The 144,179-nt window shown below is 28.6% G+C and overlaps 1 protein-coding gene across 1 annotated transcript; it reads right to left on the bottom strand.

Moving 5' to 3' along the window:
• Positions 1 to 16,089: 16,089 nt before the first annotated feature.
• Positions 16,090 to 115,005, bottom strand: LOC129960398 (gamma-aminobutyric acid receptor alpha-like). The gene is made up of 10 exons (XM_056073818.1): positions 114,986 to 115,005; positions 112,041 to 112,150; positions 71,034 to 71,101; positions 62,099 to 62,319; positions 36,426 to 36,508; positions 32,888 to 33,022; positions 28,386 to 28,538; positions 22,543 to 22,820; positions 20,608 to 20,926; positions 16,090 to 16,118 (listed from the first exon to the last, which is right to left on the bottom strand). Exons 1-10 carry the CDS (start codon positions 115,003 to 115,005, stop codon positions 16,090 to 16,092), a joined length of 1,416 nt encoding a protein of 471 aa, XP_055929793.1.
• Between the last annotated feature and the right edge of the window lie 29,174 nt (positions 115,006 to 144,179).

The raw sequence follows: 144,179 nt of genomic DNA on the forward strand, positions 1-144,179 counted from the left end.
TACTCAGCCAGAGGGTTAATGAATCATAAACATAATTTTTTATTGTGATATTAGTTATTATAAAACATTAATTAGGCTATGAATATGATAAAACTGTCGTTGCTTTTCTTTGTAAAAAATCAGAATAAATCCAATTATACATATTTTATAAACTAATTTTTTTTCGAATAGTGTATTTCAATTATTAATTTTTTCAAATAATATATTTAAATTACACGCACACGCACACGCACGCACACGCACACACACACACACACACACACACACACACACACACACACATATATATAATTGCGCTATTGAACAATCATCAAATAACCACAAACAAAAATATAGAACCAGTAAGCAGATCTATCTTGCTAAGGACTGTGACTTTAGGTATCACAGCCAGTTTTCGGCTGAAGTACAGTCCAATGAATAGTAAAGAATTATGCAAGTTATTTTTATCATAATTTTAACTAATCAATGTATAAAATGTTGTTCAAATAATTTCATTAAATTCGAAAGATTATTTATTATCTTATGCAAAAATTGTGTAAACACTTGTATCCAAAAATTAGATTGCAGGAAAATAGCATGCGCTATCTCCAAAATAAATAATATTCGGTTTATTTTAATGAAATTGGTAAATACATGTCCAGTATTGTGATATAGCTTTAAATAAAATAGCATAATAAAAAGAAGTAAACAGTTTTCAAATATTTATATAAGATTAAAAATAGCCAGAATATAACATTCATATTTTTAAAATTATCAGTCTAATATGGGAGCAGTACATTACAACAAATCATCATGCTGAAACTCAGATGGTTGTTGTGTTGTCAAAGCTTTTTTCGATGCCATTTTTCTAAAAGCGAATAATTTGAATCCTAAAAAGTTCTAGCAAAATGTTCCTGCCCGGCATAGGCTCTTTCTGGACCATCCGAAATATACGGTATGCTACTATAATTCGATGGTTTTATTAAACACAGGATTCAGTGAATGCCTTTTTACTCCAGAAAACAATCCACAAGATGAGTTTTGAGTACCCTCATGTTATAGCGAGTAAAAATAAAATCGTCGGGAACAGCTTACAGGAAAAACTTCACAAGAATATCATTTCTATACCTCTGCGTGGATGCATCTAAGATATGCGGAGATTTATAGTACTCCAAAAAGGTTTTATATGCTACGAAATGATCGATCTACCTTTTATTTGAGGTAGGATAATGGGCACCACGCTCTCTCTAGATGATGATTTAACTACAATCACTTTTTGTACTAAATCTAGACTCATAATTAAACAGAGCGATTCTAACTTTTCTGCGCAAAAAATAGTGTTCCCAATTCTACAAATAAGTGAGTTTTTTTTCTGCAATTTGTGGATAAAAACATAACAGGTCATTAGGTGTAAAGATCTTTTTGATCTAATTGATGTATTGCGATTGCTATGTAAGTACGATTCTCCAATTGATGTATAGGGTATCACTTTTTAAATTGTGGAAGTTATCATTTTTTAAATAATAAAGAAAAATATTTTGTAACTCAAAGTTTGGACACTAGGATTAAATAGAAGACTTGATATTTTTTTTTATTATTTCTAACATTGCAAGAAAAAATCGTTTTTTCTGTATGTCAGCTGCTTTTTATTAGCTGGAGATCTTGCTTCAACTGGTAGTATGACGTTATTCATAATTACTAAATGTCAAAACCTGGCATAAGTTTTTTTTATAAGCAACTAAACACTGAAAATTAGCTGACACTATTTATAATAGCCCTAACATTACAATTCATTTAATTAAATTTATAACGTTCATTCTGACTGGTGCAAAAATTAATTGAAACAATTTGATGGATATCGTTGTTAATGTATTTTTAAGAGCGAGTGAGTAGCCGTTGATTTAGCCTGATATTCAAAACATTTTTATTTGTTGCTATTTATTTAATTTTTCGAAACTTAACAAACTGTCCTCTTCTACTTCCAATAATATTATTACATTTTTTTTTCTTCGAATTATGCCATGCCATATAATGAAAATTAATTTCACTGTCCATACTGTTTTTATCAAATAAACAGAATTTAATCGTAGCAATGATTGTAATTTCTTCTCAATAGCCAATTCCTAGAAATATACTACAAATCATTAAATGAAAGCTACACTATGAGATATTCTCTAGATACAGCATACTTTTCAAACAAATACCGTTTAAAAAAGTGATAACGATCACGGATAAATTTTAAACCGATAGATTTAACCGTGCAAAATTTCAGTCCGAAAGAGGAGATGAATTACTTCGTTTTTATTTACTACAGGTTAAGAAGTGTAAAACTTAAGTCCAAAGAGTAAACTGCATGACTTATTTATTTCAAAACACTTTCAGAAACATCCTAGAGTTTTCGATACCTTATTTATCTTCCGGTAAATCATCGTAAAGAAAGGAAGGTTTTCTCTAAAATATACTTTTTTTTTCTAATGGAAATATCTATTATGGAAGGATTGCAAAACAAAAAAAATATACCAAAAGACAAATTTTAAACAAAATGTTATGTTTAAAGGAAACCCAAAGGCATAAATTTTTATAATGAAAGTCGTAAAAAGTACATTAACCTTCGTGTCAATGACTGAATAGTTCTGATCAAAAAGAAGATATATCTAATGCTGATCATAAATGTTTATGCCATAAGGCATCAAAAAATACGTATTTACTACTTGTTTAATCCCACATATGTTTGAATGCTTCCAGAAATTTTATGACAAGCGGAAAAAAAGCTGATGAAAATATCAGCATAATCGACTTACACAAAAAAAGGGAATTTTGAGAACCTTCTAACAATATATTAAACCGAGAAAAAAAAAACGTTTTTAAATATTCAATATATTAAATTTATTTTAATTCTTTAAATAAATTCATACATAATAATGAAGACGGCATTTATTTATGCTAGATATCAATAATTTTCCATGAATTTTAATTTTAAGTAAATTAATTAAATTCAGTCTGAAATGGAAGCAATTTTAAAATTAAAAATTTATTCTTTTTGAACTGCGTACATTAATTGATTGCAAGGTATAAACTCCAACACATCGGATTAATCTTTTATATACGCATGTAAATCAAACGCCACGAAGGAACTAGAAAATAAATCAGAACTGAAAATTTGGAAGTCTGTAAAATATCTGTATCTTCTGTGCTAAAAATAAATAAAATATATGTGCTAAAATATATCAATTTTTGAACTATAATCTATTAAAATTTTAAACATGTATATTCTATATAGAGCATTAAATCCTCATTTAGACATGCTGCAATTTTTGAAGCATAATCCAACTAAAATTTGAAACATATATATCCTATATAGTACATTAAATCCTCATTTAGACATACTGCAATTTTTGAAGTATAATCCAACTAAAATTTGAAACATACATATCCTATATAGTACATTAAATCGTCATTCTTAGGAACAATCTTAGATAACTTCACTGTTGATTTTGCAATAAAAAACACAACAAAATGTTAAATAAACTTTGTACAATTTTGTACTTCCAGGGTACAATTTTATTTGTTCATTTTTACTTTCTCATGAAGAAAGTATCGTCAAAAAATTCGAACTCGAAATTTTGACGAATCTTTACGTTTTAGACCTCCCTGAGACGCTTTTTGAAAAATATGTCTGTCTTTGACAAAGATTACCCAGAAACTCTTTGAACAAGACTTATGAAATGTGGATTTTTGGGAGAAATTATTTTGTCTTCAAGAATTTCAGAGGCACCAAAGATTGGTACCTAAAGTAAAATAAGATTTCTATCTTTAGTCCGAAAACACAATTTTTGGAATAATGTCTGATTGTCTGAATAATCAAGGTAAAAATATGTATTTTTATAGCAAAAATGCTGATATGTATCACATTTTTGAAGAAATACGTTAAATGAAAATCTGTTAATCTGCCCACCCATATTATAAATCGGAATAAGCTGGATGGATAAAATATGATTATCTTGTCGTAGTTTATGATCTAAACATTTCAATTAGTAAATTCCTCACACTATTACTTTCTTTCTTTCACCACAGAATATCCCCGAACTTGGAATCTCTAGGATTCCCTATCGGTTTAAAGGATATACGTGGAAATATTTATTAAGGAAAAAAAATTTAGTTTATACAAAAAAAGTAACTCTATACAAAATTATGATGATGAAGGAGGTGGTCGGTGGGGAGTTAATATATTTTCAATTAATTATTTAGATTAATATATTCTCTTAAGATATCAGAAGTTAATATATTCTGGAAATTCAAGCTATTACTGGTATATCACTTTGTGGAGGAATGTGATAACGAAATTTTACATCAAAACTTTTTACTCCGTTTGAAGTTCAAAACCAAATTCATCACTTGGTATATTGTTTGTATGTTATCTTTCTTCATATACGTGAATAATGTATCTCAAAAAGGCAATAAGTAAAACAAATAAAAATAGATTCGAAATATTGTCTCTAAAACTGTTGATGTTGTATGAGAATTATAGTTTAATTGCTCGATTTTCTTAAAGCTAAGACAAATATAAACAGAAAACAGTCCTTACTGAGGAAGTATACCAAACACTGATGGAGGAATACTCCCACTGCTTTTGCTTCTAGAAGAAAGACCAATTTTATAAGATATGACGTTTCTCTACGAAAAAAGAGAATTTCCAAGTTTAAATACTTGATCTCGTTTTTATTTGACACCCCGACTTTTTGAATCGAATTTCGAAGCAGGGCGTATTTAACAGAATGAACGAGTGACTCATGCTGTCATGATGCTCCTCGAATTTAAAGGGCTATCTACTCAAAGTGAAACAAAGGTAGTTAAGAGAGTGACTCAAGAGACCTAAAATTTTGACCATATGGAAAAATTTTAGCACAAGAAGGCAGTACAATTCTCATAACACCATTCACGATATCTGAAAATGATGATTTACCAGCATATGTGTCACAGAAAACAAGATATAAATTTTGAAACCTGTTATTTCAAAGATATCTTTTAGCCGTCATCAGTGAGTTAAGAATCAAACTTCAAATAAATAGTTTACATGTAGGAACAAAACCGTAAAATCGTGGAGTACATTCTTAATTTCTAACTAAGGTTAAACGTAAGCTCGATCATAAGACAGAATTACATACTGGCAAAGATTTCAGAGGCTTGTTCTTAAATTTGAAAAAAACCGAAGGGAAATTTTCATCAACTCTAATACTATATGGAATGCATTTTTAAAAATGTTATTCATATTGCTAATATAATTTTTTTCAAGGTATCAAACTGTGTTTCTATCGAACAGAAAAAGCATCAATATTCTTTAGAAATTATCCATAATCTTAGAGGTCATTTCCATATTTTCAGAAAGAGTTCGGGGCCGTTTAATTAAAGTTTAAAATGTAACGACTGTTTCTTTAAATGTTCGAATTGACAGCCTTTTTTTTTAACAACAAGTCTGCATAGTGATTTCCATGATATAAGGGATTTAGTAAAATGTCCAGGAATATTAATTTCTATTCCTCTTCTACTGCATTCTAAAGTCCATCAATCGTGGTGGGCTTGCACTCAGAAAGAGATCATTTTAGCAAATGAAAGGCACGATAGTCCACAGTTGAAACATCAGGGACTTCGCAGAAATGCCTTGAAAAGGTATATAGCAAATGCGTACCAAACATCATTCTTTGTTCAAATAATGCAGTGTGCGCAGTTTTCAAAGTGCGACATGCAGCTTTGTCTTGATAAAGTATTACTCTTTGAAAGTCATTTGGATAACGGAATGAAATTTCTGCTGTAAGTATTAGACATAGTTCTTTCTCTCGATGGAACGGTGAGTCGATTTTAACATTTTTCTTTTCATTCTTCTTATTTTTAATTTCTTTTAGTAGGAGATCCATGTGCCAATCACAAACCACTGCTGATTTTTTTTTTGAGGGAGGGGGGATTGACAGAAGTAGGTTTATGTATTTTTTCTCTCAGTTTTCGATAGTGAATGGACCTGTTTATGTTGTCGTCATTTAAATAAATCCATATTTTATCAAATTAAAAGACGCATTTCCATTTATCTCTTACTAAATAGCTTCATATGAGATTCTACAAACTGTTCTGTGATGTACTACATGCTTCGGCAAAAAAGTAGGTTTTTAAAAATCATTTAAGTCGTAAATCGTGGTTTATTATTTTATTTATTTCTGCTATAGTTGTATTTAAAGACTTGGCATGGAATTCTATGTCGGTGGATTTCCTATTTTTAGCACTCATGTCATTTTAGAAATATTTAAAATAGTAGTATCTTTTTCGGATTTTCATTTGTAATCTTCCTCACATGTGGAAATACTGATTGATGGTTTGACCCTTTTGGGTTAATAAATTTCTAATTTTTTCACTTAGAAATTTTAATACTTAGCGTTTCACAATGCTTTTGAGTTATGAAATAGAAATATTTCTCTTCGAAAAGCATAAAAAACGTATCATTTAATTCATATCTTGTTTACATGCGAAGTTTTTAAAGAATAAATTTAAAAGTAGCAGATTATATTTCTCATTTCAGACAATAAGCTATTCCCTGAAAATTTCCTTCAAAACATTTCAATACAGTTCGGAAAATTTGTAAAGACCCTCTATAATTGTTCAATTTATAAAAAAAATCATATGAAAGTTATTGCGAAAAGAAGAAATATGACTTAAATATGAAAAGTATATATTAAATTTAATAATTTATTGACTTTCAATACAGTCAAATAATGTGATGTCAAATCCAAGCAATGAACCTAAGTATATGATCTAAACATGTATCTAAATGTTGTATTGCGTTGCTCAGTGTTTATGCGTTTGTCATCAAACATCCCCTTCTGTTTTCACAATGTTAGCATTTTGTGCAGGAAAAAATGTGTTATAATTCGAATTTTGGTTATTATTGTTCAAAAGAGAACGACAATTGTCATAAGAAAATGTTTCTTGAGCAATCTTTAAGAGTAATCTTTAAACCTATATCATTCTGTGGTCTTTCTTCTTTTAGGCCTCAGATTTTAAATTTCTCATTCAGATGTCTGTATATTTACTACTTAATTTATAAAATAAAAATAATTTCTGAATAATTTAAATAAAGGTAATTCAATGCATTATAAAGGCCGAAAAAGAGGTTATAATAAAGCTAACACGAACCATGCTAACGAGTTAGCTAAAGAATCTAACACGAGCCATGAACCATTTTAATGTAAACATAAAGTGATAGAAAATTAAACTGGCAATGTTTAAAAATAAAAAAAAAAGAATACCCAGATAAATTTTTAATATAATAACTAGAGCTATATTAAAAAGATAGCATATAGTAAAAGTTAAACGTTTATTTCAAACAGCAAACGAATTAACCTGACCATGCTGACCAACAATTGCACTAACTGCTGTAAATTGAAATTTGAATCGAGATAGATCACTTTAAGTTTATCCCATATAACTTTCTTATTTTCTTAAAATTAAGGAATATCATCACTCAGATCGCAGGAAGGAAGTACAAGTTTATTTTGTATTGGGTTTTCAAGAAAGAACATATCAGTTACTTAATTGTAAATATAGATTCGTTGTAATTTTTCTTATTTTTATCTAATTGCATTTGTTTTAATAAATATGAATTTTGTATCACTAAGCAAAGCATTCATATAATCATCTCAACTGCGACATACATTTCGTATTTAGTTAATCACATTTTAGAACAAATTACTGGAATTTTTATAAATTATTTCCTGTTTCTTGACCGAGAGCATAATTGATGACTAAAGCTGTTTTATAAACAATTATTAATGCTCATTTGAATTTATTCTGATTTTTTTTAAATTTTAGAATTATTTGTTTATTTTAAAATAAGGAAGTAATTAAATGAAGGCCCTTTTTCTTGTAAATTTATATACGAAACACTAGTTGACGGGTTGAGATTAGTTGACCGAAGATTTGACGAGCACTTAATTAACATCTTTCCCCGAGGTGAATTTAGAGCCATGTTAACGAAGTCTATTGATTTCTTTCTAACTAAACCCAGATTGAATGTGATTGGTGGAAGTCTTGAAGGACTTCGACAGTTGCTATTGTCAAATGTAGGTTAGGAAATTTTGAATATTTTTCACTGTTAGAATTAAATTTTGAAACGTATGAACATGCCTTTTAATTAAGAAATGTTTATGTATTCCTATTGTGTTTTCTCATATCTATGAATTTTCTTTTCTTTTTTTTCCCCTAAGTAATTTTTATCGTTTCTTCCGAAATGGGCGTGACGATTTATCATGGCTTTTATAATAAGAAGTCGTCTTTCCTTATATGATCGAAATTATTAGAAATATTAAGAAATAAAAAAAAAATATATTCATTGTAATTTTTTCTGCCGGTTTAAGTCTTATTTCAAAAGATTCAAAACATAATGTAAACCGGAATAACAGGAAGAATCGTCATATCCCTCTACTGCAGATGTAAGAAGTAAAATATAAAATAAAAATTATTTTATCTTACCTTTAAAAAAACACACCAGTGAATTGAAAAAGTCGTTGAAAATACCTTCTAAGCTTTAATTTTAGTGACAATTTAGGGATAAAGAAAAATCTTAGTATTAAATAATATATTGATATTAACCAGTGAAGTAACTAGAAGTCTGAGATCCCGAGTCCGTGCTTTAGAAAATTAAATTCCTTGCTATCACTAAGTATCAAAACTATCATCTCGTATTATGGTCTGAGGTTTCCTGGCATTTCGCCAATCCTGTTGCATCACAGCTTCGCTACAAATGTCAGTATAGTTAGTGCGAAAATTTTGGACTTCAAAGCACTCTAATACAAAAGAAGGTTCAATTGCATAAAACGTAGTAGCAAAATATGGGAATAATTCATATTGTGATAGATATTATTTCTGTGAAACTCTGTTTCTATACTTGAATTAATAACTTTTTCTGCTTAGTTAATTAAGATAAGAATTTTTTTTCTTCTCTCTTTCAGAAGGCAAAATTATAAATATGAGTATATTAAAAATAATAAGAAATAAATAAAATAAAAAAGATAAAAGTATGTTTTTATTAAACTTTAGCAGTTTTTTTTAATATAAGTTTCTTTTAGTGAATGTTGTTTATCCTACTTTAATTTCAAACATTTAAAATTTGACATTTAAAAGCTTAACGTCTAAACAATTCCGTATTCAACGGACAAGCGTTCTAGTTAGCAGCAAGTTCATGAAAATATTTTTGTGGAAGTTTTCTGCGCTTCTTTGGCATATTGTTTTTGAAATCAGTTGCTTTCTGGCGCCATCTATTGATGAAATATTTAAATTTGGTGTTTTATTTATTAAAAGAGTAAGAGAAAAGGTAGACATTATAAAAATTTTATTAAACTACTAAAATATATGTAATACAGATGAAATAATTCCTTAAAAACAATGCTGATAAATTATACAGAATTTTAACAATCATAACAAAAAATAAATACAAATGCATTCACTAATAAAATGATTGGTTTCTTCTAAACACCGATGTTAAAAAGTAAGTTCGATATCTATTAACATACATTTAACATTTAACACATCAATGTCATCATTTCACGATCTTAAACAAAAAAGAAAATTATCAACATTTATCTTAAATTATTTTCATTTATTTTCACAAATTAGACCAATTAAATAATGGATACAAAAACACTTTTTATTCATATAAATAAATATGTCCATCCATTTTTCTTTTTAGTATGCAAGTGATATTGTAAGGCTACCAAAAATCTTTTCGAAAGAATGTTTATTCACGCTATAAGCGAAATAAAAAAAATCAGACGTATAGGAAAAGACAACTTTCTTTAAAAAAAATCAGTCATTTCCTAAAAATATATTTCGTTTAAATTTCCTTATAAAACTTTAAATCGTTTATATACATTTTTTTCTTCCTATAGGAACTTGATTCCCCTTTAAATTATGAATTAAAATAGTGTAAATTTCGTTAAGGTTTTATTCACCGAAACATTGTATGAAATACAATATACAATACACCGAACATTGCATGGCTTTAAATTCAAATAGCGATTTTTTATTTCATAATCATTATTTATGTATTTTATTTTGCGAAGATAACAAAACCCTTGATCACAAATTTAATATATAGATAATACATCAAATATATTGAATAATAAATTTCACATACAGAAAAGAATATCACTACATCCAACTACTTTTTATAGAATACATCAAACAGCCAACATTTAGCTTCATATCAAAAGTGTGAATAGTTTAGACAATGACATACCGACAAAGGGAAAGGAGGTATAGATATGCCCCAACGTTAATGTTGGGGAAGAGCAACACCAGAAGAAAAATCTCAGGATTTTTATTTTCCTTTAAAATCCAAATATGACCGTAGAGAGAAAATATTCTCGCCATCTCGCCGCAACATTTACCCTTACTATATCATTAAGTTTAGGGTAATTTTTGTATAAACTACATGCGACATTTCTTAAACTTATCAAAATTAAAGTAGAAACTATTACAGCATTTATTAAAGAATCCTAATATGTTAAATTGCATACTATATACGAACGGACAGCATTTCGTATATTATGAAATTTTAGATTAAGTCCAGTAATGTAAGCATTTTTCTTCAAAATAACTTAAGGCCAAAATGTTGTTTTTTCTATAGAAATCTTATTTATAAATGATATCTCAAACATCCCTAATGTTCTGATATATGCTTCTCATGTTTTAAGGGGGTTAGGGCTGATGTTTTATACTTTTAAGCATTTCAGTCAAGGTTTAGACTGAAATGCTTAAAAGTATAAAGTATGACATCTTTCACGAGATTTCCCAATACGTCTAGGTGAGCTTCGATTGATTGGGGGGGGGGGGAGAAGTGAAATAAAATGGGGTGCTTTTTAAATTTTTTCTAGATTATTTTAAAATGGCGCATTCACTCCATTATAGTTAACTCATTAATACAACTCAATAAAAATTAACTAATTAATAATTTACTAATATCATTAATAATAATTAACTCAACTCATTAATAGTTAGTTAAATTTGTAGAGGATAAAAAATTTCTGAAAATAAATATCGACATTGCATATTTTTTATAAAAATATAAATACAAAAAATTCCAATGATTTTTCCATTTTTTTAAAATCTACTTTTAGAAAAAGGGAGATGGGTCAAATAAGTTTTCCCAAATAAAACTACTATGCAAAATTACTTATTTTTATATTTATATTTAATTTATGTTGGTGCATCCATAATAGAGCGCCAGTGTGGCGTAGAAATTTTAGAGAACGTTGTTTCTAATTTGTATTATATTTAATTAATTACAAATTAAGAGATCATACCAAAAAAGATTCTATTTTGCTTCTAAATGAGATATTACTCAAACATGACTAAACTGGCACATTGACAAAAATACCAAACATACATTTATCAGTTGACGAAGGGGAAATATAAAGTTACAAAATTTGAGACTTTGAGTTCACTATGTATTATAATTACATATTAAACATGTACTAAATAAGTCAATCTTTGAGTCAGTACACCTGTTGATATTTATATGTATCTTTAAATTTTTTTTAACCTAGCAGCCCAAGTTCACCTAGCGCAGGAGAAAGAAAATTTGGAATAGCTCAGACTATATCTTAACTGAAATGATTGAAGCAATAAAACCTCAGCTATAAATTCTGTCCTGTTTTAATTCCCTGGTCACTGACCTATTCCAAGATTGCCAATATAACAGTTTTTTAATAGCTTCCTAAAAGAAGGATAGTCATAAGTAAGATCTCTGAGGTTTAAAAAAAATACATTAGCATAAAATTGCTTGGGAGATTCTTTGACTTAAAAATCCGGACAAATTTTAATGTCTAAAAAGAGTAATCTTAAGTAGAAAAATAAAGATAATGATTTTTATCCAGCTTTTAAAGCTTCAAAAAATTTTTATCCATCCTCCAAAATAAACTAAAAAATCTATCAATCAATCAATAATTTCATTAAATTTCAATAAATTAATAATTTTATTAAATTTAAATAAATTAATAATATAAAAAAATAAAAATATTTTAATCCATGCAGTGGTGCTATTGAGGAGATTTTAAAAAAATGTTTCTTTTCAAATCCATAAATGAGTAATTGCTTTTTTACATTTTATTTTCCTTACTTCGAAATTTGTTTCATTAAATCATTCTATATGTATAGGACTTCTTAAAATAGCTTATTTCACATTAGAATGTAATGTAAATAACTAAAATAATTATAACTTGTGAATTCAGTTCTTTGATTTTTTTAAATCACATTAATGGCCTTTATTGTTTCTTAATTCTGGATCATTTTAGAATGTGTTATGAACTTTCTCAAAAAAGCAATACAATTTCACATTTTATTATTTTAGTGCCACTTAACATTAAAACAAATTAAGATTTGCGTTCTTTCAAAATAGCAATAAATTTAGGTGTTTCAAACCTGGAAATAGTAACTCATTTAAAAAAAACACCATTCCATGATATATATAAATTTACATAATAAATACATAATTTTATTGCAATACATGCAAACAAAAATATATTTTAAATTAAAAAACAAACATTGTATAAATTACAAGAATTCTTCAAATAGTAAGAATTGGAGCAATTAGATTAAATTAGATTAGGAGCATAAACATATTAAAATGTAAAAGCATTAAATGAGCAATGTTTCATGGTACACGTACTCTTTTGTAAAACTTTACAAATCCATTACCATTTTAATAGTTATGTTAATAATTATAACCTTATTTGTTATAACTAACTAAATGTGCTGTAGGATTTAAAAGTACAATTTCAATTTTCAGTTCATTTGATTAACATTGCATTAAAATTTTAATTTCCTTTTCCATTAAATTTTCATGCTGCCATTTCATAGTCAGGACACTTTTTTAAAGAAATTGTCGATTTTTAAAAAAAAATTTCAGAAATAAAATAAAGGAATTTAATCAGATAATGACTTAAAATTAAATGTTTCACAAAGATTTTAGGACCTGAAACATTCTACCTCATTAATGCTTACTTAGATTTTTTAAAAATAAAGAAGGTATTGTAAAAAATTGATAATTTATCAAGCAAATTTATGATCATAAAAATTTAAAACAAACAAAGAATGATTAAGAGATAACAAATAAAGGCTAATACATTTTCTGACAAGCAATTGTTATATCTTCACATTTTTTTTTTATTTTCAAAATTGACAATAAACTTATTATAATTGATCAACAAGAATTTAAGTCTTTTATACAGACAATGAGTAAATGAAGAAGATATTAAAGAATTAAATACTTTTTTATATGTTATCATTTCAATGTACTGTATAAAATGTATGTATCATGTATCACAGAGTACTGTATTTGAGACGCTTAAGTAGCATATTTTGTTCCCTTTTACAATATCACGACAACAGAACATTTTATAATATATTTTTTAATTAATGTAGCTGCAAAGTAATTAATTAACTAAATCTGAAGTTATAGTTATAATTAAAGTTTTATTTCTTGCTAATTTTTTCAATTTAATACGAAAACTTTTATTATTTAATATTGTTTCTGTTTTACACTCCTTTGGATTATATTGATGAGAATGCTATATTTTAATAAGACATTGTTGAAAAATTGGAAAGAATTGGAGCTTCTTCACAAATAATAATTTTATTCACTTCACTTTTGCATCCATCTATTGAGGTATTTCAAAGAGAGGAATTTTGATATGGCAAAAATTACATTTTAAATACCACATTAACAAAAACTTCAATAACACATCGCAAATGATATTTAATTTTTTCCCATCGTCTTCAACATAGAAGAACCCACTTTCCTCAGAGGAAATGTCTATATTGGTAGTTATAAGAGTGCTTTATTTTCATCAAAATATCGTCTTTAGACTTGAATTTGAATCGAATAATTACGCAACAGTTTTCTAAATCAGGTGCGTATATTATTAAAAAAATTAAATCATGCATTTCATGCAGTCCGGATGCCAACAATATATTTTTAACATTTAAATTTGTTTTATATGGTCTCAATCTCCTCTCATTACTGCTCATATACAGCGTGATCCAAAAGTTCTTAGACAAACTTAAAAGGTAATACAAAATCAGGCTTATAGAAAGCAGACATTTTTTCCCAACTGAACTTGGAGTGGGAAAAGCAAATAACGACCGCTACAGAGAGCTTTTTAGCTAAAAATTACAAAAAAGAAAAGGTTGCACTAATTAAGGTACATAAGGGTGCTTAATTGAATACAAATTTACAACAGAACAACAACACAATTGCATTAATAACAGCATACGAAGTGCGCATAGCATCAGACGACAAATCTTTTAAACACCTGCCATATCATGAATCAAATAATAAAATTGAGTGAAAATACCAAATCTTTTGAACACCTTCCTCAAATACTCCACTTGTTTCTTGTTTATTTGGCGTCCCTCTTATCTTTATATCTCTCATGCTGCATACGGCTTGTAATATTGTTATTCAAGTTACTGCATTATTGTACTATTGCAAATGTGTATACTTTTAAACTCGTATTGTACCCTTTATCTGAAATCACTAACAAAGATCCCACAGTACCGATACTCTAAGCATTCCTATTGTGAAAATGATTTGTTCTCGCACGCATGGCCTGCCATTTAAGTTTATCTATGTGCCCTTGGATCATCATATACATTTTTTAAATATATCTTTTGATTAATTTTTAATATTTTCTTATTTTTATAGTTTTAGTTTTATTAACATCCGGTTTTAAAGTAACACTAGGGATATTTTGAAATAGACCTCGTAATTTTGAACCGCTATCAAATGACGAGGACCATACCCGAGCTACCATCCCCTCTTTCAACTTCCGCACCATATCAGCGGGGGGAGGGGACGTTTGATCCCAATGGATTGGGTATGCACGAAGCCTGCTTACACGGCTGCAGTGGCACTGGGTTTCGAAGCCGAAACTTATCACTACCGCATCCCCCAAGATTTATTTAATTTGTCTTAAAGTAAATAAGTTAAATATCTTGGTAAAAAATTCTCTCTATATTTTTTTCACAACACTAAATAAGTTAATGAATCAAATGTAATTTAATCATATTTCTGTCTCCCAAATGCGTTAAAAAATGGTGAAAGTATCAAGTCGCGATGGCCTATTGGTTAGGTCTCAGGACTGGAATGAAAACCAAGGCCTAAAACCAAGAGGACTCTAAATCTTTCAGGATTAGTTGTCTTTTTGCAAGGGGAACACGTAAGTTTGAACAGTGAGTGCTGTCACCATTATCATCACGGTTCAAAATCATATTGCCGGTTCCAAAATAAATCTCGTGTTACTTCAAAACGAGACGCAAAAAGTAGCAAAGTTAAATTATGCAGAAAAGATTTTTTGTCAATGGGCATCCAAATTATTTGAAAGTAGTCAACTAGTGTTTTAAAATAGGAATTTATGAGAAGTGTTTTTCCATTAACAGGTGCAATGGAACCTTCCACAAGACTTAATATAAGAATTTCAAATCTGATTCGTTAAAATTTGTAATTGTCTCTATTGATTGAAAATTATTCACTCGCAAATGATATCATATACTCTTCGCCCAAGAATGAGACATGCAGAAAATGAATCGCATAATGGAAATCATGTTACATTCTTTAAATATTTAACAAATTTTCGAAACAGGTCGAAAATAAAGAATGGCTTTTATTTAAACTCAACTTATAGCTGGACAGAATAGACTGCTCAGATAATCCAATTTTATTTCATTTATTTCTGGGTCATTTCTTTTCTTTTCTTTTATAAAAATTTCTTTTAAAAGTGAGATTTCGGAAGTTTATATTTCTTTAGAAAGAATTCTTGGTTTTAATTTGATGAAAGCAAATTTTAATTTTCGTAAAACTTTTTTAATATTAATTTCAAGTGAAATTTCTTCCTACCGAGCGTAAATCTCAGAGGATTAAATTGGTCCCTACCCACAGTGTGCGTTTCTTGTAACTCGTTATCTATTAGATTGTTATACGGTGTAGACCTTGGAATTTGACTGTTAAATAAATCACTTATTTTCAAAAGAAAGACTTGTAATTTTTTAATATTCTTCAACTTTTTTTTATTAAAAAACATTTATTTGTTCGGATTTTACTCGGTTACACTTTAACATGTTCATTGCCTTGAGTATCACCCGTGAGTCACACCTACTTTCTAATAGTAACGAACCATCTATCTAATTAGATAACTCCTTCTTTACTATAATTAAGATATAAAAAAGAAGATAACCATCTAATTAGATAGGCGGTCATAATATCAGGCTTGAGCCGTAGACTTCCACTGTTTTTTAACCCTTAGCAAAATATAGAGTTTAGTAATTTATTTTAACATAATTTAAAATTTTTACACTCTACTGAATACTCATAGTTGTTTCTTGATTGAATTAGTAGTGAAATTTTTAAATAATATTAAGCCAAATATCAAGTAACATGCATTTCACCACAATAAACTTACCTTCGGGATGATATCGTTTAATATGACAACATAAATTGTAGGACAACTTACAAGTTATAAAATATGTATAATGTTGTTTTAAGTACAATATTCCTATTTCTTGTCTAAACGTTGCTTGTATGAAAACTATTTCACTTTTATTAAATAAATACATCAATTAAAGGTGAATTTTTAAGCTTACTTTAATCCATTATCCTAATTAAGGAAGAGCATGCACATTTTCTAATTCGTCTCTTCTATATATCGGTGATTGACAGATTCTGAGAGAGCTAATTTACTCTCACGGAAAGTTTTACAGGAAGAATGAAGTTTGTGCCTGATTTCGAACCAACTCTCGCACTGATTATCGGTCAGAAAATCGATATTTCTGCTGATGAATTCGGTAACTGTCTCCACTTTATCTCCACATAGATGTATGAAGAAAAAAAAACTTTATGTTTATAAAGATAGAAGAAATAAATTTTTTCTTGTTATTTTTAGAGGCTTTAATTGCTCTTATATTTATTGGACTGGGAGCGCAAATGAAGGAAGAAGGGCATTCACCATTCGAAAACTTACTCCTACACTTTAGCCTTTTCATTTCATTTCCTGCAGTATGAAGGAGGCTATATGATTCCTTACAAACAGTTATCATATTTTAAAATTCGGGTTCAAAATGATCTGGTTAGCGAAATTGTCTCTCTCTATATAAATAATAACATAACATTACTCAATTCAACTTAAATCATTTAATGTATCTCAATAAATTATGATTGATTAATTTTTAAAGAATAAGTATCTCCCCGTTTAAGTGTTATATTAAAAAAAAGTTACCTGGATTTAAACTCAAAAATTATTAATAGATCAGGTAATATTTCTCTTTGTTTTGCTGGATAAGAGACAAAAATATTAATAATTCTCAATCCAATGTTTACAAATTTAAAAATTCAGACAGAAAGGAAATGCATTGCCAAAATTATTTTATATTATTCGAAAGAAAATTTGATGCTCTGAAGGATAACGCTTTGATTTTTAAAATAATTTTGATTTTTATATGTATCCTGATCTTTAAAATAGAATACCAAGACGATAAAATTGAGCATTTTTTACCCCATTTACTTTTTACATTTAATCGATGTATCGAATCTACTTGTAAGATTTGTGATGGTACATATCCGAAAAAAAGAATTCCATTCTACAAAAAAAGAAAAAATAATCCATTTTTCCGTCACGAATTTCTTTTTTTTAAATTCCTCTTGTTTAAATTGATATAAAGTATGAATTTTAAAATAATTTTTTAAATGCTCATTATTTATTATTCAAACCAATAGATTTATTTAGATAGTTTTGATTGTAATCATTACTTCCCGTCCTAAACTAACTTAATGAAATGGGAATCTGAAAGCATAGAATTTTATTGAATTTAATAAAACACGTGTTTTGTGTGTTTGTGAATGACAAAAGTAATCGTCCTAAAATATTTATTTCAAAAAACACTGCATTTTTCTTTCTATTCTTATCATCTCAGTAAATAAGACAGTTTTCCTGTAGAATAGAATATCATTTCATTAGTTATAGCTTTTAAAAACTATCCAAAAAAGGCTAGTTATTCTTCTTAATCATTAATAAAATGTAACTTTGACAGCCTGGAAAGTATTATCACTTTAATAATGAAGCCAAGACGTTCCTAGCTCTTAATTTTTCATTGTGAAACTTTTGATACATAACGAAAAAATTTTCAAGAAAATACAAATTAATTCTTACTTTTATTCTGTAGAATAAAAGGTTTGAAATAACATTTATTAATGGGAAAACCTTACATTAATTATCCGTCTGCCTGGTTGCAATTAAAAGGCATTTAGATATATTTTTTTACCAAATTACAGTTACAAGCGAATGTGACAAACAAATGGCACAAAAAATATCTCTTAAATGAATGAAGAGCTGTTTTAAACTCATGTTTAATTTCTTTGCATTATTCATAAAAAATGCTTGAATTGAAAATTATTTAGTGAATTTAAAAATATTTCTACTGTCCTTTTCCGTTTTTAACAGTTCAGTGACTAATCATTCAAAGCGCGCTTTAAGCATTTTGTTGTTCATAATATAAATAAATCGATATCATTTTATTAAAAATAAAATGCTTATAGTTTATGTTATTAAGAAATTCTACCCTTACATTATAAGATGGAACCTGGAAAATACTGTCTAAACATCTTTATAAAACTTTTTCTATTATTCTTTCTTTATAATTAAACTAAATATAGAATTCCTTTAAATAAGGAATATAAATAACTAAATTTTATAGTTATATATGAAGTAATAATTAATTGCCAAAAGACATATTTAAAAAAATACTTATAAACTATATTTCAATTGATTACGTACTTATCAAGGGTCAGGCAAACATATTATAAAAACTATAATAAGTCTGAAGATTTTAAATGTTTAACCATGTTTCTCGTAAACAAAGAAGAATCATTAGAATTTTAAATTATTACAATTTGCATCCATTTGCGATCGATATGTAAATGAAACAAATCTTTTTTCTGTGTTCGTTTCTTATAACTTCTTTTAGTACGTTAAGATAGGAAAAATAAATTAATGAAATAAACTTCTTAAAAAGTGTACAAGAAACTCTTAGACAATTCACATTCATTTTAAATTAAAAAGAATTCGAGAAATCGATTGAAATTAATTGAATTAATTCTCGTTTTAAGCATTGCGACATAATTGTGAAAAAAAATTAAGGAAGAATTTCCCTTTAGTTAAATCAGTTTGCATAGTAAATATGCAAACTATAATTTGAATAAATCTTTGCGTTTTTTGTTTACAAAATGCTTTTGAATGAAATGATTTCAAGTCTGTTTATAAGAAAAAGCAATTAAGAAAGTTAAGACAATGAATTATCTTTGGAAACTGTTATTTTTAATATCATTAAGCAGGACGATATTTAATTAATTATAATGACGCAAAGTGAATTGTATTCTGAAATATTATTAATTACATAAATAATATAAACTCAGTTTCGATTGCAGACTTAAAAAAGAGATGTTAATTATTATTAGACTTAACACTCTTTTTAAAGGAAACAATTTTTCAGGAAATATAATATTCCGACAACAGTAATGACTTTTTTATACCTAACATTTAACATTCATTATTTTCTTGTCATTTTTTCAAGAAGTTACACGATTAAATATTTCCAAGTAGTCACACATTGAGCAAACACAACACTTAATACATACCTTTGACATCAACACGAATAACACATTCAGTTAACACTGAAGCACCAAAATTCATATGCTTTAAACTATTTGAAAAAAAAATCTAAGATCGGTATAATAAAAAAAACTAAAATAACTGTAAAGTTCCATTAATATTCTTTTTTTCCTGTAAATAACACTAAGTACAGAAATACTAGACATCACTACATCCATCCTTCTGAGATCAGATATATACATTCATGAAATAAAGATTTCAGTTCCTTTATTGAATTTAATATTAAATATTATAGCAAAAAAAAAACATTTTGCTATAATTATACGATGAAACGTTGAATTTTTTTATATGTTTCTATCGCTAGATTGATGTTAAAATTACTTAAGTGCCCAAAGCAACTCTGAATTCGGAATTCCATTCCTTATCCTTTAAAAATTCTTAATTTCATTGCAAAAACTTTTTCTAGTGTCTTAATAATCAAATGTAACTGCCATGAATTTTCAAGAAATGACATGTGGACATATTATACTTTTAAATAATTATTTTTATCGATGAAATCTGTTCTAATTTTCCTTTCAAGTTTTTACTTGAATCATTAGCAACCATGTAGTCGAATTAATTATTCCATTCATAATATCATTTATTATCACTATGTATCAATTAAAATTAATTAAAACTGAGAATGCTGAGTTATTTGCAGATCACTAGCAATAAATAAGACTAGGCACCAATACATTCATTAGTATCAATAACTCATAGAAAGCAAATTTAAAATCACATTTCCACATTATCGGTATAGTTTGTTAAAGAAATGCGTATTAAAAATTTCTTGCAATCTGCCGGTATACAAATGACTGTCTTTAAGACTTAACCTTCCATGTCTTAAAGACAGACAAGAAGTGCATATACCATGGCTAACTTTCACCACCAAGGTATGTACACCAATAGATCACATTAATGAATAAAAATATGAGTGGAAATACCACACGGGATACTTTGTCCACCTTGCTGACACTATTTAGTTGATAATGAGGCATAGATCCCCGACGATGAAGATATGATTTTCGCCTCTCAAACATAGAAGCATTAATCTGCCTCAGGGACATACGGCAATTCTGAGACTGCGAGGATTCAGCTGCATTGTCAGAAGTTGATGCATCTGAGTTTTGGGCCTGAGCTGCAGCAGATGAAGTGGCTGCAGCCTCTTCGATAGCTTGGGAAGCATCCTCGGTACAGAAGATTGCAATCTGGGACAACAAAAAATAAACAAAATAATAAAAAATAAGTTGAATGGTTATTATAACATTTCAGAATTGTCTGCATCAAAGTTTCTAAAACATGCTTTCGGCAGTTGCATTTACTGGTGTCTTTTTGATTCAAGTATTTTTTTACAATCTCAATCAATCTATAAAACTAAACTTTTCCCATCCTTCAAATAAATGTAAAATATAAGCGAATATGATTATTCAGCTTCTAACGGCCACTATAAATATATTAAGTGTTATTTTCCATTAATTAAGACAAAGAATACGAAGTTATGTCAGAGTAACAATTTTGCTTCTATCAATATTAAGATTTGTCTCTTGTTTTTATATATTCCAGGATAATGTTAAAGATAGCATATGTTTTAATTTTGAATTGTCAAGGGTAATGGGAGAAATTAGTGATTTTTTTTTCTGTAAATAATTAAATTTTTATTCCAAATTCTTTTCGTTGAAAGTGTGCATTGTGCAAGACTTTGTGGTTAATGAAAACTCAAAAATTACCCCAGGTTCCTCTAAAACTCGACTTGCATTGCATCCCGTAATACGAGCTGACATCTGGACAAAAATTTCATTTTCGACGATGCTAATTGTTTTTTATTTTCTTTTTCTTCTTGATTTGTCTTTCTTCTTATCATAAATTTCCTATAAAAAGTTCTTAAAATTGGGGTAGTACTTTTCTTAGCAATTAAACTTTTTTTTTCATTTAAATCATGTGCACTTAATATATCGTATTTAAATACTACATAAAATTATGATTAACTAATTAATAAGCGTCAAAGATCTCTAAATATTTCAAATAGTTCACCTGCTTAGTAATATTTGACAATGTTATTTGGCAATGAATTTCTTTTTTTTTTCACAGTTTGAAATCCATTATTTCTTTTCGAATCTTTTAAAAACTTCTATAACATATCTTAAGAATGAAAACTATTCCTTTAAGCAGACGATTAAATAAATTTTTTTCTCTTCTATATCAGGTAAACATAGTAGCTAAGATTTAAATGTTAACATAATCATTATAATGAAAGCTAAGATTCTTGAATCAAATGAAATATCTTAATCTGAACTCTCTTTTATTTTTAGTTTGCTTTAAAAATTCATTGATGAGTAAAAGAGCTAAAAGAATAATGAGTCATGTATAAATGGTAATAAACGAAAACTTATATTGAAGTAAATGAAAAAAGACTTAAAAAGAAATTATTTTTCGAAATAATTACGCTCAAAATCTGAAAACTAATTTCCATCCTTTATACGAAATTTTATTCATAGTATTTTTTAATTTTCAAAATATACAGAAGTTTATTTAGCAAACGAGTCATTAAATGCACTACGATGGTTGAAATTTTGTTTGCCTGGCAATATTTTGTCAAGACAGTTGTAAAAATATTTAACAACCACAACGCAGTTTAATGATATATAATTCATTGATGACCAAAGCAATTAAAGAAAGATTTCCTTTAATTGAAAAAATACTGAACTTTCTATACTGAAGTTGAACAACAAAAACAGTACTCTGCTACATTTCACACCTGTAGTCTCACTTCGACCAAGATTTATACCAAGACTTCACAGAATTTTTTATTGGAAGGGGTCCTTACCTTGTTTGTTTCGGCAGAGCTGAAAGTAACATCTGGCTTTTGTGGTTTTGCTCTTTCTTCCTCATTCCCAGAATATTCGGGGGGTGTTGGTGGGAAATAATACTCTCCACTGCCTACTTTCGTATAATGATGCACAATAGCGAACTGGATGATGGTCGCGAAAATAAAACCAAAGCTAATAGCGACGTAATAGTCCAGAGCAGTGCAATACGATACTTTGGGTAGATTGTTTCGGCACTCCAAAGCAAGAAACGTCATGGTTAAAACAGTAGTGACTCCTACAAGAAGACAGGACGTTAGAGGAACTTTTTTAGCATTGCATTGTAATATTATTTTCATTTAATGCACAACTCACTCGTGACAATTTAAAAATAGCATTATTAGCACTTTTATTTAAGGTGTATGTACACACTTGAAAATTCGAAAATTTTTTTATTGCTTATTAATGTTCTCTGATCCTTTAGCTTTCAAACGATACCAAGATGTTGTCAATATTCGAAATATTTCTCGAGTTATAATTATTTTTCTTGAGGTGCTTTCATTAAAAACTCTAATTACGATGTTTTTAAAACTCATTTTATGAAGAATGATATTTTCCCACTATGTTGCTTCATTCAAACAATCATAACTCAACAAGAAATGAACCAAATACAGTTATTTATGTATAAAAATAATCTGTATGAAATAGCGGATGTTTTGTGCCTCAATCAAAGTTATATTTATAGAAATAAATTTTTAATAGCTGTTTAAAATTTAAAATTACAGAAAAAATCTCGCTTTTTCTATTCATCGTTGATGAAAAAACTGTTTAAAAAAAACTATACATTTTTATAACTTGATTGAAGCAGACAACATGAAGACTAATAGTAGGCATAATTTCCAACTAGAATTGTGTGTCTGTAAAAATTAGAATTTAAGATATCATGTTTCAAAAAATAGGCTAATTAGCTCAATAAATATTATTTAATTAATTAATAATTAGTGTTACATGGTTTTTTCTCACTGAAATGAATTTAAACATATATTAATAACCTACTGTGAAAAAACTGGATTTTTAAAGTTAAAATTTAAAAAAAAATCTTCAAGTGTGTACGTACACCTTAAAATAGCATTATTATTTAAAATAGCGCTACTATATTGATCAGTATTTCTGTGAAGTGAACTGAAGCTAACCTGATCTTCACGGTATAAATAATGCTCGCACTTGAGCACTCTGGTTGCGTGTGAAGTTGTTATGATGTTTTACTAATAAATATTTCGTTTTTGTAAAGCGTCGTTTTATTCTTGCAAACTACAAGCTAAGAACAATGATTAAACCACAGGTATTAAATTTAAAAAAAATGTTCTCATAAAACAAAGTAAAACTCGTATAAAACTGGAAGAATGTTAATTCTTCCCAAATTATAATTCAACTTAATTGGTTTTTATTTAAATGTCAAAATGTGACAAAAATATATGAAGTCACAAAAAGTGTGCTAATTTGAGTTATTATTAGAGAACATAAAAAATTTTGCTTTGTTTAAAAAACAACTCTGCAAGTTTTAGCATTGTAATATTTCCATTTCCTAAGTAATTGGTTAATTCATTTAATTTTTTAAAAAGAAAGAATCATGAATAATTTTATGCGAAACATGTCATTAAAATTATCAGAATCTTCTTTGCAATTCTGGGAAACATGATCGTCATAGTGGAAAAGGGAATCCGGAAATGCAGTTATTAATTTGTATTCGTAGCCATGGTACTATTACATGTAAAAACATAGAAAATAAACTGTCAAGTTATTTTGCACTTTTCAAACATCTGGTATTATTCCATCATATGCATGAATGAAAATCAGAGCTTTATTCATATTTTATCTTAAATTCAATAACTTATTATTTGTAATATCAGATCCGTTATTTGAAGTTGTTTCACTGGAAAATAGGGAAGCACTTCATAATTAGGACCCACACTTTAGTGGCGTGAATGGGATTCGATTCTATTATTTAAAACCACAATCCTCTGATACGGAGCAAGGGTATGTACTAAAAGGTCTCCGGGATTATAATACTTGATGATGTCGAAACATTTTGTTTCGGCTTCTGAGACATCTTCAATTAATCAACATAGGATTTTTCCTAACTAACTGTACTTTTCAAGGACATTATATACCCTGAAAATGCTACGGTTTTACTGTGGTAAGGTTTATCTGTGCAATAGTTCACATTATTTAATACATTTAAGAAGCCTTATTCCTGATTTCAATTCTTATTCTTTAATGCTTAAAATATCACTATTCTACGTGCACAACCCTTAATAAGCATAACATTTTAATAGAAACTTCATTTCCTGTATTCGGATAATCGCACATAATTTAGTTCCTCAGATTTAGACAATTTTACTTTATAACAATTAATTTAAATTGTCATTTTTATACCGCCTTGGCAATCAATGACAATTAAGTTCTGTATTAGCAAAAATAACCGAATTCAGAGTAGGATTTAAATTTTTCATACAAAATAAAAATAACCAATATATCGAATAGATTTACTTTGACTTGAGTCGTACGAAAAGATCTGTAATTAAATTTGTTATTTTTTGTACTCAATTCGAATTGTAATTTGCAACTGAATGACCTCCTCTCTGGGATGTTATAGGTTGTATACATCCCATTTGTCTGATGAATAAACAGTAGAATATCAAAGAGTACGGATATGATTTAAATCATTTAATGATGAATTCACATTTGCATATGATAAAAGAAAATGGACAGTGAAATGAAGTGCACCTTATTGTTATTAACATTAAATTAAGGTATTAATGTATATGTTGTAACTGACTGAAACAATTGTCAAGTATCTCAATCAAAACAATTGATATGGACTACCGTTTTAGAAATTCACTCAGGAGTTTTGAAAAACAAGCTTCGTGCTCTGTAATCCTAGTTATAATAAAAACCTTCAGTTATAATACCATATTTTATAATAATTTTATATCTATAAAAATTTACAAAAAAAATAAAAAAAATTCAGGTGGAATGTTTCGTAAATCGCATTCACTGAAAAACTGGTTTTTTTAAAAATCCTTTTTGAGAATCTTTCCGAACAAATGCTTATAATAAAAATTTAAATTGTCTTACTTTAGCATTAAAATAAACTACAGTAGATAAATATTATGAAAACATACATAATAACGGTGATTATGTGAAGTAAAAAGAAACAGCGCAGGAAATTTAAGTGGGACCCGGGACGTGTCCTTTTTTCACACCCTCTTTTCATAAGTGTCTTTAAAAAATGGCATGCTCTCATTAATGTGTTGTCATCCATATAACACTTAAAATTGGCTCCCACGGTAACTGTATTTCCCCTCCCCTCCTTACCATAATCACAACACCATTGATATCAAGCATTTACGTTTCTTATTCCCAGCTATTTCTTCCAACAATGACTTTTTGACATCATTACTAATTTAAATTTATTTACTATTAGGTAGGTAAAAATAACTTCATATGAAAGAGAATATTAAAATCGCAAAATATATTCCTTTAAAGAAATTCTTTCTAAAATATTTTCATTATTTACGAATAAATATAGCAGGCATTTTTTTCATTTAATTCACATAAAGGAATTACAGATGTATTTAATCAACTTTCAGAAGCATTCTTTAGATTTGAAAGAATAATCATTACAATATTACTTAATTAACTCTTAAGTAAGAGATAAGGTTTTCGATTCAAAATGTAATAAAACATTAAAAATAACTAAAAATTCCTAAAATTTTGTTTAGATGGCTGAAGATAGAAAAAGGCGAATAAATTATTTTATAATTTCCACAATTTTGCTAGTTAAATTTTTTATTCAGGTTAATATCGTTATCATTGTTTTACCAGATTCTATTTTTAAATTTTCATCTTCTTCAGTTTTGAAATACACACTTTTGTTTAGAATTTCTGCAAACAAATTTTTTTTAATGTCTGACTGAGATACTTTCACGGTGAAATAGCTATGTCCACATCTTTTTCTTCAGAAAAATAACCCTGGTCAAAAGAAAAACTTTTTTAATACTTCGTAAAGTAAACTTCATTTTGAGTTCAGTTTATGAAGAGTCTCAAATATCGAAAACAATTTCCCAACTTCCGTCGGACATACATATTATTGATTTTTGGAGCTTTAATTTCTTTTAAATGATTTTCTTGATATAAGTCTTGAAAGATTGAAAAGAATGGTTTGAGAAATATAAGAGAATTCTGATAAAGATTAACAAAGACAATAACAAAAAATAAGATGGAAATAATAAAGGGACTGGTACGTGGTGATATGACCGAAAATAAATTCAAGACAAAGGATCAAAGTAAAAATAAACATGTGATACTTATCGCTTAAAATTTAAAAGAAGTCTTACCTTATCAGTATCAGGAAAGTTTTTAATAATTATTATTTCTTTGAGATTATCTCTGAATGAGGTTACGAGGTATTTGGAAATTTATTTAACATCTAAATGAAAATAAATTCATTGTATGCAAATTTCCATTCTGTAGGAATCAAATGTGTATGTAAATATGTATTTATTAAATAATTGTATGTCAAAACTCTATTTTTTCGCTTCTTCAAAAAATCACACTAATCTAAAAACATGCATGGAAAATAAAAAAATAAAAAGAAATTTTTTTTTTGAAATTTTTAACAACAAAACAATAATGTAATTACTGTTTTGAAATTTTAATTGGATTTGTATTTTTTTATTTGGTTAAAATAAATAGGTTTCATTAGAAGTAATTTTATTTTCAATTAGAAAATTAAGTTTGCAATTTTTGTAGCAATTAGTTTAGCATTTCTAGTAATCAAAACTAAAATTCCACTGCTTAAATTAGAAATAAATAAAATAAACCAAGAGTCCCAGAAAAAGAAACGGTGATAAATTTTGGTTTATATAAAATTCTTGCAGAATTTCTAAATTTATGTTTTAATTTAGTTATTCTCATACAGAAAATTAAACGTAATTTGCGTTTCAAAAGACAACCATTCTAAATATAAACATATACCAAGCCATGAAAGAAACACAACAGACATTTCTGTCACTTGCGATTATTACAGCAAAGAAGCGCAACTCTTCTAACTTCGATACGAAGTGTGTTTCCTTTTGAGATTTCTGGCAGAGAAATTCGTCAATAAAATGTATAATATTAAATTAGTGCATTTAAATCAGAATAAAATATAACCAAAATTCATTTCAAAATATTCCAGACTACTATATTTTTTCTACAATTTTTCCTTATTATCCCAATTATTTCCTTATTTTCTACAATTTGTCCTTATTTAATAGGGACAAAAATGTACGATTTTGTCATTCTAATTAAATGTTTACTTATCAAAAATATTTTTATGCACAACGCAGTGAATTTTCATAAAAATTTTATGCTTTTCTGAATTAAAATTGTCTTTTAGCTATCTAAAAATACTCGAAACGCAAGATGTATACCTAGATTTCTTTTAATGTTAATCTTCATTATCAATTTTATTAAATTTTCTGAAAAATTAAGACACCTGGAATATTCTAAAGATATTTAATTCTAATTAGAAAATCTTTTTAAGAAAAATCATTAAAATACATTCTTTTTCTCTAAACCTTTCAAATATTTGTTTTATTGAAGAATACATTTTATAGTTTTAAATTTTATAAAGCCATTTTAGTTAAGTATAAACATATTTCGGCGACGAACAATAAAAAAGAAAATTTTATATTTTCGTCCATTTTTGTCCTCTGTCCCCTTAATTAAGTCATCACACGATTTCTTAACGGCGTTCAGGCAAATAATGCATACATATTATTAAAAAAAATATTAAAACAGAAACTTTCTCTCTTACCAAGAGCAACTCTGTCGGCCGTTGCTTCTCGGTTAATCCAGAATGCTACCCATGAAAGCACAACAAGCATAGTACAAGGAGCATAGACTTCAATGATGAAATATCCCATATGGCGCTTTAGGTGAAAGCTTACCATCAACACCGAAAACGGGCCTAAAAAATTAAATAAGGAAATAATCTTTAGATCTTTTTTAGAACTATATTCAGACTTAATAAGATATGGAAAGAAATTTGAAGTGCATTTAATGTCACAAGAGAAACAATATTCAATAGATTTCAAATATTTTCTAAATACAGATCAGTGTAATACCATAATTATTAAATTGAAATTTTGAATTGATAATACTATAATACTCAACGAAATAACTGTAAAAATTATTGCGTCTGTTTGGATTAAAATAAAATTTGAAATTTCAGTATCAAATTGCTCTTATCTTAAGAATAATAATCTGCTGGTGCATATTTTTTAATCAAGTACCATAAACCTTCATTTCCCCCATGAGCATCTCAGGCATGGGAATGAAAATCTTCGGAAATATTGGTTGGTTCTCGTTGTCCCGGTGGGTACAGAAATGGTGTGTGGTCAGTTACCCCTTTCGAATGACGAAATATGTCTCCTACTTGTGGGGTTGTACAGTGACCGATGCTGGTCCTTAGGATTCAACCATAGTTTCCGTCAAGACTGTTGCGGCATCCCATATTTTCCGAGTGTTTTCGGGGTTGCGTTTATGGTTACCATAAATCATCATAGCATCAATAATTAAAATGTTGTAGATAAATTAAATTTCAAATGTCAGAGTTGAAAACAAAATTCTAGATTATTTATATAGATACTATGATTTTATGAGAGAATGAAATGTAAAGTAAAAGGAAACTTACGATAAAATTTCGATTTTAGATCAGAGTTTTGAGCTGTTAACCATGCGTTGAACCTATTTTTGATTTTATCATTATTCAATATATACTTTTGAATGTTAATATTACATTTTTTTTCATTTGTGATTTATTTTTAATTCAATGTTTAATAAAGCATTCCAAAAGCTTTTAATTGGTTATTCAATTTTGCAAAAATATTTGTAGTATTTAAATGGTCTTCCGATTTGTCGAAATTGATTCTAAAATCAAATCAGAAAGTCAGAAAATGTTTATTCAGAATGCTAGATCTAGATCTCAACTATTCTATTCATTCATTCATTACTATGCCATTTTTGAAGATTTATGATCGTTTTCTTCATTACATCATTAAAACTTGTAACGTTTACGGCAATGAAACAACATTTTTCTAAGAGTGCTCATCTGTAGAAGGTAGAAGCGATTGATTCTAAATTATTAAGAGACTCATTTTTTCCGAAAGTTAAAAATTCCATTAAGGAAAACAAAGATGGGTGATGCGTACCAGTTGAGGAACTTTCTTTTAAGCCGACTTTTACGGTTTCGGAAAAAATCAATGAAAGAGTAATGAATTGACAATGAAACGTTCTCGAACTGTTATTGATCTGGTTTAATTCTATACGAATTTCATTTCAAGTAAATCTACGGAATTTCAAAAAAAAATTATGGTTACCATAATTTTTTGTGGTAATTTAATATGGTATGGCTCAGAGCTTTGAAATGAAATTGATTTAAAGCTTCTCAAAAATTGAAATAACTATCTCAGTTCACCATACCATTATGCTTTTCTTGCTTCAGAAGACAGCACATGACTTGCAATATTAAATAAATTTATATTTCTAATGCCTCAAAAATATTTCTATATTTCAAGAACAATTAGTTTGTTTTTCTTCAAGAAATAAATTTATTTTTATAGAGTCCGGAAAAAATATGTTTAACATTTAAGTAGACTGTATCATTTTTTTTCAACATTGCGAATTAATAATAACACTAAAATAATACATAAGAATCGGCAAGAACCTTTCCTAATGAAGTTCATAGAAATAGTCGAAAAATATGCTGGAGAGCATTTCTTTAAAATTATTAGAAAAAGCCAGTACTTTCTTATGTTGTTGTTGGTATTAATTAATAGAAAAATCGTAAAATATGCACACTTTTCTAATGTCTGCCAAACTTTTGAAATGCTGACATTTTTATAATCTTAATGTCCTCGTCATAGCAATATAGAAGTAAATAGGATGTTAGATTCAGTATAAGTAAATTTATTTAATTTTTTTAATGAATTAATGGTTGATTACTTTTTGCTTTAAAGATTGTACAGGTAGCGATAGTAGTTTATAGGTCTGATACTGGCAATAAAAAGTTTTAAAATATTACTATTACAGTGTAAAACAGTTCTAAAAATTTAAAAAGTAAACTCGCAGTCAATTATCGAAATCAAATTTATTAAAGTAATTTATAAAGTAATTTGGAAAACCATAGAAAGCCCTCTTGACTTAGATATCTGGGCAGTTCGAAGCTGAAAAACTCATTATTTTCTGCAACTTCATTTGTACAAACTTCCGGGAACTGTCAATCGCTTTTATTCAACCTCTACTATAAATAAAAATCTGAACCTCTAAACTTGCAAATATATTATAAACTTGCATAAACTATACCTATAAACTTGCAATTGTCCTTATAAACTTGCATCAAAATTTTATTTAAATATTGCCAAAATGCAATAAAAGTCATTTTATCTTAAAAATTGTCTGGTATTTTAAAATATTCTAAGGTTCTTGGTTGCTTACAACAAGTTACTACCTTTTTAACTATTAATCTTGCCTCTAAATTGGAATTGTTAGACAGAATTCACCTTTTAAAAAATTTCCCAACATTAAAACGATTTCCTATAAAATATTTTTAATGCATAATATGAAATATTTCATCATATTTTATTATTCTTGTAATCATTTGATGTCGCAAAAATTTTATACTATCTAAAGGAAATATTGATTTGAAAAAGAGTCTTGATTTGTAACACGCTCTAGAAATCCTACTTACAACACTTCGACATCAGCACTTAGATCGATTACAGAACAATTTGTCTTTATTACTTCAGTTAAGTTCTACACTTTGTAGTTTATTTTAGAAGCTTTTAAAGCGTCTCATTAATTTCAAATAATGACAAAATATAGTAGTAAGAAACATCAATAATCACTTCTTGATTTTTAGAAAAACTGAATATTATTTTTCAATATTTTATCATTTGTATCATTTTGGCTTAATCTCATTGAATGACACTTCTCCTATTTTTATTATTTTCATCAATTGTAAAATTTCTGTTTCTTCTTTATTAATCGTGATTTCTCTTTTCACAGTTTACCACTTTAAAGTTTCTTCAAAAACGGTAAAAATTCTTGGTTTCGTATTAGAAGTATAGAAAGCAGCAACTAAATAAAAACTACCGACAAAAAAATAATAGCTACTCCCGGAATTTGATAGCAATTAAAACACTCAGATTCCTTATTAAGTCATCCCTACACGACAAATCGCTTTAAATAACCAGTTTTAGAGGTTGACTGAAAAAGTTCACTTTAATAAGGAAACCGGATTATGAAGATATTAATAAACATGTTTTTTGTGTCCTTCGCGGAGAGTTTTTTGCAGTTATCTAGAATCACCTAAATATACGATAATTAGCTGCTCAACATTTTCTACCTCCGTAATTCCCGGGTTAATCTTTTTCTTTTCCTTTTTTCGTTATCCGTAAATTAGCAGTTATTTTTAATAGAAAATATAAAAATATCATTAAAGCGAAACTTTCGCTGTCGGAATCATAATCTCGGCAATGTTAAGCTTTAACGAAAATAGTTCCTTGTTTAGATTTTGTTCCTTAGTTTGATTCTGTAGGAAAAAAATACAGATTTTTTGAGTAGAATTTTTCAAAAGGAAGCAAATTTGTTTCTTTTAGGACTTTTTTTTTTTTTTTACCTTTTTAGTGTCAAATACCTTGCAATGCCAATTGAGCCAGAAGTTTATAAAAGTAATTATTTTGGAAAGACAGTTGCTATGAAATATGAGTAAAAATTTTTTTATTAGACATTCCATTTCATATTTCCAGCTACTTGAAGCAGGAATCTGCCTTATCGTACTAGTCTCACATAAGCTAAAAAAATATTCATTTTTTTATTCCTCTTTCTTAAATGTTTTCATTTAATCTTATTAAAACTCCCTTCTTTAACACAAAAAATTATCCATCTTCAGAAGTTTTACATTTTCATTTCTGGTTTAAATATAATCAGATATTATTGACCTATTGTAATTTTTAGAAATAAAATTCTTCCTACATATGATTTTATTAAATAATACATCAAATGAAAATAAAGTATTCATAAAAAAAATTGAGTTATTTCTTTTTAACCCCTTAATCGGTATGCCTGTACACCATGCTGGCATCGATTTATCTTATTTTTACTCTTTTACACAGCATTTATGCTATTCATAATTGTTATAATACTATACAAAAATGACATAGAATCAAAACGACAAAACATTCCCAAAAGTGAAGATTTCATCTAATTTCATTATAAAGAAAATAAATCAGTGAAGGGGTTAGAGACCATACTAACCTTTTCTCTGCTCCTCAGTTAAATTTCCAGTAGGAGTATCGGTGACATCAAACATAGACAGCTTCATATCAGATGCTATAACAACACTTCTTGCCGGATTCCACTTGTATTGAATATCTCTGTCAGAATAGCCAACTGTGAAAGTACGAATTTCTTAAAAATTAAATATTTTATATATAGTAAATACAAATTTTACTACAATGGATTCCTTTGAATGACAATAAAAATAAATTAAAGGAATTTTTTTAGTAATTTTAGCAGGATTTAGCAGTAATTTTAGCAGGACTCCTTTTCTTAAATTCAATTGTTTTATATTATAAGGCTATAATATTGTGATCCATTTCTTACTCACTCACTTTCTGATGCACTAGAGTTCACAAATTTATATAGATAATGATTGCTGATGACAATACAATATTTTAATAAATTTAGAGAGCTTGATTATCAATTAATATATTGATTTACGTAAATAGATTTTATATAGATAAGTGGCCTCCTCAACAATAAATTTGAAAAATATTAATTTCAAATTCTTTAGTATTTATACTCATGAATAGTAAAGATATAAAATATAGTAAAGTCTAAAATGTAAGAAATAATAAAAATAAGAAATTTTTGACAAACTTTTATAAGTGTAGTGAGAAATGAGAAATAATATTTTTCATTGAAAATTAAATATTATTAGCAATAAATTAAGACATATTGTTATTTAAAAAAATTTAAAGATATTCATTAAAAATTAAGTTATTTTATAAATGTGATTAAAATGTTTAATTAGAATACTTGCTTCATAAATCATGATTTTAATTGTTTGTTTTTAAACCCATTCTTTTGATAAAATATAGTTAATTAAAGTGAAGAACTAAGATTATTATTGGAAAATAGAAATTAAAATATTTATTCTTAGAATAAGAACATAGCAATTGCTAATTAGATATTTATATTCAGTATTAAAGGCATATAACTATATAGATATACGACTTAGAATAGTTATTTATGGAAACAAATAATTTTAATAAAAGCAGCTTTCTTGAAAATGAAATTTATATTATTGCTTAGATCAAGAATGTAAATTTCATGGAATCTGCCAAATTTATCACGCTGGTTTGCTGTGTTAGAAGACTGAGCTCGATTCCAAGGTCAAACTTTGATGTTCGTCAGATTATTGCCGTTAAGTTACTCGAAAATATGAAGACTTTACCATCTTTGATGAATATTAGTACTGTTTTATCTATAGTACTGTTTTCCTGTCGCTTTAGTTTTATCAGTGGACAAAGAGATTTATTGGATGCTAATTGCCAGGTTAATTATCTTCGATCTTGGCGACAAATTTGGCATCTAGCTGGCTAGTTAATGACGAATTTGGCAACAAGAGCGAAGGTTATGGAAAGCTCAAGAATGAAAGTCTTATCTTTACTAGGGACAAGACCTGCATTATAAAAACTTAAGCACAGTTTTCTAATAACTAACATTATAATTGGATTTTTGAAGTTAAATTTACATTTGTTCACTTTTACACTTCCCCAAATATATACATTTAAATTTTTTGAAACTTTATTATTAACATTTCTGAAGTAAACATTTATAAAATTATTTCGATTAAATAATATACTAATATATCGCTTTCTTAAAAATAACTGAATTTAAAAATTGTATTACAAATTCCCAATTTTCCCACTATTTCAATTTTTAAGGTAATTGGGAGTAGCTCTTATCATATTATAAAAACCTTAAAAATTGTTACAAATAATAATTTGAATAAATTCTGTAAGCCTTTTTGATACGTATTTACCATTATTTTTTATTTGCCTTTTTCAATGAAATTGACAAAATAAAGACTTGTATGACTCAAACGAGTATTAGTGTACTGAATTTCGGATATCAGCATCAAAATGATATATTTGTGAAGAGTTTGAAGTCCTCGTTAGCATTTGTCCTGGTTCTTTTCTAATGTATTTTAAATCATTATGTCTGCGTAATTTGTAATTACCCTGACATTTGCATTAATTCTAACTGCTCTGGGGAATGTGAATATGCTGTACAGTTTTAATTTTTTTTTTTTTAATGTAATGAAAACCTGTAGGGGACATCCTAAAAATAAGTAGAAGAACGACATTATATTTTAAATTGTGACATCTTAAAGCACTTCTGAAAACATCAGGGTTTTAATTGAATTTGTCAAAATCTCTTGACACTCTTTGTCAAATCCAACTGCCCTCGGGCAACCGTACTTAAAATAGTTATGCAATAATTAATATCCATTTATAATAATTGTTCACACTTGACATGATATTAATTAAATGGAGCTCTCTAGAGTAATATTTATGCTTGTATATATATATGGAAATGAAACTTTTTTTGGGGGAGGGGGGAAATGGGACACAATATTCCAATAGCCATTAAACGTGACAACGTACGAATAAATTTCTTTTGAAAAATCACCCAAACCTCGATATCGCTTACTGTACAGAAGTTGTGTTAAGGTTTGTCACTAGATTCTGAAAATGTCCGATGTGGTATGAGCTAGTGCTTTCTATTCCAGGAGTAGTTATAAATGTACAATTCCAATTTCACATAAGATTCATTTCTCTAAGTCATGAGTAAATCCGGGACAGAGCAGAAAGCATATGCTTTCCTTTTCAAGCGTAAACTATACAGATTGCAATTTTTCTGGCATTGGTGTACAAAGCTTACTTCCATCTATTGTCTTAAAATAATCGTGATTAAATCGTGGAACTCCAAACATTAATGAAAAGCATTTTGCATTCTTCAGACTACTTTCGCGTCTTCATAGCTGTAAACGCCAACGCAATTACTTTTACTAAAAGCGAAAATAAGTAGGTAGGATCCCAGCAAAAGAGCTTCTAAATTGTTTTAATGAAAAATTATGCTATGCGCATAACTGATATGTTCCGAATTAATGTATGTATGCAAGTCAGTAACGCCGTAGGGCAGCCAACTGAGTACAAAAGGTTAAATTAGCGTTTCATTCAACCTGTGGAGGAATACCGCTTTCTCACAATCCCTTTAATGCTATTTTCGCAGTCCGTCAGCTTAGAAAATTGTTTCATTCCCAGACAAAGCGTGTTTACGTACGAATGACTCACCAGTTATGGATTTAACCACCATATTACTTTTTTTATCGCCATTTTGTAGTGCTGTAAATATTAGAACATTAATCGCAATACTAATGGTTAAGTACTTTAATTCTAATCAATTTTATGGATTTGTAGGCAGAGCATGATTGCTATTATATTATATGAAAAGGTATTTCAGATATAGATTCTTATATCGGAGATAAAGCATGAAACTTCTCATAAATTTAAGTTTTAACGATTTTAAAGAAAATACTGCTGTTTAAAATCATTCTTTTAATATTTAGTTTTCGATTATATTTCCTAAATAAATAAGGTGGAAAACAAATCATGTAGAAATTTGTAGTAATTAAATTCGATATCGAAATAAATCAAATAAAAAACATATAAGTCTTTATATAAATGAATAAATAAGGTACTTAAGGTTAAAGTAAGGTACTTACAGCTACCGATTTGAAGTGGACATCGTTGCACGTCCATGGGAAAATTCTCCAGTCTCATGGGACAACTTGCTCGAATAGTCAGTCTGTGAATTGAAGAGAAAAAAATAATTGTGAAAATAAATATATAACTTCCTAGAGTAAATATAAGAATAATCCAAACACTCATCCAAAGAATAATGGTATAATATGTATCAAATAATTTAGCATTTCTTTCACCCTCACTCCCTGCATAGTAAAATGAGACCTAAATTGTTTCAAATGCTTACATTTCAGGACAAAAGAACGCATGAAAATAAATAAAGAAAATACAAAAATAATAATTGTACAAATAACAAATTGCATATGGCAAAATCTAGTAATTTGGATGGGCAGTACACAAGGTTATCAATGTTACATGCTAAGAACATATACAATCGATATCATTTTGTTTATCATTATTTTTCAGGATAATATTGTTTATCATATCCAGAAATAATCAATACCATTTTGTTTATCATTACTTTTCGGAATAATTTTGTTTATCAAATGATTTTTAAAAAAATTTATAAATTGAAATGGGAGGAATTGAGGTAGCAAGCTGTATTTAGAAAATGAATAAGCTAAGAAAATCTTCATTTTACATATCAGTATCTTTTATTCATCTATGCCCGAGTAATTCAAGGTAATTTTCAAGTTCCATAAATTGAGACAGCCAGAAAATTCAATGAAGTGCAAATGTTTCAAGCGTTTAGAATTGAAGATGTAGTCCTCGGTTAGTTTAGTTTAGTTATATTAACGTCCCGTTTGAAGCAACACTAGGGTTATTTTGGGACGGAAATCGTAATTTTGAATCGCGGTCAGATGACGAGGACGACACTTGAGCTGGCACCCCCCTCTCCACACCACACCACACTAGCTTGAGGACGTTTGGTCAGGACGGATTTAACGTGCAACTGGCCCCCTTACACGACGGTTCTTCGGTGGAATCGGGTCTCGAACCTGAAACCCTCCGGTTCCGAAGCCGAGACCTTACCACCAGGCCACCGCGGCCCCGATATAGTCCTCGGATTTGTATAGAATAGAAATTTGTCCTTCTTTATTTTTTTATCAGAAACTTCATTTTCCATCATTTTTGTGCACTTGTGATTGTAAATCCGTGTGCTATCCTAACAAATGAGTTCAGTAACCCTTTCATGTGAAATACAAAAGACGCTAAAAGCACAATATCTCAACTCTCGTCTATATGGACAGATTTGCAAAATATGTCTGACAAAACCTTGACAGAAATTTCACTAGAGTAATCAGTGAGGGGGATCAGTTTCAACGCCCAATATTTAAAGTTTCATTCTTGCAAAAATGATTTAATTGAGGAATAATAATCATTATTTCTCTGAACTCAAAATTGCGACTCAAATGTTTGCATTTCTTTTGAATTCTCGCATCTTTTCAAGATGGCAGTATAAGCTGATATTGAATGAAATAATGCACATATTCTTATTTCCGATGTATTCCCGATCGGACACAAAGAAGGGCAAAATATATCCAATAAGGATTTGAAGGAATTTCAGAATGTAAAAATGCTAAGACGGTACCGGATGCAAAATAAATAAGAAAAAGGGAAATAGGAAATTATATAAATATATATATACGAGTGAGATATACAATAGAGTTTAAATAATTTTCTATAATTCTAAAGACTATATATTTTCTAAATGCACAAAAGGAGGATAAATGTCATGAATTTAAAAAGTCACATTGTAAAGCATCAAGTTGAAAAACATAAGTCTCAAAGATTAGAGCTAGGTGTAATTCAATAAGAGAATAAAATCATTGTAAATAGGCAATTTGTTCTACGATGATTCTTCATGATTGTTCTAACAAGCATATTCTAATAAGATTAATTAAATTAATTGCAGTCAATAATTGCTTTGTTCTGGAGCTTGAATCCATCCAGAAGAAAGTCCAGTAATGAAGCAAGTGGAATCATATCATAAAAATATTAATTAATAAATTTGCACTTTTTGCAATCTTATCATTCCTCTGGGGCAGTTTCGAATAAACAGGAAGTAGTACGAATTTTACAAACGTGCCTTCTGCCCTTTGAATGAGTAAATTTTGTACTATATTATGATTCTATTTTGCCTCTCACCTTCTCTACAAAACGCTAAGTGACGACTGTTTTTCTGGTTCTGTGTTATTATATGACACAGATTCCTTTCTAAGCAAATACAGGGTTTGAGGCTCGAGACACCCGATTCCACCGCAGACTTTCGTGTAAGCGGGTCTGGTGCACGTTAAATAACGTCAGGGCTAAACGTCCTCCAGCTGGTGTGGTGTGGAAGTTTGAAGAGGGGGTGCCAGCCCAGATGTCGTCTTCTTCATCCGTCTGTCCCGAAATAATCCTAGTGTTGCTTTAAAACGGGACGTTAATATAACTAAACTAAACAAAATTATCCTTTCTAAGCAACATAATACTTTCAGAAGTTTGCACTAAAGCACGAGATATAAATCTTTTTTAATCGTTTACTTTAAGAATAAATCGAATTTCAGAATATGTAAAGAAAAAAAATATCCTATTGAACATCATAAAAACGAAAAGTAAAGTCGATACAAATAATAAAAGCACTGTTATTGTAGGCATATAAAAATATTATTTAACTTTATTTTATTTTTTATTTTAAGAATAAATCGAATTTCAGAACATATAAAGAAAAAAATATCCTATTGAATATCATAAAAAGGAAAAGGAAATTCGATATAAATAATAAAAACACTGCTTTTGTAGGCATATAAAAAATAATCTGCTATAATCAACCAATTAAAGAAAGAGTCATTTTAATGAGAAGTTTTTGAGTCGTGGGTAGCCTAAAAGTATGTGAAAAAATTAAAGAGAAAGAAATGCAAAAAGTCAAAATAATTATCACTGCGAAAGAAAAAAAACATGCAAAAGTAGTTACAGCTGTTAAAACAGGAACAAAAAAATACTAGCATCGGGAGCATTACTATGATCAATTATTACCATTCACTGACCAAAAGAAATAGGTAAACCTATATATTACTAGAATCTTCCTTATGCCAATTTTCTCAGGTATTTATCCCATAATCAAAAGTTTTATCCTTTGATTAGTGTATTAAATTTAATAGAATATAGACCAGAATTTTAAAATAGATTTAAACGATACTAAGAAGATCTTAACAGTAGAAATGATTTAAAATTTTTGTCAATACGCAAAGTAAATCTCCAGGGTCAGATAAAAATCCATTTTGATATATATAAAAAATTCCTTTTGGGTGTTCTATTTCATATAGTTTAAAAAATGAGCTATCAGTAAGAATGGGAAAAACCATTTTTTGAAATATTTATATGCTTAAAAGCAGTTTAATGTGGAATAAATTGAAAAATCTTATTTATGTCGAGGATTGTGTAGTTTAAAGAATATTTCCTCTTGAGATTAATATAAGGATAAACAAATTTTCCTAACATAATAAAGAATAATGTTTTGTCCTCCATACAGTTAGAAGTAAAAATGAGAGCTTTTTCAGAAAAAGAAATCGTTTGTCTTCTAATATAAAATTGAATTGGAAGTTATCATTAATATTATATATAAATTCAGGAAATTATGCATAAAACACAGTTTTTACGGCATATTACTTATTATTTAATATGCATAATGTCAATTTAAAAATGTCTCACCCCAAATCAGAGTTCTAATTTTATCAATAATGGAATATTCATATGAGTTTTTTATGGGTATGAGAATGATGTGCACTTCAAGCATTTGAACAAATAAAAAAAAATTTTTTTCCAATGCACCCAGTGTACACACTAAGTTACAATATGTACTAAGATTTTATGAAATATCGTAACGCGTATTAAAGGAAAAGTATTAAATTTTTAAAGATAAAACTAATAACTATCGAATGAAATATATTTTTCTCCCATATATAAATAATCCCCATTTATATAAAGTAATCGGCGGAAAGAAGATATTTACAGTGATTAATGAAGTTAATTCTAACTCGGAAGCAATACTATTTTTCAAGCTTAGAAAACATTTTCTTTAGAGAAGCAGTTTCACTTACTGCAGCATTAGATTTACAAATATTGATTAAGCAGATAATAGCTAAAGTAAAAAGACATTACATTGCAATATTCTTTATTATTTCAATATTTATTTTGTCAGCCTATAGGAATTGCAATATTGTACTTACTTAATAGCCGCCTTTGATGACCAGAAGGTTCGTATATATTATTACTTTTAACGGTTTAGTTTTATCAACAAAATTTGAAATGTGCAATTTTTTAAAAAAAATTCTAGTTATTAATGTAATTTGTATGAATAATTTGTAATAAAAACTATAAATCTGATGACACATTTTCCAATTGAAATTTCGCATGTTATATTTTAAAGATGATGTTTAAATATTTTCGCAAAGGACTATAATAAATTAAGTAAAATGATTTTAACGATTATTAGTGGTTTATTTTTTAAGAGGAAACAATTATTTCCAATATCAAAAATGAAGTACTGATGCATGCAGTATGAAATAATGTAAATAAATTATCTTCAGATATATTAATTCAAAATTCAAAATTTGTCAATTGATAAATGAAACCTGATATTTATATAACTGAAATTTAATGGATTTATTTGCTGATAAACCTCAAATATTGATTTCAGCTCATTTCTGTATTATTGAAACAATTTGAATTTTAAATAAGAATTATATAAAAATAAAAAAAAGGATTTAAAAAAAAAGATACAAAAATTTTAACAATTCTAAATACTAGGCAGTATTTAAGAGAAAATATTGAGGAATCAGAAAACGCTTTTAAATTTATGCTTTTGTTACAATAAAACATGTAACTAGTAGAAATAAAATATTAACTGCGTTATTAATTTAATGTTTTATTAATTGTTTCACTCTGTTTGTGATATTCTGCTTGAGTTTTTTTAAATATTGGTTCAGCATTTATTATTTGAATCAGAGTTAAAAATAGTAAGAACTCAAGAAAAAAAGAAAAATAGAAAGAAAGAAAAGAATAGAATAGACTTTCTACATCGGAGTTTTTGAAAGAAAATTTCCGCATTTTAAAATGGATACCGAGTGTTTACACAAAAAAATCTTTGAAAAATGTTATACAGTCGACATTTATCACAACCTAATTTATTAAAAAAATTGCGGACAAAAAATTTTCCCCGATAAGGAACTGTTTCTCAAGTAAATATATCAGTAACAGAAGTATGTGGAGAAATAACAGCAAATCCCGTCCTTTTCTTCAGAGAGGGAAAATAACATTCTGTGACCTTGCAATAAAGGATGCTAACAATTTATTTGCCTTCACTCAGTTTCAAGTTAGTTTACGATACTTCAACTTCATATATTTTTAAAATTCAATCAATTACTCTACAGATCTTACTAACAACATCTGTAAGATAAAGTTTTAGAGTTTAAAATTATATTGCTTGAAAGAATCAAAGAATCATCATTTTCTCTTCAAGATAATATCATTTATTTCTAGAATCAGTCATAGCTAACCTGCGCAAAGACATTGTATTAAATGACTTTTAGTTTCGATATCGCAGTTCAGCATGTTCAAAAATCATCTACCTGCTCTAAAATATCACTAGTACATTAAATATCTATCCTTTTATATTTCAGTTAAAATTATTTGAAACATATAGGGCACGAGGCTTACAAAAGAAATTGAAATGATTAACAATAGTTTAAAGGAAAGGCGCTTCATGATTAAAAAAAAATAGCACGCAAAATTTAATGAACACAACATTTATACAGCAAATGAAAGCATAAATTCCAAAACTTTTTTTGTATCCCGTTGAATCATGTCACGCGTAAAGAATTAAGTTTTTGCGATTAGGATGATATATAATTCTCAGTTATTTTTGCTCGCATATTTAACGTATTTTCAAATTTTAAACATATTTACGTACTTATCATATCCACATATTTGGCATACAATGTTCTTTCTTCGGCTGTCTTTATTTCATTTCGCTCCAAAGTAGAAATTGATATTTATGGTTTATCATGATATTTATTGATATTTATACACCTGAAAGAATGTTTTAAAATTTAACACTATTATTTTTAATATACATGTTTGATGTTGATATTTATATCGAGGAATTTTCAAAATTTCTTGAAAAATTTAGTCAGTTTTTAATGCACTTAGGTTAAGGATTACTGAATGTTACATTTATGTACAAAATTATTAATATTTTTGTAAATAACTTCTAGTGCAATGGAATAACATTTGAGATAAATGGCTGGATACAAATCTACGTACAGGAAACAAAAAATAACGAAAATATTCTTCAAGTATTTAGATTACACATGATACGAAAAAAATTCTGATTCCCTCGAGATCTATTCTTAGCTCTCATTTATTATGACTTTATCATCACCGCAAAATCGTTTTTCTTGGCCAATAATAAGAAAATTTCGAAAGAGAAGAGTTTAGACTTACGTTCAATCCCTTTAAGTACAGTAATCAAGTTTTTGTTCCATTAAATGTAGTTTAAACCCTCCATCATATGACATTGAATTTTATTTTCTTAAGCCAAAATTTGAGATTATAAAGATTGGTCCGTGACATCTAAATTAATTCTGGACACTTTTAACTCAAAAATTCTTTTCATATAAAGGAGGAGGGTTACTTCGTAAAAGAATGAACGAGATTACAACACAAGATTGCATTTTTCAAGCAGAAAATATTCCCTAATGAAGGATTATTTTAAAATATTGAAGGTTTTGCAAGTTATTGATATTTATCTTTAATAAATTCCTTAATTTCTTATATTTGTAAAAAAAAACTCTGTAAAGCATCGTAAAAATATGGCTTTAAATTTAACCAGCTGTTTGAACTAAGAAACTCTTGGTAATTCTGTAGTTTATATAAAAATTAATGCTTCTATATTGTAAATATCTCAACAAAACACATCTCTCATCATAAGACCAAATATTAAAAATATAATATTGACAATGAATGAATTCTTGCATTCCCCGTATTATCTTTCATAACGAAAAATGAAGTGTATCTGTATTTAAGCCAGTGTGATGATTCCTTTAAAGCTTTACAAAAAAATGTAGCAATATATTAAAAAAAACCGAAGCAATAAAGTAAATAATTTATCACCTTTTCCCTATAAAGCATAGCAATCTGTATTTTCCTCTCTTGTATTATATATATATATATATATATATATATATATATATATATATATATATATATATATTGTTCCAATATATCTACAATATCATATTCAGCGATAAACGCATCTTCTACGCCTTTGATTCACTTATTGTTCAATAATAAAAGAAAATTTGGTAACATCAGAAGATCACTAAAAAAAATCTGATATAAAAAAATTAGAACCAATTCGCAGGGTGTTTCAAAACTACGACTTTTGAGAAGAAGTATTAAACGTCGAGATGTATGATTTCCTCATAAAAAATAAAATCGGACATTACATCCACATGAGAAAGAAGAAACACAAATACAAAATAACAATAAGCAACAAGATGAAACAGAATGATATGTTACTTATATTGACGTGATATTACTAAAATGTTATCAAAATTTACAGACCCAAAAATCTAATTTTTTTTTACCCTTCTTGCCTACGAAATATCATCGAAAAATTATACTTGCATATCCCCAACATATCCTATGTGATTAATGACAGATGCAGCCCTACAACATATTTGAATATACAACAAATTATAAAATATCACTAGAGAGATACATAAGATGTAAAGGCATACGGTGATTTAAACAAAAAAATGTGGAAAAAATAACACAGATTAAGATAATTTAATTCAAATCATGAATTTTGAAACAGGGGACAGTTTGTGAAGAATTCTTTTTAGTGCTTTGTAAAATATTTCGCATCCAAGAGTAAATAATTTATAAATTTCATTTAGATTAAATATATGTAAAGTATGGCAAACAATCGTCTTTTTCCTTTCGTAAAAATACGCAAATGTAATTTTTCCCATTTTAATATGGAGGAAGCATAGTAATAAGATTCATTTTCTTTTAAAAATTAATCGCTAGAAATCGCGTATTACTAGAGAACAACGAAAATTTAATTTGCCTTATAAAATAATCTGCTTAAATATACAGAAATTCTTTATCCAAAGTCTTGCGTGGAAATCCCCCAAATTTCAATCCTAGATTTGTAATCTTAAATATCATTTATTGACATGAATAGAAGAAGCAATCACGTCATTTCAAAAAACCCCAAAATTGGAAATAAATTTCTTGGATAACATCTCAATCAGAGCAAATAACAAAATTGGGTCACCTGAGAATAATTCCTCTATCTCTTAAGATAACAGCACTTAACGATCCCTAATGAAGCTAAAAAAAACCCGCACCTCAATTGCTGACGTGTATTCTTCTTCTGTATGGATCTTGTTATCCGGACGATTCGATTAGAGCATTGGAAATAAGATTGAAATTTTCCAATAGATGCAGAAATTTCTTGAATTATTGGTTTCCGCCTCTGATTTTTACAGCATCAAAATAAGATTTCATTTTAAATTATTTGGAAAATAAGGGTTTAGATATTTAGTCTTAAATAATATTAATTTTACAGTTCATATATCTATATTTTATCATATTATTATCAAAAAAGTAATAATATTATTATTTAAAAATATAATATTAATAATGAATATGATCTAAAAATTTCTCATTAGTTTTTTAAACGATTTAAAGAAAGTGGACAATTTTATGAGTTGAAATTAAACATCAAAAATACTTTAAATGTGGAAAATTAGTATTGTGCAAGTAACTAAAATTAAACAAACACGTAGCAAAAGTTTCTCTGAATAACAGTTTGAAACTCGAAAGTTTCAAAATTTTGTATTAAAAGATTTGCTGGTATCAGGCATGGCATTTGCTTATTTTATGACAGAATTTTGGACAAATGAATTCTGATTTTTTTATGTCTTGTAAGATCAAAGATTAATGTTGAAGAGATCTATTATCTAAAACATGAATTAGTTCCACAATATCAGGGAGGGAGCGGGCAGTTGCATCTTACATTAAAATTTGATCTTTTGAGAACATTTTTTCTTGAGTTGAAACTACTATTTTATTCTTTAAATACGTATGAGGAAAAATCTATTTTTAATACTTAAATTAAATAATTTATTACAAAGAAAAAATATTTGAGAATTAATCCAATAACGTTTCGATAGTCCTTTAAATTTGCTATGATGTCACCACTGAATTTTGTAACTATGAAGCTTCTAAGTGAAACAAATATAGATAAAATATGGTTCATTGTTTTACAAATTCAAAATTAACACTTTTCTAAAATTTCGAAATACAAAAATAATTGGAATTACTAAATTATATATAAAACTAAAGGTAGTTAAAGAAGCTTTGATTTTTTTTTAATTCTCTCTCTTAGCCTTTAGAGTTTTGAAACATCAGATAATTATTTAAAAAGTCTTATACAGTTGGATATCTTCCTTTGAATATAAAATTATTTAAACATATAAAATTACTTACTAAAAAATGCTAAATCTTATAGTCTTTGAAAAAATTTAAAACTTTCTATAAACAGAGCACCAATCACTAATCATATTTAAATTCAAACATATTCCCGTCATGTCTTTAAACAAATCTGAAAATTTTATAGATGATATGTAGAGCTAATAATATTTAGAGATAATAAAATTAAATTGTCGTGAACACCTGTCTCAGACACTCGTCATCATATTCAAATTCCTCGCATAAAAATTGCGTTCGTAAATTCAGAGCATTTAAGCGTCTGCAGGTATATCGGAAGCCATCTTGTTTTGACAGGCAAAAAGTAAGGCATCGTGATTTCGTTTATATAAAAATCTAAAATAAAGTATCAAGCAACAGTTCGTAACTATAACTGTGATAATTATTGATAATAATCTTTACAAATGCTTATGTTTTTATGTGGTGGACTGTTGTTATTTTATAAACGAAAAGGCTAAAACATATTTCATTTCGCTTACGATTTGAGAAGAAAAAGTCGTTTTACGCAACTGTTGGTTGGTTCTCTTAATCTTCCATTTTGAATGCATACTAACCAACAGACAGTTCAAATCGGATTTTAAATCTTTATAAAGATTACTAAAATATATGCACATAAAAGGCTATTAGAATCAAGTGTTTTAATCAATTAGTAATTTTTTACACTTTTATAGAAATTAAAACACGAAGAACTGATTTATTATCAAGAATATATGTTACATTCAAAGTCCCATTTGTTGGAAAACTGAATTTCCCATTTCAGTACCAAATATATATATAAAAAAATCATTTTATAGCAAAGCCTTTACACACGTTTTATGAAATCCTTGCTAAAATGTACTATCTGAAAACAGCAATATTTCACCAAAGTATCATTTTGTTAATACAGAAATAAAATCTAAATTTTCACCAAAAAATTACATAATTTTCTGTCATTCCATAGTGAATATATTACAAAAGAATTATCCTATGCCTCTGAATTTCTTAGCTTTTCTTATTCTTAGTTTGGAATAAATATTATATTATAAATATCTATTTATTATAGTTATATTTTTTCACGTTTTTGGAATTTAATTTACAAGCTGCTAAGTTTTATTTTTTAAATTTTATGTAATTCAACCTGTAAAAAATATGATCTTTGAATTCATGTCACGATATAATTTATTTTACACCATAACAAAAAAGTATAGACCTTAATCAAACTATGACATAATAAAATGGGATTAAAACCAGAATTTTCAACATAAAGTCTTTGGTACAGGAACGAATTTTTCTCTAGTTCAATTTAAGTTTAGATCAACAGTATGTATATACTTATAAACAATAACACTTCAAGCACAGGAAAATCTCTTTTCCTATAAGTATCTGCTTGCTGTTAAATATTTCTGCATTTTTTTTATATCTATTAAGCTACTATTACTTACTATCTACTACCTTTTAATACTTACTACACTTATCAATTGTAATGATGAGACCAAAGTGCGAATTAATTTGGTTGAATACTTTGAAAAGATATTAGAATCAATTCTTGTAAATTACAGACACATGGAAAAGTAACGGCATCCTTCAATTTACATTAGTTTTTTCCCGAGCTGTGACATAATGTAATTAATCAAAAAATGAAATTTAATTGGCTTTGTGCATGCATCACATGAAACAATTTGCCTTTATTGTTCTCAAGGTAGCCTGTTTTGGAACTAGATTACTGCGTATTTTAAAAACTAATTTTTATCTAATTCCACAAAAATCCTGGACTTGAGCTTAATTAAAAACATGAAACACAAACGTCATATCTTTGTTCTGGTGTAATATTTAAAGAAAGCTAAGCATTTCTTGTCATCGAAATGCAGTTAAAGTTTTCGAAATATATCCCGAAATATCTTTGAGTTGTTTCAAAATTGAATCTTAATTTAACTACAAAATTATCTTAAAAGAGGTGAAGTATGTTTAAAAGTGAAACGAGCAAGGACTTTCTGATAGCCAGTTTCACTCCTTCACTGTGCACTTATCATTGAATTTTACATTTATTAAACATTTTCTTTACCTTAAATGTCACAATATGTTAAAAGAACGGAGAAAATATTTAATATCCTTAGTTTTAGATAACATAAGTCTCCAAATCTTCTTATAAATTCCTTCAAAATCTCGAAAAAAGAATGAAATATCTTATTCTTTCTGTCTACACCGACATTCAATCATAAAGTCTATTTAATCTTCTCTATACAACTGCCAAAGAAGAATTCTGTTTTAAAAGATTCCTTAAGGCAGTTTATTTCCACAAACAAGCAACAAGTTATTCTTTTTCACTGCTACAACCGATTTCCAAAGAAATGTTTAAGACTTGACAACCTTTCAAAAACAAGGGAAAAGTTTTTTTGTTTATTATCGAACAGAAAAATATAAACAACAAATGAAGAAGCCACGTTATATTTTGTATAACATTTAGAAATCTTCTATTTCTCTTATCTCTAATTCTTATTTATGCAGTTATTCACATTAAGCTATTATTCTAAAAACGCAAATCTAATTGCACAAGTTCTAAGATTTATGTTTAAATTCTAGATACTATAAACGGAATTTTATGGAACACGTTTCTGAATTAACTATGCTCCGAATTCAAAGCTTCTAATTTTTACTTCCAATCCTTGAAAATATATCGATAAATCAATATACAAGATTCAGTAAACAAACATATTTAATTAAATATATTTGTTTACTGATAATTTATAAAATGAAATTATGATGTTTAGATGGAAAGTATGTTTATGTAAACAGTAGCATAGATTCAAGAAGGAAAAATAACTGAAATTGCAATTTAATCTACGTGTTTACAACATTTCTCCATCATAAAGATATGAATATTATGTATACTGCTTTAACCATTTCCAAAATAGTCTTTTGACTCCTTTTAAACACACTCCTTGGAATTTTTTTCTACTTATTTTTCTACAGTTTTCACAGAAATTTAATTATTAAATTGAAAAGCCCATTCCATGTTAAAATCAAAATTAAATTTCTTAGAATCCAAGCAATTTGTAAACTAAAACTGTTTCTTCCTTACACGTGTGGATCTGTTTTAATATTGTATTGAGTTTTCATTTAATTAACATCTTATTTCGTCAGATTCACAATTTTGTTAATTACTTCCATGAAAATGCCACAGATCATCTTCCTCGAAATATAAATTATCGAAAGAATACAATATAGCTAAAAAAATTGAGTTGAATGAAATTAAATTTCATATTTTTCATTCTACGAAACGACAAAAGTAATCAAACGAAATCAAAACAAAAGTAATTCTAAGAAAGAGGAGAATCTCTTTTAAAGCTTCAGCTGATTCCTTTACTCTATTCACTGAGGCCGGGATAGCCTGGTTGGTAGGGATAGACTGTTGGGTTGTGAGTTCGAACACAGACGGCCGAAGACTCTCCGTGCGTGTGGTGGATGGCACACGTATAAATCTATCGTGGTAACAAAGTCCTCCATGTCGAGAGTAATACCACTGGGGGTACTGGATCAGGGGTGATCGTTCTCTGATTCAGGTCTAAATTACGATCTGTGAATGAGTGAATGAAATGCATGTATGAAGTCCGCCCTGCAAAAAGGGTTGTGACGTGTGTGCAACTAAGCTGTACTCTAAGCCCTAGATGGCGCTACTGAAAAACAAGAGAAGCACTCGTGGCTTAAAGTCACTGACTTTTAAAGTCAGTGGGCTTGTCAATGACAAGTGCCATTAGAAACAACAACAGCATTCTCGAAATAATTATTGAAAATATGATATGCTAAATAAGCCGGAAATTGAATTTTTTAAAATTATCTATAGATTTTCTTATTTATTTTTAAACTCTGAGGCTCCTAGGAGCAACTTAGAATTAAGTGTAATTTGTTAAAATATTTCTGGAATAAACAAATCTATATATCCATTTGCTTGTTACGTTTTATCCGTTCTGTTGAGTATTTATCAATTCTTTTGCTTATACCGTTGTAGTTTATATGCACAAGAATTTTTTTTATTATTTTTTAAAAAATAATTTTAATTTATAAATTTTATCTGATGGTTTAAATAAAAAATAAATTCAGAAGTTGAACAAAATTGGAAGTTTGAAATTAATTGAAATGTTTTGTTTCAGAAATTATACCACTTGCTTAATGAACAGGAATTCAGAAATTATAGCACTTGCTTTAATTTACAGGAATTCAGAAATTATGCCACTTGCTTAATGAACAGGAATTCAGAAATTATAGCACTTGCTTTAATTTACAGGAATTCAGAAATTATGCCACTTGCTTAATTGTTAGTAAATGAAAAATTACCCTTCAATTTACTAACAGTCAAGAATATAGTTACTTATAATACATTATAGTCTTAGCAAAATGAACACATTATGTTTATAACAATAATGCCGCATTGAAACGAGGCAGTTGACTCTCCATGGCTGAATTGTCATAGCACTGATCTCATAATTAGGCGATCGGAAATTCAAATCCCACTAGAGACAATACGATTCATAGTTTGTGTAAATATTTAGTTCCTTGATTTTATGTTTTCCTTTATTTCATGTTCCAGAAGATTCTGGACCTTTCTTTAGTTTACCAGATAAGTGTTTTGGACTTTTCTTACTGTCTCCAGAAAAGTATTCTGGAACTTTCCCTCCTAATATAAAAGCAGAAGATCTGTCAGCCAGAGTTGAGTTAATGGTTTAGCTCTGTTTCTTGTGTGTGTCATTGAGTTCCACACTAAAGTACTTACGTGACAATATTTTTTGGGATTGAATGATTAATAAATATTCTGTCTTAAGATTCCATATGTTTGATTTCTTCCAGACATTTTCGATCATCCAAATCCATTCATTTTGTTCTCAGTTCCTGTTTGCACACAAGAATGCTATATATAATAACCTTTGGAATCCACAAAATATTTTCTTCCACCCAAAACTCCATAATAAATTAATTTCGCAATGCCAGACGGATTCAAGAGCATTGTGGATAAATTCCATATTGCTCACAATAATTGATGAAAACATGTGTATTTATCATTTTGTCTGGTTCTTTTTTTTTTCTTTTATTCATGTTATTTATATAGTTGATCTTCTGATGTATCTATCTATTGCAAGTAAAGTAATAAGTAAGACTGACCAAAAGAACCTATCTTCGGTACTCATGTACATTCAATTACAGATTTGCCAGAGAAATTACACAATTCTCCATTTAATTGGTGTACGAGCTTTATTTTTTCGAGACAAATATCACTCATATTAGATTATATTAAGAAAGAATCTTTAAGCCTTAATGCAATCTTGTTCTTAAATTTCATTACTTAATCAAATATGAAAATTAGGGAAGAATCGTATCAACTTAATGTAAATACAGTAAACTCTACACAATCAAAATGTTTCAAAAATAATCGATATTTCCTCTGAATTTCTTATTTCCCAATTCATATCTATACTATTAATAAATATGAATGTGTGTGTGTGTGTGTGTGTGTGTGTGTGTGTGTGTGTGTGTGTGTGTGTGTGTGTGTGTGTGTGTGTGTGTGTGTGTGTGTGTGTGTGTGTGTGTGTGTGTATTTCGCACATATATACATTGGATAGTGGAAATGTGCACTTCGGAGCAATTTTTTCTTGAAATTTTAATTAGAATTTTAATCAATTTAAAATTTAGCCAAATTTCGAAGTTTTTAGGCAATAACTTCCAAAAATATCATAGGAAAAAATGAATTTTACACCGTTTCAATATTAAAAAGTTTTAACAGTTTTATTTAATAAGCATGAAAATTGTTGTTGAATTTTGGCATTTTTTTAAAAAAGATGTTTTCCTAATTTTCAACAATAGATTACATTGTTGCCCTGAAATTCAATTCGTTTTCATTTTTCCATCAGGTATTTAATTGCATAATCTTCCATCATAGTTGAAAGCTAAGTAAGAAGGATTCTGTTTAATATCTATGTAATTTTATACAAGAATAAAAAAAGTGAAGTTACCATGAAATATCATAAAATTTACTAGATAGGACCGCACATTTTCGTATTTAATGTCATAGAGTGATAATGTTTATAATTCCACAAGACTGTTTTTTTAGATAGATTTATGCACGCAATGAAAAAAAAACACACATGTAAGACAATTAAATCACAAGGCTTAAATGCCTGACAGTTTCGTTATTTCTAAACCAATTGCTTAACCAATATTTCAGGCGAATTAGCTAGTTGCCAAAGATTACTAGTTTCATTGTAAAATATAAAGAAAATAAAAAATTAAATTAAATTAAAATTTGAAGTTTTTTGGCATACTTATTTTTTGTAAAACCAGTTATTAACTAATGAATTAAAAACAATTTTTATTTCAAATAGTTACTTCTAATTTACTTTTGAAAATCCTTTATGAAAGGTCAAAATATTATCACATGTAGTTTCATAATCTTTTCATTTTTGTCATAATTAATCTTATACTATAAAACATTTTAATTATAGATCAAACGAATCAGATCAAGTGAAATATTAAAGCATATTCTTAAAATTAGAGAATAGATAGAATATAAATGAATTTAAGAAGAAATAAGTGGGGGATTTCATAAATTACCTTACATTTGCAAAATATTTTGGAAGACAAACCACGATTTCATTTCCTCACCATTTCAAATTAAAATAAAATTATTTTTTTCTTGCTATTGTCTGGATTTCAGTGGAGATTTTTGCCTTAGAAGATATACTGATAAAATATGTAAATAGATTCCATAATAAACGCTGTTGTTGTTGTTTCTAATGGCACTTGTCACATATTAGCCCACTGATTTTAGAAGTCAGTGATTTTAAGCCAAGGGTGCGTCTCCTTTCTTTCAGTAGCACCATATAGGTGCCAAAGGTACGACTCATCTACAAATACGTCACAGCCCTTTTTAGGGGGCGGACTTCCTTCAAGCATTTCATTCACTCATCCACAGATCGTAATTAAGATCTGAATCAGAGAACGATCACCCCTGTTCCAGTACCCTCAGTGGTATTACTCTCGACATAAAGGACTTTGTGACCACGCGTATTTATAAGTGGGCCAGCCACCACACACACACACACGAGGAGTCTTCGGCCTGGGGGGTTCGAGCTCGCAACCCGAGGGAAGCGAATCCAAAGCCTTACCAATCAGGTTATACCGGCCCAATAATAAATGCTACTTAATTTTAAAAGATGTATCCTATCTTTATCTTAAAAAAATAATTATAACTATAAAGGCGATTCTATAGATAGGTTACTGAAAATGATCCTTTAAATATATGTAACACGACGGAAGCTCCTAAAATTATCACAGAAGTTATGTAGAATCTCATAAACAGCTATTTTATTAGTAGAAACAGAAATTAAGATGAGTTATTAAATCGAAAGCTAAAAAATTTGTGATCAAAAAACTAAAGAAGTGTACCTATCAAAGTTTAAAAACGAATTGAATTCAAAAATGTACTCAAAATAACACTTCAAATATCTTCTTCTTTATTTATATTCAAACTTCCAAAAATTCACGTTTTATTGAATAATTTCAATTTCCTATCGTATTGACATTTTAACTTTTAATTAGGCACCGGCATTCTATCTCCTCACAATAGCGGGTGACTCAAAATCAGTAATCAGATTTCACAGTTTTCACAACCTTGAAATAAATACAACAGCAGGTGGTTACTGTATTGATTTCAAGAAAGAACTACAATTGTAAGAAATACTAAAATGACTTGTTTGAAAATTCAATTTCATATTCATTTTTAAATACAAATCGTTGAAGTTTTGGTTTATTCATTTTTAAATATAAATCGTTACAGTTTTAGTTTAACGTCAAGCTAATAAATTATACATTTTGTTAAACAAAGAATAAAGTTTATTTTAAAGAATCACTATATCATTCACAATATTATTCATTATTTTCTTAAAAATAATGAATAAAAAAATCAAATCTTTTCCTGAAATTTGAATTGGATGAAAACTTGTAGAAATTTGAATCGGATTTCTTTATTCGGAAATTCAATACAAAATTTCATTTTTAATCAATTTACAATGCCATTTTTTTTTCTCTTTCTTCTAATTTGAATATAAATTTCTTTACCAAAGAAATAATACTACAATTAATTTATCTATGCAGTAAAAATTAGATGAGAAATGAAAAATACAAATCTTTCGTTTTGAATAAGAATGAATGTATAATAACATTCAAATGATGAAATTTTCTATAATACATTTTTATTATAATCTAGAACTCTTACATAGTACGGCAACAAGTTCTAAGTGACATTATTAAATTTAAATCAACTCCGAACCTCAATCAATTTTATACATAAAAACTAAGAGAAAATAAACATCAATCTTCTATTCGAATTGTTTTCATCTCTGCAATTTCCATTTGAGCAGCATCTGCCTGTTTTATATATCTGAAAGAGGATGGCATAATAACCTTTTACTCAAATACAATTCACATTTCTAGCAAAAATGTACGGCTGTCATCCTCATCCCTAAGAGATGATTACATGATTGTGCTCATATACCGATAAAAGCAGAAAACAGAGTTATTTCCCGCGCCCATCATAATCACTGGCCAATAGCACTTTGCTTAGTTGAATTTGTAGATAGCTTAAAAACCAAATTAATTTTTAGTAATTACTCAATTAATCTAACCCCCGGGAAGGGCACCTCGAAATGAGGATGAGATGTTTCCGGTATGGGGTTGTATCTCGCCATCCTAGAGGGTACACAAAAAGGTTGGGGATCTGGCTCCTTTCATCGATGACTGGACGTACTTCCTTCGGGAAGGGTTGTACCGTGGCCGGTGATGGCCCTTAGGACTGAACTATAGTTCCCGCCAGTGATGCTGTTGCGGTGGTCTGGTCATTCAGTTTTCGTTATCCGTGCACCTTCGGGTGGGTCAGAGAGTCAGTGATATGGCTTACCCAATTAATCTAGAAATCTTAATTTAGATAACTTAGCCTATACTGTAAGTTTTTATTTTCTAATTCCTCATTTCCAACTAATTTTTATTATATATTTTGTACGAAAATGTATTCATTACAGAAAAGAAAGTGTCTAATTTCTACGCAGAATCTAGTTTCTCATAAGTTTAATTTTGGGGTTTCGTAGCAGAAAACTAGATACGATGTACCAAAGGGATAGTAAAGGTCATATCCCATCAAAATACTTCTAAGAGGAGTTACCGATTATTTTAAGTCTGGTTAAACCATCGCGTGAAGTATTCACAAATCTCAAACATTAATATTAAAGTTCTGTTTTTATCAGCATTTTTTTTTTTTTTTGAATTCTTATAAACCGTTTCTATTTGAATATTATGGAAACGCCAAATGTTCAAAATCTGTAAACATATTCGAAACTTCATCAATAGAATACAAAAAAATTATCTTGTTTAATCAATGGAATACATAATGAGACAGAATTTTTTATCAAGATAATTTAATATCTGTGTATTAGTACGATATTTCAAACTATATATGTACATAGATATTAATAATTTTTAAATATTGTCCGATATTATTCTATTATATTGAAAGTCGTTATACAATATTTTTCATCCTGAATATATTTTGTCTATCATTAATCAAAAACATGGACTTTTAATTAAACTGTTGCACTAGTCCGAAAAATCGCCTTATGTTGTCACCCCCCCCTCTTCCCTTTCTTTAAAGCCTTTCAACTATGCAGAAAATTAAGTGTCTTTTATTACTTCAAACAGATCTATATACTAGAAATATAATGCTTTTTTTATTATTAAGCTTTCCTATCTATAAAAGTTTTAAAGACTATTTTATTTTAATCAAACTGAAGTAAATTATCTACTATTTAGAAAATTAACATTTCAAACATTTATACTGACAATTTAATATTAATTAAGCAGATGAAAAATGTTTTTAATTTTAATATTTTAATAATGTAAAATCGTTCTAATTACCCGCGAATACACAGTTCAAATCCAAATTTTTTTTGGTTCAGGAAAGATTACTCCTTGATTGCAAGATCGATCCGGCGAGACAGTAAATTCAGAAATTCGTAAGATTTCAGCGCCTTAAGCCATTTCAATAACTAATCAACCATAATGAAATGGTTATAAAATTTCGAAGAACGGAAACATTGATGTTAACAGAAATGAGAAAAGGCGATGATTGCCCGAGAGTGAAAACGAATTGTTTCGCCAGTCGAATCAAAATGTAATGTCTTAACATCGAACCGGAAATTGGAGGAAGAAGGCGAACTATTGTCAATTCAATTATATTGAATGTATCTTTCTTACTATTCAAGAATATAGGAATTCCTTGTGTTTATGATTGGGGATCAACAAGTAAAAACAGCAAATTATCAGTAAAAAAATCAATAATACGTGTTCTGGGAATAACATAATGAATATATAATAATAGAGCTATATGATAAATATTCATTATTTTTTTATTAACTCTAGTTTACAAGGAACAATTACATATTTTTAGAATCAATTATCCAATTTTCCATCGTGATAAAAAAGAAAATTTATGTTTCGAACATATCTTTATTCTGTGCAGAATATTTTGAATACCGCACTTCCACGCCTGAACACAAATAAATTGAATGAAAAAATCTAGACATATATCTATCCTGCAATTATTAAAGATAATAGCACATAACTAACAGTAAGGATTGTTGTCCAGAATTTTTTTTTTTTTTACAAAACTCTCTAATTTACAGCAAAGGCAACTAAAAAAATGTCAGACAACCTATTAAAAATGAGACAAAGATCAATTTATTTTCCATTTGTACAAAAATAAGTGAGCTTGATACCCCCATCTGTCATAAATTTAATTATATAAAAAGTAGTTTTTAATTATGTACACAAGATTCAAAATATTAACGTAAATTTTACGAGAAGGAACAATTACTTCAAACACTTTTGTTAAAATCTCATATCTTTCGGGTAATATGAAACAAGAATTTGTGAATATCACTTTTTCATCCTATTTTCCTTCCGTTAAGGAGAAGGAAGTACCTATAGGATTGAAGATGCGAAATTGCCATTTAAATACACATGCCCTCGGCTTCCCCTGAGGTACAATACGGATAGTGCTATGTGGTTAATATTATTAAATCGATGATGATAGGCTGTACCTCCTTGTTAGGGCTCCACATATAAAATATTCTCTCCACATATAATGGGTTCAAATGTTTAGTTCATAAATTATTATTTGTAATAGTCCAGTCAAACAACTAACACTATGGTTTGGAGGAATACTTATTTGTCGTTCCTACTCCCTGTTTGTTAATAAAGATTTTAAAAAAATAACGCATTAAAAAATAAATATATATATATCCTTGGTTTTTGAATATTTCTAATATAATTAGTTTTAAAATCCTTGTTCCATAATGCGCATTAGAAAAAAATATATCTTATGTACAATTAAAATATAATTAATTATAAGCAGATAATAATTTATGAATAATAATTAAGATTAAAGAACGCAAAAATTTTAGAACAAATATTAAGATATATCCATAAACTGTACAATATCATTATTATCTTGGAATTTCCCGTTGTAATGAAAGTACTATCAATGATAAGTTAACATTTTGAAATTTAAAAATATTAAAATTTATCAAAGTTAATATTACAGTTGACGTTTCCGACATCATCCACAATAGCTGAATACCAGTGATTTATACAAAGGTATTAAATTAACAGTTTTTCAGGATAAAAATATTATGCCCTCGCCTTGTAAGTATTTTTGGTGCTGTATTCTATATAAACGCTTCAAGTTCTATGAAATATTCGCATATGACATGCCAATTTTTTTCCGTTAACTCCCTGCTTTCTTCAAAGTCATACATACTCTTACAAAAACAATCAACTCCCAGAAGAAAAATTTAGAGCAATATTTAAAATATTTAATTCAACAAAGACACAATTTCAATTGCCTTTTTATTAATTTTTAACATATGATTATAGAAATATTTGAAACAGTGGCATTAACTATTAGTTTCATATCAATTATGGAAAGGCATTCTAATTCTATTCAATGTACTAATGAACAAATGACATAATTTTATTACGAATCATCGGAAAGTGCTTATTATTAAAAAAAAGCAGTAGTCTCTAAACATTCGATAAATCAAACTCATGAGGACTTCATCTTCAATTTTTATTACTTTGCATTAATTCTAATGAAATGGATGTAATTGATTACAAAACTTAATAAAGAGCCTACTGTTACAAAAAAATGCAAAGGTTTCAAAGGCATTTTGCATTTAAAAAAGCGCTTCGCCACCGAGTAAAGTTTTATTTATTTCTTCCTATCTGTTTAAAATAAAAGTAAAAGCAGCTATTTAAAAATATCTGATAGAATATCTTATAGAAATATCAAATAATAATGGTAATAATATTTTTAGTAATTCCCGGAATTATCCCAATGAGAAAATTTACTGTTTTGCTGAACTTAGTCTAGTACAATTTCATCCTGTTGTTGAATATGTACTCTACATAAATGCTTACATTGAAGAAAGAAAATTATCCTTTGCATTTTATTCAACATGACTCAAGTCTTGGAAATGCTATTATACTGAGTTTTAAAATGAAACGAACTGATATTCAATGACGCGTTTGAAACACGTTTTCCGACTGAATGAGGCAAAAGGCAATATTAAAGGACGTTTTCTTAATTCCCAGCATTAAAAGCATGTGTCCTGACAGATAAATTACTTTCCAAAACAAAATGCTGGCTGTAACTTTCTACTTGTGCAGGATATTGAAAAAATGCAGCATCATTAATTCACAGACAGTTTGTGCAGATATCACTGACAAATACAATGTGTGTAAGCTTTTTGATAAATATTAAACTAAGGAAATCGATGAACAAATAAAAAAACTTTATGAATTTTTCATCTTTCCCATCTTCATTGTTTTACTCTCTGAAATTCTTTAAATGAATTTATTTCTCAGAAACTGGTTATATTTTCCAGCAGCTTTACTGTTAGCGTGAAATATATTTTTAAAAATATCTTATGTTAAAGATAAAACAATCAATTATTGGTTTTTGCTGTTTCTCGTAAATAAGTTCTAACAATAAAAATTAGAATTATTTCTGTAAATTTCTTGATATAATTAAAGTGAATATTTATAAGATTATAAAGCGTAAGTACACATTCTATTTTAGATATCATATAGATAATTGGTTCCAAGAAAAGAGAAAAACAAGCAATAAAATGGAAATAAAAAAAACTTGTATTTTCACCATTCAAGTTTAAAATATCTCATTAAGGAAATAAAGATGTTTCAAAGATATCTCCCAGAAAACATTTAAAAAAAACATAAAAACATTTAAAAGAAAACAGTTGTTGTTTTTTGGGGTTTTTTTTAGATGCGATTTATTTTCAACTCATAGTTAATTAACGCTAATGAAGATGCTTTAATGATGAAAATGCTAAAAATAAGCGATACGAACTATAAAACTAAAATCAAGATATTTGCATTTTTTCTGATTTAATTACCTCTTTCTTCTTGTGAAGCAATATAATAAGAATAATTTCATAATTAACTATAAAAGTTTATTGAATGCAAATGCTTTTTGATTGGCTGGATTTTTTGTTTTCATGTGATTTCAATCATGATATGAACTGATGGCAGGGAAAATTAATTTGAAATCGTTTCTTACTTTCTACTGGTATTCTGTCAATATTATACTTAAATTATAATTAATTTAAACCAGACAGTAAATTTCAAATTTCACTTTCATTACTCATAATAATCATAAAATAATTATTCTAAATTTTAAAAATAGTTATTATGCTTTTCAAAATTTCAGTTCTTCTGAAGTATACTATATTTTGCCTCAAATATATCAAAGCACGTTATAACTGTAAGAAATATGCCTTATGTTATTCAAAGGAAACACGTGAGAAAGATTTGAATTGATAATCGGTTTCTTTAAAAAAGAATGAAGATTTTTCACAATTTAATTTTTGTACCAATTAATCCACAAATCTATTTTTCTATTATAATTATTTACGGCAGATTTCAAATATGGTAAATGTTAAACTACAATTATTAACCTATTCTATTTAACTTTAGTTTTTTTTTATTACTTTAGTATTTATCATATTTTATTATAAAATATCCAGATCACTATTTTCACTATTTTAATAAAAACTATAAATTACACTATCTCAATCTCGATTGAATGAAATTTAATGGTAGCCAACTGTAATTCAGAAATATATATAATATATTAACCAAAATTTATTTTAAACCCCAACAGATCTAAATCTCAAAACTTTAGAAACTGTCAGAAACTTTCATCTTTACACCAAATTTGCTATTTTGCTTTAAACTAAAGGATCAGTTTTATTACTGGACAAAAATATGAAATATTTTAAATAATTTAGATTTCTCCAAAATTTCAGATGCATGCGGAAAATTGTGTTTTCTGAAATAACTAAACAATAAAATGTATTTCATAAACTTTTATAAAGATTTGTTTATTAAATTTTATGATCAGCTGACAACTTAAAAACACGAGGCATTCTGCATTCGAAAGTATGGACACTTATAAATTTTCTAATGCATTAAAAAAAATAAAAATTTGTCAATAAAAAAATTAAAATTAAAATTAATTAAATTAATTAAATTAAAAATTTGTCAATATTATATATAAATATATAATCATGTTACCATTTTGTTTCGATGTCCTCGAAAATTTCATATTCCATTTAATTTTCTAAATTTATCAAAACGTTTCTATTCAGACTTTTTTCCTAAATCTTATTTTTCCCTTTCTGAATAGTACGAAAAGCCTTATTTACATATTTTGATATACCATAATTATTTTTACTTGATAGACATACTTCCTCCAACAGATGTAAGAAGTCAGCTGTAAACGACAAATATTGAACGAAGCTCTATTTGTGAGCGGAATTTTAAAACGTAGTCCCTTTATGCTCGATATTTACCTATATAATATCAATAAACTGTGCATGTCCAGTGTTCTATTCATAGGAAAAATTATATTTCAATTCCGTGACTATATCGAAAGCATTCCAGCGTGTTTTTTTTTTTTCTCCACAAATTAATATGCATTCCCGAACTTCTAGCAATTTTCAACTGTCCAATGTCATCATTTCGATTTATTTTCGAATGCAAGAAATTCGAAAGTAAATTTTATTTTTTAATATTTTATCAGGTTTAAAAAGTAATTTATTATTTAATTAATAAAAGATTTTTGTTAATGATTTTTTACAGATTTTTTGATAATTTTTCTAAACAAAAGATGAAAACAATACTTTTTTTTTCGAAATTTGATTTCACGTATCAGTTATATTAATCTTGACATTCTTAACATGCTTCAACTGAAATTTACTGAAATCTGTGTTCCAAATTAAGTTGGGGGGTGGGGGTAGCTTTTTAAATAACTTTTTTATTATCTTTATTTTAATGCAGAAGACCAACTGAAAGTATCCTTAAATTACTATCTATAAGTTTCCTTTTGAAAAAAAATAAGTTTTTTTTAATATATTTAGAACTTTCAGATTGCATTAGAGCTCATTATCATCATAAACTTACTGACTATTCCGAAAAACGGTCCTTCTCATGGCTATAAACTAAAACTCCTTAGATGTGGGAGATCTCTAAGATCATCTGAGTATATTTTCAGTTCGTTCTTGATATAAGTTCCCATTGGTTTCCGTCTTCTTTAGCAAGAACTTCGAGGACTTCTTTGATTACGAAAACCACAATAGTTTCTTAGTCAGCTAGGCCAGAAACACAAGACTCTTTGACGCAGTCAGAGAATTTACCTAAGAAATTGTGAATGACTGTCTGAAATCGGGACTACTCATTTTTTCTAGTCACCCTATGTCCTCTAAAATGTACATCTTTACGATGCAAATGATTTGCAAGGATGCTTTTTGAATATTGTTAAAATAAAGAAATATATACAAAAATAAATATATATTAAATGTTTAATTATAAAATTTTAGATGAAGGTATTTTATACAGAAAAAAATAGCATTTTATCTATAAGATCTCAGTTTCTAACGGAGGTTTAGTTTACCATCGTTGACACACAAATTTCAGACCGGCAGGATTAAAAGACTTCTTTTGCAATATTCAACTTTCTAGTAACAATTAAATGCGCAAAATAAAATACTCTTACCTCGAAGAATACAGCACTCTTCCATCGCGATATAGCCTTACAAATTTGTTTGGAGTTGTAATGGTGTGGAGATATGAATTCTTTCCATTGTAAAAATAAGTGTCTGGTCTCCAAATTCTCTCCAACATAGATATCGATAAAGCAAGAGTTGGCATTTTACTTGTATAGGCCAGTCTTCTGTCTACCCAGCTTTGCCGAAAATAACAATCCATGGAATAAGACTAAAAGAAAAGAAAACATGCATTTTTTTTACTTACCAATCAGTTGATAGACATTTAACGAAATACAGACTGAACAATAATACAAAGATATGCAAAAATATGATGGATTGCTTACACTCTTTTTCTAAGAGACTTTGACTGTTTTTTTTATACTCAATAGGGCGAATAGTCTTTGTTTGTCAACTTCGTGGTTTTCATTTTATCGGATGATTCTTTGATTCTTGCTAATATTAACACTCGGGTGAATGAAGAATAATAAATGGTATGTCGTGCCTTAAACCATGTTTTCGAGAAAATAAAAATGAAGATGTGTAAAAAACTAATTCCACTTGTATTAAGTTATAATTTTTTCTACATATTGCATTCAAAGTTTTCTCTGTTTTTGTTTTGTTGTTGTTATTGTTTTTAAAAGAGTCTAGATTTTTTTCATGAAATGTTTTCTCTTATTTTTCTTTACATTTTTAATACATCTAAATAAAGCTACGTATTTTTATTTGAGAGTATATTGAGAAAAAATTCTCAATGAGACCATTCGCTACTTTTTTTGCATAATAGACTCGAAGAATAATTTTTTGACATTGCTCTTTTAAACAGAAACTGGGAGAAGCGATGGAGGTTATCTGTAACGATTTTCTTTCATAGTTGACAGATATCTAACATTTAATGTACGTAACGGGGTAAATAGACTATTAAGTATTTTTAGCAGATTACAAATTAATTAAATAAATCTTATAGTAAAAAGGAATTATATTATTATCCCTAAAAATCTTTAAATTAAATTTTAAACTTATTAACCCATTACACTCGGATGGTACCTCTCACTCACTATTCAAGATGGTGCATCATTTTGACGGTTTTTTTTTTTTTTTTTTTTTTTAATTTTGATTGCTAAAGCGTCTACTGAATGGTAAAAAGATGTAGACAAATTTTTCAAAGAAATGCGGCTTTAAGCAATTATGTATATTCATGTTTCAGAGCAATAAACAAATCTTAGTATTAGGTGAATAATTATGCATCGAATTACTTTCTCAAGTGCAAAGTGTTAAATAACTGAGTTTCTAAAAATTTAGAATAAATGAAATACGGAATAAAATTTAAAGATTTTAAACTGGATTTAATAGAAAGCTAAAGTTATCCCCTGCAATTTTGAGATTCTTATATTGGACTCGTATTCATGATTTCATTATATTATGTAGCGAGATTTCCCAAGTTCTAACGTATCCCCATATCTTAATAAATTGCCCGGTTTAAATTATGGGAAAGCTGTCAAGTTACTTTAACAACTTTATAATTAACAACGCTATTAAATAAGCTATAAATCCTTTCACATACTCTGTCAACAGAGTTAACTTATAAATGAATTCAGAAATATATTTAGAACTGTGAGGCTTATTCTCAGAGTAAATTTATTTGGTATTTGGCATAATCTTTTTGATTCTGAAAATGTAAAATGTATAACTGCTTCAATGTCCTATTCAATACTGAATGTTATATTTTTAGAATGTTAACTCCCGATTTAAAAATACAAATCCAAAAATAATGCCTTGGTCAAATTATCGATAGGAGCAGTATTTTCTACTTAATGTTTGTGTATCTATCTGTTTTGTGATAATGATTTTTTTCGATTTATCAACATTAAGGTTAAGCATTAAAATTATGGAAAAAAATTCATTTTCGTCATGAGTAACCAAAAAATATTGCCCTTCTTCCCTATTATAAATCTAAAACACAAGTTTGAAAAATATTTTAAATTTGATAAAATTGATAAAACTTGTTATTGTGAAAGGTTGCTTTATTCTATATATTGTTGTATCAAGTTTATTCTTTTTTTCAATTGTGTATGAATTATGCTAGTTTTATGCAATTGCATGGTGCGAAATAATTTGAAAAATGAGGTATATTATTCCACTACGTGTTTAATCACAGGAATAGACAATAAGCTATGTTTAAAGTTATTTAGAAAAGCTTATTTAGAAAAAGTTAGTTATTTAGAAAAGGTATCTTATTTATTAACGATAATCATGAGTGATGATTTATAAGTATGAATTAAAAAAGTAGCCATTTATGAAGGAAAAAAATTACAACGTAACATTTGTTCAATAAAAAAAATTCTAAAATTGATTTTTCAAGTTTTATTTTTTGCTATATATATATATATATATATATATATATATAAAGTGAAATTGCATTAAAACAATGACAATGTAATTAATTATGTCATATATTTAATACCTCAAAATAGTTACTAAACAAAATTATGATAAAGAAATTTTTTTGATATTGTACTTTAGCCGATCCCATTTTGAATGTCTCGGAAGTTTTTTTTTTATACATATGTTAGCTCTATTTCTATGTGCCATTTGCGTACTATAATGGCATGTCCATAAATTTATAATAAATAAGATTCTAAAAAAGACTTTAAAGCTAAATATTCAACTAAAAATTTAAAAATGTAATTAAAGTATATCAATAAAAATTCATCTCCAGTCTTTCAAAATAAAATTTTTACCAAACGCAGATTAATGGGTATTAATTATTGATATGAAACACAAGAGACTCAAGCAAGAATAAGCCTGACACCTAAATATGTTCTGTGCATGGTTCGAAATGTTCTCTATCATTCATTAGTATTCGAAATATGTAAATATTATAGGATGTCAGAGTCTTTGATCTAAAACTTTGCAGGCCATTTACATGATTTTATCTTTAAAACTACACGACATAATGATCTGATGAAGTGTAATCATCCTTATGAATTACCTGAGTTGTTATTTCGAAGGAGAATCAAAAAAATTATTTCGAATATGCACTGAAATTTCTTCAAATTTCATCTCAAATCTAAACTGATTATAAACCAGTTATCATCATCGTAAATTGGGGTTATTAGAAGAACTACAAACGCGTTTGATAAAGACAGGGTTCTCATGTGGTGAAACTACTTTACATTAAAAATACAAAAGTTCTTCATTCAGTGCGAAACTGAAAATTCTTGGAAATAACCTTTGACCCTGTTCGACATTTTATGTCTTTTATTTCTTGTTTCTTTCTGATTTTTGCTGTAATAATCTATCTTGAAACATAAGTGGAATTTTGATTAAACGTGGAAACAAAAAATAAATCAGTTATTTCAGAAATTCTCTATAGCTTATTATTAGATTTATTTTTTTTTTGAAAAATAAAGCATTTTATAAAGGAACAAAAAACCTCCTTTGGATGCCTAATTAATCTTGATTCTTGTAGGTACTCTAAATTCTTTAATTAATTTATTTTTAATTGTTGAAAAGCTTATGGGACATCTGCATTTTACGAATTAAAAGGACATGTGTGATGGCGAAACTATAACAAATACTTATTTAGAATAAAGAAAAAGGCTTTCTTTCTAGTTATTTTTAGAAACAAAATGAAGATAATAGTAATCAATAAGTAAGAAAAATTTATTAATTGTCTTAATCTTAGCTTTCACGCTCTGGAACACTAGCATTTTTGTTAGCCAATTAATAATATTTCTGTAAAAGACTTGGAATTCTGATGGAATGTAATCTAACAGCTTCTGGGTGTCCTCGTTCTCTTTCTTTTTTTTCCAGCTAGAAACTCGCTTGGTTAAGATGGACCTCTAGGAATTTCAATAGGTTTCCTTTCATTGTTTTTTAAGACAAAACATATTTATTGATAAACTGTCAGTAGGGTATTTTGCATAATCAGTCCCGAATTCTTCTCGCCAAGGGTCATTTGGAAAAACTGAAACAAGACTTTCTGATTCATTGTTGCAAAATCATCTTTTGTGGGTACCAACTCAACTTCACTTGAGTTTGGTCTACAACTTATACGAAATTTGTGTATTATGCAAATACCAATGGAACTCTATATCTGTTCACCTCAAATAGCTATAAATGATAAAGACTCTAAGGATTTTACAATGAAACTCATGATCAAAGAGTAATTTTTTTTAAATATGCGTTTTAAGATGGTTTTGTTTCACGGTGAATTCAGCCTCAAGGAAAAATTGGCAGCACAGTTACGTCAGAAATGTTTACATGTATCACGATTGCGTGTCTAAATGGCCTCGCTCAGCAGAACGTTTAAAGTAAGACACAACCTGTAGATTTGTTGTTCATATTACCTTCATATTCTCAAACAGCAAGAAAAAATAAATCAGTAAAAACTGCAGCATTTCAAAAAGACACGTTTAGGAAATATGAATAAATTTGATGTCCATTTGTACACATCAACATATCTTTAGGCAATAATGTGTAAGAGTGATAAAAAAGCTTCGCTCCATGTAATTTTATAATGATCCAGTTAGAGGTTAAGCCAATATTCATGCCAGTTACTATATGGACCAATGAGGCATGTTTTTCGAAGGAAAAATTTACAATAGGTGGAGCATGCATTACTTGGAGGTAGAAAATCCTAAATTTTCTCCGGCAGTTCGAAATTAAATACAAATTTCGATTAATGTTTTGTGTTATCGATCCTGTAATTTGCCAGGTCATGTTAACGGGTGAGCATTATTTCGAGCTTTTACAAGATATAATACCCGATTTACTTGAGAACCTGTCTTTCCAAACTGTGGAACGTGTGGTTCTACTAGGACCTGACACATCCATAACGCATTAAATGTAAGACCATTCTGGATGGAGACATTTGTGCAGAAAACAATCGAGTATGATGATTTCGAAAAGTGTCTTCATAAGGCACTTAGTCTGACCCTTTTGACTTTTTCCTGTAAGGATAACTGAAACAATGGTGAATGCGGCATTCCACCAATATTGCAGGATCTCCGACGATGTATTATTAATTCTTGTGCTGACATGATGCCTGATGCGTTAAAATGAAAGCACCTTGAAATTCAAAAAAGGGTCGAAATATGCTAATATTGTCATTGGAAAGCAAATTGAACACCGAATATAAATGTATCTTGCAATATCTAGTTATTCTTTTATCGCTTTTTAACAAGCTTTGTCTCATAATAGCGTTAGCAATCGCAAATGAACAAATGTGAATTTTGAGTGTTTTGTTCTTAGCATTAACGTACACAGTGTCTATATAATCAAAATGAATAGCCTAAAATTTTGTAATTTTAATGTTTAATCTTCTCTTTTATCATTTTTAGGATTTATTATCGCTTTTGAGTCATTAAAGTTTGCCATCAGGTGGAACAGAAAGTAGTTTCATCGCGTAGCGTCTCCCCATTTTTCTATACTTAGACATTATTCTCATTATTAAAGATGCCGTAGTTTTGAGATTAAGGTGTAAAGGACTTACACTTATATAGTGTATACACTGTACGTTGTTCACATAGATATAATATGGTAGATACACGAAATCTAAAGTTGTTGTTTTTTTTTAGTTATACAGAGAATGTGTGTGTGTGTGTGTGTGTGTGTGTGTGTGTGTGTGTGTGTGTGTGTGTGTGTGTGTGTGTGTGTGTGTGTGTGCGCGCGCGCGCAAAACTATGACAAACCTCTGGATAATCTCTCTCTCTCTCTCTCTCTATATATATATATATATATAAGAAAATTTCCAATATGGCATGAAGCTATAGACACTTGTATATAAACTGGGATTAATATGAAAAATTGATGTAGCTCCTCTGTAAAGTAGAGCTTTTGCACATAGCATAGACATAGCAGATAGATAGGACTCAAGACAGCGATGATTGAAATATTTGCTTTGATTGGCTAATTCAGGAGAATCGAGCATATTTAATAGAATTATGAGTCGAAAGGTTTATACGGCTAACATATTGATTGATAAAAAAAACTAGTAACTACAGCTCTAGACTAGTAACTACAGCTCTAGACTAGTAACTATAACTCAAAACTAAAGTTTTATATTGTAAATCCACAAGGTAAGAAGAAGTACTCTAGCTATTGATGAAAAATATTATTTAATAGTTTAGAAATCTTCAAATGCAACCTGCATCGTAAGAATGGTGTGCTTTTTCATGAGATAAGAATTTTTTTTTAATTCCACAACATTTTTACCGAAATAAATACTTATGTAACCTTACCTCAATGTATTAAACTGCCAAAATACCATCATTATCACGTGTTAACACTTAAGGTGACGATAAAAGTGTTGCCTAGAGCAAATTTTAATACTAAAATTCTGGCAAAAACTACTTACCATAAAAGGGAAAACCTCATGTATATTATCCTCGAATAGGAACTTTTATTAAACCGAATTAGAATCAGTCTTCTATTCGAGTTGCCAAGAAAAAAATTACGAAGAACTTATAAAATACTTGAGTTGAATGGAAAGAATCCCAAGTATTATAGCAAAACAAAGGATTTTTATAAAAGCAATATTTCAAAAAACAATTTTTTGAAAACGCTTTAGGACCAAACTCTTCTTCGATAAAAAAAAAAGACTCTTCCTTGTCTCCTTCGAGTTTTATTTCTATTATTGTCGTTCATCTTTTAGTTTCAAAAACTTTCTCATCTTTCTTTATTTACATTTTTATAATAGAGAGTGATAAAAAACACTGTTAACTTTTCCCCACAAAATTTCAAATATTATATTTCAAATATTATTTTTTCTGAAACCTGGGTACTACTAAAGTAGAAAAAGATCATGTGGTACTAGAAAATTCTTTCAGTTATTTAAATAATTTAGAAGATAGTTTTTAGTGAGGAAAAAAAAAGATATAATATAAGCGAAAACTTCGAACTTTTATCCTACATAAGTTCTGGATAGCTTAGATAAAACAAATATTCCCCTTCCAATGGTTCAGCTGCTACCGCAATATGGTTTTCATTAAATATATTTCAAGTAGCAAAACAAAGAACATGGACATAGAAATATGCGTACAAACAAGAAACTATAAAAATTTTGGATTGAAGATGAAAAATAATATTCCTGCTCTGATTATTAATCGGTTAAGGTTAAAATTACATTTCATAATTTCATTTAAAAGACAAAATTTTTGAAATGCTGTTTTGCAACAAAAGCTAAGTTTCAAGCTATAAAAATTATAAAAGTGCCTCATCTTCATTTAAAACTAACTGCTCTATAACAAATTAATTATTGAGAGATATTAGTCAAAATTCTAAACTCGGACATCTTACTTTTACTTTATATGCAACTCATGTTTATTATGGTAGATTAACCAACGGGAACTCATAACGATCATTAATCAGCAAAATTATAGATATTGAAATCAATTTTAAATTAGCTCATTTCTATGTCATTCAGATTGCCGATTCCTGAAGTGCATAAAAATCCGTTTCATTTTAAGGAGTTATTTTGTTAGACTAAACACTTTCAATAATAATTTACAAATGAAAAGAAAGTACGCATCATTCAAATTAAAATACTCTTAGAAATCTTCCTAATTTTTTCCCAATAAGTTTGTTTCAAATATAAGGTAACAAGAATTATGATTTTTAATTCATTTATTCTATTTTGATAACAGCAAAACTATACAAATAAGTGTTAATATTAATAAAGGATTATATTTTGCGTATAAAATTTTATATGTTAACAAGCTGATTCCGAAAAAAATTCTAAAGCAATAAAAAAAATTTCAAAAAAATCATAGCCAAGCAAGAAGATATCGAAACGAAAATTTGACAGAAAACGCATATGATATATACCAAATGACAGAATGTGAATTTTTTCTGGTGATTTTAAACTCTTATACTATATTTGAAATAGAATTCAGGTAAGCAAATAAAGTGAAACGATATTATCATAGAAAAATAAATCTTCGTATTTCGTTCACTCATTCTATATTCATATCTTGTCCCAAACTAACAGTTTTTTTTTAATATTCCCATGAGATTTTTTCCGATTTTAAACTTTCTCCAAAAGATAAAATATAAGACACTTTCCAGTAACAAATATAATTTAATCAAAATTCGAATATATTTTAGTGAATATCTACAACTACGTACTTCAAATCTTCATATAGAAAGGTAGAGCTGTTTTAATTTTTATAAATTTATTCTAGGCAGCTTTGTTATTTAATTTAAAGTGGAAGACTCATAGATGTTGACAGTAGTTCTTGCGTTTGCAAGTTTTTATAAATTTGTGCAAATGCTAAAAATAATATCACGAGTGATCGTCGATTTTTTTTAAATTTAGAAGTAAAAACAAAATTGATTATTACTTTTATTTCTTCTTCCGTTTTGCAAAGGAGAATATGATTCCAAACAAAAAAAATAGAAAGTTATATTTACAATTTGCCTATACTCCATTCGATTTGTTGGTTCATTGCTATTGATTATACAAAAAATCTTTAATATAACACAATATTAAAAAAAGAGAAATCCATGCATATATATGAGAAATACGATAATTATCCCTTTTTTCGCTTAAAAATATTCAATATTTAGATTAATATAACGCTTTCAGAAGCTTGCACTTTGTAATACATGCCCTTAAAATTTCCATTTAAAAACTCTTCGAATTAGAAAGTTCCAATTACTTATCCAAAAGTAAAATTTATTACTTTATATAATTTATTAATAACTTAATGACAAAAATTATCAGATAAAAATCAGTGGTTAGTTGCATTTTAAAATGGTAACAAATTTAAGAGACTTTTCAGAATTTACGTTTTTCTTTATATTCAAGCATTTTCATGTTTAACATTATATTAAATTTCATGAACATATGTCAAGCATCGTATTTTGTATTATGACCAAAAAATAAATAATTTCATAAATATTGTTACATTTTTTTTAAAAAAATGAAGTGAATCAACTTACCATATCCACTTCAGATACTGGCCCCATACTCCGGACTTCGATATCAATAAGGACTTGAGTTGCTGGCCCTGAAAAAAAAAATTCTGATAAATTACCAAAATCGTTTAGTGTCACTCACAATTACAAAAAAAAAAAAAAGTTTCGTTTTATTTTCAGAATTCTTCAATATATATGATTAAATCATTTACGTCCAAAATCTGTGGCTGTTTGCGATGAGCGAGGATAGAACCTGGGATCTTGTGGTTCGCAGCCCAGTAACATGACCACAATACAAAAGCAATTGCTCGAGTAGCGTAACTGTTAACTGGCTTATAAGCTTTCACCATAAGCTCTAAAGAAATTGATAATTGTAAACTCAAGTTACCAGATAACTTTGTAAGTTTTATAACAATTATCTAACGATGGGAACCAAAATGTGAAAAGCTTTCACAAGTTGAAATTTACTTCATATTGAATATGTTAACTGTTTTGCAATGCAGAAAAAAGTCAGCATTTCAAATTACATTTTTGGTTAGAAAATATCAAAACCACTATTACAATAAATGCTTGAATCATTCAATATTTTTTTAAAAATCTCCTAACTTTTTCAGTGGCATTTTATTTTATCATATACGCAGCGTAGAGAAAGTATTGCAGTCGTCAAAAATTCATGAAAGTTGGAAGAAAATTCATGAAACGTGGAGATTTTTATGAATCCTCACTTTTTAGACCTCTCAGACTTCAAAAAACATATTTTTTGGAAAAATGTCTCTTTGCTGAATGTAACTCAAAGCCGCTTTGCATGAAATTTAGTGATGAAATTACACCAAATCTATAGATTCTATCAAATTATGAGGAAATTAAATTCAGAGGAAATATGCTCGTCCATCTGATCGAGTTAATACTATAACTACAAAACGAAGAGAGCTATATGGATAAAATTCGGTACACATATTTAACATTTAAATTGTTTATTCTTATCAAATTTTGAGCAAATCTAACGTGAAGTTGAACATCTGTCGGTCTGTACATTCATAAAGTTCATGGCAGTTGGAAAAAAATTCATGAAACGTGGAGATTTTCATGAATCCCCACTTTTTAGACCTCTAAGACTTCGAAAGACATTTTTTTGGAAAAATGACCCTCTTTGATGAATGTAACTCAAAGCCGCTTTGATCTACACGTATGAAATTTAGTGGGGAAATTACACCAAATCTATAGATTCTATCAAATTCTGAGCAAATTAAATTCAGAGGAAATATGCTCGTCCATCTGATCGACTTAATACGATAACTACAAAACGAAGAGAGCTATATGGATAAAATTCGGTACACATATTTAACATTTAAATTGTTTATTCTTATCAAATTTTGATCAAATCTAACGTGAAGTTGAACATCTGTCGGTCTGTACATTCATGAATATGTAAATGTTATAACTCAAAAGCACAGTGACTTAAATATATGAAATTTGATACGCAATTTTGCGATTACAAGTATAGTTTCGTGACAAATTGTTGTTCATATCGACTGGGAAAAACGCGCCTAAAAAGCAAATTCGATTTTTGAATCCTATTTACCTCATGTCCCAGACGAATCACTAAAGATCACATAATAGATTCAGTAAAAATGTTAAATTCACGCCAAAGGTTGATGTTTTGTAAGTATGGTACGCCAATGCCATGCGAGGCGTTTTCTGGAATGATAATAATATTAGAAAATACACAAGTAAGTTTTGACGAAACCACTCCCGCTTGTTAACACCATTATTATTAAAATATTGCTACTTTTCTGGCAGCAATTATTATGTTGATAAAATCGTCAATTTAACAAAATAAAAAGAACACTCTCTCGGCTTTCTGGAAACGTCTGGTCATTTTAGTTAAATAATTTGTTGTAGAATAGACACCCACCTGCAGATGCATTTTAAGAGTTTTGGAATGCACTGTTTAACAATTATTATGTTGATAAAATCGTTATTTTAACAAAATAAAAAGAACACTCTCTCGGCTTTCTGGAAACGTCTGGTCATTTTAGTTAAATAATTTGTTGTAGAATAGACACCCACCTGCAGATGCATTTTAAGAGTTTTGGAATGCACTGTTTAACAGAAATTGCTTTCATCACGTACTTGATATTCAGAGTTCCAAGATCTCTCTTTAAAAATCATAGTTTGGCATTAATACGGCAAACCAATTGAAAAATTCAGTTAGTAAAGCTATGCTGTTAAAAGATATTCTTGGTTCGGTCTTCTTTTTAAACAATAAGAAATTTGTAAGAAATGCTTGTCACAATTATCAATAGCTGCTTGTTGGCTCTATTAAAAGCTTTCGAAACAAAACTCAGCAAACTTCTTCTTTTAGTATCTTATCGCATTATTATTTACATTAATCTAAAGACATATCTTTTGGATTATCTGTATTGAAGTCAGAAATCAATGGAATCAAAATTCAAAATAACATGTAATGAAAATTTAATTAAATTAATAGATTAGCTGATAATTACATTCAAAAAATACAAAACTTTTAGGCTGTCACAGAAAACACACAAGCGCATGAAATTTCAAAATTCTATCGCATAAGAAGGGAGGGAAAAATTGGTAAAAAAATTCAGCCTTTACAATTATGAAGTAAGCCAAGTTAATTAAAAGTTTGAGGAATAAAACAATATAATGATACATGAACTGCTGCATATTTCAGAATTATCTGCATTTTAACAAAGCAATAATATTTCATTAGCGACCAATACATTAGCAGATTAATTTTTGTTATCTCTTAATCTGAGTCTTACTAAATATTATTTGCCCATAAGTTCTAATATCATAAATAAACGCTTGAATAGGATATTCTTTTGAAAGTAATTGGAAACTAAACATAATATATAAGTTTGAATAACATTATATGCCCATTAACACACAACAAAGATAAACAATTCCAGTAATTAAACTTTGTCATTCTATTAAATAGAACCGCTATGGCAAAAGCAGAAAATTTCAGAGTAAAAGAAATACTATTTACTTTATTGGCAAAACATGCATTAATGAGGGTGTAAAGTTTTCGCCGATTGACTTTTATTTTATTTTTAGTAATGATACGATAATCAAGAAATTGAACTTTTATTTTATCTTCTTTTTTACTTTATCTTGAGTTGAACTAAGTGATCGGAATCCAAACACCAGGAAACAGTTTGCAATCAGGCAAACAACAATGACAGAACTTTTCTCTCTTTAAAAGAGGAAAAGGCAAAAAAGCGACAAATTATAAAAAAAGTTACTACTTTAAGTAAATAGGGTTTTTTAATCAGATGGTGCCTTGTTTAAAAACAATAAAACTTTTCTTTTGTCAGCGTAAAGCGAGTGAAAATCTGATCAGGAATAACTGAAGTGCCAGAAAAGTATGAAGAACTAGGACTAAGTGATTATGCAATGTATAAAAAAGTTAACAAAAAAAAAGATGGCGGAGACGCGCAAAGATGATCGAAGCTCTCCTTGAGAGTTCAAGTAAGATAGGTGGGGTGCAAGGGGGAGGGTCGAGAAAACACGGTCCGTCTCCTTTTTATTCGCACTCTAAGAACTTCTTTCGAACATTTTATTCTTTAGCGCCCAGTCTGCGGCGTTTAAGAAAAGGGTAAGTCCATGAAATTCTAAAGAAAAACGCAGTGAGTAATTCCTTCGGGTGGTTTTTATCTCTCAGAGACAGTTCGGTGATTTCGCTAGGTCATGACTAGATGGGAGATCCAGTTGAATCAATTAAATCGAATTTAAAACTCAATCCAAGCAGCAGATAACATTCTTTTAAAACTTATGTTCTTTTCTTTTGGCTCATCGTCAATGCTACATCGAAATGTCCTGTTTGAATTTTGCATAAACATTTTATTGATGACAAACATTTGTTTAAGAGAACTATATCTGTATCTTAAATTGTTTTAAGTGATAGGGGATTGTTTTAGGTTGTCACAAAATACTATATACCGCTAGTTGTTCCAGATGTTACTTCGGAGAACATTATATTTTTTTTCTGTTTGAGGTTTTTGACTTACTACGTTTTGATATAACGGTAGAGATTATGTACAATCGAGAGAATAAAGCAGTCGCTCAGCTTTACTCTTCTCTCGATTATCACATATAAAAAAATAAAAATACTACTTTAAAGGTAGTAATATATAGTAAAAATTATGTGCTTTAAATGTTCGTTAGGGGCTGTCTATATAATTTTAAAACTGTGCAAAACTCAAAATTTCCAATGGCAGTACCATTTTTTGATGTCATGATTGGATTCCTCGTGGAAAAAATACATGGAATACAAATTTTGGCTAGTATATCATCAGAAAATATATGATATTTTTTATTAAGGGGTAGTCTCCATATGTAGATATATAAGATTTAAATAATCTAGACTTCAGTAATAGTATTTTTATTTTTGCAACAGTTTAAAAGTATCTTTAAAGGTGCCATTTACATGCTACAATCAATTTCCACTTGATGCATGGCAAAATATTTCTGTGAAATTTCATGTAGAAGCTATATTTTTTTTCGTAAAAAATCTTCAAGAGCCTTCAAAGTTTTATCTAAATTGCACTTGAGCTTGAATCGCCATTACACTCAAAGCATCAAAATGAAAAGTTTCGATATATGACCGAAAAAATAAAAATAAAAATACCTTTTACTGTTTGGGAAAATATTAATTTTAGTATCAATATCCAATCGACAAAGAGAAAAAATTAATTGATATTTAGTATTTTTGAGCTTTATTCCTATATTTATTTATTAGTATGTACTATTTCTGTCGTCACTGCTTAATATTCATAAATAGACATGAAATGATACACCACTTTATTTTACGAGTACATAATAAAAGTAGAGCATTTTATTCACTGATAAATGTAAATCAGTTTTCTTTCAAGCTCAACATACAACATAATGTTCTCTATAAATGTGTATCTTACAAACATGGAAAGCAAATCTCATAACATAAATCTTTATGTTCATTCATTTATTCCGCATATCTTTAATTTCGGTTATTGAAGAATTTTCTTAAGTAGTTAAGCTATTTATTCCTCACGTATTTTGCTACTTCTGATATAAACATAAATTTGAGCGTAGATATAATTATAGAAATAATTATAAAATCATAATTCACATAATTTTTAGAATAATTATTCCATAGGATGTCTTTAAGAAGTAACCAGTTTAATAATCAAACATTTATTAAATTAATAATAGTAATTTAATTTAAATTAAATTACTTTTTAATTTGTTAAATTATTCAAATTTAAATTAAATATCCATAAAAAATTACGAACTAAATGCGTAATCTAATAATGCTTTGATGTCTGAATTCAATTCCATTTAATAATATAAACAATTTAATAATAATTTAAATCATAGCAAATTAATTTTATAAAATTTGAAACTTTTGCGAGAAATCTTGAGTACACAAAACAAGAATCAATAAGTTTGAACAAGCACAAATAGCCCTTTTTATGTTACAAAATATGGAATTAGAGAAACATTAATTATAAAAAGGAGTCATTTGATTAGAATCTTTGTAAAATTAAATAGTTATACTATATTATAAAATATATATTAGGAAATAAAATAAGATTTTTCATATATAACATTCTGTAAATGACGTTTTATAAACCGGCAAATAAAAATTCTGACTTGCCTCAAGAATGGAGACTAGATTTAAAAGTAGCAACTATTAATAAAATATTATGGTATAGAAAAGCGTTTATTGAATTTGATTTAATATTTTTTTGCTACTGTTGAAAGTTTTTATATGTCCTTACATTACAACAAAATGGAAAATATTGTATGATACAAGGTGTACATATTCGATAACATAAAAAAGCCGAATAAAAAGCAGTTGACTATTTGGGACGTATGAATGCGCAGTTAAATGCATCGATTTAGAGGCAATGCAGAAAACTTATGTAACGGAAAAACTATTTATCGGAATGAGCTTAAAGCCTACATGCCCACTTGAAATGGTTTTGTCCATGAATACATTCTGGAATAGTTCTTTCTATAATCATAAAAAATAGTACAATTCGATAGGAATTAAAGTACTCTTAAGGAATTTTGAACGAAATATTTCATAAGGACACTAAAGGGCCCTATACACTAAAACTCGCGCATAATAATGCACTAAAACTAGTGCTAAAACTAATACACTAAAACTAGTGCTTAATAAGGACACTATGTACTAAAACTAGAACAAAACTTCAAAATTTGCAATTACAATACCTATTCTCCTCATCAAATTTCAAAACTACATGAAAAGTTATTCTATGGAAATCAGATTTCATTAGTTTTGGTATATTCGTTTCAAAATTATAAGCTAACAAAATTTTGATCTAATTTTAAAGAAAATTTGGGACTTTTATTCTTATTTTGAAAAATAATATATTGAACTGGAATTTTTTTATGAAAATACAAAGTATTCTACACATTTTGCATACTTATTTATCATTAAAAGGTAATTTTTAACATATGATATAATTTTTTCTAATTTTAAAAAGATTTAGAGAATAAATCTTTTTAAAATAGCAATACACCTAAACAATTAGATGGTAAAATGATGATCTCATATAACAACTGGAAAACGCGAAATTTTTTAATGGAACTAGTGAACAATTTCCAAAATACAATGGATAAAATGGTAAAAGGGGAAACATTTTGTATTCATATATCATTATCATACTCTCTTACAATTTTGTATATTAAAGCGCATATTTTTTTAATTATTTTTTTTGACAAAATGAGTAAGTAGATACAGCAATTAATTTAAAATATAAAAGAGATTTTGATATGCTGAAATATCCTAGCCATATTTTTAGTTTCTAATACAGATTAAAATAACATTAAATATCGACAATACGTTGTGAATGTAATTAGCAGATTAAATAAATTCATAGGTCAAATGGTTAAATATTTCAAGTCCGTTTTTTAATACATTTGGAATGAGATGTAAATTATGTGTTCCAAAAAATATATTCGGAGAAATATAAGAGAACATTTCTGAGGTGGTTTTGAAATATAATTTTAAACAGATTTTAATAACCTTTAAAAAGAGGTATTTAACGCCTTGAAACCATTTAATGATTCGATCATTCGAATTATAGATTAAACCTAAGGTTACACATCCTTAACCGCGACGCTTAATTTCAGTTTTTAATTCTATGATAATGAAAAATTTTCCATTTTAAGATCAAAATAGCAATGCCAGATATTCTTTTCTTTTCATGTCAGTAGATCAGATTCAATTAATGAAAATCCGTTGAAGTTAAATACAAAAATATCTTGTCTGAAATTCCTATTTGGAATTGAAAAATTACTCATTCAGTCTACTCTATAAAAAAATGCACCACAATATCGTAATTATATCTTCACGACATTTTAAGGCATTTAGAATATCGAACACTTCATTAAGGTATCGGACGTTATCAAATGAAAGTTGGGTATTTTTTTGTGTGTGTGTGTGTAGTAAGTAATAACATTATATAATAAGAGTTGTGGACGTTTGTCTTTATTTTTTAGCTCCTTTGTATTTCTACAATAAAAATGTCATTTCCATTTCTTATATTAACGAATATCTGAAGCAGTTGCCATAATACATCATTTTAAAATAGATATCTCCTTTTATATTTGCATACTTTATTGGAAGCATACGAATTTTACTGAAGTGCTACCATATTAAATTTCATATCTTAAATTACTTATTTTCATATTGCATATATTTGTTCAGAATATTTACCAATATATCACGAAATTTAAACAACTGGGACTTGTTTTAGTAATTTTCTTTATTGCCCTGTTTTAAACATGTAATATTGTTTAATTCATAATTTTATATTTTTGAAATAAAAGGAAAATCAAAGCAATCTTTTATTGCATATATCACATGTGACATACACACTTAGAATTAACTCTTTTTTTTATATAATTCTCTAAGAAAAACTAACACGTTTCTTATGAATTTCTTCGTTTAATTCAAACAAGCTTTTTCAGTGATGGCAATTTTAATGGGTTTTGTATCCCCAATAAATATGAATAAGAAATCATTTCAGAACAAATTAGACTTGACATGTGACATAAAAAATTTGTGTAACTGTATCATCTGGCGCAAAATGATCTCGGAAATAAAAACTTGATGGCATTTTCTAATATTCTTTGTTAAGATCTTCTAGAAATATTTACGGTGTTTGAAAAATTTTGAATACATAGTTATTTAGATTTTTTCTTCCAAAAGAATAATAATAAAATATTTTTATTCAACAATTCTAAGAATGTTATCCAAACCATTTTTAATGGAAGCCATTATAAAAGCACTTAATAATGGTTCATAAAAACCCTTTTATTAACTGTTGCAAAATATTTTCAGCTCATTAATTTCATTGTAAGTCCTTGGCATTCAATCGTTTGAAATTTTATCATGCTATGTTTATTTTTATACATATTATTAAGCTATTTTATTATTATTATTATATTTATATTTAGTGCCACATTAATGCCTTTAGTCAGTTATCTTAGTTAAGCTTTTCTTCATTTATTATTACTCCCACAGAAGTAAATGCCTTAGTTATACATTTAGTTATGCCTCTGTTCAGGTTATATTTAAACTTGCTATTACTCACGCAGAATTAAATGCTTTAATTATACATTTAGTTATGTCTTTATTCTGTTATATTTATGCTTGATATTAATCGCGTAAAATTAAATGCCTTAATTATACATTTAGTTATACCTTTATTCTGTTATATATAAGCTTACTGTAATCATATAGATTGCAGTCGAGATTGAAATATTTTCCATTTCAATGAGATTTTTTTCTTTTCCTTAAAATTCTTAAGAAAATACCGAAGAAAATGCTCGAAAAATATATTTCATATAATAAGACCTTTACAGTTTCTACGATTTCTTTTATTATAATTTATACTTAAAGGTTAGTAATTCATCTTAGAGATGATGACTTAATAGAGCAGTAACACTGATCTAACTTCGGTTGGTTTCAAAGGTCGTGAAAAAAAGTTAAAGGGGGCCTGATGTTATGGTCCTCGCTTTGGAAGAAGATATGGAATCAGCATTTTATTGTACAGAGCTTTCGACGCAGACGTTGACTTAAAATCTGTTTCCGTAAAGACAGAAATTCCCATATTAGTGTTTGTTTTAGTAGTAACAACATCGTGTCTTCATCATCTACTTAAATTTAAATTGAAGGGTTCCGATCCTTGGTGCAACTTCAGATGTGGCATTCTGTAAATGGAAGTGAATGAATGAAGAGTTTCTTTTAGTTTTATACATTAATTAAAATTACTTCTTTCCCGTATGCTAATCTTACAAGTCCTTTATATTTCTGTCAGCTGGTTAATCTCAAAAAATATTCCATCCTCTTACTAGGATGTTCAATGAAGTTTGATGATCAGCCTCCTGGAGATAAAATTACGGATACAATGAACCCTGTAAATAGACCCCATTAATAGCATCGTATAAATCAATGGCAACATGCAGATGGAAGTACATGCCGTCATTGGCGAAGTGACCTTTAATCGATCAAAACCACCATTATTTAATCTCCAGTGAAACCGAGAATCTAGGCCACAACTTCTCATCTTTGCGTTCGAGAGGTACTGTCTTCCTGTGCCCCTGATTTTCTTGTTTACAGCAAGTAATAATAAAAAACAACTGAATAAACCAGATTAAAATTCTTTATTCTGGCTTTAGAACAAATGCAGCTAAATAATTTCTATACCACGCTGGCTGAAAGCATTTCTGGAACGATGTGGTACCTTGGAAAATTCCGTTTACTTGAAATCTCTCCTCGTGAGTCATATTTCCTCACGGTGATAAGGTACGAAAATTGAAAAAAGAGGATAGAAATGTCATGGCAACCTGATCATATTTCACTATCGGATCAAATAATATTGTCCTTTCCATAAATATCCTACAGTTTTAAAATATGATGTTCATTTTATAATTCTGTTGTTTCTAACGGCTCTTGCCATAGACAAACCCACTGACTTTAGAAGTCAGCTATTTTAAGCCAAGGGTACGTCTCTTGTTTTTCAGTAGCGCCATCTAGGACCTAGAGTACGCCTTAGCTACATCCACTTCACAACCCGTTTTGCAGGGCGGACTTCATTCATGCATTTCATTCTTTCATCCACAGATCGTAATTTAGAAAAGAATCAGAGAACGAGCACCCTTGATCCAGTACCCCCAAGCATTGCTTTCGACATGGAGGAATTCGTGACCACGACACGTTTATACGTGCGCCAGCCATCATACACACGGGGAACCTCAGGCCGGCGGGGTTCGAACACATAAATTTATGGACGCGAATCCAACGCTCTTCTAACCAGGCTATTCCAGCCTTTTATAACTCTATTAGCATTGAATTAAATTCAAATTAGAATTTGAGAATTAAATAGAAGTTTTTATACTTTCATTTCACATGACTGCACCAATACAGAAAATTTTGCTCAGAAAATCATAAAAGTATAAATGAAACAAAATACTACTAAAAGATTCAGAAGTGTTAGGGATATAAGGCAATTGTTTTTGTCATCTGCAAACAAATATAAGCGTAAAATCTTGAAGCCATTTATTGGATAATATGAAAATATCTCCCTGTGGAGACCTGACTTTTGATAAGTTTTTTTCTTCAGTGAATATTCTGAAATGTTATACAAATAAATCTAAAAGGCATTTTACATTTATATATCCAAATATGCTTCAGGTAAAAGAAAGTGAAAAAAAAAAAAACAGATATGAAAACCTTTTCGAAAAGTTATGGAATATTTTAAAGAATAGAAAATGGCTTCAAACTTTTGAATAATACTCAAAATGTTTCTTCTGATCAGTGTTTACTCCTTTTTTTCACTTTACTTCGAGGATTATGGAACTGACTACCATTCTAAGCTATTTCTACATATTTCGGAAGAAATTTTTACATGGGAAATATTTTGCAACTTTAAAGTGGGTCAAAATGTTCATCTTGACAACTTTAAGAACATTTGAAATAGAATGTTACTTGTAAAATCTGAAAAAAATGTAAACATTAAAAGCAATAAGTATAGAAAAGACGTTTCAATGCATGTGTAGCAAATCCCTCTATTCTAATTGTTTTCAGCAATTAATTTTTTTTAGAATTCAATTATAATCGAATAAGCAGTTAGACAAATTAATTTACTGTAACTGACTTTTAAAATCTCAACACACATTTTCAGGACAACATGTGTGGAGTTGGAATCCGTATATGAACTAGGCGAAAGGAATTTACACATTTTAATCCGTTTTAAAAACGTCATATATTAATTATTTTAATTTAAAGAATTATTTTCTGCTTTTTAGTCGTGTGTGTGTGGAATTTCGCAATTAATTTTAAACTAACTTCCCGATGAGCTAGCGTCTTGGCATGACACCATCTGTCGGCCATGAAAGTTTTTAATTGATTGCAATTTTTTTTTTTTACCGAACAGGCTAAAAAGCAAGTTAAAGCTGCATTGCCAACGAGTTCTGAGTTATGTTTCAATTTTTACATCTCTAACTCTGCAGAAAGTTAGTTTAAAATAGGTCGCAAAATTTGCAGCGAACAGACAAACAGAAATAGGGGAAAGCCAGTTAAAATAGATCAATCTTTTGATTTTCGAGCCGATCCGGAATCTCAGAAAATCGTGTTCAAACTTAACATGTTATCCAGTCAAACAATGATACACAGTTTTTATTTGAATAATTGTACTAGGAAATGCAATCGATGACTTCTAAAGAGTGTTATTCACAGGCGTGTGGTTTAGCATAACATGTGGTCATTTTAGACGAAAACCTTATAGACAGGAGAATCATCCGTTGTTAAAGAAAAATGGTGAAAGTACATTATAAGTATAATGCGTTGAACGGAACGGGCAAGCCTCGATACACCAAGGGAAGTTTTCAAAAGACCTTAACGAGATATAGAAGAAAACACTACAGAATCAAACGTCTACCTCATTGACAGAATCGTCGATTTGATGGCACGTGTTCTTACTACTTCTGCTAATTAGAACGGGTTCTATAATCCATTCTCTGATGCTGCTAAACGTACATTGTGGGTGGAGGAAGAAAGTTGAACACCATCCGTAACACAATCTTGAGGGTTTTTTTTTTCTTTCATATATTGCTACTCTTTTATGTGTTAATCCGTTAGTGATAAACAAATTTTACCTAGAAACATATGGAGATCACTACCGATTATTTTTAAATTTCTCTCTACAAGATCAATGAAGTTTTATCTATTTTCACATCACGCAAGCCAGGTCTCCGCTTTGAAATAGGAAGCTTCCAGGTTCAAAAGCTGATTCCATTCAAGATTTATTGTGAACATGGACCTTGAACATGTTAAATCTGATGACGTAGTCTAACAGTCTCCTGTTATTGTGGCTTAGGAGTTTTGAGAGGAGGTTGCCTCCTCAATTAGATTCTATTCATCAAAACGTGGTTTCAAATTAAGAGATCAGTCCCTGAAGTTGCTTCAAAACAGAAAATGTATAATACTAAGACAAAAACAATTTCCTTTCTTTTCTTTGCCGTTTATACTTCGATAGCACTGTATGGTGAGATTTTGTTACAAACAGTCAATGAAAAATATTTCTCCTAACTCTAAAAAACCGAAAAATTAAATGAATATAAATGTATTGCCTTTGTACTAAAGAAACGCATTTTTTCCCTGATGCATCGTCAACTTTTTTTGTTTGTCTTTTGAGTTATCTCCTAAGAGTAGACCAGAAAAGAAACAAAATCAATCTTTTATGAAAATCTATTTTATGAAAGATTAATAAGAATCTTTACAAAATCATAAAATCACAAGCCTGTCATCATTGTGTTCACATAAAAAAATTATCAACAGTGCTTTGTTTTTTCAATTCTTGAAAAGGTTTTATTTAATAGAATTTAATACATAGAATAGGAAAGATTTAATTCCGTATCATCGCAAAAATTCATTTATGACGTGTTAGTTTCTTTTGCCATAGCAACTTTTAATAAAATTAGTATCGAAGCTCTGTTAGATCAGTCATTATTTTCCTTTTCTTTACGCCAAATGAACACTTATTTTATTTTCTCTTATGATATATGAAAACGCCTAACTAAATATCCCAGAAACTAATTGAAATCATTCTTATAAATGTTCCTAATTTTTATAATTTGTTACTTGATTGTATTTTTCTTCTCTAATGACTAAAATTTTTCTAATAATAATGCATAAAGTCACTTAATTCTGGAAACTCGCTACTAACTCAGACAAAAGAAATTATCGAAGCTCCCATTATCCTTTATTTTATAATTAAATGTAAAAATAAAACATTAATTACTTCAAGCTCTTCCAACGTCTTGCCTCAGGGCCAGCATCTCATTACACCAAGAAACCTTTTCTATTACTTATTTCCATATTTTTGATTGATTCATCTTTAAAAGTAGTGTAAAGAATGCCTTCAAGCAATTACCATAGAGCAAAAAATTTCCGAAAAACAATCCTTGTGAATCATTGTTTGAAAAACATTTCTTTCACCGTGGACAATTTCGCTCTTTTGTTACACCGCTAAAGTACGAGAAAAGCAACGTAGGAGTTTGTAAAGTCTTTCGATTTTTATAGAAATATTTGATTTTGAAATCGAAAAAGATTTGGAAGGGCACGCCATTCCTCTAGAAATGTAAAATGTTTGAGAAGTAAATTTTATGAACAAACTTTAAGCGTTTATTTTGCTCATGAATTCATCATCTTTGTCAAATAAATTGCAGGGTTTTTTTTCTGTCATTCACCAGGATATGAAAATTTATTAGAAAATGAAGACAGTTATGTCAGTGTAATCAATAGTACATATAACTGAATACTTTAAAAATGTGTAATAAATATCTAATAAAAAATTTACAGATCTTTGCACTATTTTATTTTCACATTCAGAGTTTTTAATAGATCTGAACTAAAAATTCATTCATCAATTTTCTGATATCGAACATAAATGTCTTTAAATCCTGATGCTAGAACATTTTGCTATGCTTGAAAATATTATAATAACGTATTATTGAAAATTACCACAAAACAAAATTATAAATAGTATACCAAGCTAAAATTTAATATTTTGTTCTTGACTCTAACATGAAGAATTAATAATTAATTCATTGCAAAAATTTCAAAATTTAAAATCGAGATTATTTTTTTAAATCAAACTTTTTTTACTAATATCGAAGTCGACACCATCCTTCCATTATAAAATCTAACTGTTCAATCTCGGATTCAGAAACTCTCTACGCTTTGGCACATGCGTCAAAAGCCGTTTATTTCATCGAAAAATGGATGAGAGGAGTAATTAAAGAAGGAGATGGTTACAGTTAGAGATAGGGTGAATGTAGGTTATTCGGAATCAGGAAACGTAATCACCGCTCTTTTTTCTGTACATAAACCCTCAACGAAGTACAAACGCCGAAAATTGCTAGTCTCGGAATCCTGAAACGAACAGTAACATGCATTTTCGCCACATTCTACATTTTCTTATCTTACTTGCTGTACCTTATCTGCGTTTTTTTTTTTCAACTTCATCTAGTTTTTATCTGTTAATTTTAATGAAATACCATCACCAGTTTCATAATTATGGATGTTTTGTTTAATAAATAATAATTTAAATAAAATTAAGTTATGAAGTAAATAATTGAAGATGATGAAAGAAAGAAAATGACCTTTAGGTATCAACAATTTTGCATTTCCTTCACATATGTAATAAATATAGAAGCTGAACAAAATGAATCAAAATAAGTTAACGAAAACAAAAAGCACTTGTAGCAACTTTTCCGACTGGTAATTTCAGCAGGAATCGCCAATCTTTCTTTTTCATTTTTATAACTACTATTACGAATGATATCAAATGGCGTCGTAATTCCCATTTTGCAAAAGAAATGACTAAGAGTATAGTGTATTATGTTGTTATGAAATGCATTTTTCAGGAAGACACTTTAATATAATTGTCATTCAGACATAAAAATAAAATGAATTCATAAAATTAAAATTAATTGTTTTAATTGGGAAAAGCAATTATGTAAATTATTTTTTCATTTCAAATTTCCTAAACTTTTGAAATCGTGCCATTACTTTTTAAAAAAACAGCATCCGTTGATCGTATCCCACGAACTCTTATCACTGAATCAATCGTATTTTAATTTTATGTGCATTTATTATTATTTGATAAGCTGATTGATGATGAGGATTTAATTTGCTGTAAAACGATTCTTGCAAGCTTCTTTAAACAGGAAATGGCTTATATTTTACCATAAACGTAAAACAAAATTCTGCATTGTTTACTGCAAAGTGTCATTGCAGTAAAAGTTTACTCATTGAAACGAGTTGATCATTTCTTTTTAATCCATCTCCTCAATTACGACTTAAAACACAATTCAATAAAAAAAGATATTCGTAATTTTCATTTTCACGATAGATTGACGAAACTGAACAATGCAAACCGAATCTCCGAGCATTTACTTGGCTCATTTAAGCGTAAATTTCAGTTTCGCATTAAAAGCCTGGCGAGGATTAATTAAAGTGAGTCTCGACATCGTGGCTGGTCTGAGCTAAATGTTACCTATTAAAGCCATTGCTGTTATCAAATGAATAGACAGCGAAAATGAGAGAATAATCACAAGCGCACCACCCCAATCGCAATCACTGAGTGCGTACTTCAAGTCCTGATAGAGACCTTCAGCTGATTGGGGACTCGACTAAATGGATGAATTTTGAAGAATGAATAGATTCGGAGGAAGTTTAACAAATTGTTGAAATATCAGAACTTGATTAATCTAATCCAGGCTGTTATTATTAACTGTAACTTATTGACAGTTTTAGCTCTAAAATAGAATTGAATTAATAAAATAGATTTATCTTCGCTTATACATATAAATCTTGTGGTTGAGTTTTAATTTTGTACAAAAGATTTTAATTTAGCAGAGAAAAAATTTAAACAAGATATTATTAGCGTATCTTTTTGTACAAGATATTATTAGAGAATTATTTTATTCTTCTAGCAAAAAAATAACGCTTTTAGTTTCTTATCTTGAAATCAGACAAGTTAGAGAAACATTTAGACAAGATATTACTCTTATATCTTTTTGATGTTTAAAAAAGGTTTAAGAATTTTCCATTTTGAAGGTGTTTTTTTATAGAGAATTATTTTATTCCTCAAGTAACAAAATAACGTTTTTAGTTTCTTATCTTGAGATCAGACATAGTAGAGGAAATATCTAGAGAAGATATTACACATGCATCTTTTTGGTGTTTAAAGAGGATGCAAAAATGTTCCATTTTGAAGGTTTTTATAGGGAATTATTTTATTCATCAAGTAACATAATAACGTTTTTAGTTTCGTTTCTTGAGACCAGACAGAATGTCTGAAATGCAAGGGAAATCTTATATTGTTGAGGAGAAATTTCCAGTACACCCTGTAGAAATTTGCAGTCTTATTTCAGCCTGTAGTGCAAGAAAATTCCTTTTGACTATGCAAAAGTGCACGCACATGATTTGAGTATATTTCGGCCATTTATACATTTTAATTTGCAGTAGGTCAAATTTCCATAAAAATTTTCTGTCAATTAACCCGTAACTGGAGGCATGAATTTCCTCATGTGGCTAGAGACATGGAGTCAAAATGACTCCATAGTTCTTTTTCTTTTTTATCTTTTGTTAACAACATTGGAATTTATTTTGGAAACACAATACATTCTGGAAATCATGTATTTACCAAAAATATTAAAAATATTTTTATTAAAACGTTAAATATTATAATATTAAATGTTGGAAAGATGTTATAAGAAAAAAAAACCTAAACAATATTTTAATGAGTATTTATTTCGTTTAGATAAATTACGGAATTATACTAATGTCAATAACTGCTAGAATTTAACGAATAAAAATGAAGAATACAATATTTTAACATATTATTTTAAGAATATGTCTTTATTCATTCTGTATTATTCAAATTAAAAGCATTTCAGAGGCATGGAGTCAATGACTCCATAAATAATACCAAAAACATTGGAAAAAAATAATTCGGCTATACGCACGTGTTAATACTTAGACTTTTGCCAATGTACTGCTGAAAGAACAACTTGAAGGTACTGAGCAGATGATTGCATTCAAGGACAAAATGTGATAATCAGAGCTTATGAAAAACACGGAGTCATTTTGACTCCCGTCTCCACTTACGGGCTAAGCTACAACTTATGTTGCTATATTTTTCCTTTTTTTAATATCCGTTCTAAACCTGCAAACATTTGCACTTTTAATTCATAACTATATGTGCTAATAAATAGCATTAATTGAATGATAATCTTTGTAAGGAGCTAATTATTAGCTTACTAAAAATGTTTGAAAAAAATTTAGAAATATGTTTAGCGTCAGCGTCTTTTTCAGTTTCAGCGTCTACTTGATCATGCAATTTGTAACGAGATATTTCAAACGTTGGTTTGTAATGGACTTCCAAGGTAGATTGCAAAGTTTCTTTCCAATGCCCTTTACATAAAATTTTGCTAATTGATGAAGATCAAAAATTCAATTAGCAACCTGTTCTTCACCATGTCAACTAATCCAATATACTTCAGATCAAGTAAACTGCCTCATTATTTAAGTAAAGTAAGCTCTCACATATCCTTAAATCTTACAGATGCAAGACTGAAAAACCAAAACACATAGCTTCATCTCATTGTATTAATGTATTATTATTTTGAAGATATACGATGGTTATTGATATCAAATATACAATTTTCAACAAAAGATATTACATTACACCGCCTATAACTACGTTTTTGGAGCCAAATGTCTTTCTTCCTGTTTGAATGGATGGAGATGGATTTAATTTCAAATAAAAAGATAAATAATAAAAGGAAGTACAAAGTGAAAGATGCATATACAAAACTGATAAAACAAATAAATGATTCAAAAGCCTAACAATAATGTTAAAAGAGCCTATAAAGAAATAAAAATATATCTAATAAGGTAAAAAAAATACATCTTGGGTTTGGGTCAGTTTAAAAGGAATCGTGTTCTATGGCGTCCCTCTAAAAGGAGGTCGCTTTGGAGGAAATGCATTAAAAATCGACGTCTGATTCTTTATAAATTACTTTTATGTTTTTCAGCCATTATAAATTATTTTCTGAGGTAGGAGTTTGAGAATTTCAGAAGATAATTAGTGGACAAAGAGTATTGGAAAACCTTTTCCACCACAGAAGCAATTATCGTTTATACGGAGATTTAAAATGAAGAAGGTAAGAAGGATCATGTCTTGAAAGAAACGTAATTTCTTCTCTGCTCCAACTTATTGGCCTATTTGAAACCTTGAATAATGTTTCATTTATGTTTCTACAAGTTTCTCTTCTATCCCTTGCCAGATGTTTAAAACATCTATCTTTATTTGAGATTTCATATAGGCTAAGGAGAAAGAAAGGAATGCCTGTAATTATGGCTTGTTTCTCTAATTGGAATGCACAATTATTGCTCACGTACCTGGCATGGGCCTTGAGCCCTTTTATACGTTTATTGATATGCAGAAGAGATTAAATTTCTCTCAAACTGGCGACATATAGCTCTAAATATATCAACTATGCAAAGACGTTTCAAACTCCAAAATTTAATGTTGACCTGATTGATCCTCCATTCTCAGAGAGGATCTTATCTGATCAAAAAAAGATTAAGCCAAGTTTTAGTCACCAACTAACCTTCCATTTATGTCTGTTAATTACAGATAGCATCAGTAGTAACTTTTTCTACGTCTCCAAGAGAGGACATTGATATATGTATAAATTTGTATTAAGAATGAGATGTTCTGCTGTGGTTTTTATCTTTATTAAGAAATTGTACTGAGACTATTTTTTGGCTAATCAAAATAAAAATTTCAATAACAAGGACATATCCACTTATTGCAACAAAAATTAGTAATATAAAGATCATGAAACTGTATGTATATGACATTGTTAAATAATCTCTTGTGTAATTATAGAGTAGTGAAAAATTGAAGCATAACTGGAGAACATTTGTATCTTTTAATGACATAAAGGTCCACATTACTAGAAAATATAAGATCACAATTTCAACCAAGATCAAAAATGACAATCTATTTTCTGCGAAGCTTTATTAAAGAGTAATGATATCTCATTCTTGAACTCGAACATTAAAGAACTTTAGATGTCTGGAAATATCCAATTATAAGCTAATATGTTTTGTAAAGTCGGAAAAAATTCTCCTAATAGCTGATAAATGCATTATTCAGACCTAAATTAGTTCAGAATGTATTCCTTTGAAGGAATCTATTTGATTGGAATTCGGAGATACTTACACTTTTTAGCAACAGACACCAGCATTAATCTGTGCTCCTCCCTCTCTTTTACATTAAATTCCCGCCATCTCCAAACATTTGCCGCCAACGAGCAACTTATTAAGGTTTTATATTTGTAATTACAAGGCACATTCTCATCTTGAAGTTTACTGAGCCGTTAATGGATGTCAAAACCAAAGCCACTGCCAGCTAATTATGGGAATTGTGTTTTCTGTTTCTTGGTCAAAATAAGACTTAATCAACAAAGCTGCTGCATAAAATACAAAGCAAATGACTGAATACAAGGCGAATTACAAGAGAAAGGAATTTCGAGAATTGCAAGTGTTAATTGATTGAATTTCATTTAGCTGAGTAGCTTCGAACCGAATGAAGAAATAAAGCCACTAACAAACTTATCGAGTTCATGCATTTCCCACAATAAATTTTATCATGACGATACTTTAATGCGAATTAAAGGCTGATTCTTTTTTGCTGGGAGTAGGTAAAAGTGGAGGTTCAGAAAAGCGACGTCTGTTAACGGGTTATGATACGTTTAGCTCTCTTTTTTGGATTTATAGAATTGTAAAGTAGCTTCACTTCCACGATACACGATTTAAAATACTTCAGTTAGTGTAAGTAAATTAACGAAATAATTTCTGTTACTCAGTGGTTTTCAAATCAATTTCATAATCTTCTCTGAAAAATTAAAATGCATAAATTTTGATGGCATCCGATCTTTATTTTGTTTATTTTTGTAAGTATATTAAATCTTATAATTTGCAGTACTAAAGCTTTGTTTTATTTTATTATCTAAGAAGCATAACGTCTTATTATATTTAGGTTTTCTAGCTTATCATATTTCGTTATCCCTTTGGAAATAAAACTAGAATTTTGTACTAAGTTTTAGCTATTTTTCGGAAAATAATTTTAAAAATATCTTGTAAAAAGCCATTGCAATTATCGAATTCCTTATAAGCTGATGTTTTTATTATGTTCCTATACTACACATAATAATAAAAATAATATTAAAAGATCAATAATTTGGAAGAAATACAAGATGTTCACAAAATAGCTTTTCGTGATTGGAGGTTTCTGTAGCAGGAGAAAGAGTGCAAGAAAATTCTTCAGGAAAAAGAGTGCAAGAAAATTCTGTAGGAAAAAAAGTCCCAGAAATTGCTAATGCAATATTTTGTGCATAGGAAAAGTCAATGCATTGAAAATGTTGCACTTGGATCAGCAAACCCTAATGTTTATTTATAAAATATTATTTTCTGTTAATTCCATAATGTATTTCTTTCATTTCTGATATGTGTTAATAACGGAACCTTAAAAAATTTGTACATTAAATGTTTCCTGCACTTTGTCTACTTTCCAATAGAGACAAAACCTTATTTATCGGGTTACTTTTGTTATTACAATTTTTTTTATGCAACTCATCTCCATGTGCCTTCTAAGATCCTGGATATCACAATTTATTTTATTTCGTTTATCAGTTTTTAAAAGCAAATGCCTCCAAACAGGAAAAATTATTTTATGTTACGGAATTAGTGTACCATTGCTCTAGAATCAGTATATAGAGTTTCGTGCTGAAGATATATTCATTTAGATATTTTTAGTTGGCTCTTGTAATAAAAGGAATTTCTGAAAATCTTCGCACTGGTGGCAACATGTTCGCACTGGTTCAACTGTTCAAACATGATAAGCATACTTTAAAAATATAAATGATACCTTACTAAAAAAAAATTATTGAGAAGAAAAATTTCTACTCAATTTTACTTTCAGACTTTGATTTTTAAAGTCGACTTAGAACTTGATCAATATTAAATTACATGTTATAAAGATAAGCGAATGAAATGTCTGGATATAATATGGGGAATGAAAGGAAACTCTGCTCAGTTTATTTTGTTCAAACATGCCATTTTTCGAAATACGAGAGAATTTCCTTCAGGCATTTTATGAAAGAAATCTGACAACATCAGAAAGCAAGTATTTAAGAAATACAAAATTAATTGAAATTACTGAAAAATTAAATAATTGCGACACATTTTTATAAATGGATTTGTGATTCTTATATTAACAGTTATAATAATAAATTTCTTATACTGTTATATTTTTAATTAGTATTATGCTCACTAGACAGTAGAATTTAAAAAATAAATCTTTTATCATCATCATTTTATGACTAAGTTCATTAAAATAAAATTCAAAAACCTCTGAGTATAACTCTGTAATAACTCTAAAACTAAAAACACTGAAATAAAATAATAAAAGCATTTAAATGTTTAAAAAAATCTTTCATAACTTGAATATTTTCATTTTCAACTCGTAGGGAAAATAAGAAATATTATCATAAATTAACATTGCTACAACAGTGTGTATTTTTCCAAATTTGATTTTAAAGGTATCTTTCATTTTCAAATATTTGTGATGTATTCTCAACAGCTACCACGTGGGAGAATTTTCACTGATGAAGAATATAAATCAAGGGAAGAAGGTTCGAGTTCTCTCGAATGGAAAATGAGAAATATTATCATAAGTTAACAGTGCTGCAAGAATGTTTTGTTTGTTTGTTTTCTCAAATTTGATTTTAAAGTAGTTTTTCATTTTCAAATATTTTTCATGTATGCTCAACAACGGCCAAGTGCGATTAAACTATTTGCACTGATGAATATAAATCGAGGGAAGAAGGTTGCGAGTTCTTTCCTCAACCTGTGCTTCTAACCTGCATTGTTCAAAAACTTTGTGCTTTAGCAATGAATTGCTAGTATCTGTCGGGCTGCTTTCCAGTTATTTGTTTGTTTTCATACAAGTGAAACACAAATGTAGACTACTTTCTCCTAAATACAAATGTAGACTACTTTCTCCTAAATACAAATGTAGACTACTTTCTCCTAAATACAAATGTAGACTAGTTACTCCTCCATATGAAAAGTGTTAACGATGAAATTACCATCATCCTATATTCTTTATCATATATTTTTTACTGGGACAACGAAAATTACTAAGATAAACATTAAAGGACAGAAATGGAATGATGACCATATTAATAACAAAACGAATATTCTAATACCATATTAATTAAATTATTATGTATAGTTTTAGGTGTTTCTTATGATAATAATAAAACAATTGTACTACCAATAGTGTCTTTCCATTTAAAGTTTCAGTGTAAGGCAACGCATTCGTTTACTAATTTGATAAAAGACAGAATTCCATCTTGGTTTAATATAGAATATCTAAGATCTTAAAAAAATTTGCTGATGATCTTAATTTTAATAACAACTGGCCATCTGCTGTGAATCAATCACACTTAAGAGCTTTACTACTAGATAAGTAACTGGAATAGTGGTTTTCGAGGAAACATGAAAACTCCCTATAACACATATTTGCTGATGTTAGCATCGTTGTCTCCCTCAGATTAACCATGCTGTGTGACCTAAAGCCAGAGCGAGAGTCGCAACTCATGATCAACATGTCCGTTAACAGTTTGTACATCCGCATGCATGTTTGCAACAATTTGCAATCGGTAGATAGCCGTGATGTAGATAGTGAAGCGTGTGATGCGATCCCAAAAGTGTTTGAATTGCGATTTTTTGACTTTTTGGCAATGCACGCACATTTGAATATTTACAGTTGCTGTTCTCTGCGAATATTTGCTATCATAACCTTTTTTTTCTGTTGAATTATTTAATTTTATTTCTGCTATATTTTCTTCAATTTTTCTTTATAAGCATTCCCTAAAACAGTTTAAAGAAAAAGGTTTCTTTTTTTAGTAAAATTATTGTTTGCGGTGTTTTTACTGTCAAAATCAATAAATATAATATTAACATTCCTTAAACATGTTTTGTAATGTCATAAATGACGAGATTAATGATAACTAATACGCAACGGTAGCTGCCGATAAACCAAATATATATTCTTTCATAAGTCAAAACTCGAGTTACTTTTCTTTTGCTTGATTTTGGTTTCAGTGCAGTATTTCTATGTTCTCTGATATCTACATTCTTATAAACTAGTTCGTCTTTTTTATATTTTATATTCGCCAAAAACTTTAAACTTTCGAAAAGGATTTAGTCTTTAACACGTTGACTACCTCACTTAACTGTGATTCATTTCTGCTATCTAATTGTATTGAACCATCTATCTAATTAGTTGATCCCTTCTCTACGTCAGATAAGAGATAGCTAAGAACAGGTCATCTAATTAGATAGATGGCCCAAATATTAGACGTAAATCGTGGCAGTGAGCGAGTTAAGAATTTTTCTTATTGCATAAAAATAGGTCATGAAAGTTTTTAAAGGAGTCTGTTAATATGATGTGATAATCACATAATTAATGCTCAAGTAATATTTTACATTTAACTCGACATTGTTTTAAACTAGGATAGATTGTACGTCTGTTTTTCAAAATGTATAATAAATACCAGCATTGAATAGGCAAGGCATATCCCACATGTATAAAGAGAGCATGAATTAATGACCATTACCATGGAACTTAATGAAGGGATTTGAGACGTTTCACAGATTAAATAGCTTAACAAATCCTTAAACAACTATTTTAGATTCTCAGTTTTACTATATTTAGAAAAATGATTTTTAAAATGCCCATTTATAAACAAAATCACATTTCGTTATGAGTATAAGGGAAAGGAAGAGAGATGCTAATTTAAGTGGATTTATTTCTAACAAAAATAGAAATATTTTAATCTTTATTACAATTTTTTTTCTTCTTTCATCTGGAACATGGCTGTTTCAGAGAATTGGAAATGCTTATATCCCTTTAATCTATTCAAAGAAATAAAATGAACCATATTTTATAACAAAAACAAATTAATTTATATTTGAACTTCTTTATACCAAATTTATTTTACAATCTGCCAAAGTTGCACTATAACTTTTTTTTTGTTTATGTATTAAAACATCCTCACTTTATCATTTTAAAGTTCAAAAATAAGCATAAAAACAACAAAGCTGCATATGAGATAAACAGAAATTTTCATTTTTGAAATTCAGTGAAAATTTAAAATTATTTTAATTGATTCATATGAAGGATAAATTTTATTTTTAAAAAAAAAACAAATTTTTAACCCAGTAAAATATCCTCGAATAGTAAAAAAAAACGTTTAACTTTATTTAGCGACTATAAAAGTTATTAAAATGGAGTTCTGCATCTTTTCAAAAATAAATAATGACAATTTAGCATCAAGTTTGTTATTTCCTTAATCATTTCTTATTCACTTCTCAAATGATGTGTTTAAATTATGCAGTGAGGAAAGAATTTTTCTTCTACGAGTCTGCTAAATCTATAATTTCTACATAAATAGTTGCTGCTGCCGTAGCAATTATTGTCGAAAATGCAAGACACTGTAAATTATAAGAAATAATTTCTGATGTAGCAAGTTTCCTCTCACAAGCTGTACAGGATGTTCTGTTAATGGACCGACAAACTCAGAGGGCTGTTTGTCGGCATCAAGTGCAAAAAACTTCAATGGTACATGGTGTGGCAAACCACTTTTAGATGGTGAAAATCATGAAAAACGCATGCGGGCTCTGAGTCCAGGTGGCATAATAGTGCACATGAAGATAATGCTAATACTCATAGCAGTGTACCGTAGAAATCTCAGCGGAGGTTCAATATCAACATCTTGGAGGGAATATTCTCTGATTATGGATTTTCTTTTAATCTTTTATTGTTACCCGAATGCCTGAATAAATCGGCGTACCTTAGTTTCTCTGCAATACGTCTTTCTAGAAATATTACAAGTATGTCGGCCACAGTGTAGCGAAGTATGTGATACATACGAAACATCTGATGGTAACCCTGCTCATTTTTTCTGCAAAGTACGTCATCATTTCGATGATACATACCGAAGAAGGTGGACTAAACACGAAGGCCCCATCTTCTGGCCTGCAGTTCGACGGCACCAATTCATTTGACTTTTTCTACTGGAGATCACCGTAAATCACCCTTTTATGCAACTTCTTTGGACGCAAACGAAGATTTATGGGTCCAAAAGGGGACTGTCTTTGCTACAACAGACAACAAAAGTATACTTGATATCTTTGAGCGCATCTGCAGCTCATTTCTACTTCGTTGTTGACTGTGCAATGACGTGAGTGGCCCCCACTTTCAACAACCTTTGAACTAATAAATCAAATAAATCTGATTGTCGCTATTATTGTACTTTTTCTCGCTCTAGCGTGACGTAGAAACCAGCATGAGTTTTTCACGCTTTTTATCTTCTCAATGTGGCTTGCAACGCTATGTTCCACTGCATTTTTTATTCCTCTTAGTGTCTAATAATAAACCCTTTTAGTTGGTTTGTCCACTCACAAAACAACCTGTATATTCTTAAGCAATCAGTAATTAAAGCATTTTATGAATAACACGTATTATATTTTAAAATGCAATTACAAGATCACAGACCACTAAAGATTATTTTTAAAATGCACCAACCTTAACTCAAATGCATATTTTTTAACAAATGTGGGCTACTCGTCTGTGCCTCAAAATTGCTTCTCCAAACCTGCACAAAGTATATTTAAAAAAAAAAAAGATTATTTTTATCCCACTCAGTTACCGAAAAAATGAAATATATTAATAATGCCTTTATCGTTTTTAAGGGCGAGAAGTCAAAATATACAAAAGTAAAAAAAAACCGCAAATTATAATGAATGAATTTCTGAAAAGTAAGTGACTTTTACTAGAATCCAATGAGTAATCGTCTTAATAATTTACATATTTTGAGGATTTGTTTAAGCTGAAAACGTGCGTTAAACTCTCATAACAGGAAAATAAATCGTTTTCCTGCTTCTTTTTCACTAACACATTGTGAACAGTATGCTTCATGAATATTAACTCGAGGCTTTATATTTTTGTTTATGAAGTTAAAAAAAATTCAACGACGCTCTAATTGATGCTGAAAAGAAATGTATTTTTTAAGCATTCTTTATATATATATTCTTTATTTGCCAGGGTTTTTTTTGTCTGTTTGTCTTAAACTATAAGCACAGGCTATTAAAAAAGAACAGAATTATTTTGCTGGAGTGAATAAATTTATAACTATCAGCTTGCAATGACTTTTAAACATCGAAAGTTACGTAAATGATTATGAATTTTTAATTATTTTCATCAACTGTTAGTTCCCAGTTTGCTTTGCTATATCTAGATTTCAATTTACATTTTCTTTAATAGATGTTTGTTTGGATGTTATTAAAAACAAAATTTGAAAATAGAACCCATATTTAGACTGAATAATATTTATTAATACATTGTGAAACCATGGTAACCTGTGGATGAGTGAATGAAATGCGTGAATGAAGTCCGCTCCGTAAAAATTGTTGTGACGTGTGTGTAACTAAGTCGTTCTCTTGGCCCTAGATGGCGCTACTATAAAAACAAAAGACGCTCCCCCACCTGCTTAAAATCGCTATCTTCGTAAAAGCGAACCTATCCATGGCAAGTGCCATAAGAAGCAACATGGTAACCATTTTATCGAACAAGGCTAATTAATAAAAAGCATCGATTCTAAATGAGGAACAATATGCAATATAAAACACTTCTAATAAGTCTCACAAATACATTAGAATGAAATCATAGAAATTATTTATCTTTAGAAAAATTACTTTTAATAAAACAAAAGAACAGATTCGCATTGCAATATAAGGATGGAACATAAATATTAACCCATTGCACTCGGATGTCTCCTCTCAGGCACCATTTCAGATGTTACATCACTTTGACGTTTTATTTATTTTTTTTAAATTTTGATTGGTAAAAATACTACACAGTGGTAAGAAGATGTAGATTAATTTTCGGGGAAATTCAACTTAAAAAATTATATACTATTCATTATTTTATTCCGAAACCCTCAAAGTTTTTGTGCATGCGTCAGGAAGAGTGTACTTCGTTGGAAAACGAATGAGATGAAAGGAGGAGATGTTTATATTCATCAGTAAGGTATTCTCAAATAATTGACGGAATCGGAAGAAGTAATAACTGCTCATCTTTCTGCGTAGTCACTAGCAATTAAAGAGAGACTTTATATGATATGAATTTTTTATATGAATTAGTGATCACATTTTAGTATATTTTGATGTTTAAGCTCAACTAAACGAAACGCCATCAAGTAACATGAATATAAATCTAATATAATGTGAGATATAGTGTAAAAAGAAACAAAAGGGGCATTTAAAAATCAGAGTTAATAAATTTATTTTATTTGGCCTAAGAAATAAAGTGACTGAAGAAATATAGATCCTCTGTAACATGATTCTTTCTAAATTAAATATAAAACGGAATTGTACGGAATGTTTTAACACAGAAAAAATTTATTTATTTTTGCTATGAATGTCAGTTCTTATTGTTTCTCCGATTTTGAATGAATTTAAAGAGTTTCCAATGAAGAATCATGAATAAGCCGTCAGGATTCTAATTCTATTCCAAACAAATGCTCCATATTGGCTATCAGTGAAAGCCAATCCGTGATCCCTATTAGTCAATTGTTCAATGTGGTCGATTTAATCGAAACTGATGTTCCGTCTGCATCAATAGCTTGTTCAAAAGTGAACAGGCTCAATTTAAATTTTCTTTTATTCCTATCGGCATTTATTTCGACAGGGTGAATAATCTAATGCGGTTGGAAAGCAGGAAAGGAAATCACATTTGGCAGATAACATCCTTTTTGAGATTACTAAACGTAACATGCTACACCAATTACTTTTTTTAATTACAGCCAGTCACCCCGTTACCACAGAACTAAGCTGTATAAACAGGTATTATTGTGACTACACCAATGACTAAACGTAAAATCTCTGGGGCTTCTAATTTCAAAATCTTCATAGCCAGTAATAAAATCATTAAAATGATGTGAATTAATTAATTAATGACCAGTGAAATAATTTTTTCAATATTATTTATCTTGTATTCTTTTATATTTGTTTATTACCTTATCTAAAAGATCAAACTGGAAAATTGAGAATATAACAGGATAATTCGCGAATTATTGTTTAATAATTTAGTCAATACTGATGACATTATAATGATGATCATGAGATAAGCTATTCTCGAATTTAATATTATTTATTCCCCGTTTTGAAGTAGCAGGAGGACTATTTTGGAACGGACCTCGTAATTTTGAATCATAGTCAGGTAAAAAGGACGACATCTGAGTTAGTTTTTCCATCTCCTAAATTCTGCACCACATAAACAAGAAAATGTTGACACTCGACATCCAATTAGAAGTGTGATAGGACCACAAATACGGCATTTTATCAATTGAATGAGGAAGTAGTCCGATTCCAGATATAAGATCTCAGTGCCAGACTGTCACGGACATAAATTTGTTTTCAAAATTTTGCTCTTGTTGCACCATTATATATTGATGCATTACTGATGAAAAATGTTAAATAGGTTAATTGAATGCACATTAGGTAATATATTATTAGTATTAGGAAATTATTCACATTAAGTAATATATTATTAACATGTATTATTTAGTATGATCATCAAATTGGAAAAACATTTTCTGTTCAATAAAACTGCTACCTAATGCGAACCGATTTAGTGGAATTTTCAAAATACGCACGGTGATGACAAAATGACAGGTTTGATCTAAGCCCTATATATTGAGATGAATATTTGAAATCTGTTTGGTACGTCACACTGGGTGAATAGAAGCCCTCGCACACCCACCGGTGTAGATGTTACTAAATCATTTTTGACATTATCATATGATAAAAGAGCTAGATATTCTCATGTAGTAGTTTTAGGGGTAATGCATCGCCTTCAAAACCAGGTATGCAGAAAATACTACACTCATGTCCAAAATTAAGGTCATAAAAATGGTTTTCAAAATAATTCTAAATGGCTACCAGTAAAATTTAAACAAATTGTATTTTATATATTGTAAAGGACCGGTAACACTATATTAACCTTCATTGTGGGAAAAAATGTTGTTTAGCATTAGTTTTTGAGGAACTATTGAAATTAGACCGTCTAGGCATCTGGGATTTTTACCTGCAATTTTGTGAATATTGCATTAAAACAAAAAATTTAACCTGTTTCCAATGAGAATGAGTTCTCATAATCGTGTAGACGATTCCTTGATATGGAGAGCCAGTTGAGTGCGTCCCTTTGACTGCATCCAATAGAAAAGACCGGTTGTTGTGGTGCCGAACACATCAGTCTTGGGCACAGCAAGAATGGGGACGCGTTCTTTTCAGTGATGATTCGAGATTTACCACAGAGAGTGACACTCGTCGAATCTTCATCTGTTGAGAGCGAGGAGTTCCCTATCACCCCTTCTACGTAAAAGAAATCGACAGATTTGGTGGCAGAGGAATCCTTGTCTGGGATGGCATAATGTTGGGTAGTATTACACCACTGAACGTCTTCGATGCGGGTACTGTCAATGCACATCACTATAGGGATGAAATCCTTGAAGCATATGTGAGGTTGTTTCGGTGTGCTTTTGGCCCAGACTTCATGTTTATGGACGATAACACGCGTCCACACAGAGCCCAGATCGTTGATGATTTTCTTGAGGAAGATGATATTCGATTTATAGACTAGCCCTCGAGGTCTGCGGATCTCAATCCTATTGAACATGTTTGGGATGGTCTCGCAAGAGCCATTGCACAGCGTAACCCCTCTCCTAATACCCTCCAAGAGTTAAAAATCGCGCTTTTGAAAGAATGGGCTTTGTTGCTCCAAGTATTTATTGATACCCTCACAAACAGTATGAAAGCTCGTTGTGAAGCCTGTATAGCAGTGCACGGTGGTCACACTCCTTATTAGACAGGCTTTTCCCGAGATAAATGCTTTATCTCTGATTCATAATGTAACACTTTTTGATATACCCTGTTTCTTAATTCCTAATTAAAATCTTTTCTATGTTGTTATGTGTCTATGTTCTTTCTTCCATTGTAGTGTACCTCTGTGCTAAATTTCATGGCAACACAGTGAATAGTTTTTCATTTTTCGCAGATTTTATGTTTGTGACCTTAATTTTGGACATGAGTGTATGTAAAATATTCGACAATTAGGAAAAGTAATATAAAGGGGGGGGAGTAGAATGACGGAATGTCCTTTGTGTCTGGTTAATAGAATAATGCTAAGGAGCCCGAATCACTGTTTTTTTTAACTAGTGTTCAATATTCGTTCATCAAACATCTGTTTGTTTTTACAAAAGAAAATATCTTCATGGACTGTCAATTCAGATGTTTCATACTAGTCATGTTAATTACTGTGTTTGTTCTAGATTCTCAAGAAATGTTAAACTAAAATTCCTGCATTCAATAGCCATAGAACCACATTTGTCTTTGCTGTCTTACCTGATACCAATACACAAGCCAAATCACGAAAAAATAAAAGAACCAGCATAAAAGAAAGGATTTGTTGGAATTCAAAGCATACAAACCCCGCTTTTTTCGAATTTTTGATAACTAATCCTTTATTTCCAAGATTAATGCTGAATTTTAAGAAATTTCCTGCATTGGATTGGTGGAATATCTTTGAAGTTCAAATTATGAAAATTCATGATACTCATACAAGTCAAATATTAAGTATCATAAATAACTAAGGAACCCTTCTTAAGGCAATCAATTTCTATTGGTATAATAATTGTAGTTTCGGCAATCAATTTCTATTTGTATAATAATTGTAGTTTCGAAAGAAATGAAGGCTGTAACAATTAGAGGTTACTTGTATGACTCCAAACAATTACAAGATTTCAGTGACCTTCGCGTATCCAGAAGTGAACATTCGATACATGGTGTCATTGGAAGAAATAATGTCCAGATCTTCTGTGCTTGAGTAAAAGTATTTCAAAGATGAAGTCAAAAATAGATGTTCTGCGAAGATATTCCAGTCTTCTTATAAGATATTTATGACTTCTCAAGATCGAGAGAGATAGAGACATCGAAGCATTTTCACCCATGAGAAGTAGCCTTTTCTTTCTCCCAAATTTAACTATAGTTGATTGAGAAAGCTTAGTAACAAATAGGATATTGGCAAATATTCAAAACTCTACTTGGAACGAAAGAAAAAATACAAATGAAGTAACTAAAACTATATCTGTAGCTGCAGTGAATGACACAATAATATTTTATTTACTTATTCCAAAGTTAACAAAGTTATTTGTGTATTACCATACTGCTGTCTTCTAGGAACTGCTTACCATATGCCAACCGCTGAGTCATATATGTTGTGAATTCGAACCCCAGCGGCTGAAGACTCTCCGTGTGTGTGATGGCTGGCGCACCTTTAAATCTGTCGTATTCACAAAGTCCTACATGTCGAGAGTAATACCACTGGAGGTACTGGTTTAGAGGTGTTCGTTCTCTGATTCAGGTCTAAATTACGATCTGTGGATGAGTGAATGAAATGCATGAATGAAGTCCTCCCCGTAAAAAGGTTTGTTACGCGTGAGTACCTAAGACGTACTCTTGGCCCTAGTTGGCGCTTCTGAAAAAAAAGACGCTCTCTCGGTTTAAAATAGCTGACTTTGTCAGCGGACTAGTCTATGACAAATGCCATTAGAAACAACAACAATAACAACAAATATATCCCTTTATCTTTGGGGGAACTTATGATGTGTTCTTCATCAAGGTAATGCCTCAGCCTATTATTGTTTTTCAAGACTTTTTTTTCCGAGCACAAGATCCCCTTCGAAGAACACCCACACTTCCATCTTATCTCGTCCTTTGCAACCTCTTCTTCTTTTTCATTGTCGAAATTAATATATTTGAAATTAAATTATTATACTGCAGATACAATAAAAATAAATTCGGTAGAGAAAATGTTAGTTTTCAGAAAAGTCTTTCAATCTCTGCTTGAAATAGTAGGAAATTAATAATATTAGTGTAGGTAATATATCGAATATCAAAAATATAAATGATTAAGAATAAAAAAATTTTAAGCAACTATCTGGAAATTTCCTATCTATACCTCATGTATTCGAATAGTTGAAATTTGACCATGGTATGTATTTGATACCAAGGCAGAAATTGCCTTTAGGCATTCCACGGCTTGGGAGATGTAATGCTTGATTATGTACTTACAATTTCTTTATATCAGATCTTTCACATAGGTCGCACTTGATCCCCGTTACTAAGTTCTAACAAGAAGAGAACATTGTAACTTATTGTACTTATCTACTTGCCACATTTTACCCGTATCTTTTTCATCTTTGTAACTAACAAGTTACTGTCATTTGTATTTGCATATATAACAGATGTGCTTATTTCATCTAGAATTTTCAGGTTGTATTGTACAATCGAAAGACAAAAAGTTAATATCATTCGTTCCTTGCGGAACAATAATACAATTCTCAGTAATTGGAATTCCCAGTTTTCTCATTTATTTTAGACTTTTCATTCGTATGAATGTTATTTTCTGTTCAATCTATGGTGCTAAAAAGCTTTTTAAACGGCGTTTCCCCTTATCTACGATAGATTTCAAAAAAAAGATCGCCATTTGGCAATTTGGGATAATGAATGTGGTCTTAATGAGTAAAGAATACTCACTAATATTGACATCACTACTAAACACTAAATCTACATCATTTTTAATATCAAACTGCTTCTTTAACCTATAATTGATGTATAATTAGCATTTGCTACAAAAATCTAGATTTAAATAAAATCTTGTTCAAACTTAAAAGTTCTATTAAATAAGAAAATTCATATCAATAACCTTAACAAATGCTTCATCAGTCATAAATGACTTTTAAATTTTAAAATTATGTTTAAAAATGCTGACTAATTTCTGCTGACATGAAGTTGGAAGCATATTGTTTTCAAATATTGCTTGAGCAACACTATATGAATTAAAAATTTAATTACTTTTCTCACAAATTAATAGAAAGAGGTTGGGCAGAGCTTAATTCAAATCATTAGCAATAACAGCAAATTAGCAGAAAGTTCAGAGTGCTAAGAATTTCTAAATTCAGAATTCGAATCCATCTCAAATAAGATTTCTTCTTTTATCGTAAAAAATATGAATCTTAAAACAAAATAAACACCAAAAATGAAGAATAAATTCAAAAATAAGAAATAAAACAAAATTATTTATGCCATAAAGTGATGTTTACCACGCCGAGAATTCCATGTTCAGAATATGTAAAAACTATAAAGGTTTCACCCAAATATCTACCATGTAGCTTCAAAAATAGGACATGAATCCGTGATGTCATACCGTATTCAGAAACATAAACACTATTCAACGCCTTTGGCTTTTCAATGAATGAAACCAGAGAAACCCTACAAAGCCCTTCCTCTTACAATATCTTTTAAATAAAATCATTTCTCCCTAATGAAACTATTACAGAGCCTGTCATTTTTATGCGGTTTAATCTGAAAAAGATTCCTTATGAAAGACCAGGGAGGGCCGAATCTTGAAGTAGCCCCCGGAAAGGTGAGGAAGATGCTGTTCTCAGCATTCAGACTTCCGCATAAGGCACGTTTCTTTGGCACAAAGATGTTTGGTCTAGCAGATCGGGTAGTGCCACTTCGGGTGATGTATGGGGGATGAGGTAGTAAAAAGAAAGAAGCGCACGTGAAAAGGAAGAAGAGATAGGAACGAACAATGCAGAGTGCCGGAGTTTTGTTCTTCACAAAGCGATGACAATTGACTGCGGTTTGGGAACTGATTGGATGCGAGGATGAAGTCATATAATACTTTGCTATTGGTCACCATCAGTACCTTTCCGTGCGGCCGGCTGATAGATGTCTTCGCTGGATTACACTTATTCAAGCGTATCTATGGGATGGAAAGAATTCATTTTACCGTCTTTCATGATACGATTCTAATAAATTATGAGATGTTTATCATCTTATGAGTAGCTGCAAAAGATGAATTTCAGTTCTTTTGTTTTCAAAAAATTATTCCACTGTTGAAAAGTGACATGTGTTTGTTTTATTTAATATAAGAATATTTTAAAAATGAATTGTATTTTTTTTTTCAAATTTATCTAAATTTGAAATTAATTTTCTTATGATTAGTATCAGCACTTGCTTCATCATTCAAAATTACACAAAATTGTTGCTAAAATACAATATGCACTGTTTTTAACCACAATTAAATACAAAACGGGCCAAATTTTATTCATTCTTTTTGATATTAAAGGATTAGAAAATATACTGAGTGCCTTCAATTATATATATATATATATATATACTCAATTTGAATAATTAATACATAGATAATCAGTAACATATCTCAGATTTTAAAAATGAATAAATATAATTAGCCCTAGAATCACGTATAGTAATATTTTTACAATATCGTTTTATATTTCGAACGGTCGTCAATACAATATTCTATTGTATTTGTCAGATATCGGTGATTTCATGAGTCCAGTTATTCCCTAGAATAATTTTAAATTCGTTTATATTACATCTTTTTGCATTAAAACGATTTTTTTCATAAATAAAGAATTTATTGATTATAGCTACTCAGCAATTCATAATCTATATCTGACAGAATGAATTTACCAGATGTTAAACGAGTGCCAATAGTTTGTCAATTCATTGTACTTTTCTTCTATGAGAATATTGTAACAGACGAGACTTACCAGTAATTACAAGAGAAAAGCATCAAATAAAGCATTCAGATTAATCCGTTCTGAGATTGATGAAAGGTGCTCATAACCAAACAAAGCATTTCTTTATTATTATCCTGCCGTGATCAAGATATTTTGATAGAATTCTGATGATCAGATGATTAGGTCGAAGAGGTAACATTAAAGTCATACATTAGCCGAATCTTACCAGGATTGATTGCCTTTTGTGGGAATAAATAATGATATTAATAACTCAAAATAAATTACAAATCGCATTCCAATTCCATTGATCGAATTTTTCAATAATTCATGGAAAATAATATTTATCGATTCAAACACTTTCGATAACTGACAAAATTTTACATTTATAAAAATTTATTCGAATTATAAAATTTGAATATATGCTATTAACTATTTACGTGATAATTGTACCATGTACAAATGTATTGTACGACTTATACAAAATAAAAGATATCCAGAATAAAATTTTCTTAAAATTCATGAGTTTTTTAATTTTTTTAAATTTGTTTCTATATTAAAATACTCATTATTTTCCGATTCGTATGCATCCTAATGTTTCTTAAGAAAACAATGTTTTTAACAACCCGTTTAAAATTTCAAATTATATAGCAATGTGTCGGCACTCTTTTATTTATTTAATAAGCATTTTATTTATTTTTTAACCACAAGACATTTACATATCATTATATAAGAAGCAAATAACATTCGTGGGAACTTTTACATCGAAACAGAATTATCAAATTATTTTGAAAATATGTTGTCGGTCAACGAGAATAGAAATTTTTTGCAATTAAATAAATTCATGTTCACGTAATACATGTCGAATGGGCCACTGCAATTTGACTTTCAATTCCAAGCCTCATTTTGCAGGAGAATAAGGGATGTAATGGGCCGCGGTGGCCCGGTGGTAAGGTCTCGGCTTCGGAACCGGAGGGTTTCAGGTTTGTGACCCGATTCCACCGAAGAACCGTCGTGTAAGGGGGTCTGTTGCACGTTAAATCCGTCATGCCAAACGTCCTACCGTTGGTGTGGTGTGGAGAGGTGGGTGCCAGCTCAGGTGTCGTCCTCGTCATCTGACCGTGGTTCAAAATTACGAGGTCCGTCCCAAAATAGCCCTAGTGTTGCTTCAAACGGGACGTTAATATAACCAAACCAAGGGATGTAATATCATTACATAGCATAATGCAAGCCTAGCAAGATTTTAAATAAAACATGCAGTCACATTTTTCGTATGAATGTAACTTCGCACGAATTGTTTCCATTAACATTTTTTTTCCTTCAATCAGTGTTGTAAAAAAAAGAAAAAAAAAAACTTTAATGACAAATATTTATGCTTGTTATTTATTTATTTCGCCTTCAATAATAATATTTTAGTATTTTCACAAAATATAACTTCTTGATTTTAAAGCTACGACTTATATTTCAATGTGCTTACGATATCGTTTGAGATTCCTTTTTGTAACTATTTATCATCATAGAAATAAATTAATAAATTACAGAACTCAAAAAATAATATTAAAAATAAACAAAGTACCGATAGAACATAATTATAAAATGCAATCACAACGATAAAATTTTCTAAATTGATAATAATTTGTATTAATTTCAAAGTATTTGTTGATTTCCTGGAGGGTCTTTTCCTCAAATATGGATAAAAAAAATAAAAGAATAAATAATTTTTTTTTGTTTGGTTTGGATATTAATGACTCATCTTTAGCTAAAAATCAGCGTATTAAAATTTCTTGCCTTTTGCGTCGTTGTAAGATCATATTCATTAGTTTCAAGAAAATGACAAGGTTTTGTTATGAAAAGATGATGAAATATGAAGTACTTGTATAGTTTGTAGATCATTTTTTTTTCAAAACGTGATAAGTATTTATGGAATAAAAACTTTTACATTCGGGTTTTATTGATTCTGATTCAAATATTTTAATCAAATTTCTTAGTTGATTAAAAAGAGTAAAAATCGAATAAAAGGAACTGGAGCAAATTTCTTAAGTACAATTTTGCAACGGGATAAATATACCCCAGCTGTCTAATAGATTACAACAGTTGTTTTCAATTCAGGAAAATTGTAAAAATGTAAAAGAAATTAAAATAATTTAGAAGTTTCAATTTCATCTTTTTAAAACTAATTCTTTTCTGACAGTACAGATGGCGATATAGAATACATATGAAACAATAAAAGAAATGTATAATCTGTATACCATTACCAATATTTATCATATACAATATACTACATATATTATACCGTATGTATACCGAACTTTAACCAAGTTTGTAATAATCTTTGCATAATTAATGGGCCCTATATATCCTAGTATACAAGTCATGATAAGGATATCTATAACACAAACTGTAAAACTGTATTTAAGCAAAACTTTTTAAAAACTCTTTTGTGATTTATCCTACTATAATGAAAAAAATGTTTTACCTAGGATATTGAAAATGTAACCCTTTATTCCCAGCCTGTTTTATTTTTTTAATGAAAATCCACCTTGGAAAGGATTAGGGGGAAATTTAAATAATCATTATATTTTATCAAACAGGTTATTGCTAGCCGATTACGCCATGGTTCAAATGCCATTTGACACACACCTGAAAGAAACTGTGATAGCCAAACTTTTTTTCAAGAAATTGCACTTTCAAATTAGAACTCAAAATGCTTTGATCCTTACAGCAGCTATTATTTAAATCAGATTCGAAAAAGAGTTGTAAATATTGATTTACCTATATTTACGAAGGTGCATGCACAAGAGTAATAGAATTGTAAATTTAGACAATTAGTTGTTTGATATGGGAAACTTAAGAGGTGGAATCGATATTCCAAATCGATTTTGTGTTTCAAGAAGGTGGTATTAAGAAAAATCCAATTTCCAATAAAAGTAGCTTTCGTGATGCTGCATTTAAACATAAGGATATCAGATAACATACAGAAGTGATTTTAATAATAAAAATAGACCTAGAAGTACTCTTTGCGCAGATGATACTAGAAAGCACTTAAATAAGAAATTTTTATGAAAGGATATGATAAAGGTTGACATTTCTATTCAGTATGCATATCAAACATACTTTAAAATGCATATAATCTCATAAAATGAGTACAAAGATGCAGGCAATACATCAAAGATTGTTTACCTAAAATGCTAGATTCATCGTTTTCGTTCTTATATTTCAGTGAATAATATACCTTTTCTATACCTTTATAAAGAATTCTTTTAAAGTGAAAAAAGGAAATACCAGGTAATTTTTTCTGGATAAAAAATGAAACATATTTCACTTATATGATTTCAATTCAAATGACAAATTTCATAGAGCACTCTCTATGAATTATTTTGAGCTTCAAACAAAACCTTAATAACAAAATTTGATATAATCTAAAAATCAGTTTATTCGAAGAACCTTCCATATCAATTCAAACTGTTGTATCAGTTATTTTAATGCCAATCATTCACAATGTTTCAAGATTTCAGAATTATTTTATGAGGGATGTTATATCCTTGAATGGAATTCAGTAAAATATTTTATGTTGATCATTTACTAAAAGTCCTTAGTTTATAATGTCTCCTATAACAACGTTAAAAACTTTTTGCATCTATTTTAGGTACCTATACAAAAAAAAAATAAAAAATAAGATATTTAGAAATTTGCTTTCTTATGAAAGTATTTTAAATAGCTCTTTATATTGTATATAAGATATGTAAATGCCATAAAAATATATAAGTCTTTAAAACTCCCCAAATTCAATAAATTATGACGAGGATGTCGTGTCCGCGTTACCACGGAAAGGGGTTGCAATAGCTTCTGAGGGTAAAGACCCCTGAGCACCCAAGGGCAAAAGTCTGACGTCTAGCTCATATGACGATGAAACTCACACACATTCGCTTGCACAGGCCCATTTTACAGGGGGAGGGGGGGGGGTACATTCACACACCTCACAGACTGAACACAGACGAAGAACAACCATGCCCGAACCGGGACTCGAACCCAGGACGTCCAGATCACGGGGAAGACGCGCTACCCCTATGCCAGGACGTCGGCAATTTAATAAATGACTGATTAAAAAAAAACTTTATTAAAACATTTCAATACCACAGAAAAAAATTATGTTTTATTATGCATTCCCGAAATGTCTTTATATTTTGAAATGTAAACCATTATACATCTGTTGGAGTCTTTTTCATTCTTGTTTAAAATATTTAAAGTAAGAGTTAACATGTACGCTAAACAACAGGAGTATTTTGATCAAAAACAATGAATACTTATTGCAAAATTTTCGCAGAAGGAATAACGACAAATTTACGAACGTGCACATATGTAAGCTTATTTTGTTTGAAGCAGAATGCAGGTTGGAAGACATTGAAGAGACATTTTACATTTTTATATTCATTTTAATCCATCCCGGGAAATCTTTTTATTTCAAGAGGCGCGGACAGAACACGTCCACAACATCTCGGCACAAAAGCAGAAGTAAGGAAGGAACGAAACAAATGATCACTAGTCTTATATAACATGGGATTTCCGGCCACGTGTCGATTGAAAACTCGTGTTGACCTTCGATAAGGGCACCGAAGGGATAATTTTCATTTGATACGTGGAACTGATGGCGTATCATTTTTGCAAGCTTCACAGAGTAATAGGATCAGAAAACAAGAGAACACTTTAGAATGACCCTGATACGGGCCGAAGTAGGCAAAAATTTAGGAAATTAATTTGGATTAAATTTGATATTAAAATATCACTACATATATATATTGCATTCACTTGACAAACCTGCTTTAAGCAGAATCCATTGCGTTTGTCATGGCGTATCCTATCACTTTCCGATTCTTAATTCAAGTTTCTGGAACGAAGAATCAGTTCTTGCGACACTATATATTCTCTGCAAATAAAGCAGAAAATAGGATTTACACTATCCCTACAACCGCTTTCTCTTGTTTACTGACCTAATACGGACCTATATTGCGTGGGAGCAGATAAAGATACGAATTACTGGTCACCGATTCCCGCCCTGCAGTTGCAGTCCGTTTGAATCCCCTTCAAGGAAAACAGGGATTGATTTGTTTCCTGTTGAAACTTGTTTAAAAGCTTTTTACCTAGAAAGTTCTTGGGTTGAAAACATCATAGTCTTTTCATAGGACTCATTTTTCACCATGTCTGATATTGAAAAATCAGATAGAGATCTCAAATCAATATAGAACTAATGTGAAAGTTATCCTTAGAAATCTAGTGTCGACAAGTTAAAAATCAACAGAGAATTTTTATTTTAACTTAATAACAGTTTTTTCTTGTGGGGCTTCAAATAAAACAGAATTATATTATCAATAATTTGAAAGCAAACATAAAAATAATAGTACTTGATTAATGCTCAATATTAATTGTAGTACTTAAGTATTTTTACATAAAAACTTAATGCAATATTCTGACTTTTTTTGCAGATTTAAATACATCATATAATGCAAAACATCATTCATATTTTGTGTGTCTTTTTATTTAATTTTATATCCGATATTATTTGCTTGAAAATTCCACCATTTTTTTAATGAATTTTCATTATGTTATAAAGCACAGTGATTGGTAGTTTTTCAGTTTAAAACATAATCATTATCCATATGAGCACATTAAGAATTTTAGTAGTTTTGTATGACGTGCAGGAGAATCAGTCTGTACGGAAAAAGACGTGCTGTAAATTTTCTGGCAAAAGTGTTAAAGCAATTAATAGTATCCATATATAAGAAATTTTTATGAAAAAGTAAACAAGAAGTAATGCACAAGTCCAATGTTTTTATTCTTTAAATTAAGTAAAAATTCCTTATTTTTTCACGATTTAACTGAGGGTATGAAAAGAAAAGTGGATGCTTGTTTTATTTCACTTTTTATTGTATTTTAGCTCATTACTATCTTAGTTTTAAAAAGAAACTCAAACTACCTATGTACAAATTAATGATAATGCGTTAATATTCATGCATAAATGGCATTATGTATTCGTTTGTCATGAACTAGTTTCACTCGATAAAAATATGAGGTGTTAAATGATTTAAATGATTTCATCTGTCTTAAAATACAAATGTTATCTCAATGTAGTTTAAAGTATTAATATAGATACACAAAATACAATACCTCCAACTCCTGGTCTTAAATGATAATCATATCCGTCCAGGAGACTATCTAAAAGATCAGATATGTTTTGAGTTGAGCCAATTTCTGCCGATGCATATGGAAATCCGCCCCTAAAATAAAAAACAAACTTAAATGAAAAGCGTAAAAGAGAAAGATAAGTAACACGACGTAGTAATTTAGTTTTAATAGAATCTATTTTAAATTAATTTTAATAAATTAGTAAAGAATAAAATGCGTTATTTGTAACAAAACTGAGTATCTGAAATAAAAATCGTTCGGTTTGATTCATTTCAGTATATAAAAGCTTTATTTGATATTTGTCATGATAATTTCCTTACTGTTTACAGTTTCTCACTGTTTTTTACGATTTTTCTCTTTAAACTCTAAAATTTTGAATTAAAAAATATTTTAACTAGTAAAAACATGCTTTTTGAAATTATTCTGTATATGCAGTTTAGTATTTCTATTTCTTTTTAGTATTTCTATATTCCCGAACTCATTAAAATAGTTATAATAGAATATAAAAGCATATTATCTTTAAAGCATATTGCCATTATTTTCATGAAAAGAAAATAAGCTCCTATTTAAGTAAGCAAATATTTCTCGATGAGGTAATATGAACAATTATAAATAGAAATTGGTTTCCTCATAGTACTTGTTAAAATCCCTTGTATTTTTCAAATGTCAAAAAAAGGCCCTTCTTTTTTATGTTTTAAAGCAAATACTGAAGGTTAGAAAATGATATATGAGCAACTGTGCTTTACAGAATTAGGCTTCAAGGATAGGTAAAGTAGGCTTAATATATGTAAAAAATGCTATTACACTGTTAAAAGTTATCGGAAAATAAATAAAATGTTTAGTAACAGAAGTTAGATGGTGAATCTATATATATATAAAATGCCAAACGAAACGCTAACTTACGCGCACAGAAATTGCGCTTATTACTTATTGCCAAATGGCAACAGTAAATTTAAACAAATCATCTACGAATTTCAGACTGCATCATTCAACGTTTTAAAGCTGCATTGAATCCAAAACTTCGTTTAGCTAATTAAATTATCTTCAAAATAGAAATATTCTGGAAATAGTTCGCTATGTTATTAAAATCATATTCAGTCAGAGAAACGAAGATATGAGAGAAATCAGAAATTAGCCTTCAAACAGAAAGTCTAATCGAGTGCAAAAATTTCTTCGTTGTTTTTTATTGTGTAAAATTATTGATTTTTCAATGCTTATTTCAAAAATGAAAATGAAAAATAAAATCTGCAAGGACAGATTTGGAGAATTAAAACTTGTTATTTAAAGTTTTGACCTGCAATTGAATAATCCAGGTACTCTTGACTAATTTTTCATGCTTTGTTCATCATTTAGGAGAAGAGGGGCATATTATGGTGTGATAGATTATGTAGGATATAATATATTATTAATCAAAATTGTGAGAAATGGGGATTTGTTGATGCATAAATCTTCAACTATTTGATGGATACTTAAACGAAGAAGAACCCCTTTAATCTATTGGAAGGTCACCTATTGGCGTGAATAGGCCTATAATTATTTGTCCATGTTTTGTGGATATTTTGACCTCTTTAAAACTTCATTACTATTCATAACTCTGAGAATGGATAATACATTCTTTTCTATTAGATTTGGTAAAATCTTAATTATTTCAATGAAAATTTCAGCCAAATTTACTGAACATTTCATACACACTCATTGTTTTCCCATTTTTGAAATGTAAGAAAATCGCCAGAGAAACGAAGCCAGAAATCGTCAGAGAAACGTTGATATAAAAGAAATAAAAAAATTTGGCTTCAAACAGAAAGTCTAATCGAGTGCAAAAATAAAGCCAACCGTCGCCAGATAAGTAATCGTTATGAATTCCCTACAAGAATTAAAGTTCATGTCTTCCGAAACAATTACTTTCCAGAAATAGTCCTTGTAAGAGTGAAAAAAATTACTTTTTTTGATGATATCAATTTCATTTCAGTACAATTTTTTCCTTAATTTTAATATTTTTATTTCAATTTGATATAATGTTTGTAAATGCTATAATGAAATTCACACTCGTCTATTATAGTATTTAGATGAGTCATTAATTCCATAGTAGAATTTTCAGTTCCACTTTTATTTCTTAATAAATGCACTTTTTAATTTACAATAAACTTATTCAATGAAATTCACATTTTTCAGTTGTATTGAATAACAAGGTGAAATGTTTTTAATGCATTCCACATTAATCATTTAGCAGATTAAAAAAAATAATCTGATCGAACAAACTGGTCGCCAAAGGGGGCTAATATTATGAATTCGCGCATTCTTTCAATGTTTCTTTCATTTTCCATGTAGTGATCCACTACACTGAAATTTCTAAGATGTTTTAAAACGCTGTATATTATTTTTATTACATTACTAATTTCTTAAAATCGAAATCGAAATTTTTAAAAATAATCTATATTATGCATCCAGCTGTTTATCATATCGCCAAAATATGCTTTTTAAATAAAAATGTTTTTTTTTCATTGAAGAAAATATAGATTTCCTTATTATAATCACAATAAGTTATTAGTTTCATTTCTCTCGATTACTTTTATTTTTAAACTTGACTAAAGTGTCAATATAGTTCAGAATAGCATTTTTTAAAATTTTATTCCAATTCTCTCCAAAAGAAAGTTTTTATTCTTCTAGATATGCATAATAGTTTTTATTTAAATAAAACTGGATTCTTTACAAAAAAACAGATTTTATTATATTTTATTTTTGCAATGGCATTTAATGTAGGAATTTATCGTCATCCAATCCTTAATTTTATTTCTACTATGGTTCAGATATACTTTCGGCACTTTTACTGTGTAAGTAAAAATCTTAATGATAGGGCTGTGTATTAAAAACCCATCAGCTGTCTTCTTTCAGATAAGAAATTTCAAATCTTGTGAAGACAAACTTACCTGAACAATGACGTGCCCATTTGCTTTGCATTTCAAGGAAAACTTATTTACGGAAAGTTTTATTAATGTGATTTAAATAAATTTTGGAAACTTTTAAAATGCAGCTTATGAAGCACAATCTAAGTGCATTTCGTTTTCATTTTCTTGTTCTGATGACTTATGTAGATTATGTGTTTCTCTCCATTTAACAATTGAAGAGAATCATAATGCATATTTAATGTCACATTATGCATTAATTGCCTGAAGTATTTTCATACATTGTACAAAATGCTTTCAACAATACAAAAATATTTCACATTTTAACAAGACTGTTTTCAATTATGAGTAATAGTATTTATTCAAAACATCACGAAAAGCATAGCTCACCATCCGTCAATTGCATCATACGAATATGAAAAGATATGGTTGATGTTAAAATAAAATGTATTTCATATAATGAAAATATTTTATACATCATCTAAAAAGTGTAGTTTGGTTTAGTTATATTAACGCTCCGTTGTAAAGCAACACTAGGGCTATATTGGGATGGGCCTCGTTAATTTGAACCGCTGTCAGATGATGAAGAAGGCACCTGGCTGGCACCCCCTCTCCATACCGCATCACAACAGCGAGAGGAAATTTGGCCTGACGGGTTTTGCGTGCAACAGAACCCCTTACACGACGGTATTTCGGTGGAATCGAGTCTCGAACCTGAAACACTTCAGCTTAGAAGCCGAGACCTTACCACCAAGCCACCGCAGCCCTAAGGTGCAGTCTGGAATTGATAGAAAAGAAAAGGAAACGATGTGAAATGAGGAGAAATAATTGACCATTTGATAAAATTAAATTATTTGCTTTATCAAGTATTCCATCGGGTGGTCTTGGTTTGGATTAGATGTGAGATTTTATATCAGATTCCATATCTGTGTGATTTTTCTAGGTCAGTAGTTTCCCTTCAAATCCCCTCTTTTTAAGAGTTGTTTTTCTAATGCAGAGCGGTAGTCTTTTGATGATTTATTAGGAAAAATACGTTATATTTATCTAATGAAAACAACAGAGGGTAGCACCTAATCTATCTCTTTCCGCATGAATTTATACACTTATTAATATCTCTTTCACTAAGAAATATAAATTATTTATGCTTTTGAAAGGGATGTAAACTCTTTTTTAGGCTGATTTTTAAATTTATTATATGGTCTGCTCATTACGTAAGCTTAGTTCAGAACTAGACATTACTTCGAAATATGACATTAATCAATCTGGCAGTCGTAGTTCATGAAACATTAAATATTTTTCAGTTGCTTTCAAAATAGTTTTGACTGACACCGAGAAGAGTTTTGAATGTTTGAGAAGATTTAAAATAAAATAAAAATTAAATCACCGAATATGCACACAGGGAAACCAGCATGTATTTTCAATTTATAATTATCATTTATCCAACTCGATTACTTAAAAAAAATTCTATTCATCGTGATGAAAAAAATTTATTTCATTAAAAGAATTCCTAAGCAATACAATTTGCATTATTTTAGGAATTAGAAACAACTCAGCAAATAAATTCAAAGTCATAGACTTATCAAGGAAATGGCCTTTGGGGCAACCTCTCCAGACCCAAACGAAGAATTGATGATAAAAAGGAAATGCAAGTAATTAAAGGACATACTGGAACTGAAGTTAATCGATATTTGCACTAATGAGGTATCAATACATTTTCGCTAAATCACCTGCTACAAAAGAGCATTTAGCTATTAATCTTTACATTAAATGCGGGTAATACAAGCCTAAAGATTTTTCTTCTTAATGCTTTTCTTCATATTAAAAAATCATGTACGAAGTTTTAAATGTATGTGTAAGTTTAACGACATTTAGTAATTTCTAAATTGATATTAGCATGATAAAATATTTTTAATATTTTTAACTGTTGAAAATTTGATTGAAAATGCGAGAAAATATTTATACTAAAAAATGGCTAATTGGAATTTTGGAATCCAAACGCTGACAAAAGAATAAATAAAATAAAAAAATTATTTTAAAATTCAAAAATATCATTATTTTTTAAATAAATTTTAAAATGATTGCAGAAGTGGAACTCGTAATTTGCATTATTTTAAGCAAACCTTTAGTCGTAAAATTCCAGCTTGAATCGGCCGATGGCAATTTAAAATCAAATTTTTTATATGTTTTAGGAAGTAATAAAAATTCAGATGAAACTAATAATCTTTAATATAGCATAATCTTCTCTTAAATATCTTAACTTTCACACTTGGTTTATCACCGTCTTAAAGCATTTTTCTAAGTAAAGATGTAAATAATAATAATAAATTAATGATTACGCGCAGAAACCAGGGCAATTTAGCCAATCTCATTTTTTTTAATTACTCCGTAAATATACAGTAAAACCAAATAAAAAATGCCATCATATCAAATGTTTTATTGCTATATTTCTGAATTTTTCACTTTTTTTTGGGGGGGGGGGAGATTATAAAATATATGGACTGTGTTAGGAAACCGAATTATTACGAAGTATGCAGCTAATCCTTTTTATTTCAATGACCTTACTGTCGTATTTTCTAAAATTAAAACAAATGTTAGTTATTTTCATATAGAAACAACTCCACCTTGACACTTGCTTACATATTGCATCTGAATCACCGAACATTGCGAATCATAACAAGGATAATATGATCAACTACAAAATATTCACCACCGGAAAATGCAACGACCACTTTCGTGGAAGATATAAGCTTTTATCGGCAATGGTTACATCACCATTGCTACACCCTCACAAGGAGCGAGAACCAGCTTATTTATCGAGCTTCTTTTCATCCATGTATTACTAGCGGTGCCTTCTCCCTTGAGAAGAAATGATAGGTAAAAGACTTCTTAAATCCTACATTTTATTTTCAGCAGATTTAAGCGCATCTTGACATAAGATTTTATTTCGAAAGTGCCTTTTTTACAAATTGGACTATCAACTCCTTTAAATAGTGCCTTTAAAAGTGCACTACATGATAATTAAATTTTTGATTAGTGTAAAGTAAAAAAGTTTAATATGCTGGTTATTCGTTTACATATCACCATTTCTGCCGAGTCGTAAGGGCATGGTCAATTTTGAGTTTAGCTTCGTAGTAGAACAAGAAGAATATAATATGTATTTTAGTACATGCCTCTCTTTGCCGGTCTCTTAGATGAAGATTTATAATTTCAGTTATCAATTTTGAGTTATCAAGTTTCCATGCACACAAACTAGCAAATATATCAAACGTTTGATGGAAATATCAAAATTTTAATTTCAAAATTGCATGTGAAATATCATTCATGTAGCTTCGTGCGTTTCTAAATTATCATTTTCTCATTCAGAAAATCTGATTAACAGTTTGGCTCAAAAATTAACTCAGATATGACTATTAGGAGCGACAACTTCATTTCAAGTCTCAGCCATTTATCTATTTCCAATTATGAATGTTCTTGTTCACATACAGAAAAATATAATTTGAATTTTTTTTTTTCAATTCAGTAATCTTTAAAACGAGGAGATTCCTAAAGCGTGCAAATATTTAAATTCAGCAATATCTCGAATTTAAATTTTTTCACGATTGCATTTTTTTTTTTTTTTTTTTGTATTTACAAGGATATATAAAAGTATTACATAGTACGATTAAAAAATTTTATTATACAAAAAGTCTATATTAAATTCTATTCTAGTTAGATTTGGAAATGTATGGACTTCATACCAACTTCATACAAAAATGTAATCCATCATACAAACAGTCAACCCTTCTCCCTGACAGATTAAGCAGGTCGATTTTTTGAAAGAAGCATAGAGGTGAAGAATGACAGTTAAGTTTTTTCATGACTTTTAAGAAAGAAAAAAAAAAATTGCGAACTTTTGAAAAACAGTTTTAATTGAAAAAAGTAGATAATCTTTTAGGAAAAAATATAATGTATTAATTAAAACGTTAAGAAAATAATGGAAACATAATTAAAATTTTAAAACAATATACGTTTCAGAATTTATGCTGACAAGTGCCGTTGGTGAAAAACATAAAAAAAAAAATAAATAAATAAATAAAAAAACTTTTTTTAAACTGAAATCAAAATAATGCCTAAAATTAATCTTCATTCCATTATTTTTGAGACTAACACTAAATAATTAATTCTAGTTATAATACACTTTTATTAATTATAAATGGCATTTATAATAAATTTTATTTAGCTAAAAGTTACTCACTAAATGTTTAAAAAAAGAACGAGCAATGCAAGATCTAATCTACTGAAATTTTAGAAATTACAAAAAGTAAATGATTTACCTTTTAACTCATCTTAATTTCATTGCATTTTGAAATCTGAGACAATTTTAAATGATTAAAAGTGTAATTTAATTTTAAATATAGTAAAATAATTTTAAGAAAGCCATTATTCCAATTTGATTAAATATTTTTCCAAAGTATCATTGTTTCAATGAATACGAAATTCTTTTGTGAGAACTCACATAAACAACATTAATCACATGATTAATGTACAAACATTCACTCGAAAATTTTATTTTTGAAGTACAAAGAAGAGTTATCTCCTATTTGATGTACTTTAAAATTGATTGTGTACATTTCTCTTCATAATCAATCAAAATTTCAGAAAATCTACAAACAATTGAAACCAACTGAATTTATGAATATTTAAATCATTATTCAAATGTCTTGATCATTTGATATCATGTTTTATCTATTTCAAAGTGATTATTAATCTCAACTTCGCGTGAGTGTCGAAAAAATTTTATATATGGATAACAGGCCTCCAAAAATTTCAAAATGTAAATACAACTGTGATGAGGCATTCCTAGTTTTATTCTTAACAATTTCATTTTTGAAATCTGATTCTTGAATTTATTTAGGAATACAAATTACATATTTCTACCATTTAGTAAAACTTTTTCAGCATTGATAAATATTTTTCGTGAATACGATTTCTTAGTTTTTCTTAACTAGAAATAGGATTTGCAATGATTTTCATTTATTTATTTTTTACTTTAATATATTCCGATTTTTAAGGTAGAAATGGTTAAAATTTTTGATATTATACCCGTAGATTTAGACATTTAAAAAATTAAAAGTGTTTCATTAATTTTTTATTATAATAATGATTACAGAGATCAGAAATGAAGGACTTAGTGATGACTTAGTGTAAAATTAGTAAATTACCTGAACAAAATATAGCAACTTTATTAGGAAAATCGACTGAATAGAGATGTTACTGCAAAACAAATGTTTTTAAATATTAATATTTTAAAAGAAAGCAAAAGTAATTTTATATAAAACTGTTGTTAAAAAATATTTTGATGTAATTCAAATTTGATTTTTAAAAAAAAATATTTTAATTATTAACAGTTTTATTTCCAGTTAAAGAAACACAGTTACTGATACACAGTCACAATATAAACCTTAAAATGCTATTTTTAATCATTAATTTCAATTAATTCCATTTCAAAATAAGTATATCTTGATTGTCTATTTATTAAAGACAATTAAAAATTTCCCACTCATATAAATCATTTTCCATAGTATTCCGAATGCTCTTTCTCAAACTCAGGATATTATAAGCTCGTATACTGAACGCGATTGAGTCGAAACCTAAAACTGATTCTATGAATGCTTAATGGATACGCTGTAGTAACAGAGGCTATTAATTTAGCATGTGCCAAAATATGGAGATTTTCTATTTAAATAATAGTTTGAGAAAATTAACGATTTCTATGCATCAGATATCATTATCATTCCAATACTGTGCATTTTATGTGCCATTTTTTTTTATAATTTCTTTATTGCACATTGATGCAATTAATTTAAAATTTTAATAATAAATTTTAATAAATATTTTTCAGTGTATATTCAAATCTTGATTTTGTAAGTAAACTGAATTTATGATAGTACAGAAATAAAATTTATTTTGAATTAGAGTTTCTTTAATATTATAAAAAAAGACAAGAAGCTCTTTTTTTATATATAATTTTTGCAAGATAATATATAAAACAAATTAAACTCTTTTCAATCGAAAATTAAATATTCATACTCTTTGTTGATAATTTGCCCAACTGTAAAAGTAAATCATATTTTTTTAACACAGTCGATTCCAAATTTCTGCTACAGTTGTTTTAGCCTATAAATATAATATGAATAAGGTTAAGCAGGAATTTTTTTATTCAGTAAAGCAAAAGTAGTGACAAATGCAAGTATACAACTGAAGTAACTTAATTCTATTATCAATTTCTGCACATTTACAGAAACGTTTAAAAATTATACAAAAAAAATCAATTTAGCTAAAAATGATTTGTGCTAATTGCTCTAATTTCTAAAGGCAATAAAATCGAATTTCTTCAAAAAATTATCCTTTACAAAAAAGTTGATCTCCAAAATGATATTTCTAAATATCTATAAAGCTGTTAAAATGAATATTCAATGCCATCTATTGAGTTTGTTAATTTCCTCATGATAAGGCATTTTTGGAATTTCTAATTTTATTTTAAATTCAAATTTTTCAGGATAACTTAACATTTTATATTATAGCCCGAAAAAATTCATAAAAAACGAAGGAGCATAAATGCTGTTCAATTTCTGTTTATTTTGAAAATATACAATTAGAAATTTTGTTATGTATGTGCAAAAATGATTTTTAAAACTAATTCACTTTCAATCATTGGTATTTGAAAGAATATTTGTTACAATTGATATTTAGAAACTGATTGATTGAAAGTGAACAAATGATACTGATATGATACTTAAAAATTGATTGATTGAAACTGAATAATTGATACTGATCTTAGAAGCTGATTGATTAAAACTGAAGAATTGATATTGATCTGATACTTAGAAGCTGATTGGCTGAAACTGAAGAATTAATACTGATCTGATACTTAGAAGCTGATTGATTGAAATTGAACAATTGATACTGATCTGATACTTAGAAGCTGATTGATTGAAGCAGAACCATTGATATTGATCTGATACTTAGAAGCTGATTATTGTTTCTCTTTTATTACTTAAATTGTTATTCTTACAAATTTATCACTTTCGCTTTGTTGTTTATAATATCTAAAAACTTTTAGTACTTTATGCATTGCCGAGCATTCTAGAAAAGTGAAAATATAAGCATGAGATCATTGCACATCTGATATCGTTGAATAAATAAATGGTGTGGAATGGAATAATATAAGTGCTGGAGTGGAATATTTATCCAGCGTTCAGCTCTTTGATGCCTGATTTCCCATTTCAATATTAAGATGCCGCAAGCTATGAAGAGATGATAACCACTACTAAACTTTGCTCATCATGAATAATTCCCTGCTTATAGGTGGATATATGAAAATTAACCCTTTTGGTGTCAATCAATCACTTCATTAAAATAAAGAGAATGTTATTTCCTTAATTTATTTAGTAATTAAAAAAGAAAATGTTTTATTCTTTCAAAAAAAACTTTTATTAAATTAAGGTTTAGTATTTTTATAACGATCGAAAACTTTAATTAGGGTATTATTAATATGAAAATTATATTTTAATATTTATATCTCAAAGTATAATTTATCATAAATATTCATAAGTGCTTTGTGTTTTTTAATGAAACTAGCCTACTTTTTTTAGCTATTGGCAGAAATAAATTAAGCGAATATTTCTGCAATTTACAAAAGTAAAGTATATTAATCACAAATAATTATCGATTGATTTTTCAGTAAAGATCATAAAATATAAAAAATAAATATTTCCAGAATATCATTAACATATAAGATCTTAAATTTGTTTGGAATTTTAGTGAACAATAGTCATTTTGCTGAGAAACTGTTATATGAGTTTTTTCATGAGCAGAAGATTTTCTAAGTTACTTATACCGACTAAAGTAGTGCTTAATTTAAGGAGTGTTTTTTTTTATATTTCTTTCCACATTTATACTTTATAATTAGTTCATTAGCTTAAATTCAATCCGAATTTTTGGAATTGAAGTAAACCTTGTGGAATACTCAAATAAATAAATAAAATCTCGAATTTTATTGACTTTTTTATGACTGCAGCTTTTCACATCTATATTAAAATCCTATTCTCTCTTATTCTTTATTATAATATATATATCTTGCTTGAAAATTTTAAAAAAATTATATTTATGCAATATTTTCAACACGTATTACAAGGCATTCAACGTTTCACTTACGCTTTGATTACTTAAAGCAATAATGTCATGCACTACTTTACTTAATAACAAAATCTGTATTCGAAGAAGTATAAATGAAAATGGAACTGTGGCTCTTGTGGCATTCTTCTAGATGGTAGAGTTTTATCTGACATAAATCCGTTTATTTCAAAGTAAAACCGATAGAGTAGGGATTACTGCTAATTAGGAGGAATTTGGAATGAAACTGTAAATGATAGTGTGTTTTTGAGTGAAACTTAAACGATAAAACAAACAACGCTATAGTATGAATTCTTGTACCATAAAGATTCTATAGCTATTAATCCAACTTTTATTTGCAGTACGTATTAGTGGTACAGAGAATTATAATCAAATATGCATAAAAGCCCAGTTTTTCAAAAGTCTAGTAATATTTATTCTAATAACTACATATGATTAACTTAGTAGTAATATGTTATCTGCGCTCATATTTCTTTCATTAAAATCACTCTACCTTTGGAAAAACTGCACTAAATGCCATTTTCAATCTTACACACTTTCGACTAAAACCTTAGGGGCATTCTACGAACAACAATCTACGATCTCTACGAACTGAGCTTGTTTAGAGGAATTCATGGTATGAAATCAATTTCTTTATCATATATGTTTCATCCAACGACCACAAATCTTTTTAAACCAAAAATTTGAAAATGTTTACGAAAAGTGTTTCAGATGCTTACGAGAACTTAAAATGCTTGAATATTAAGATGTGATGTTTATCTTGTGAGACAGTGAAATGTTTTATAGCACGATACATCACTCAGATTTGCGAGTGAAATTTTAGGTGTTTTAGAACTAGATTTGTTTACCATCCAGGGGCGAATAACAGATCATGAAGAGCAATATATTTCTCAAACCGAAATGTTTACCAGCTCCCACGGTTAACTTTGTCACCATGAAAACTTTGAACGGTTTCAACTGCAGAAAGGCAATAACGATGTTATTACTCTAGAAGTGAGTGAAATGTTTTCTGTTTCCTGGACGGAATGTTTTTCTCACTTGAAGTAGAATACATTATTTCCGTGAATTTATGGGTTTGAATGTTTATTGAAAGAAAAGTAAATTTCCATTAAGTAGCCGTCTCAAACTACGACATCTCAAAAATACTGATTCAAATACTAATTTCAAAATTCTGGAATTCATTATTTTTTCGATCCATTCGATATCGCCTTTTAGTGCAGGAATTTGTTTCAGACATATTTTATGAAATTTTTATCTTTTTTAAAAGCACTAATAAGTTTTTACTAAAATTCAATGAAAACAGTACAAAAAATTATCCTTAGATCATGCAACACTTAACTAAGAGATTTGTGTATTTCTCCTGTTAATCATTAACTTTTTTCAAAACTAATTATGGTCATTGTAAAGAGAATTTATAGGCATATGAGATACTCTTATTATATAATAATTTCCTAAAATAACAAACTCCTGTAACATTAAAATTATATTCTAGATTTTTTTAATATGCGAGATATGTCCCAAAAGAAACAAACTTTTTAATTAGAACTTTAAAGCGGCGACCTACAGAATTCGTTGTAATGATACAGTATAGCATTTAAGCTTGAGATTCTACCAGGTTTTATTTATTTATTTATTTATTTTTTTGACATGCCATACCCTTTTGTTTTTCTTTTATGACAGGAATAGAAACGCAGTATATTGCGTGTTTGGCGATTTTCTTACATTTCAAAAACGGGAAAACAATAAGTGTGTATGAAATTTTCAATAAATTTGGCTAAAGTTTTCATTGAAATAATTAAGATTTTACCAAATCTAATAGAAAAGAATGTATTATCCATTCTCAGAGTTATGAATAGTAATGAAGTTTTAAAGAGGTCAAAATATCCACAAAACATGGACAAATAATTATAGGCCTATTCACGCCAATGGTGACCTTCCAATAGATTAAAGGGGTTCTTCTTCGTTTAAGTATCCATCAAATAGTTGAAGATTTATGCATCAACAAATCCCCATTTCTCACAATTTTGACTAATAATATATTATATCCTACATAATCTATCACACCATAATATGTCCCTCTTCTCCTAAATGATGAACAAAGCATGAAAAATCAGTCAAGAGTACTTGGATCATTCCATTGCAGGTCAAAACTTTAAATAACAAGTTTTCATTCTCCAAATCTGTCCTTGCAGATTTCATTTTGTTCCCAAAAGTGAAATAAACATTGAAAAATCAATAATTTTGCACAATAGAAAATGACGAAGAAATTCTTAGATTTGCTAGGAGACCTTGAAATGATTTGCAGAAGTCATACCAATAACAGATGACACGTATGGAATCGTGCATAAATAGAGGAGAGTGTTTTGAAGAAGAGAAATTTTAAAGGATATTTTTAGAAATTATTTATTTATTACTTTGAAACAAGTTTGGGACCTTTCTTAAAAAAAGTTTTTAGCAACAACGCTCTTATTTCGTAAGCATTCTTGAAATGAAATTGGATAAGTTATGTTAGTGGACAATGATACCACCTTTAATACCGTAGAAAAGATGATGAATTGCACTGCTCATTTTCCATGTTCTTGAATTTCATTTTACCATCTTTTTCAAGACTGATATTCTGTTTAATTTCAGATTTTCATGGTATGTGTGAATTTTACTGTAATTTAAATTAATGGATATCAACAAATATTTACAATAATAATTTTCTCTGAAGAATAAAAAAAATGAAAATATTGTTGTCTAAATTAGCGTTGCCATGTTCTCTTATTCCTTGTTATTATATTTTATTATTTCTTTCGTCTCTCTCTGCGTGTTTGTGCGCATGTGCGGGCTTGCGTGAGCGTTTATATTCTCATTAAACATTTTGATATTAATTATCTGTGTAAATGTCAGCTATTTAGACGAATTGACAGATGTCGAAAGGAGGAATGTCTTGAATACAATGTTTCTTTTCTCAAAACCGGGTAATAAGCAAAGTCATTGTCAAAATGTGTGGAGTCGTTTAATTGTCGTTTCTAAAGCTCCATAAATGGTAACAGATACATATTAACATTTCAAGTACAAAATAACTCAATAATATCCTTATCTTATTAACTAACATGAGTGACGTAAGCTTATTTTATCTTACCATTTAAAATACACAATAAAAGCCTAATTTTAAAACCAAATCTTTGATGAAAACAAATGAGCATATTCCTTCCAATTTTGAAGTTTCTCTAGTTCCAAATTAACAATTTTTCTATTACTTGCAGAAAGCATAATGAAAATCATAGCATTCAGGCTGTTAATATTCTGAATATTAAATCTATATAGGAGCAAGCTGTTAACTTCCAATGAGCAACTAAATATCGGAAATAAAATCTGTATTTCTAAATAAAATATGCGTGAAACTTCAAAAAGAGATGGCCATAATGCAGAAATTTTGGCAAATAATGCTTTTCGCACCTATTAATTTGCAATCAGTTTCCAACGTTTACGGAAAACTTCAAAACCGAAACAGGAACATTTTTAGAAATAACGATATGGAACTGATATTCTTTTTATTTTTCAGACACCGTAGATGATTTTGCAGGGATAATGATGATGATTTTAGAGTTGGTTCAGCGTTAGATGGTTAATAACACCCTTTACTTGTACTTACTCATCCCCAAATAGACTTTGTTGAATATCCTACATTATGTTTTGTCCTACTGGATGTTCAAATAACTTATTCAAATATTTCTATCGGTTCATTCTTTTAGACCAATCTCCTACTTATTGTTGATCAATCTTTCCTAAGAGCATAGAAATAAAGCAACTAACATTTATTTTACGAAAACCTGGAGCAGCTTTTTATTTCACCGTCAAAAAGTGTATCTTCAAATTATATCTGACCTACTTTGCTCTCACTTAAAACAATCATGTTAAAAATGTTATGATTATTACGAATATGACCTAGATAAATTTACCAAAAAATGTCAAAATTCAGAATCGAATGTACCAAAGTATATAAAGACTACCTTCTTTTCGATCTTAGGGAGAGAAAAAAAATTAAAATAAAGAAGATTCAGAAATTTCGAATATCTTAAGTAGAAAAAAAAACTTGTCAAACCGTGGAAGTCATTTTGTGTTCTTGAAGAAACTTACTCTGAAAACAAATATGCAAATTCAGCCAGAATAAATTTACTCAACAACAAGAAGTGAAAGAAGTTCGGATTGTGCTTTAAATTTTAGAAATCTTTTCGAGAACTGCAAGCATTATTTGAGTTGTAAGTGACACCACCACTAAAATTAGAGAAATAAAAGCATAAACTTTGGATTGTAGCCAGATGCTGAATACTACAAGCAGTTAAAACAAATTCTTTATATGAAGGATTTCACTTTCATTATAAGTAACTTTTAGCTGAGAAGAAAGTCTGTACAAGCAGTTCATTGATTTATTGAAACAATATAGTAATAGCATGTGATCTTATTTTTTAATAATAGCCTTCTTATTTAGGATTTTAAGGTATATTCGCGTTTTTTTCTTATTACTTATTTTTATTTACTTACTTTTCTTATTATTTATTTATATTCATATTATTTTTATTTTTTTAATATTTGCTTATTTTCTTAATATTTTCCCAATTTCCAACTTTAATTTTAATTGAAATAAACAAGATTAGATTTTACTTTAGATATTTTTATTAAATAAAGTCTGAAATGATTCTTTTAAATTCAAAGAGCAAAATGATAAAGAGCTTAAATAAAATTTGGAAGCCCTTTATAAATTTCATTTGCAGAATGATCAACAACTGAAATCTAAAAAGGCATGTAGGTAGAAGAAATCATACGTTTGAACAACTATACCGTTTCAGATGGACATTAGTTAGTTAAATATATGATAGTTAAAAATGAAAAATAATATTTTTAAAGTAGTTTCTGAAATTCTAAATTCGTTTTTTATATATTGAACTGTGCATAACCTTATTTAACTCTGCGAATAATTCAGTCATTATTTTAAAAGCAGTTTTTTATTATAAGTGCGCAAAAATAGTTTTAATATAGTGGTGGAAAATGTGGAATAGAATCCATAGACAATAAAATATATGTTTATGTAAAAGGGTGTAGAAATATAATACCATATAGTCATATGTCATACAAAAAGCTCAAATATTTTTGAGTTTTCGTGTTCAAAGACAGATTGACATAATGCCAGAAATGTGTTTTTCGGATTGGTCGGGGTGATCTGAAAAGTGGAGACTCGGCAAAATCTAGAGTTCGAATTTTTCGATGATTACGGTACTTCCTTCTTTATCTCGTATACATGAAAGTAAGAAACAAAATCGATTTTTAAAGTTCAAATTAAAACTGAGTTTCCCTTTTTATCAGTCAAATATTAGTTTTACTTCACTTGGTCTTAATTTATAAAGAGTTGTGATATTTCTTTTCATGAATTTTAGGTACATTTTTTAAATATCTGTTCTGTGTTCTGATATCGGAAACTTTGAAAATTCCATTTTTCATGTGGAAAAAAAAGCTGCACAAATAAATCGCGCCATTGATTTTCTTATTTTCTTTCTTAAAGTGAATTAAATTTGGAAAACAGTACAACTTAAATAAATCTTATACGAAAATTTAGAATTTTGAGAGAGTATTTTGCCATCAACGTAATTAAACTAATAATTATTTTGAAGTGAAAAAGGATATTTTAAAAAAATCTACGAAGCCTTGGAAAACAAATATAAAAATAAACGTTTAAATAAAGTTATTTAAGAAAACATAATTAGAAATAATTAAATTTTATAAATGAATCTAACAAAAAATACTCTTTATCCAACCTGATAAAATTTGGGACTTTACTTTTTCTAAGGCACAATAAAATATACTTACCGACAAATTAATTTGTAAATGTCTATTGTCAGTTATTTTACCATAAAGCTGCTATTTCTCACAAATTAAACAAAAAAAAAAAACTTTCAAAAATTATCACTAGATACGTTGACCATAGTATGGTCTTCACAATCAAATTAATTACTATATTATTTAGAGATAGAAATGTATTAATATCTTAAGTTACAAAGAAAATTGTCTTAATATCCTGGTAAATTTCTGAGGAAATAAAAATCTAGATATCTGAGTTTCTTATCTGAAACCATAACGAAATGTCAGGATTTATTAATTAAGCATTAATTAATCTAATTAATATATCATATTAATTTTATCTACTAAGCTATTTTCCTAAATTCTTAAATCAGTCTCATTCCTTACAATTTGTTAAAATACAATTACTAGAAAAGATTGGCCATTTTAAAACTAATGTTTGGCATTTTTAGACAGAAATCAGATAAAGACATGGTAACGAAATAGGAGATTAAGAAACTCATATCATTTGTATTATATTAAATAAGCTTTTTACTCAATACAGTATCTTAGGAAGATAGTCGACAATATTGTGTAATTGAAAGCCCCATTCCTCGTCTTGATGAAACCGGTTTAGGTTTTCATTGTCACTTTAAAGGCTCATTTATTTTAATAGTTTCTCATATGATCCATTATATCAATACAATAATACAAAATATGTTGAAATATATCTTGTATCATTATAATGATGCAAACTATCCTTTTGCAATACTTTGTGTTCATTGTAACGATACAAATTATCTTTTAACATACTTTGTATCATTATAATGATATAATGCATCTTATTATAAAGGTATTTTGTATCACTTATCGCTTTGCAACTACATTTTACATTTCAATTTTGTATTTGCCGTCAATATTTCAATTGTCTGATGGGGAGCGCCTCTTGTTTCTATAGTAGCGCCATCTAGGGCCAAGTGAACGACTTAGCTACACACACGTCACAACCCTTTTTACGGGGAGGACTTCATTCACGCATTTCATTCAATCAACCACAGATCGTAATTCAGACCTGAATCAGAGAACTATCACCCGTGATCCAGTACCCCCAGTGGTATTACTCTCGACATGGAGGACTTTGTGACCACGACAGATTTAACACGGTCAGCCACCAAGCACGCGGGGAATCTTCGGCCGGCGGGGTTCGAACTCGCAACCTAAGGGATGCGAATCCGACGCTCTACCAACCAGGCTATCCCAGCCTAATGTGATCCTAAAGAGGCTTTATTGGACTTAAGTCAAGTGAATGGAATGGCAATGGCAATCACTCAATTCTTCGATTCTGAAAGCATTTCACGGACGGCTCAATGCAATCTGATAGAACATTAGCACTCATTATAATGAATCCAAAAGAATAAGGTCTTACTAATTGATGAAAGCCTGTGCCAAGATCTCTTTGACTACAAAGAGTCTTTTATTAAATACAGCTAGACAGCCGAAGAGATCAAGCCTATACCATTCATTATTACGCCTCCATTATAACTGTCTATCAACAATGTTCGATTTGTGGCGACGTGTTTTTCTCCAGACCAGAACGCAAGAATCATTTTCTAGACTTTCCCCATGTCTGGAATCTGTACAGACTATCTATTAAACTCTATTCAACCTAAGTATTCGAATTAATTATAAATTTGTACGGATTCTTTTTAAAAAGACATACATGTTCATCATGTTAAAAACAGGCTATAAATGCGAAGAAATCATCGTACTTTAATAGCTGATATTTTTTATTTTCTTGTCACAAAGTGTTTAGTAACCAGCTGAGGTAAAATATAATTTAAGTCCCAATAAAGAGCCAAATCATTATCTTCGGAAAGTATTATAGTAAGTGAGTGACCTGACTGAAATGAACCTCGCTACTGGAGGTGCTCACGCTTCTATTTTCCAGCTGCCTCACTTGTGGCATGTGCTTTTCTATACGTCCAGCTGCCTCTAATTGAAAAAAAACCATGCAAAAAGACAATAATATCCCGCAGAATCAATTATTTGAGTTTCGAGTCGGAAGATCGATAAATATTTTTAAAGTGACAAAAATCACAAGAAGGTGATCCAAAAGAAGCCTAAATAAACACAAAAACTCGTTTTACTAATTTCCTAAAACAAATCATATGAGCTAGATAATTCTTTCTACTTCCAAAATCAATCTGCAGAATGAATCCTTCGGCAATATGAAAGATTGCTGAAGGCTTAGGATAATTTATGAAACCTCAGGGTAATCATCACTTACTAAAAGTCTGAGTACTTATAAGCACATAATGTTTGAAACATTGAATATAACTATCCATTTATTTAGGTGTTTATTTTTACGTATCAACTTTTCGGTCTAATTTTTTTAATATTAGCATATTTTTATATAGTGCCCCCGAAAATTTTTTAATTATGAAGTTTAGAATATATGCATAATAAATAATAATAAATGAGACATACTTTTTAAAAGTTGAGATTTTGACAACTATATAGCGAGTTATATCATTTTTAATATCAAGAATTCATTATTCTCTTTATATATTAATTAAAGTTTTCGTTTAGGCTTGATTAGTTAACTAAAGTAATATGATTTTAATTATTTTAAAATTTTGCTTCCAAGTGCTTTGTTATCAACTGAATTTATAAGCACTATCATTTTCAGCACACAATATCGTTGTGTGTCTGTATAGCTGTTAAGCAAAAAATAGATTTCCTTTCTTGTACACCTATTTTATGAAACATTTTTTAATTAAGGTTTTTTTCCTGTGATTTCACAATCATGCGTTTTCTTTTCTTTTTCTTTTCTTTTCTTTTCTTTCTTTTTTTTAATTTTTAGAAACATGTGGGCAAATGAAATTTTTCGGATATAAACGAATATGCATTATTTCTCAAAAGTGTTCAGATACTTTCGCAGTTTGTTGAATACAAATTTGTTTGTTGAATACAAATTTCTGAAAATGTTGAATACAGTATTTCTGAAAATGTTAAATACAGTATTTCTGAAAATGTTGAATACAGTATTTCTGAAAATGTTGAATACAGTATTTCTGAAAATGTTGAATTCTGTAGTTTGTTGAATACAAATTTCTGAAAATGTTGAATTCTGTAGTTTGTTGAATACAAATTTCTGAAAATGTTGAATTCTGTAGTTTGTTGAATACAAATTTCTGAAAATCTTGAATACAGTATTTCTGAAAATGTTGAATTCTGCAGTTTGTTGAATACAATGTTTCTGTGCACTAAAAATTCAATTCAAGATTTTTTAACGATTCTTTTGCGAAATAAATAAGCAACATAAACTTCAAACTATAATTAAAACGTCACCACTATGCAAAAATAGAAAAAGCAGCTGAATTTATCCCTAAATGTGTTATTGTCCGATCATTTTTGTCACTTGAATTTTACTGAAATGTGGAAAATTAGTTGCACATTTATATAAAATATATATTAAATTTTATTCAGAATTAGATTCAGAGGGTATGAAAAAATATATAACTTTTTCTTTAATTCATAGCTAGCTATATTTTATTTATTCTGCACATTTCTAAATTTTCAAAGTTGAATTTGGAAATTCAAATATCTTTTAAACTAGAGCATCCGATAAATAAAAGTGGCTTCATTTAAGGATTAAATAATAATATTTTACAATTTCTGCTTTTTTAATGTCTTTCAATCCGCATCTTATATGAGGACTATTAGTCACATATTTTTTTAATGTTTCGATCTCAAACATTGATTTCATAGATATAAGTTTTTGGTATTTTGAACTTTATAAGCCGAAGTGCTTTTTAATCGTCAATTTTAATGACTTATTTTATGTTCTAACATATGTAATATAATTTTCTTAGCAGTTAACTAAGAGCAGTTTCCTTATTATATACGTTAATTGCAAAATACCTCTGTTTTTTTAAATTTATTTATTTTACTTTATTATTTATTTATTTTTAAGGCTATTGATAAAACCAATAATATTGAAGAAATGGAAGTGAATCCTTATCTCTAATAACTCTTTTAAATGAAACATTATAACGCAGATAGATTAGATGTGATTTTTGATGTGATCCAGATGATCGCTTTGTGATTTTTCCCCTCTAATTACATTATTTCAAAAATTATTCAAAAATTATTATATATTTTCCAAATTACACTTCGAAATTTCCACTGATTTGTTACTGAAGTTTTGACATCGTACACTGTAGCTGTTATCCTCCTTTTGATCCAGAAATTTGAGTTATATCAGCATTATGTTTTGACTTGTTTCACAGACCTTTTCCAAATAAATACCATCAGAGATTTCTAATAGACATCATCAGAAATCAGCCCAATTCAAATTTATTCGTGTTTTGATTTTTTTTTTCGCCTTCAACTTTATTTAATATTTACTAGAAGAATAGACCCTTTTTTTCTCACTGCGTATTTAAAGTTTTCTTTATTTCTCTTGTTAGATATTCATCGTACAGAAGATTTTTTTTTTTTGCCGACAGCAAAATAAAATATATTTTGGTTTATATTTTTAAAATAGCCCTCCTATTTCCATTTTCTTGACTTATACAAAATACCCAGTTCTGCTTTTATAATAAAATAAATTGATAACATATAAAAGAATTTGCTGAACAGAAACTAAACTTCACTTCCATATGTGATTTTTGAAATTCTTTTCTGAGTTGATTGAGAAATTCTAAATTGAAAAACTGCCATTGCTCAAGAGAAATAGAAAATTTATTATATTTGAACAAAGAACTAAATACAGGATGGAGATTGGAAACTAAATGGACATTTCAGAAGAAAGCTTCAAGTCTTCAAGTAACAAAACAAACTGATGTCTATATTTTTTTTCAATTTACACACTTTCCCAAGATACATAATGGAGCAACGAAGTATTTTACAGATAGTCACTCACTTTTCTAGAAAAATATATCATTTATTGAAAAATTGCATTTGTAAATGAAAGAAGTACAGTACAAAAGTGTTCATGGTTTATTTTAGAAAAGTGAAGAAGGATAGTTCTTTGAATCTTTTGACTGAAAATGTAAAAACGGAGTGGCATTTTGAAGGGCATTTAACTGCCCTATCCCTGCAAACACATATCCTTTTCAAAACATCTCAAGATCTATGTCATTGCATAGGATATGGATATCAAATATTAAAACATATTTCATACTTTAAGTAGGCATTCACTAAAATGCCTAAATTTTATAGAGTATTATTTATTTAGCATTTCTATTAGTTAAGTATAGGTTGAATGATATTTACTGTCTTACAGAAAAATACTGAAATATATGTCAAATACTGTCTTGTATTTGTTGTCTGTCTTGTGCGAGGTAAACTAAGAAACTGTGTGGATATCATCAAAAACGTTGACGTGCAGATTTAGTTAAATCTCACTGTTTTGGATATTCTTGCAATTGAAATAAATATTTTTAAAAAATGTTTATCTGTATGCCTGTGAACACAGTAACTCAAAAACACAATAATCTGAGCCAGAGGTTTCCAGTTAGAAGTATATGCATCCACGGGTTGCATACTTTGATAATGGTTGAAAGAATTGTATATAAAGTATTAAAATATTAAAATTTTGTATCCCATTTTCCTGTGAAAATTAAGAGTTGATTGCTATTACCTACTCATAGAATACCAAGACGATTTTAACTCCATTAAACGAATTGGTTTTTAAAAAACCTAGAAATTTTCTAAAAAGAAAAAAAAAACTGAAGGAAATTCCGATTTACTCTTTTTTACAATGGAATTTGGTTTTTAATATAACTGACTTCTTGGTACCAGTGAAGAATAAGTACTCAGAATGAATTCGGTATAATACAGCATTCAATAGCAATAAAAGATATAATATCTTTCGAAAACACGGAATTCATAGAAAGAACTTCTGTCTCAAACGTTTGTTAAGGATAATGGTACGCTTGTTGCTGCCGCAGGCATAAGATTATATCTGTCTTCATTTTAATCATATTTCATAAAACTCAGCTCTGTAAAAAATCTTCAAAGATCGCATGTGTATATTGTCGTTGATTGAATTGTGAATAATAATTAGCTTTCATCATAAATTATTCATAAATGATTTCGATACTGTTTTCATTCTTTCCTTATTAAACTAATACAATTATAAAAAGGGAAGAAAATATAAAAGCAGCTTTAAAGTTTATAGGTTAATTCAAATCTTTTCAGAATAAGTTAGCTTAAGCCATGAGTTGTTATGTTGCGACTTATGGCCCTTTATAAGCCCACTGACATTATGTGTCAGTGATTTAAGCTGAGTGAGCGTCTTTTGTTTTTTCAGTAGAGCCAATTACGGCCAAAAGTACGCATTTCATGCGTTAGATTTTCTTGCACAGCCCCTTTTTACAGAGGAGCACATTCATACACCTCACAGAATGTACACAGAAGGAGAACAGCCATGCCCGAACCCGGACTCGAACCCGGGATGCCCAGGTGAAGGGGAGGACGTGCTACCCCTATGCCAGGACGCCAGCCAAGTCATGGGCATTATTAATAAAATCTTATTTGTCTGGAGGAATAATTTGTGGGGAAATATGAGAGAATGAAATTCAAAAATAAAGTACAAATCAAAGAGTACAGAAGGAATAAAAGGTTGGGAGCAGCTGAGCTAGATGGATGTCATTTGGAATTTGAATTTCATTAAAAAAAATTGCATATTTTCACAAATCTTATTGAGGGACTTAGTATAGGGGAAATTTGTGTATCTGGACATCTGTTTACAAATGACCACGATAACTCAAAACACAAAAAGCAAGATAAATGAATTTTGGCTTGCAATATTTTTACTGGAAATATGGCTCTGCATCACATTTCCGATCAAATCCGTTGAGGGATTAGCTGTCCGTCTATTTGTCTATTCATGCATATGTTAGTAGAGTAATCAGGTAGTCTAAGAAGAATGACTTTCTCTGATTTAGATCTCATTCAATTGAAGTAGAGTACACCGATAAAAGATCTGTGTTTTAGGATCATAAGGGAAATAATTTTAAGAATTAATTTTTAAAAATTTAAATAAAATGAATCAATTTAAAAAGATTGTAACTACTTAATTAAAAATTCTTTATAGAGAAATTCGTATTTCAATCCAAAAGTATAAGAAAAAAAAATCTATTTTAAACATCATTAATTCGTTTTAAATTAATATTAAAATAACAAAGAATAAGTGATGCAAATGCGAATTAATATTTTAAAATAAAGGGATAAACGCAGTAAGTGTTAAAATTACATTAAAAAGTTATCAATAAAAGCTTCTTACCAAATAAAGAGGTAGGAATTTAAAATCCAACAGCCAATCAGCAACAAAGAGCTTGTGGGAGGCAGTCTTTCTGGCATCCCCTAACAAATGGACCTCACATGCCTGCGCCTGAAGAAGAGAACCAAATATTCAGTACGAATAAATCATTTAAAATCATTAAATGCAAATCAAGAAATCATTAAATGCAAAAGTTCATTGAATATTAACTAACTAGTATTTAAAAAAACTTGCAAATACTCAAAACACATTGAATAATCAAGATGGATTTTTTTAACAAATTTTATGGGAACTTGTTATTATAATTATTAAGTAAAATCCATCTATTATATATGCAGTATAAGTATAGTCAAACCTATCTATATATCGAACTTGAAGATAACTGGGAAAAAATTTGGCATATAGAAATTTCAAAATAAAGAATAGAAAATATAGCTAATTTTTCCTTTTTTTTTCCTTGCTACAAAATAAGTATGCTTTAGTAGTTTTAAATGGCTAAAGAAGACTTTAAATTAACTAACCTATCAAAGAAATTCATTTTAAAAATTTCACAAATAACAACTATTTTTCAGAATTGTTAAAATCGTACTTGTTGAAATTTCATTCTCCCGAGCCTTATCTTTATTTTTCGTCATGAATTCTATGCTTTTCATTATGTTAAATTCTTCCACTTTTAAAGATTTTCGTTTAAAGACCATGATTATTACAAGAAATCTAAAGTGAGTTTAAAATAAAATTCTTTCTCCTTATTATGAAAGGAATTCATAGAATAGGATGGCATGTAATTCGAAGATAAGTGTTTTTTGCTTTTTCTTAAACCCGGTATTTTCAGAATTTTATATTACAGTAAGAGTAAGTGAAATTGCTTTTTTTTATTATTCGATTTATACTTCTTTTTAAGAAAGAAATATATTCTCATGTTTTAACTACAAATGGTATTTATAATTTCTATTATAAAATTTCTTGATTTATATAAATTTTATCCGATATATAATAGTCTTTATGCGCAATTAATTGCGCAATTTAGTGCAACATATGATAGATTAATATGTGAGGTCTGACAGTAATTGCTCTTTTGTTTTCTTTTATTCCCTTTGCTCTTAATATTGTGCTATAAACATATTTTTTATTATTGTATTTACTTAATTGTGTAGAATACTATTAACTTAAATTAAAGAAGTATATCATTTTTATAATGAATATTGTATATTATTTAAGAATTTTTTATTGTTGCATTTGTTATTCAATACATTATTACGTTTAGAAACTATTGGATTGCTATTAACTTAAGTTAAAGGAATCACCTATAAAGTAGATATGATCTCTATAGTCCTCATGAATTGTAAATGAAAAAGTCAAAAGAAACAAACAGTAAAAGGACATGAATTGCACCAAGTGTTGAACGAAAAAGGACAAATGACTATGTGAGTTTGTACAATAAGTAAAAGTGAGAAAGATGAAGAGAGGGTACAGTGAATAATATGTCACGTTTCTGTTCGTGCGTTGTGTGCTGATGAGAGTTTTATAATCAAAATATACTTTTGTTTTAATGATGCCTATAATAACTGATAGTTCATTTAGAAAAAGCAGCTCTTTTAACCCTTCTTGACATGATGATGGAAATTTCCATCATGGCTTTTAGTGAACAAAAAAAAACAGGTTTACTGTAAATTGATTGTTACTGGTAACTTTTTTCATAACTATTGCGTAATAATAAACGCAGGTGTAAAAAGAAATAAAATGTCACAAACATTATAGCGGGTTTGTTATTTCGCTGTTGTCGTTTGAAGAAACGTGCGATTTCTTGAATATCTTTTTATAACTAATATGAGATTTCTTTTTGTTGTTAATAAAAACGAAAATGAGTGCAGAAATTTAGAAGAGAGGGACATTGAAGATTTTGTACTAAGCTTAACATGTAAATTTGCAAATATGATGGATATTGCCATCATATTTTGTTAAATTATTTTATATTATATATTTATACTATGATTTTTTGAACATTTTTCCTTTAATCTAGAGCATGAATTATATCATTTTGATTTATTTCACAAAAAAAGAAGAGTTTATTGGATAAATGACACACATTTTATATGCTTTTGTTTACTGCCTTAACAACATTTCTTATATTTCTTAAAAATTCATTCCGTATTTCTTAAAAAAGTCTTTACATTTTTGAAGTTAAATAACATACGAATATATTTTACTTCTGTTTTTTAATGAAGATACACTAAAATAGGCTCTAGTGGTCCAAAAACTGTATTTTTCTCCTACAGTTCAGGAAAACTCGCAAACAAAATGATTTCGAAACATATCGCAGCAATTTTAAGTCTTCACTTAATATAGAAATACGGAATAAACAATTTAGAAGCTAGATTCAAACACATCAGCCTTCGCCTACAGCGCAGGAAAACTAGCAAACAAAATGATTTCGAAGCATTTGACATCAGCCTTCGCCTACAGAAAAACTCGCAAGCAAAATTATTTCGAAACATCTGACAACAATTTTAAGTCATCACGTAATATAGAAATTTGAAATAAACAATTTAGGCTCTAGGGTCAATATATATAAATGAAAAGAAAAAGAGAAACATTTTTCCATCTGTTTTGAGAAATGATGACACTTTCGGTATTTATCATTATTAAATCCATATCAGCTTTTAATGAGTTGGAAAGTGCATTATTATGAGCATTTCCTTCCATAGTCATCCTTTCAATTAGTAAATGTCGAAATAATTACAACAACTGACTGTTTGCGACTTAATTGAGCATTACGAATTGAGATAAGGAAATTTTGTGATTGATTATGTGAGATAATAGATTTTGTAGTAGATGTGCAAAATGCCCTCATTGAGATTTTTTAGAATGCATTCGCAATTCAAATGAATGAACATACTCGTTTATAGCTTAAATGTGTTCATTATGTAAATATATAAGATCTACATAAGAAATATATAAGATCTTATAATAGATAAGATCTAATATAATCTTCTGAATTCAATGAACTTAAATAATAAATTTGCTAGCAATAATAAGCTATTTTCAGTTCGGAAGTGGAGACATTTGTTGTATGAATATGAATATGATGCCGAAGTAAATTTCTTGATTTCAGGATTCTGTATAAAGACAATTGTGACAAATATAAAAGGCTGATGGTAAAAAAGACATAGATATATTTATAATAGAATGAAATAAGAATGGGTGGGACAAATTTACCTTAAAATTTCAGAAATAAAAATACAATATATGCGAGGAACTAATTTGCTCTTAAAGAACCGACTATATTAAAACACATAAATTTAATAAAAAGAGTTTTTTTAAATACACTTTTATAAATACCGTAAAAAGAAAATTAATTTAATTTTAATATTTATAATTAATTACTATAAATACTATGGAAAAGTTACATCAATTTATTTCTGTAATCCACTACCAAATGGCGCTGTGCATTCAGAATCAAAAATCAGTAATATTCATAGAACAACTTATAATTTTCTGAAATTCTGAAGAAATATAGTTTGATTAGAATTTAAAAACTATAGAATGTTAGAAAAAGAGTAGAAGATCAATTATCAAATATCATGATTACAAATATAAAAACACCTATGATAAATAAAAATATGCAATAATTTATAGGTGAAGAAACGCAATAACTGTATTTTTTATATATCCATTAATGGATTGCAAAAATAAAAGTTGCTTCAAACATGTATTCAGTAGCTTGCAGCTACAATCAATTAAAACTTTTAACTGTTGGCTTTTTCCATTTTTCTATAAATATAGTAAAATATCGTTGAAAATAAGGGAAACTTCATGGTGCTTCTAGAACTCTCATATGATTTTTCCAGGTTTTTTGTATGCATGATCATAATCAACTCATTTAAAATCCTTCTGTTATCTTTATCGAAAGTTGTTTTTTAAAAACTTTTTCATGTATCTTAGTATTTAGTTTCAAGTTACAGAAGAATTTAACCATAATTGTTCATTGTAAATAACATGTTTAAAACTTGAGCAGTCACGCCACTTTTCAAACTTGAATTTCATATAAACACGAAAGCATTTCATTTTTTATATATTTAATCACTATTAGATTAAAATAAATTCAAAGTACCATCCATTAAATAATATCAAGTTAGAATAAGGACCTTGTTTTTTAAGATCGCATAATAATTTCTTTAATACTTCAGTTTCAGTATTATCTTTTAATTCTGCTACTTTAATAATTTATATAACGAGAAACCCAAGCTATATTTGTTGCGAAATCATGTAAACCAAACAAGAAATTGAATTTAAAATCACGAGATTTAATATCCAAAAATAATTTGTTATAAAGCCATACAAAAGTTAACTCGTCATATTCTATCTTTGTCCTTAGAAAACTTACAAAACTCTGAAAAATATAACCCCGTTCACTTAACTTCTAAGGTTTCCAAGTTATTTTTGCTTTCTTCAAAAACTGATCAAAGCTTATTCGAAGTAACTTAAATGAGATGCAGTCACTTTAATTTGCACACAACTAACGTGGGAGTAAATTTAGTTTCTGAAAAAGGCTGTGCTCTGGTATCTTTCAATCATTTGAGCTTCATCATCTTTTATCATCAAAATCAGCTCCATAGAGTTCCCTCTTAACAAGCAAGACGGCGAGAAAGATGAAAAAAATTGAGAACAAGCAGCCACACACACATGAAGTAATCGTCTCATAATTAAATTATGCACTTATTATGAAAATTGAGGACCATGAAAAATGTGACGATTATTATTAAGTTGTCCCTAAAATCGAAAGCATTACCATTTATGCATATAAACGTAATGTCCCTTTTCCTTTACTTTGCTTTTTTCTTAGGTTTAAAAAAAAGGTTGTCTTAAATTCAGTACTGGCGCTATCACATGGTGATTAATTACTTTTTTCTTAGCTTTAACGCAGTGTTTTGTTGGGTTTTTTTTTTTTTTTTTTTTTTTTTGAAAATAGCAATTGTTAAGATTTTTTTTCTAGTTTTTGCAATGAAATTCTATATATGTGAATTATTAATCAATAACAAAAAAGAAATTTAATGCTAATCTGGCTAGTGTTTTTTTTTAAATTAGAGCTCCGATGAAATATTACAGTTTGACTTTTATTGAAAGAAGCGAATTTCCTTAATCTAATTTTCATTCAATTATTCAATTAATCAGTTTCAATGAATTCTGATCAAGAAATTCTAAAATATAAGAATAGCTCGTTGAAATTTAGCTAATCCTGTTTACAATGAGAAATAATTTGAAACATTTCTCTTTTAAAGTGATATTTGAATTTATTTGAAAAACTGATGCTATCTGTTTATTTCCGAATTTTCTTTCAAATGTTTCTAACATGGTTATTTATGTCATTTCTTTTTCAAAATAATAAATTTTATTCCTTAAATACCGAAAAGCAATGCTCCCGCAAATAAATCTGCGTTTTTTAAAATATATATAAATAAAATATATAAATAGTCAATAAATTTCTAAAAAAATATTTAAATTCTTCTAGAAAATAAGCAGTTTTGCTGCATTTTAAGTATATATCACAATCAGGAAGAAGCTGCTCCCAACTTTATTATGCATCTGGGGAAATCTGAAGGATCATTGTCGGGACAACACGGAAGAAAATAAAAGTTAAATACTATCGACCATCACCACCCAAAATCAAACCGTCGCCCTGGGATATATATCTTTGTTCTATCATTGGAGTGAAAGTAACAGAATTCCACACCATTACTACACTCACCAAAGAAGCAGGAACTTACTTATTAATACGGCAATTTCTTACCTATTCCTAGTACCTCCGATAAGAAATGTTAAATTTATCCATAAATTAAGCACCCGTCCAGATTAAGTATCCAGGAAAAAAAATAAACTTATACTATTAAGTTAAATTTATACTGCTTTTTTGTTTTTCGTGTTCTAATCAATACTTAATTACCTAATTTTAATAGCAGAGAAATATTTGGAATTTATTGCATTTCGCAATTCAGTAATATATCTATGCCACTTAAATTATTTTTCGAAAGATCTATACATATGTTCACTGTTGAAAATAGCTATTAGAAAATCTTACTTTCAACATTACAGAAATTTGTCTAAGCATGAGAATGTCTTAGATAACATTTTAATAAGTGATGCCGCTTCATAATTTAATTTAAAGAATTTTAAATATAAATATATAGCCGTAAATGTGTTTTCCTAAACGTTACTTTAACTGGATATTTAACGTTATTCGTTTATTTTAAGTCGGCTGTAATTTTTAATACATCTACCGTGAAGTACTAGTTATTTTTGTTAAAAGGTTTCTTTGTTGATAAAAAATGAGGATTGTTGCCATGATGAACCAAAGTTTCCAGATTTTTTTTATTGAGATTTTTTTTTTTTTTTTTTTTTTTCATATGATAAAAAAAAGACATTTGATGGCAAGTGGAAAAAATATTTACAGAAAGTTTTAACTTCGCTTGGTTGCAAATTATAAATGTAATTGTCTTTCAAAAACATTTTTTTTTCTTTTTTTTAAATTTTTTGTTTGATTTTGAATTTAATACCCTATTTATGCTTCTTGATAAGAAGATTACATTTAAGTACTGGATTTATTTGCAGAAAGATATGAACAAACTTAAGAGCATACATTATTTCATTTTATAAATACATCTTTCTTTTTGAACCGCATCATGTTTTTTCAAATTATTTTTCTAACAATAGTCTTCTAGTCTACTAAAAATTAAACATAATAATATATAATGTAACAAAATAACAATATATAATGTAATGAATATTAAAAGAAATTAGTTAAAAATGAATAAATAAATATTTTCCTTGCAATTTTGCATTTGCCTTTAATAAAATATACGTGTTCATTGCTATGAAAAATATGTATTTATAAATTTTTGAAATCGAATCGGAGATAAAACTTCAATGCAAAACTCTATCATTTACTTAAACTGCTTCTTTTTGCATAAATTATCATTTCCTCTTCGACCTTGACTTGGTATTTAATGTCTTGAATAATTTATGATTGGCTTTTAATTTAAAAATACACTCAGAAATAAAGCATATCGGCAAATTTTTTAAAATTATTTCAAGGAAAATATAATGCTTTTCAAAATAGGGTACTTTTATTTTTATTTTATTGATTTTTTTTAAACTAATCCTTATTAAACTATTCTAGAAATTGAATTTTATTTCTATATTTTTAAGTATTAAAATGGAACGTCAAGCGTCTAAAACTGGCTATTTTTAACAGTTTCAGCATTTTTTATTTAATCAGTGTTAAGACTGTTAAAAGATACTTGTGAGATATGCATTATGTGTGACGAAAGAGAAATGTCACTAAATACAATCTGCATTTAATTTCCAGTGTTTAAATAAAACTTTTCGTTAAATGGTTTTATGTGGTTTTTAAATAAAACTTTAATAAACAAATACTTTAATACTTTTACAAATACTTTTACTTTTAATAAAAAAATTTGAAAAATTAACATAAAATATTATTAAACCCAATAGTTTCCATCAATGTCATAAAAAAGATTTCAATCAAATGCAACCTATTCCAGGAATAAATGAATAATATCTTAAGCTTTTCTCGGTTTCAATACAAGAAGAGGAAATTAGCGGATAGAAACTTATTTGATTTCATTATTCATTGCTACTTTAGTTCAGTTTTATTTATACCTATACTTTTAATTTTTGTTTTATTTTTAATTTTTTTGTATATAAGCACTTGAATAATAAATTTATAGATATTAAGCATAATTTCTTGAATAAATCAAGTTTACATTAAAAACAATTATTGCAACATTAATTATTGTTGTTTAATTTTAATTTTCTGTAAAGTATTATCTAATTACAAAAATTATCGGTTCATTAAACTTTAAAAAAATGACAAAATGATTTTGATGACAGAAATGTCATACAGACATTTTTATT

The sequence above is a fragment of the Argiope bruennichi genome, chromosome X2 (genome assembly GCF_947563725.1).
Source record: "Argiope bruennichi chromosome X2, qqArgBrue1.1, whole genome shotgun sequence".
NCBI classification, from domain to species: domain Eukaryota; kingdom Metazoa; phylum Arthropoda; class Arachnida; order Araneae; family Araneidae; genus Argiope; species Argiope bruennichi.

What these genes read in the sequence shown, in the direction of transcription:
- LOC129960398 (XM_056073818.1), bottom strand. Translation starts at nt 115,005, where the DNA reads ATGGGCACGTCATTGTTCAG. An exon ending in CAGTATCTGAAGTGGATATG is followed by an intron (nt 62,320 to 71,033) that starts GTAAGTTGATTC and finishes CTTTTCTTTTAG; the next exon opens with TCTTATTCCATGGATTGTTA. An exon ending in CTATTGGTGTACATACCTTG is followed by an intron (nt 16,119 to 20,607) that starts GTGGTGAAAGTT and finishes AGTGTAACCGAG; the next exon opens with TAAAATCCGAACAAATAAAT.